Source organism: Heptranchias perlo, chromosome 7 (assembly GCF_035084215.1).
Source record: "Heptranchias perlo isolate sHepPer1 chromosome 7, sHepPer1.hap1, whole genome shotgun sequence".
In the NCBI taxonomy this organism is placed as follows: Eukaryota; Metazoa; Chordata; class Chondrichthyes; order Hexanchiformes; family Hexanchidae; genus Heptranchias; species Heptranchias perlo.
Genome location: NC_090331.1, coordinates 90,948,709 through 91,074,759, shown reverse-complemented (window position 1 = coordinate 91,074,759; position 126,051 = coordinate 90,948,709). Strand labels below are relative to the sequence as shown.

Genomic DNA, 126,051 nt, shown 5'->3' with positions numbered 1-126,051 from the left:
GATAAATATTAACCAGGACACCAGGGAGAGCCCCCCTGCTGTTCTTTGAAATAGTGCTTTGGGATCATTTACCTCTCGCAGGGCCTTGGTTTAATGTCTCATCTGAAAGACGGCACCTCCCACAGTGCAGTACTCCCTCGGTACTACAATGGAGTGTCAGCCTAGATTGTGTGCTCAAGTCTCTGGAGTGCGACTTGTACCCACACCTTCTAACTCAGAGGCGAGAGTGCTACCACCGACCCATAGCCAACACTTGGTTACCTACTAATTTCCATTGAGAAAGAGGGGTGGTCTATTATGGAGGTTCCAGTGTACTTCAGGAGTTGTCCCTCTGTCATTACGACTTATCTTTCCTGTGGAGAAAGTTCCAACAGCATTAAATACACAAGAAGTCCTGTCTTGTTCACCCCCCTTTAATGAAGTGGCCTGTATCCAGCTCTAGCATGGTAAATATTATAATGTGAAAGACTTGTACTTGTTTGTGATAATTGCTTCCAGCTTAATCTGTGGTTCTGTAGACATTTTGCAGGAACGTTCTACTTGAGAAAAGGCTTCCATCATTGGCTCAGGCTGCCAGCATGCGCTGATAACTGTTTCACAAAAAATGCAAACAAAGCACTGGGGTTGATTTCTGGAGGGATAGAATTGAAAAACAGAGAAGTTATGTTAAACTTGTATTAAACCTTGGTTAGACCACACTTAGAATATTGTGCACAGTTTTGCTCTCCATATTATAAAAAGGATATAGAGGCCATGGGGAAGGGCAAAAAAGATTCACAAGGATGATATGAGAACTGAGAGGTTATGACTATCAGGAAAGGCTGAACAGGCTGGGGCTGTTATCTCTAGAAAAGAGAAGGCTGAGGGGTGACCTGATAGAGGTCTTTAAGGTTATGAAATGGTTCAATAGGGTAGATATGGAGAAGATGTTTCCACTTCTGGATGAGTCCAAAACTTGGGGCCATAAATATAAGACAGTCACTAATAAATCCAATAAGGAATTCAGGAGAAACTTCTTTACCCAGAGAGTGATTAGAATGTGGAACTCGCTACCACAAGGAGTAGTTGAGGTGAATAGCATAGATGCATTTAAGGGGAAGCTAGATAAACACATGAGGGAGAAAGGAATAGAAGGATATGCTGATAGGGTGAGATGAAGTAAGGTAGGAGGAGGCTCGTGTGGAGCATAAACACCGGCATAGACTTGTTGGGCTGAATGGCCTGTTTCTGTGCTGTACATTCTGTGTAATTCTACGTCATACCCTAGATACACACTTCTATGTTGTGCCGACTTTTATTTGTCTTCAGAGGTGATTCTTTTCTTTGTGACTATCTCCTGCTTACACTTCTTAGTGTATTTGTTAAATTATTTCCATTGCAGTGTTAAAGGTGCTTTGTTTTTGCTGATAATTTCTGGACTTGTTATCTGTGCAATTATATGATCCAAACGTGAAGGAAGAGAGAGAGGTAGAGAGGCAGAGAGGTTTAGGGAAGGAATCCCAGAGCTTAGAGCCTAGGCAGCTGAAGGCACAGCCGCCAATGGCCATCAAGTCCTGTTCACCCGTCACCCCTGTGCTCGCTGACCTACATTGGCTCCCATTCCGGCAAAGCATCAAATTTAAAATTCTCATCTTTGTGTTCAAATCCCTTCATGGCCTCGCCCACCCTATCTCTGTAACCTCCTCCCTATCTCTGTAACCTCCTCCAGCCCTACAACCCTCCGAGATCTCTGCGCTCCTCCAATTCTGGCTTTTTATTCATGCTCCACTTCCTTTGCTCCACTATTGGCGGCCGTGCCTTCAGCTGCCTAGGCCCTAAGCTCTGGAATTCCCTCCCTAAACCTCTCCGCCTCTCTACCTCTCTCTCCTCTTTTGAGACACTCCTTAAAACCTATTTCTTTGACCAAGCTTTCGGTCACCTGTCCTAATATCCCCTTATGTGACTTGGTGTCAAATTTTGTTTGATAATCACTCCTGTGAAGCGCCTTGGGACATTTTAATACGTTAAAGGCGCTATATAAATGCAAGTTGTTGTTGTTTGTTGTAACACATCCAATGCTAACATTTTCATGCTTGTTGGTTTAAATAATGTTCTTATTTCGACCCAGTTTTGGGCTTCTTTGCAACTCATGATTGAAGTAAAAAGGAATAAGTTAATTAAAGTTTAAAACGACATGATATAGAGCAGCATTCAGCAGTTCAACCTCTTGCTCACAAACCTCATTTTCAGGGTTTTGTTGGAGCAATCTGGCTCAAACTGGCTGTTGCATTATCGTTCACTAATTGTTAAGGGAACAGCTCTAAACTGCAGACTCAAACTGATATGAAATAATGGCACTTACATGAAGGAAAATGTATAAATGCTCATGCTATATAGTTACACTGATAAGCTGACAAAAAGATACTAACCAGATTGCCTGTTTGTGCTGCAGTGTATATACAGCATCATCTGCATTGTGAGCTCCAGAGGGGGGTTTCCAGAGCAAGCTCTTCCCAGTATTCAACTTGCATTTATATAGCACCTTTAACGTAGGAAAATGTCCCAAGGCACTTCACAGGAGTGTTATCAGACAAAATTTGACACCGAGTCACATAAGGAGATATTAGGACAGGCTTGGTCAGGCTTGGTCAAAGAAGTAGGTTTTAAGGGCACCTTAAAGGAGAAGAGAGAGGTGGAGAGGTTTATGGAGGGAATTCCAGAGCTTACGTCTAGACGGCTGAAAGCACGGCTGCCAATGGTGAGGGCGAAGGAAATCGGGGATGCGCAAGAGGCCAGAATCGGAGGAGCGTAGAATTCCCCTCCCCCAAAACTCTTCCAAATCGTAGGAATGTCCCTTTAATATCAAAATATTTCTTCAAAACTTTATTCTAGAATGTTTACATTTAGAATTACAAACGTCTGTCCGCATTCCCCAAAACACATTTGCTGGATTCTTACTGTCACAGTTGTCAGTGCTGTAGCTGTCCTTGTGATTGTTGCTTTGGCTTTTGATCAGCCAGGTATTTATCATATGCAGAAACCCATCAATGTGCAACCAGGCTGCTGAGCAGTGTCTGTTTACCCAATATGGAGTGCATATTCTGTCTGAGTGTCAGCCTTGCTCAGTGGTAGCACTCTCACCTGTGAGTCAGAAGGTCATGGGTTCAAGCCATACTACAAAGACTTGAGCACATAATCTAGGCTGACGCTTCAGTGCTGCACCAGTGGGGGAAACAGTGTGTTGAAGTCCCTTCACGGCCTCGCCCCCTCCCCCCCCTCCATCTCTGTAACCTACTCCAGCCCTACAACTCTCCGAGAGCTCTGCGTTCCTCCAATTCTGCGCTCTTGCGCAGACCCCTCACTTCTAGAGTGGGAGTTGGTTCGGAAAGGGATAAGGGTTTGGCTGTAATGCCCTCTATGGAGGAATAGCCTCACCGTCCAGGTTCGTGTGAAAGATGAGCACCCGGGCGAGGTACAGGAGGGCTGTCGGTGGGGTAGCGGAATGGGATCGCAGCAAAAACCACTTCTTCGGGAGAGGAGGGGAGATGGACGGTTGGAAAAACAATGATTATACTCGTAGCAGAGACCTGAGTTCTTAACTATATCATATTTATGACCTCTCCAAAGAATGCAAATGCCAGAATTATAATCATAGAATCATACAGCATAGAAGGAGGCCATTCGGCCCATTGTGCCCATGCTGGCTCTTTGAAAGAGCTATCCAATCAGTCCCGCCCCCCCACCCTGCTCTTTCCCCATAGCCCTGCAAATTTTTAAGTAGAGATCCAATTTCCATTTTGAAAGTTACTATTGAATCTGCTTCACTGCCCTTTCAGTCCTTTCATTCCAGATCTTAACAACACACGTGTAAAAAAAAATTCTCCTCGTCTTCCCCCTGGCTTTTTTGCCAATTATCTTAAATTTATGTCCTCTGGTTACCGACCCTCCTGCCACTGGAAACAGTTTCTCTCTATCTACTCTATCAAAACCCCTCCTAATTTTGAACACCTCCATTAAATCTTCCCGCAACCTTCTCTGCACTAAGGAGAACAATCCCAGCTTCTCCAGTCTCTCCACATAACTGAAGTCCCTCATCCCTGGCACCATTCTAGTAAATCTCCTGTGCACCCTCTCTAAGGCCTTGATGTCCTTTCTAAAATGTATTTTTAGAATGTGTGCAAAATTACATGAAGACAGGAATGCCTATATTTAATATGTTGAGAGCCAAATAGAAGTTGTTTTCGTTGGCTCTTAAATTTGTAAAACACACATAATTGCTCAGTATCTGAACATTTATTTTTAATAAACCAAAACTAAACAGGAAAAGCAAAAGGTAGACAACTTTAAAAAAAATCGTAAATGAAGTCAGGTCATTGTGGGTCTTGTGGCTGGGCTTGGTCGTAACATGATCCTTGCAGCGACTCCTCTACGGCCTTCATGGGAGTTGGCAGAAGAAAGAGCCTGTAAGGAGAAAATGCACCTGGTTACTGCTCAGTAACCAGAGTTATACTTGCAGCTGGGATAGGGCATTGCATAGTGAGAAATGGAAGGCAGTCCTGATGCTTGGCGTCTCATTCTTGGAACCTCTGACTGGTTTCCTAAGGGATTTGTGTGAGAGTTTCCCCCTATGTATCACTCACAGATACTCCGATATATTAAGGAAGACCAACTGTGCATCTGATCTTGAAGGGTTTTGTCCGAATTTGGGAGCAGGCTTCGTTCAGCTGTCACCAGTTGGGCCTTCCACAGATGGCAATTAAAGGCTCTTTCTGGGGAAGGGGAAGGATAGCCTCTTGAAATAAGCGCGGGCAGTAGACGGACCTTACAGGAATCAACCAATTGGGCACAAAATGTCATTTTCATTGACAATGAAAAGCAACAATGCAGAAGGCACTGGAGAAATAAATAACTCAATCTGGGCAAGTGAGCAAAAGCCAGGTCTGATGAGTCAGGACAATTGATACTCACATTATCAAGCCATCATCCATTAGTTCCAAAAGAATAACTATTGTGGGAAGGATGAGAGAGAAGGGGGAGAAGGAGGATGGGGAAGGAGAGGAGGAAGGCAGTGAAGGAGGGAGAGGGAGAAGGAAAAGAGGGAGGGGAAGGAGGAGGTAGCCTTGGACATGGGTTGGTAATTGGTTGGGAGCTAGGAGACAGTGTAGGGATAAAGGGAATGTACCCTGATAGATGGGATGTGACGAGTGATGTTCCCCAGGGATCTATACTGGGGCCTCAGTGTTTCACCTTATATGCCAATGACTTGGATTGAGGAATAGAAACTTATATCTCCAAGTTTGCCGATGACACTAAGTTAGGAGGCACAGTAAGTTGTGCAGACGGGAGCAGGAAGTTACAAAGGGGCATAGATAAATTAAATGAGTGAGCAAAACTGTGGCATATGGAATTTAATGTGTTCAATTATATAGAATCTACAACATTTATGGCCCAACTGGTCTGGGCCGATGTTCATGCTCCACACGAGCCTCCTCCCTCCCTACTTCATCTCACCCTATCACCATATCCTTCTATTCCTTTCTCCCCCCTGTACTGAGCTTGCTTCCTCTTAAATACATCCATGCTGTTTGCCTCAACTACTCCATGTGGTAGCGAGTTCCACATTCTAACCACTCTCTGGGTAAAGAAGTTTCTCCTGAATTCCTTACAGGATTTATTAGTGACTATCTTATATTAATGGCCCCTAGTGTTGGACTCCCCCACAAGTGAAAATATCTTCTCTACATTTACCCTATCGAAACCCATCATGATTTTAAAGACCTCTATTAGGTCACACCTCAGCCCTCTCTTTCTCAGCCCCAACCTGTTCAATCTTTCCTGATAGTTATAACCTTCCAGTTCTGGTATCATCCTTGTAAATGTTATCATAGTCAGACAAAAATGGACACCGAGCAGGTTATGTGGTCATGATCTCATTGCTATTTGTGGGATCCTGCTGTGCGCAAATTGGCTGATGCATTTCCTATATTACAACAGTGACTACACTTCAAAAGTACTTCATTGGTTGTAAAGCACTTTGGGACATCCTGAGGTCGTGAAAGGCCCTATAGAAATGCAAGGTCTTCTTTCCCTAAACATTTGTTTCTTTAGGAGATCAGCACAGTGAAGCACACCATTTAAAGTACCATACTCGATTTGTGAGGAAAATTATACATGAATCTCAAATGGGGCATCAACAGCAAATGCAGCACAAAGCAATTTCTCTCACATATCATCCAACGTGAAGTTGCAAGATTCCCTCATACGATACTGTAAATTTCCATGATTGAAACCCCACCCACTTCTCCCCCCATCTCCATCTATTCAATTTGGAAACTGTTGCAGTGGTGCAAGGATTTACGTAGCTCTCGGAATGGGATTACATGTAAAAAACATTACTCTGGGTGTTTTGAAATTTGGCCTGAACAGCCTGTTTATTTGGTCAGCTGGAGCCATCAGACATGTCAGCTGTGGCTCAGTTGGTAGCGCTCTCACCCCTGAGTCAGAAGGTTGTGGGTTCAGGTCCCACTCTGGGGACTTAAGCACAAAATCTAGGCTAACACTCCCAGCGTAGTACTGAGGGAGTGCTGCACTGTCGGAGGTGCTGTCTTTCAGATCAGATGAGACGTTAAACCGAGGCCCCATCTGCTCTCTTCAAGTGGATGTAAAAGATCCCATGGCACTATTTCACAGAAGAGCAGGTGAGTTCTCCCTGGTGTCCTGGACAATATTTATCCCTCAATCAATATCATTAAAACCAATGATCTGGTCATTATCACATTGCTGTTTGTGGGATCTTGCTATGCACAAATTGGCTGCTCTGTTTCCAACAGTGACTGCACTTCAAAAAAATACTTAATTGGCTGTAAAGTGCTTTGGGATGTCCTGAGGTGGTGAAAGGTGTTACATCTAATGCAAGTCTCTCGTCCTTGTGTGCCAACAGCATCAGAATGTGCCCAATTGGCCTTTGAGTGGTGACAAGCTGGTTGACTGCTGTCTCAGGGTGCATGTAAATAATGAGTGGTGCTTGGTACCTGGGCAACATGTCCCTCATCAACAGGGCAAATATCTCCAGGGAAAAAGGGAAGCTCAAAGAGAGAATATTGCAGGAAAAAATGTTATTGGAAAGTATCAATAAATAGCACCATGTGACTATCTGGTTCTGCACAGTAGAAGACTGAATTCCTAGACTTATGTCTTCATTTGCAGTTACTGTTACTATAAGCTCGACTCTATTCGTTCGCCAACAGCATTTTGCTTTCGTAATATTGCTGCATCATTGTCCCCGCTGGAAGTAACTGGTCTCGTCTAGACGGAATGAATTGAAAGAGAGCTCGGAAGTGTGTCTGAGGTAGAGTCGGCCATGCAATGCATTCTATGGTTAAGTCAAGTCTTGCTTCAGCCAAGGTTTGGTTGCGATCATCGCATAGGGACCTAAATGCAGCCAAGTTAAACTTTTTCAAGTCACTGCAACCTTTTACGTCTCCACAAACCTCCACTCACCTAAACATTAGCATGACGGATTACAAAAATGAGACCAGTTCTTCCTCTGGTGCTCGAGCATGACTACAATCTGCACTTAGGACAAGTGTACAAAGCCTCAAACCTTTCCAACTTTGAGATCTTGTCCTTCCTTCTGGATGCAGGGATAGAGAATGATACTGACTCTCGCTGGGTTACGATTCCATGGATACAGCTTCCAGTGTCTCGGCCAAATGGCCATTTTTTTATGTGACATTCAGTGTTACTATAATAAGTAAAGTACTTGACTGTGGGGGCATCACAGCTGATCCCAGTCCCATCTTCATTCGATATCCACTGTCCCACATTTTCCAGTCTTCACCGGATGCCGATCAGGAGCGTGGCTGACATTTCCATCCCTAGCCAGGGTGCTGAGGCCAAATGTAACATCTCCCACGCCACCCTGACTGAGAGGAGTTAATTCGCACAGAGCAGGAATCGAAGGCGAGTCTGACTCACACGTTAAACTAAACTTCACAAGATACACCGACCAGCAGGAACCCACATGAATCCACTTACAGTGTCACTACGCATAGTAACCAGAGCAACTCTCTCCCCCCGCCCCCACCCCTTTAGAGAACTGCAGGCCCAGACCAGTGTCATCATCACTGTGTGGTGGGAATGAGTCAGAAGGTTGTGGGTTCAAATCCCCCTCCAGAGACTTGTGCACATAATCCAGGCTGACACTGCTGTGCTGTACTGAGGGAGTGCTGCACTGTCGGAGGTGCCGTCTTTCAGATGAGACGTTAAACCGAGGTCCAGTCTGCCCCCTCAAGTGGATGTAAAAGATCCCACGGCTCTATTTCGAACCAGGGGAGTTCTCCCCGGTGTCCTGGCCAATATTTATCCCTCAACCAACATCACTAAAACAGATTATCTGGTCATTTTCTCATTGCTGTTTGTGGGATCTTGCTGTGTGCCAATTGGCTGCCGCACTTCCTACATAACAACAGTGACTGCACTTCAAAAGTACTTCATTGGGTCGTCCTCAAGTCGTGAAAGGCGCTATATAAATGCAAGTCTTTCTTTCTTTTCCGTGAGAGACAATAACAGGGATTGTGGTCACGAACGGTTTCATGGGAATGAGGTGTTAGATTCCATTTCCTTTCATATATACGGTTTAAGACAAGATGATCTTAAGAAAGACAGAACTAATTCAGACAACCTTTGCACTTGTGGGTGTTTTCTCCTGACTATGTAAATAAAGGCCTCAGCGATTTAACAGACTGTGTCTCTGCCTTTGCCAATAGTTTCTGTGAGTGAAGTGCATTCCCTTGGAGCTCCAAGCCAGCAGACCATGGCCAGAATGTTAATGAGATGTTTCCTTTCAGACTCAAGAGTTGGAGCTTATTTTCCGTCAATCCCAGACTCCAGGGAGCGTGTTAAATGTCTGATGTTCAGTTTGCTGAGGCAGACAGTTCAAAGTTTAACTCCAACCGACTATGGACGTACAGCTCCCCCTTGTGGTGTGTCTATCTAAAGGACAAAGTAACTTATAGTCAGCACAGGTTTTGTAGAAGATAAGGGAGGATCAAATTTTGGGACGTCCTGAGGCCGTGAAAGGCGCTGTATTCCGGGGAAGTACTGGACGACGAAGGGTGCTCTGTTGGTTTTCTCTCTATCCACCCTATCAAATTTAAGATGATTAAAGTATTTGATAGGGTGGATAGAGAGAAACTATTTCCTCTGGTGGGGGAGTCCAGAACAAGGGGGCATAACCTTAAAATTAGAGCTATGCCGTTCAGGGGTGATGTCAGGAAGCACTTCTTCACACAAAGGGGAGTGGAAATCTGGAACTCTCTCCCCCAGAAAACTGTTGAGGCTGGGGGTCAATTGAAAATTTCAAAACTGAGATTGATAGATTTTTGTTGGGTAAGGGTATTAAGGGACATGGAACCAAGGCGGGTAAATGGAGTTAAGATAAAGATCAGCCATGATCTGATTGAATGGTGAAACAGGCTCGAGGGGCTGAATGGCCTCCTCCTGTTCCTATAAAGAAGACTTGTACTTATGTAGCGCCTTTCACAAACTCAGGAAGTCCCAAAATGCTTCAGTCACTGTTACTGTGTAGTGTAACCATGGCAATGACTACCCTTCGGAAGTAAATTATTGGCTGTGATGTGCTTTGGGAGGTTTTCACCCTATACATCGTCCGTTCCTTCGAGAGGAGTAGGACTCCCGGAAGCGAAGGCTTACCGGTTGAGTTGTACTCGGCTCTGTGGGACTGGATAGGCCCAGACCTGCTGGAAGTGTACAGGGGTATGCTTCTGGCAGGCAGCATGTCAGACTCCATGAGGAAAGGCATCATCACCCTCATCTACAAACGGAAGGGGGAGAGGGAAGAAATCAAAAATTGGCGACCCATCTCACTACTTAACGTGGACTACAAAATTCTGTCCAAGGTCATCGCCAATCGGGTCAAGTCAGCCCTGGAGGTGGTGATCCACCCCGATCAGACCTGCACCGTACCCGGCAGGAAGATCTCTGATAGCCTGGTGCTACTCAGGGATACGATCGCCTACGTACAGGACAGGGGGGGTGAATACCTGCCTGATCAGCCTGGACCAGGAGAAGGCCTTTGACAGAATATCCCACACGTACATGATGGACGTGCTCTCCAAAATGGGGTTTGGGGAGGGAATCCGCAATTTGATCCAACTGCTCTACACAGACATCAGTAGCGCAGTTTCAATCAACGGGTGGGAATCAGAAAGCTTTCCGATCAAATCTGGAGTCAGGCTGGGCTGTCCTCTCTCCTCCGTCTTGTTCGTGTGCTGCATCGAACCCTTTGCCGAGTCCATCAGGAGGGATGCGGGCATGAGAGGGGTGACGATCCCAGGCAGCGGAGGCACTCAGGTCAAGGCCTCCCTGTACATGGACGATGTCGCCGTCTTTTGCTCGGATCAGCTGTCGGTCCGCAGATTGATGAGCATCTGCGACCAGTTTGAACTGGCCTCGGGGGCCAGAGTAAATCGCAGCAAGAGCGAGGCCGTGTTCTTTGGGAACTGGACCGACCGATCCTTTGTCCCCTTCACCGTCAGGTCGGATTACCTGAAGGTGCTGGGGATCTGGTTCGGGGGGGCCGGGGCGTGCACCAAAAACTGGGAGGAGCGTATTTCCAAGGTGAAGCAGAAACTGGGACTGTGGGATCAACGATCCCTCTCGATCGTGGGCAAGAGCCTGGTCATCAGGTGCGAGGTGCTCTCGGTGTTGCTGTACGTGGCGCAGGTCTGGCCCATACCTCGCTCCTGCACCGCGACAGTCACCCGAGCCATCTTCCACTTTGTCTGGAGATCAAAAATGGACCGTGTCCGCAGGGTCACGATGTACAATTCTCTGGAGAAAGGGGGGAAAGGCGTGCCCAACGTGGCCCTCATCCTGATGGCCACTTTCGTATGTGGCTGCATCAAGCTTTGCATAGACCCTCGGTACACAAACACAAAGTGTCACTACGTGCTGAGGTTCTACCTGACCCTGGTGTTGAGAAGGATGGGCCTGGCCACGCTGCCACGGAACGCTCCGTCCAGTTGGACCGTTCCGCCCCACCTGTCCTGCGTGGAAAGGTTTGTGCAGATAAACACCTTTGACCACAAGGCGATCAGCAAGTGGTCCGCACGTAACGTCCTCGAGACCCTGCGGGAAAAGGAGATGGTGGATCCTGTCGGTTGGTTCCCCGAGCAGACTGTCAATGTCATTTGGCAGAACGCCTCATGGCCAGAGCTTTCAAACAAGCACCAAGACCTAGCTTGGCTGGTGGTGAGAAGGGCCCTTCCCGTCAGATCCTTCATGTACTCCCGGACTCTCAGCGCCACCGCGCGCTGTCCCAGAGGAGGCTGCACTGGAGACGAGACCGTCACCCATCTCCTTCTGGAATGTGCCTTTGCAAGGAAGGTCTGGAGAGAGATGCAGTGGTATCTGTCCAGGTTCGTCCCGAGCAGTTCCGTAACACAGGATTCTGTGCTCTACGGGCTGTTCCCGGGGACGCACACCGAGACGGACATCAACTGCTGCTGGAAGACCATCAACTCGGTGAAAGACGTCCTTTGGTCTGCCCGAAACTTGCTGGTCTTCCAGTGCAAGGAGCTGTCTTCGACCGAGTGTTGCAGACTGGCACATTCCAAGGTCCAGGACTACATGCTCAGGGATGCACTGAGGATGGGTGCGGCCGCCGCAAAGGCTCTGTTGGGAAAGGCAACCGTTTAAGCCTTCCCACCATTGTATACCGAGGGGCTGCAATCAGGGAAAAACCCCCTCAGACAGAATCTAAAATTCAAATTGCTGTAATGTACCTGTAATAAATCTGTAATCAATAATCTGTATTGAGTGTAATGCAATGAGGCACCCTAGAGTGTCATGAACTGTAATTATGTATGTGGAGACACCTCTCTGTCTGAACACGGTGATTGCCTTGGCAACGGGCAGTTGCAGGGGCAGTCTGTAAACACCATGTATTGTTCTATATGTATAAATGCGTAGGCTTCAAGGAGCTCCTGAACATTTACCTGAGGAAGGAGGAAGCCTCCGAAAGCTTGTAGATTTCAAATAAAAATTGTTGGACTATAACTTGGTGTTGTAAAATTGTTTACAGTTGTAATTATGTCCAATGTGTTCATTGAACTGCACTTGATGTAACCTGCAAATTGTATAATCTGTATTGTGTACGTCTGGAATGTGATATGACAACTGTATTGTATGTATTGCTGCAAATTTTATGAATAAAAAAAAATCTATCTAGATCCGCACACTCTACCTCTTCCCCACATCTTGACCGTGTTGGGGCTTTGACACACAGATTTTGAATGTAACTCATTTTTTCTCAAAAGCATGGTGGCCCTTCCCTCGCACAGTCTTCAAGCTTTTAAGATACAAGTTTGGAGCCACCTAATCACCAATTCCTGACTTTACTCACCTTCGCTCCTGGATTTTTCAAGCTTGGTGTTGTCCCACACTATGAGCCTTGACCCTTCACCTTGAATTGCTGGTCTAGAAATTCAATGGCACTGTGCCCGTTTTTCAGGCGTAAAATGGGCACCTAAGCGTCCAAGATGGCGAGTGGGGTGCATGCGCTCATCATGCGCCACCCACCGGACCTGATCTGTTCCTGTCCATCACCAGGGCTGGGAAGAGGTGAGGAAAATGTACCCTTTCACCTGTGAAAATTTCTTCCTTTCCCCCCCCCCGCGAGGGTGCTGACTCTTGCTGGGATACGGTTCCACAGCCATCCTCCAGTACCATGTTCAAGTAAACATTCTTCTGGTGAGCACGGACAGGCTATTTGACCCTTGAAGCTACCACAGCTGAGCTTCATTCACTCCTCACTCAATATTGCCCTGGGCACCGGGGAGAACTCCCCTGCTATTCCTCCATCGGTGCGACGGGATCGTTTACGTCCACCTCTGAGGGCAGACGGGGCCTCGGTTTAACATCTCATCCGAAAGACGGCACCTCCGACAGTGCGGCACTCCCTCAGTACTGCGTTGGGAGTGTCAGCCTAGATTTTGTGCTCAAGTCTCTGGAGTGGGACCATGAACCCACAACCGTCTGACTCAGAGGCGGGAGTGCTACCAACTGAGCCAAGTTATTCTGCGAGGATGGACGGGTCAGGCGACCAATGGCGAGAGCGTGGGGGCGGAGCGATTGGAAGTGAGAGGTCATGCGATGAAACCTCCAGGAATGTGACCAACCAGGGTTGGCAACCCGATGCACGACTGATCTGGGGCTGGTGCTCGAATCACAGCCAGCGTCACCCCATTTATGCCCTACCTTCCCGTGTGTAACCTCTGCGCATGCTCACACTGCAAGCCAGTGAACACTCCGAAGGGTTCGGGCAGAAGTTTTTAAAAGAAGCGCAAGGCCTCAGAGGTCTAACAATTATTCTGAGCATGGTTTAAACTCAGCTTCACACCACTCTGGAACGACATGACAGAAGTTGGTGCGAGTCGCAGACAGGGGTAGAGCCCGATTCTGTTACTGTCCGAATAAACACTCGAATCGGTGCGGCGATAACTAGCTGCTTTTATTTCCAGGCCCTCTAGACTATTCCGTCAATGAATAAGGAGGGGAGACAAGAGAGGCCTCGGAGTGCAATTGCTAAAATGTGCTTTCTCCTACCAGGCAGCCATCTAGTCTTCAGTTACACAATATGCAAGTACCATACATGCCAACCACACCCCCCACTCGTGGCAAGCAAGACACAAGCAGTGAAACCTCTAAAATTCTGCCCTTGCATTCCATGTAGCATCGCACCCGAGTTTGCATCAGGGACCACCCCTTAACGTGCTTCACTCCTGAAGTGGGTTGGGACACATCTCCGGAGTTATACTGCCACTTTTGTGTCACTGTGCACCTGAAGCTAGTTCGCAGTGTTCCAAAAGTGACAGTATAACTGCGCTTTAAATCTCTCAGTTTGATGTTTCACCAGAGATGTTGAAACAGTTAAGCGATTCCCTCGATGTAACTGGTCTGAACAATTCTGAGTGTGATAAATTGAGGTAATAACTGAAACTATTGTACAGCGTCATGCTTGAAATTATTGTTTAACCTCAAGAATTCATGAGGGAAAAAAAATGCATGAGATAACTTCAGCTGGGACCGCCAGACAGTGAAACACTTCACCCTGTTGGTAAAGACAACATGCAATTACTAACCCACGCAGACCAGAAGGTCCCAGGAATCGATCTCCAGTTGGTGCTGGATCTCAGCTGAGGCAACTGTAATAGAGGTGCTCAAAATTTTGATAGAGTAAATAAGGAGAAACTGTTTCCACTGGCAGGGGGGGGTCAGTAATCAGACGACATAGATTTAAGGTAACTGGCAAAAGAACCAGAGGGGAGGTGAGGAGATTTTTTTTACGTAGCGAGTTGTGATGATCTGGAATTCACTGCTTGAAAGGGGGGGTGGAAGCAGATTCAATAATAACTTTCAAAAGAGAATTGGACAAATCCTTGAAAAGGAAAAATTTGCAGGGCTACGGGGAAAGAGCAGGGGAGTGGGTCTGATTGGATAGCTCTTTCAAAGAGCCAGCACAGGCATGATGGGCTGAATGGCCTCCTTCTGTGCAGTATGATCCTATGATTGAATGAGCAGTTGTGTCCTACAACTGGCCTCAGTGCCGCAGGGGACAAATGAGCCAGATAGGGACTCCACTCTTGTGAGGATAGAGTAGGGCTTGGCTGTGAAGCCTTGTGTGGTGGAATAGCCAGCCAATGGCTAGTGTCTGGGCTCACATGTGAGGGATGGCCACTTGAGCGAGATATTTGAAAACCAGAGTCAGGAGCGGGGAGAAGAGGAAGTAGGGAAAATGAAAAAAAAAAACCACGGGGGAAAATATTTCACCAAAATTCAATAAATCCTCAGTCACAGCTCCGACAAAGGAACAGAATTTGTTGTGTCTCACTGGTGACCTAACTGTTGGGAGTTCTCTGATTGCCAGTACGCTCTCCTAACCGTGCTGACTGCTCAGTAACGAAACCTGTCAGCACCTAAACCCCAAAAGAAAATCCCACAATTTTCCTGAGGTAAGGAAGGACCAATTGTTGGAGACACCAAGTGTATGATGGGAAGGGGAACGACACAGGCAGTGGGGAGTTCCGGGAATGGGCTTTACTTGTGTGACAAACAACACTATCACTCCAATTCCTACCAGGCAACCTCCTCAAAACAGCTCAAAGTAATTTGATGCACCTTAAAGTTAAGCAATGTGATGAAATCAGAGATGGAGTGATGGTTGAATCAACTCTCAATCTGGCAGGTGCAGCCAACAGCAAGAGCATCTGTTCACACTGGGATGGCTGACTGTCTATCATAACTGGGCTGAACCATCTTGAAGCTGGCATGATCTGGATGCCAGGGAGGGTGAAATTCCTGACCACTGTCCAGTGACTCCTGCTGGAAGTGCACAGTGTGGCTATCAGGCAAGGACAGGGACTGGCTTAATGCTGATGCCGTTTCCCACCCAGGTCAAATAGCACCGCTGACCGGGCTCACACACGAAGGTCAAAGTTGAGCGGGATATTGGAGGGCCGTTGACACCCACAGAACATTTTGTTTTTCTTTATTCATTCTTAGGGCGTGGGCATCGCTGGCAAGGCCGGCATTTATTGGTTATCTCTAGTTGCCCTGTAAATGTGGTGATGGCCCTTCTCGAACCACCGGCAGCAGTTTGAGTGAGTTGCTTAAGAACCAACCACATTGGTGTGGGACTGGAGTCACATATAGGCCAGACCGGGTAAGGACGGCAGATTTCCTTCCCTAAAGGAAATTACAGAATCGGTTAGGGTTTTACAACAGCTTCACGGTCACTTTCACTGATACCAGCTTTTTATTTTCATATTTTATTGAATTCAAAGTCTCAAGCTGCCATGGTGGGATTTGAACTCACAATCTTTGATGATTTATTAGTTGAGGCCTCTGGGCCAGTAACACACTCACTACACTACCGTTAGGTGGGAAACAATGAGAAATAAAGCTGGCATAGCTGGTGACGGAATGACCATTGTCGATCATTGCCCACCACAGCCAATGGTTCAGGGCAATGTCACTGAGCCAGTAAAATGGTGGTCACCTTCCTGCTGAGGTTGTTGCAGGCGTGCTGACTGAACAGAGGGCGGTGTCCCGACAGACCTCAAGAACATCGATACGCCGAGATTCAGTGGGGCTGCTCAACCCTTTCCTGAAGAGTCAGCTCGGGCTGCTGCCTAATACGGCCACACATTCTGTCAGAGGTCAGCGCCACGACCTTAAGGGACCTCTGTGGTTTCCCGTCCAGTCAGTGAAGCCTGGGGAGCTGACAATCGCAGTTTATATCCGTCGCTCAGCTCACCTCGGAATTTGTTTGTTGGAAGGGATTTTTCGGGTTGAATGTGGGCGTGACAGTGGATCGGGCTACTCTGCCCTGCAAACTCAGCAGGAACTCTGTAAAATCAGCTTACGGGACGAGGTCCGAGCTACAGAATGGCATGGGTTGAGGAATTTGATCGCAGCTGGGGGGGATGAAAAGGGCAGCGCACCCGCCCCCCCGAGGGCTGCTCCTGATCCCCATTTGATGATTCCTGCTGGTAAGTGTGTGTATTTGCGGCCCATGGAGCCAGACCCCAGCAAGAAGTCAGTGGCTTCAGAATAGGGGAAAAGGGCAAAATTGGCAAGAAAGGAAAGAAAAACAACCCTTAAAAGTATGGTTTAATGGCGCTTTACGTTATTAGGGGGCAATTCCATGGTCCCTGCTCTCCCTGCTTGTACAGGGCGAAGGTTGGAGAGTCAGGCCTACCATGTTGTAGCCCTATCTCCAGCCTGTACTCCCTGTGAGCGAGGCTCTACTGAGAGGGAGCAGTTACCCCTATCAGGCCAGGTTTTCCTTTGGAGTCACACGGACACCCCGGGAAGCACTGCCTGATGAGGAGCCCCTGACTCAGGCTTCCCGCTAACCTCCAGCAATTCCTACCTGAAATAATATCAGGCACTCATTGCATCTACCCAAATATGGACGGGCACATTGAAATGACCTGTAAACGAGGGGAATATGCTATATGACATCGCTCCCCTTGTTTGCTGTCTGTTTGTCTGTCTGCTTTCCTGTCTGTCTACATACCTACAGCCTCCTCCCAGAAACAGCAACGAGATGAACGGCCAGTTACTCTGCTTTTGATGGTGTTGTTTGAGGGAGTGCTGCACTGTCTGAGGTTCCGTCTTTTTGATAAGATTAAACCGAGGCCCCGTCTGCCCTCTCAGGTGGACATAAAAGATCCCACTAATTGAAGAAGAGTGGGGGAGCTCTCCCCTGTGTCCTGGCCAATATTTACCCCTCAACTAACATCACTAAAAAACAGATTACCTGGTCATTACCTCATTACTGATTGTGGGACCTTGCTGTGCGTAAATTGGCTGCCACGTTTCCTACATTACAACAGTTGCTACACTTCAAAAGTACTTTGTTCGCTGTGAAGCGCTTTGGGATGTCCAGAAGTTATAAAAGGCGGGATATAAATGCAAGTCTTTCTTTAATTTAATTTGCAGTTGTCTGAAAATGTCATTCAACGTCTAGAAAACTGGATTTAGCTGTCTTGTAAAACAATGTGCAACCACAGCTCAGCCACCTCAAAGGTTGCTCACCAGGATGACTGCCTTGCAAATGTTGTGTCATAAAACGCTGTATGGTACCCTATTCACTTTACATCTGATTGAAAAACTGGTGTTGAAGGCAACTGTAAACGGCCGAGGTCCAATAGGAACATAGGAACAGGAGGAGGCCATTCTGCCCCTCGAGCCTGTTCCGCCATTCAATTAGATCATGGCTGATCTGTATCTTAACTCCATTTACCCGCCTTGGTTCCATATCTATTAATCCCTTACCCAACAAAAATCTACCAATCTCAGTTTTGAAATTTTCAATTGACCCCCAGCCTCAACAGCTTTTTGGGGGAGAGAGTTCCAGATTTCCACTCCCCTTTGTGTGAAGAAGTGCTTCCTGACATCAACCCTGAACGGCCTAGCTCTAATTTTGAGGTTATGTTTTCAGACAACTGCAAATTAAATTAAAGAAAGACTTGCATTTATATCCCGCCTTTTATAACTTCTGGACATCCCAAATTGCTTCACAGCGAACAAAGTACTTTTGAAGTGTAGCAACTGTTGTAATGTAGGAAACGTGGCAGCCAATTTACGCACAGCAAGGTCCCACAATCAGTAATGAGGTAATGACCAGGTAATCTGTTTTTTAGTGATGTTAGTTGAGGGGTAAATATTGGCCAGGACACAGGGGAGAGCTCCCCCACTCTTCTTCAATTAGTGGGATCTTTTATGTCCACCTGAGAGGGCAGACGGGGCCTCGGTTTAATCTTATCCAAAAGACGGAACCTCAGACAGTGCAGCACTCCCTCAAACAACACCATCAAAAGCAGAGTAACTGGCCGTTCATCTCGTTGCTGTTTTTGGGAGGAGGCTGTAGGTATGTAGACAGACAGGAAAGCAGACAGACAGGCAGACAAACAGACAGCAAACAAGGGGAGCGATGTCATATAGCATATTCCCCTCGTTTACAGGTCATTTCAATGTGCCCGTCCATATTTGGGTAGATGCAATGAGTGCCTGATATTATTTCAGGTAGGAATTGCTGGAGGTTAGCGGGAAGCCTGAGTCAGGGGCTCCTCATCAGGCAGTGCTTCCCGGGGAGTCCGTTCTGGACCCCCCCACCAGAGGAAATAGTTTCTCTCTATTTACCCTATCAAATCCTTTAATCATTTTAAACACCTCAATTAGATCACCCCTCAATCTTCTATACTCACGGGAATACAAGCCTAGTCTATACAACCTGTCCTTATCATTTAACCCTTTTAGTCCCGGTATTATTTCGGTGAATTGTCACTGGAGCGCACTGAAAGCTTTCTCAGGGTACCTCAGGCTGCTGGCTGCTCTAAGCCTGCCTATACAGGCCGCTGTAGTAGTTTCTCCCTGACGATCTGCTCCTGGCTGGATTGAACTGTGCACACGCAGTTGTTCAGCTGCTGGTGAATAGGACCCACCGTATAGAAAGGAGGATTTCGGCCGGAAAATATTACAGTACCACTTCCCTCGGGGAGTGGGACTACAAAATAAATGGAATATCAAACTGCTTTGCATTGCATCTCCAATCTCTCCACCATATTGGAATACAGTGTTCCAAGTGTTCCTAAGGCTGGAGATGACATATCTCGCCATTATACCCGGAGGGGGCTCAGAATATGGTGCAGATCTGAGCTCTGCTGGGATTCTTCCCAGTTTGGTCCGAGCCTTTAAATTACAGTCGGGTGTCCATCGGTGGATCTTCGCCCCCCCGTAAAGGGGGCATGCCAGACAGAGTTCCTGAGCTTCCCAGGCTTTAAAAGCCCTCAGCAGAACTCACACTGGTGCAAGTCCCCTTGAGGCCTTCTCTCGGCCCCAAATCTTCACTAGACTAAGGTAATCGATCCTGGAGAGAATTGATTTCCTCTGTGGTTGGAGTGGCTCCAGTGGGAGTCAGAGGGGCTTCCAAAAGGCCTCGGGAACACTCAACTCCACCTTGCAAGGGCCACACTTACGTCGGCGGAGAGGAACCTCGGAAATTTCCAGGCCGGTGTTGTGAACGTGATGGAGCAGGTCAGCAACTGGGGGAAACCCATTATACAGGAGTTGAAGTATCTAAAGATACAAAGGATCAGAACAGGTGTGCTGAAGAACCTTCAGAGAGGAATCTTCATGTAGCTGCTCTACCTGAATGGGATGTGAGAAATGTGGTAGAAAGGACACCTAGACAGGACAGGGATTGGAATATAGAAATAACTGTGGAAGACCCAGTGCCATGAGGAAGGAAGAAAATAAGAAAATAAGACTTAAACCAGGTGCCATCAAACTTTCCTTAAAGATGCCCAGTCTTCCCGAAGATATCCTGGGGCTAAAATGGTTAAACCATGAGGACAGGTTGCATAGACTAGGCTTGTGTTCCCTTGAGTTTAGAAGATTAAGGAGTGATCTAATTGAGGTGTTTAAGATGATTACAGGAGTTGATAGGGTAGATAGAGAGAAACTATTTCCTCTGGTGGGAGAGTCCTGAACAAGGGGACATAACCTTAAAATTAGAGCTGGGCCATTCAGGGGTGATGTCAGGAAGCACTTCTTCACACAAAGGGGAGTGGAAATCTGGAACTCCCTCCCTCAAAAAGCTGTTGAGGCTGGGGGTCAATTGAAAATTTCAAAACTGAGATTGATTGATTTTTGTTGGGTAAGGGTATTAAGGGATATGGAACCAAGGCGGGTAAATGGAGTTAAGATACAGATCAGCCGTGATCTAATTGAATGGTGGAACAGGCTCGAGGGGCTGAATGGACGACCCCTGTTCCTATGTTTCTATCCTGGCAGAACGTTCTAGTCAACTGAGATTCTACAACACACTCACCTTGGAGGATAAATACCGTTGGCCTTTTTCCGACTATCTCTCAAATGTGACCAAGGCTTCGCCTCACAGCAATGGTGAAGCCAACATTAAGAAGATGCTGCGTCCGACGATGGTGATGATGATGATGATGATGATAATGATATCCCGAGGTCCTTCACAGAGGTGTAAGGAAAACAGACGCTAAGTCAAGGAAGGAGAGATTGGGAGGGGGTCACCGAAAGCTTGGTCAAAGAGGTGCACTATAGGGAGGAGAAGGGGGTGGACAGGCCGGTTGATTTCATTGGCACCCGCCATTCTTTAAGATGCTTTAACCAACTTGAGGCAAATTTTGTGAAAGGTGGAGACTGAGCAGAGGGCTGAAGCTACAAGGTATGGCTGACTCATCTGGCAGGAGCAGTGGGCCTTGAGAAGCCCAGATGGCCTTTGACACGTTTGTCCTGTCAATCTTAGTGAAGTGCTGTCCTTGATTGGTTGGATGGCCAGTCACGGGGTGGGAAAGGTGGGCGGGGGAAATGGATTGTCCATATAGCTTACAATCAGGAGTCATAGGTCCCAATATTCCTGGGGCATCTGATCTACAAGCGCAAGTGTGGTGGAGTGGAATCCCCGTCCACCATTGTCCGAGGATGCAGAGCCCCATTCCCTAATTGTGGGTTGGGGTCATTTCCATGTCCACGGTGGATGTCTTGGGTCACTTCAGCAGCGCCCGCCCCGAATCTCCTGATTGCTCTCAGTGAGCCCTGTTGTAATGGCGGGTGGAGTGCCTCCAACAACACAGAGGAGGCCCGGCCAACGAGATCTTCATTTCTTCAATCTTCTTGGAGAAAGAGGGTCTTTGAGCGGGGAAGGCAATCGATCCACTCCAGGTTTGTGGTGTCCATAAGACTTAGGTCAGCTTTCTGCGCTCCACTGGCATGAATTCCTCAGAGGCCTTGTAAGGGAGGAATGAGCGGAGATGCTTGGGGCAACCCAGCACCTCCAGACATGCCACCTTAGTGTGGAGGATGGGTGGAAGATCTGTCAATGCCCACACACCTCCCACCTAACTGTATTTTAAAGTGACATTGTAAGTGGGACACAATCCCGGGGAACTGCCCCAAATCAATGCCCGCCCTTCTTCTTGGAATCTTCTATCTATTTTCCCCCAAACCAGGAATTCTGTGGCACTAAAGAAACAAAAATCTTTCACTTATTTAGAAAGAAGAAAGACCTGCATTTATATACCACATTTCATGACCCCAGGACATTCCAAAGTGCTTCACAGCCAATAGAAGTACTTTTGAAGTGTAGTCACTGTTGTAATGTAGGAAACACAGCAGCCAATTTGCGCACAGCAAGGTCCCACAAACAGCAATGTGATAATGACCAGGTTTAGTGATAAATACTGGTCAGGACACTGAGGCGAACTCCCCTGCTCTTCTTCACAATAGTACCATAGGATCTTTTACATCCGCCTGAGAGGGCAGATGGGGGCCTCTGTTTAATATCTCATCTGAAAGACGGCACCTCCGACAGTGCAGCACTCCCTCAGTACTGCACTGAGAGAGTCAGCCTCGATTTTGTGCTCAAGTTTCTGGAGTAGGACTATGAACCCATGACCTTCTGACCCAGAGCAATCTTGTTGTACCGGGGGGCTGTGAGTGGGTGGGCTTTTTCCTCTCGCTGTAATGAAGGTGTGGCCCTTGAAATGAGGCCTAGATGAAAGGTGTGTGTTGCTTGGGCCTTGAATCGTGAGCAGGATTTGTGGAGCTTTTTGAATGCACCAGACAAGTCCGCAGACTCCGTTACTGCCATCCTTGTAGTCAAGCTTTTCTCTCGATCCTTTCCATACCTCAAGATGGACAGCCAGTACCTGCTTGTTCAAAATCATGATACGGAGATGAGAAAAAAGCAGGCAGCCCAGTGTCTCACAGACAAAGACAAAATGCTGTAATAATGAAAGTATGATTCTGGCAGATTCAGCTTGGAAATAACATCACTCATTTTTTATCCCCTGTCTCTATAGCCAAAAGCAGTAACAGATGTTTCACATGGATCCCAATTTTGCATTAAGCCTGGTGCAATCGCATTTTTTGATATGAGAAATTATGGGAACTTTTGGTGGGACATTAAATAGGAAAATCCCGTCCAGTAAAATAATTGGTGAGTGAATAATTCTACTAAATCCATTCTCTCTTTCCATGTGTGGGGCTGAATTTGATTCTTTCCCACTCCCGCAATTATATTCTGCCCTCTCATGTTGGTTCTTTGGGCCCACGATACACTCACACAGTGAACGAAACTCAGAGATAGAAAGAAAGGCTTGCATTTATATAGCGCCTTTCACAACCTCAGGATATCTCGAAGCGCTTTACAACCAATAAAATACTTTTGAAGTGTAGTCACTGTTGTAATGGGGGAAAATGCAGCAGTCAATTTGCACACAGTAAGCTCCCACAAACAGCAATGTGATAAATGGCCAGATCATCTGTTTTATTGATGTTGGTCGGGGGATAAATATTGGCCAGGACACTGGGGAGAACTCTCCTGCTCTTCTTCGAAATAGTGCCATGGGAACTTTTACATCCACCTGAGAGGGCAGACGCAGCCTCGGTTTGATGTCTCGTCCGAAAGACGGCACTTCCGACAGTGCAGCACTCCCTCAGTACTGCACTGGAGTGTCAGCCTAGATTATGTGCTCAAGTCCCTGGAGTGTGTCTGTGAACCCATAACCTTCTGAGTCAGAGGCAAGAGAGCTATCACTTGGCCATGGATGACACCTAAATTACCTGATCTCAGCCAGTGAGGCTGTAGGGGGTCTTACAATGGGCCAAGACTAAGAGGAGGAAATCAGCTGGGGTTCCTGTTTTGGGTTGCTGTCCAGTGAGCCGTGTATGTGTATTAACGTTGAGTGAGCTCGCTTGTAATACTCTCCACTGATGCTCACTGTCTAGGCTCACATGCAAAGAAAGGCCACTTGGAAAAGGTGGTGGAGAGACCATAATAAGCAAATCAGCCCCATCGGGAGAGGAAGGGGAGAGAAGTGATGGAGGGGCGGTGAGAAAGTGAGTGTGTTGTTCAGTGAAGAGGAGCAGGTTTAGTTTCCTCAGTGTAACCTTACACAAGGCGGAGGATCAAACTCTGACACCTGTGCATCTGGCCCATTTCCTGATCCTCTGCGTTGCAAATATTTGTCCTTCTTATGTGGTGTCTCCTTGTGGGGGAGACCAGAACTAGGGGTCATAATAAAAGATAGTCACTAATAAGGAATTCAGGAGAAACTTCTTCACTCAGAGAGTGGTTAGAATGCGGAACTCGCTACCACATGGAGTAGTTGAGGCAAATAGCACAGATACATTTAAGGGGAAGCTAGATAAACACACGAGGGAGAAAGGAATAGAAGGGTATGTTGATAGGGTTGGATGAAGAGGGTTGGGAGGAGTCTCATGTGGAGCATAATCACCGGCATGGACCTGTTGGGCCGAATGGCCTGTTTCTGTGCTGTAAATTCTATGGAATTGTATTTGATGTCTCCTTTGTCCAGACCATGGGCTGACACTAGAAGCAGCACTGTTGCTTGCTTACATAGATGGTTAGCACAGCCACCGCTTGGTTGCCATCTACACACGTCTTACAGTTGGACCGCATGTACAAGTGACTCATGTTAGCCCTATGATTTAGTCATTTAATGGTCTAATAAATAATGCATTCACCACAGATGTTTGAGACAGGACATTATGTCATTACACTTGGTGCTAGGGTTACGCATCCGGACACAGATTGAACCAGTTAGCCAGCCAGCACATGGTACCAGGCGCTCTCTGAAAGGTTAGGCCATAGGGTAGGTGGCTGATCACGGTACTGTAGACATTCTGATCAATGCCATAGAATCAGAGAGCACAGAAGGAGGACATTTGGCCCATCATGCCTCTTTGAAAGAGTATCCAATTAGTCCCACTCCCCTGCTCTTCCCCACAGCCCTGCAAAATTTTCCTTTTCAAGTATTTATCCAGTTCCCTTTTGAAAGTTACTATTGAATCTGCTTCCACCACCCTTTCAGACAGTGCATTCCAGATCAGAACAACTCGCTGCGTAAAAAAAATTCTCTTCATCTCCCCTTGGTTCTTTTGCCAGTTATCTTAAATTTGTGTCCTCTGGTTACCGACCCTCCTGTCAGTGGAAACGGTTTCTCCTGATTAATTCTGTCAATACCCGTCATAATTTTGAACACCTCTATTAAATCTCCCCCTAACCACCTTTGCTCTAAGGAGAACGATCTCAGCTTCTCCAGTCTCTCCTGTAACGGAAGTCCCTCATCCCTGTGCTCCAAGAAAGTAACCCAGATTTGCTGGTAGAGATCTCTGAGCTAGTCATTGTCAAACCACACTGCATGTAGGACCAGGAACTAATGGACATGGTTCCTCGCTCTCGGACAAAGAAGACAATTCCCCAATGGTTAGTGAAAGGAACGGTCAGTAAAGAGCAAATGTCGACCATCAGTCCCTACAGAAGACCCTTTCAAACATTGATGAAAGTGCATTCGGCCCTTGTGAACTATTCAAACTGATGTCTTGCATTTATATATCAACTGCTCATATCCCAAAAAGTGCACCGCATCACAATGCATTACTTTGAAGTTCAGTGACTGTTGTTAGGTAGGCAAATGTGACAGCTATTTTATGCACAGCAAAGTCCCACAAACAACAATGTGATAATGATCAGATAATCTGTTTTAGTGATATTGTAAGGAATCTTACAACACCAGGTTATAGTCCAACAATTTTATTTTAAAATCACAAGCTTTCGGAGATTATCTCCTTCGTCAGGTGAGTAGTGAATGAGAGGTTCTCAAATCGCATATCTTATATTAGGCTGGGACACCATCACACCAATCAAAGGTGTCGTTGGTGTTCAGGCAGGTTAGCCACGGAAAACAGTAGGTCCCAGTGTGCTGAATATACATTGTGTCAAATTACACAGACAGAGAGAAAGAGACCCGAAAGGCAGAGAGAGAGAGAGAGAATATTTCCAGTTGTATTAAAAACAGATAACATTTTTTTCCCCTTGCTGGTGGGGTTACGTGTAGCGTGACATGAACCCAAGATCCCAGTTGAGGCCGACCTTCGTCGTCCAGTACTTCCCCGGAGCGGAGAAACTACACCATGTTCTCCGCAGCCTTCAACGTGTCATCGATGACGACGAACACCTCGCTAAGGCCATCCCCACGCCTCCACTACTCACCTTCAAACAGCCACCCAACCTCAAACAGACCATCGTTCGCAGCAAATTACCCAGCTCTCAGGAGAACAGCGTCCACGACACCACACAACCCTGCCACGGCAACCTCTGCAAGACATGCCAGATCATCGACACAGATACCACCATCACACGAGAGGACACCACCCATCAGGTACATGGTTCATACTCCTGTGACTCGGCCAACGTTGTCTACCTCATACGTTGCAGGAAAGGATGCCCCAGAGCATGGTACATTGGAGAGACCATGCAGACACTGCGACAACGGATGAACGGATACCGCGCAACAATCGCCAGACAGGAGGGTTCCCTTCCAGTCGGGGAACACTTCAGCAGTCAAGGACATTCAGCCACCGATCTTCGGGTAAGCGTACTCGAAGGCGGCCTTCGAAACACACGACAACGCAAAATCGTCGAGCAGTAATTGATAGCCAAGTTCCGCACCCATGAGGACGGCCTCAACCGGGATCTTGGGTTCATGTCACGCTACACGTAACCCCACCAGCAAGGGGAAAAAAAAGTTATCTGCTTTTAATACAACTGGAAATATTCTCTCTCTCTCTGCCTTTCGGGTCTCTTTCTCTCTGTCTGTGTAATTTGACACAATGTGTATTCAGCATACTGGGACCTACTGTTTTCCGTGGCTAACCTGTCTGAACACCAACGACACCTTTGATTGGTGTGATGGTGTCCCAGCCTAATATAAGATATGCGATTTGAGAACCTCTCATTCACTACTCACCTGACGAAGGAGATAATCTCCGAAAGCTTGTGATTTTTAAATAAAATTGTTGGACTATAACTGGTGTTGTAAGATTCCTTACATTTGTCCACCCCAGTCCATCACCACATCTTGATTGAGGGATAAGTATTGGCCAGGACACTGGGGAGGACTCCCTTGCTCTTCTTCAAATAGTGCCATGGGATCTTTTATATCCACCTAAGAGGGCAGACAGGGCCTCAGTTTAACATCTCATCCGAAAGACTGCACCTCCCTCACTACTGCACTGGAACATCAGCCTAGCTATGGTGCTTAAGTCTCTAGAGTGGGTGGTGAACCCACGACCTTCCGACTCAGTGAGGCTAGAGTGCTACCAACTGAGCCACAGCTGACAGTATCGTCAGAGTCCCTTCAAAACTCACTGCCTAGGATGATGCCTGAAAACCGCATGAAGTATTGAAGGACTGCTGCCATCGGAGACATTACCCCAGCAAGCAGAGGAGAAAGTTAGAAAAAGAAGAATGAAAAATCCTTAGCAAACTTTTTGTTTGGGTGGAAGCAGAGCTGAGCCCGGAGACATGAGTGTACATTCCTCAAAACTTTGCCCAACTAGTCAAAGCCAATGGAAACTTGTTTCCTTCCCAAGGTTTGTGCAATCCCTTCAATTATTATGATTAAGCTCCCTTGGAAAACTAATGTTACATACTGCCAGATTATTTTACGGCAGCTGTATATACTTAAAGGAATTGAATCACCAGAACAAGGCAGCCTGCTTGACCAGCAGCCCACCGATGACCCGAAACATTCACTCCCTTCACCACCGGCGCACCGTGGCTGCAGTGTGTACCATCCACAGGATGCACTGCAGCAACTCGCCAAGGATTCTTCGACAGCACCTCCCAAACCCGTGAACACCATCACCTCTAAGTTTCCCTCCAAGGTACACACCGTCCCAACTTGGATAAATATCGCTGTTCCTTCATGGCTGGGTTAAAATCCCTACAGATCAGCACTGTGGGAGAACCTTCACCACACGGACTGCAGCTGTTCAAGAAGGCGACTCACCACCACCTTCTCACAGGCAACTAGGGATGGGCAATAAATGCCGGCCTTGGGACCGACGTCCACATCCCGAAAAAAAATGGAAAAATCTCCTACTTTGAAAAACATAAGCTCACGTACCCCCTTCATTAACCTCACAAATGCTTCCTCCAGTGTAGCCAACTGGTCACACTTGTTGTACATAAACTCCTCGCCTTTCCAGATTCACCTTTACCTCCCAGGCCATCGGGCCAACTCTAAAATTATCAATGACAACAACGTACTTTTACACAGCATCTTCAACCATAGAGCATTCCAAGTTGTTTCAAACAGGAAAATAGGAATTGGGGGGCAAGACCACAGAACAAGAGCTTAAGAGAGTTGTCCAAAAGGCTTGGTGAGAAGCTCGGAACTGTGGAGAAGCAAAAGAGATTTAGGGATCCATGTACAGAAATCACTAAAAGCTAGTGGACAGGTACAAAAAATAATTTAAAAGGTTCATGGAATGATGGACTTTATCTCAAGGAGGCTGGAATACAAAGGGGTGGAAGTTATATTACAGTTGGGTAAAGCTCTGATTAGACCCCATTTAGCGTACTGTGTTGAGTTCTGGGCACCGCACCTCAGGAAGGATATACTGGCCTTGGAGGGGGTGCAACGCAGATTCACCAGAATGATACCGGGACTAAAAGGGTTAAATTATGAGGACAGGTTGCATAGACTAGGCTTGTATTCCCTTAAATATAGAAGATTAAGGGATAATCTAATCGAGGTGTTTAAGATGATTAAAGGATTTGGTAGGGTAGATAGAGAGATTTTCTCTGGTGGGGGAATCCAGGACAAGGGGGCATAACCTTAAAATTAGAGCCAGGCCGTTCAGAGGTAATGCAGGAAGCACTTCTTCACACAAAGGGGAGTGGAAATCTGGAACTCTCTCCCCCAAAAAGCTGTTGAGGATGGGGGTCAATTGAAAATTTCAAAACTGAGATTGATAGATTTTTGTTGGGTAAGGGTATTAAGGGATATGGAACCAAGACGGTTAAATGGAGTTGAGATACAGATCAGCCGAGGTCCAATTGAATGGCGGAACAGGCTCGAGGGGCTGAATGGCCTCCTGCTGTTCCTATGTTCCGATGGTCGAGGAGATGGGCTTTAAGGAGGTTTTTAAAGGCAGAGAGTAGAGAGGCAGAGATGGTTTAGGAAGGGAAGTCCACGAAATAGTGCCAAGATGGCTGATGTCTCTACTATCTGTGGTGGACTAGAGGGAGATACTCAAAGCCTGAGTCAGAGGACTGGAGGCCACAGGATGGGAGGCAAGCCCGGAGAAAGTTGCAGAGGAAGGGTTGCGGTGAGGCTGCGAGGGGTGTGTAGCTCAGGTTGAGAATTAAACATTTTGAAACATTGGATGATAAGAAGCCAGTGTAGATCAGCGAGGAATGGGGGGAGGGGTTGGGGGTGGAGGGTGATGGGCAAGCGGGACTTATTGTGGGTTAGGATGTTAAATGGCTACGTTCTGGACAAGTTGATGGAGGCTGGAGCATGGGAGCCCAGCGAGGAGGGCAGCGGAGAAATCGAGTGTAAAGTTGACAATGGCAATGGGTAAGGGTTTCAGAGGCAGTGGAAGTGAGGCAGGGGCAGTGGTGGGTGATTCCTTTTTGCGCTGGTGAGGTTAGCGGTCTTGGCAAAGGAACAGGATACAAGGTTTGAAGCCAACTCTGGCGATCCATCAGGACACTGAGGTTTCGTGCAGTCTGGTTCAGCCTAGAGTGAGCAGTCAGGATAGGGGGGATGGAGTTGTGCCAAGGTGGTGGATTTTCTAGCCGGAGTGGGGGGCGGGGGGAGGTGCAGTCGGTAGTTTCTTTGTCCAGTTGGTGGCATTCTGACTTCTTAAAAACTACTTACTTCCCTCAGTCTTCCTCCTTCAATCTTCAGGTTTCAGTCGAGATGGTGTCCTGCATGATCGGTCTTGGCCCTTCAACTCACTTTCTCAGTCAAAAAAAAAATCTAATCAGATGAGGAACCTTACTGTACTTATTATTATGACAGGACTATTCATTAACTTCAAAGAGCAGAAATGTAGCAAAGACAGACTGTTGCAGTCAAAAATTTACTGCTCCCGAGAGGCCATTTTATAAAAACCAAACAGAATTGCCTTGGCAACGCTACCTTGGCAACGCTATCAACTTGGTTGTGAATCAGGCTGGAAAATAATTGATTGGTTGGGGCTTGCCTGATCACCTGTGAAGAAATTCCGAGGGAGGTAGGGTCATAGGTCAGTGTTGTTTGTGGATCTCTGTGTTATTTTTGTCTCTCTCTCTCTCTCTCTCGGGGGGTTATGGGAGGGCTGGTACATGGAGATACAATCAGCTGAGGGGTGGGGGGAGGGGGGTGAGCTCGCATGGCCTGGACACAGAAACATAACCAGTTTAGTGGTTGATAAATTCTAGACTGTCTGGGACGGTGAGCAGGACGTAGAATTTGTTGGTGCGGCAATTAATCGAGCGTTGAATAGTTATCCAAAGAGTGGAGCAAGGGCCCAGATTGGGAGGTTACCGTTAGTTGTAAAATAGAGAGCAGTTAAACAAGTTAAACTAAAAAACAAATAATTCCCCCACCCCATTGTTTTCTACCTTAGAAATGTGCCTCAATTTTTTTTGTTTTTCTCCCCTCGTCTCCCGGAGACACTGATTCCTCCTGGGGTACAGTTCCACGGATGCTGGGAGCCCTTTGGTACCTTGCCCAAGTGACCGAACGTGGGCAGGATATTCGACCGTGGGTAGCGTCACAGCTGAGCCCGATCCTTTCCTCGCTCGGATGCCCACCCTTCCCAGCAAGGGTTACTGGAAAGCAGTCAGGCAGTGAAGGAACAGTGCCCGGAAGGGACAATCTCCTCATCCCAGGCTGACACACCAGTCAGAGAGTACTGCACTGTCGGAGGTGCTGTCTTTCGGATGAGACGTTAAACTGAGGCCCCGTCTGCCCTCTCGGCTGGACATGAAAGATCCCATGGCACTATTTCGAAGAAGACCAGGGGAGTTCTCCCTGGTGCCTTGGCCAATATTTATCCCTCAACAAAAAAATTATCTAGTCATTATCACGTTGCTATTTGTGGGATCTTGCTGTGCACAAATTGGCTGCTCCGTTTCCTACAATACAACAGTGGCTACACTTCAAAAGTACTTCAATGGCCATATAGCGCTTTGGGAGACGTCCTGAGGTTGTGAAAGGCGCTATATAAATTCAAGTTCTTTCTTTTATATTCACGGTTAATTTCAAGGCCCCAAAGTTATTTGGATAAAGTCTACTTTGTGAATTTTGTGATATGTTACATTTTAATGAGTTGATATGTTATAAAGTTCATTGTGCCTTGGATGAAGAACACTTTGAATGTAGTGCCAAAAAACATACATGGTGATGAAATAAGCAGCCATGAATCATTAGGGTGAACTGCGGGGAGTTTGGAGGGCCCTGCACTAATGGGAAAGTGATCTGTTCTGTTATTTTAAGCAACTGTTCAGTTTCAACATTCAGGGACATAAAATGCTAGACAACAGCTGGCATTTATATAGTGCCTTTAACAGGATAAACAGATCCAAAGGAGCTTTACAGAGGAGGGAATGGGACTAAACAGTATGGTCAGGTCAGGAGAGATGACCCAAAGGTTTCTGAGGCAGCTTTTAAAGGCAGGAAGAGAACAGCAAGATATGGAGGAAGTTGGGGAGTGGGAGAGGCAGAGTCACTCTACAGATACGCCAGGGGTTTGGAGAAGAGAGCAGTCTTAGTTGCTTATCGGTCACACCAATGATATTTTGTCCATTTATAAATGTAGTTCCTGTAGATATAGATAAACCAGCAAGTTACAACTTTAACTGGTGTCTTTTTCTCAATTTTGCGGCATTTCAACATGTTCTTTTTGGCTTTTGTAGTGAGTCTGAATTGGAGAAAAAGGGTAAGGCTTTGAATAATAAGGCTTTGAGTAACAAAGTTTTGGGTAACAAGGCTTTGAGTAACAAGACTTGGGTAACAAGGATTTGAGTAACAAGGCTTTGGGTAACAAGGCTTTGGGTAACAAGACTGAGTAACAAGACTTTGGGTAACAAGGCTTTGAGTAACAAGGCATTGAGTAACAAGACATTGAGTAACAAGGCTTTGAGTAACGAGACTTTGGGTGACAAAACTTTGGGTAACAAAACTTTGGGTAACAAGGCTTTGGGGAACAAGACTTTGAGTAACAAGGCTTTGGGTAACAAGGCTTTGGGTAACAAGGCTTTGGGTAACAAGGCTTTGGGTAACAGGATTTTGGGTAACAGGATTTTGGGTAACAAGACTTTGAGTAACAAGATTTTGAGTAACAAAGCTTTGGGTAACAAGACTTTGAGTAACAAGACTTTGGGTAACAAGACTTTGGGTAACAAGACTTTGAGTAACAAGGCATTGAGTAACAAGACATTGAGTAACAAGGCTTTGAGTAACGAGACTTTGGGTGACAAAACTTTGGGTAACAAAACTTTGGGGAACAAGGCTTTGGGGAACAAGGCTTTGAGTAACAAGGCTTTGGGTAACAAGGCTTTGGGTAACAGGATTTTGGGTCACAGGATTTTGGGTAACAAGACTTTGAGTAACAAGATTTTGAGTAACAAAGCTTTGGGTAACAAGACTTTGAGTAACAAGACTTTGGGTAACAAGACTTTGAGTAACAAAGCTTTGGGTAACAAGACTTTGGGTAACAAGACTTTGGGTAACAAGACTTTGAGTAACAAGACTTTGAGTAATGTGCCAGATTTCAGACCATAAAGATGAGTGAAAAGGAGCTTCCAGGCATCGATCAATCCTTTAGCCATTATCCATCAAGCGGAAAGCTGGAATCTGGGTGGGGGCTTAGAAATGGGGGACGCAAAGATGAGCACTTTAGTGTCAAAGTATCTCTTATCTTCAACCTGGTCATTTCTCTGATATCATCAGCCCTTTCTCATTCCTTGAGGGACGTTGTTCATTGTTAACATCATTACTGCCTCTGCCACTGTGTAACAAGCTATGAAGGAATGAAGGACCTTTTTTATTTACCACATAGTCAGTACCGAGGTGTCCTAAACATAAATATTCCTTTTTCAAAGATAAGCACGCTGGCTGTTCACATCAGGCATTTTCAAAGTTCACAAAGGAACTGTTTTAAACCATTCGGATATCTTTCTCTTCTTAGCTACCATTGCACCACTGTCTCCACCCCTGCCTCAGCTCATCTGCTGCTGAAACCCTCATCCATGCCTTTGTTACCTCCAGACTTGACTATTCCAATGCTCTCCTGGTCGGCCTCCCACCTTCCACCCTCCGTAAACTTGAGCTCATCCAAAGCTCTGCTGCCCATATCCTAACTCACACCAAGTCCCGTTCACCCATCACCCCTGTGCTCGCTGACCTACATTGGCTCCCAATCCACAAACGCCTCGATTTTAGGATTCTCAATGTTGTTTCCAATTCCCTCCATGGCCCCGCCCCTCCCTCTCTCTGCAACCTCCTCCAGCCCTACAACCCTCCATGATCTCTGCGCTCCTCCAATTCTTGCACATCCTCGATTTTCATCACTCCACCATTGGCGGCCCCGCCTTCAGCTGCCTAGGCCCTAAGCTGTGGAATTCCCTCCCTAAACCTCCCTGCCTCTCCACGTCTCTCTTTTCCTTTAAGAAGCTTCTTAAAACCTACCTCTTTGACTAAGTCTTTGGTCACCTCTCCTAATATCTCCTTATATGGCTCGGTGTCAAAATGTGTTTGATAACGCTCCTGTGAAGCACTTGGGCTGTTTTTACTATATTAAAGGCGCTGTATAAATGGAAGTTGTTGTTGCAGTTGGCCCTTGGAGCCCCAAGTGCTCTTTTGTCTCACTCCATTCTTCCCCTTATCTCTGTAGTAGAGTTGGTTATAGGTTTGATAGTATTGTCCAAATCGATCAGATGTTTCGTGTTACTGAATGACTAATTCCTATCAGGGTGAGATTTTCAAGCTATCAATGTAAGATTAGACATTTGCATCTAACTGTGTCCTCCAACATTGCTGACTGTTCAGGAATGTCACCAACACCAGCATTCTGTAAATGGTAAACCTGACTTCTGCTTCTCTTAAATATATTTCAAGGCCCTTGTGAGACTCTTCTGCCTTTTTAAAGCACCATGGGTTAGGGACGTAATTCCATTACAATTACTCTTTCTATAATTATGGTGTCGGCTGTGGCTCAGTTGGCCGCACTCTTGCCTCTGAGTTAAAGTCAATGGGTTCAAGTCCCACTCCAAAACTCAAGCACAAAATCTAGGCTGATGCTCTAGTGCAGTACTGAGGGAGTTGGAACTGTTGACTTTTAGATGAGATGTTAAACCGAGGTCCTGTCTGCTCTCTCAGGTGGACGTAAAAGATCTGATGGTACTATACCTCCACCAACATCACTAAAACAGATTATCTGGTCATTATCACATTGCTGTTTGTGGGATCTTGCTGTGCTCAAATTGGCTGCCATGTTTCCTATATTACATCAGTGTCTACACTTCAAAATTACTTCATTGGCTGTAAAGTGCTTTGGGACTTCCTGGGGTGGTGAAGGGCTCTATATAAATGCAAGTTCTTCCTTTACTTTGTCCCATTTTGTTAAAGCTGGGTTTTGCTAACTGTCACTCATTGAAATACAGATTGCTCTTTCTCATCATTCATCTTACAGTGTTTCCCAATCTCAGCACATTTCTGCTTTATCAGTCCGGCCTGGCAGACTCCTCTCACGTCACTGCCTACATTGGATGCTATGTTCTGTCTACTTATATCTGCATTCCTTGACCATGAGCTGCTCGTATAGAAGATTAAGGGGTGATCTAATTGAGTTGTTTAAGAGGATTAAAGGATTTGATAGGGTAGATAGAGAGAAACTATTTCCTCTGGTGGGAGAGCCCAGAACAAGGGGGCATAACCTTAAAATTAGAGCTCGGCCGTTCAGGGGTGATGTCAGGAAGCACTTCTTCACACAAAGGGGAGTGGAAATCTGGAACTCTCTCCCACCAAAAAACTGTTGAGGCTGGGGGTCAATTGAAAATTTCAAAACTGAGATTGATGGATTTTTGTTAGGTAAGGGTATTAAGAGACATGGAACCAAGGTGTGCAAATCAGGCAGAGACGAGGCTTTACGTTTTGGGGAGATCGCTGGGCAGCGTTTCAATATTGACCTTTATGTTGCACCGTCCAATGGGGGGGTAGGAACATTTTACAGGGGTCTTGTTCATGTAACCCCTCTGTAACCCCTGGGTCAGCGACTTGCTGCAGGTGTACTAGCCCTGATTCTATCTACTCCATGGCAGTTGACATCAGTTCTGATCATCTGTCTGGTCTATGTGTGCCTGGTACAAAAGTGCCATTTTTGCCCTGATGGTACACTGCCACCCAAAACAAACCTCACAAGGCCCCCTTTAGTCCACTTTCTTTGGCAGGCTTATCCCCACCAATACGCCCATGTTTGGACATTGCATTTGCAGACTGCATCAAGTCCACCGAGGAGATGAATCTTTGCATTAGGACTTCTATGGCCGCTCAGAGTCTCCTCCTCCTCTGTGAAGTGCTGGGGCCGTTTACTAAGTTAAAGGTTCTACACCAACGCACGTTCTTTTGGAACTCTTCCTCGAAATTAGAACTAATTTGCACTGACCTTTCAATTTTCCTACATTTCCTTTCAATAAGGGTTGAGGCCTTAATCTGGATCTATTAAGAGGGAAAGTGATTTTCCAGCCTTCCAATTGTCCACCCTCCTCTCCTGACTCTCTGCACAGATATGGCCCCCTGGGTGACAGAGCCCTCTGGCTCTTCTTGGAATCTTACAGCACAGAAGGAAGCCATTCGGCCCATCGTGCCTGTGCCGGCTCTTTGGAAGAGATATCCAATTAGTCCCACTCCCCTGCTCTTTCCCCATAGCACTGCAAAAGTTTCTCTTTTTAAGTATTTATCCAGATCCCTTTTGAAAGTTACTATTGAACCTGCTTCCACCAGCCTTTCAGGCAGTGCATTCCAGATCGTAACAACGCATCGTGTAAGAAAATTTCTCCTCATTTCCCCTCTGGTTCTTTTGCCAATTATCTTTAAGTTCTTCACCCGCTTTTCTTGTGTGAGCCTATATGTTGAGTGTTGACGGGATATCCAACCACAGAGGGCATCGTAACTGAGTGTGATCCAGTCTTTCCCTGATGTCTAAGATGCCACTGCAACACTCACTCTCTCTCTCTCTCTCTCTCCATGAAGACCATCACACATCTGAACTTTAGCGGGTGCTACACATGGGAGAATTCCGCTGTAGGTACAGCTACATTTTTACCGATTGCTGCTAACGTAATTTCCCATTGCTGCAAGCAACATCGAGACCACTCAGCTTGGCTCAGTCAGTAAGCAAAGCCTCAGATCCTCTGCCTATTGTCATACATCGATAGTTAAGAGGAACATGTCTTTGATAGCCCAGTGTGTAACGGCATGAAGCAGCATGGTAGAAGGTCAATGGTTCTGGTCCTAGTCTGTGCTGAATTGGCCAATCTCAGTTGGGGAAGCTGCCGGGACATAACAACTGCCTCAACGTTTGGGGTAGAGAGAGGGAAATCAGCCAGTCACGTCTGCCTGTCACTCTCAGCAGCTCTTGCATGGTTCATAATAGTCAGCTCTGGAATAGCAATGTTAGAAGCCTGTGAGTAGATAGGAAGTAGTAGCAGGACATTTGGAGATTCATAATACAATCAGGGAGAGTTAACATGATTTTATGAAGGGGAAATCATGTCTGACAAATTTATTAGAGTTCTTTGAGGAAGTAACGGGCAGGGTGGATGAAGGGGAACCAATGGATGCAGTATATTTGGATTTCCAAAAGGCATTCGATAAGGTGCCACATAAAAGATTACTGCACAAGATAAGAGCTCATGGTGTTGGGGGTAATATACTGGCATGGATAGAGGATTGGCTAACTAACAGAAAACAAAGAGTCAGGATAAAAGGGTCATTTTCAAAATGGCAATCTGTAACTAGTGGGGTGCTGCAGGGATCAGTGCTGGGGTCTCAACTATTTACAATATATATCAATGACTTGGATGAAGGAACAGAGTGTCTTGCGGCCAAATTTGTTGATGATACAAAGATAGGTGGAAAAGCAAGTTGCGATGAGGACACAAAGTGTCTGCAAAGGGATATTGACAGGTTAAGCGAATGGGCAACAATTTGGCAGATGGAATATAATGTGGGAAAATGTGAAAGTCATCCAGTTTGGGTGTCCTCGTACATGAAACACAAAAAGTCAACATACAGGTGCAGCAGGTAATCCGGAAGGCAAACGGAATATTGGCCTTTATTTCTAGGGGGATGGAGTATAAAAGCAGGGAAGTCAACTGTAGAGGGTGCTGGTGAGACCACACCTGGAGTACTGCGTACAGTTCTGGTGCCCTTATTTAAGGAAGGACATACTTGCATTGGAGGCAGTTCAGAGAAGGTTCACTAGGTTGATTCCGGGTATGGAAGGGTTGTCTTATGAGGAAAGATTGAACAGGTTGGGTCTATACTCACTGGAATTTAAAAGAATGAGAGGAGATCTTATTGAAACATACAAGATTCTGAGGGGACTCGATAGGGTAGATGCTGAGAGGATGTTACCCCTCATGGGGGAATCTAAAACTAGGGGGCATAGTCTCAGAATAAGGGGTCACCCATTTAAGATAGAAATGAGGAGGAATTTCTTCTCCCAGAGGGTCGTGAATCTTTGGAATTCTTTACCCCAAAAAGCTGTGGAGGCTGAGTCATTGAATACATTCAAGGCTGAGTTAGACAAATTTTTGATCAGCAAGGGAGTCAAAGGATATGGGGAAAAGGCGGGAAAGTGGAGTTGAGGTAAGAATCAGATCAGCCATGATCTCATTAAATAGCGGAGCAGACTCGAGGGGCCGAATGGCCTACTCCTGCTCCTATCTCTTATGGTCTTATAGACAGCAAGGCTAATGGGCTGGTGCATACTTCTGGGCACCTAAACAGGGGAGGGCAGATGTATCTTTATATCGGGTAGAAAGTGTGTGTGTGTGTGGGTGTGTATGTTTGTGTGTGGGTGTGTATGTTTGTGTGTGGGTGTGTATGTTTGTGCGCATATGTATCTGTGTGTGCTTGTATATGAATGCGCATGCGTACATGTATATATGTCTAAGTGTGTATGTCTGTGTGTATGCATCTGTGTGTATATGTGAATGCATGTAAGTGTGTGTGTGTGTAAGTATATGTGCGTGTGTGTAAGTGCGTGCATGCATGTGTGTGGACACTAGGTGAGAACAGGATCGCTCTCAGCTCTGATACACTGCACAATGAATAGCTCACCAACACTCAACTGTCCCAGCTCACACGTGAAGAATGGCCTCTCGGGTGAGGGATTGAATGGTGGTCGGCACAACTGAACCGAATCACAGCAAGAGTCGGTAGATTAAAGGCCCCAAACTACAATGTGCTTTAATTGAATGAAACTCAGCCAAGTGTTCTGAGCAATGTGCTGCTGTGATTACCTCTACATGGGGTGTAGATACTCAGTTTGCTGCCTTCAGGTCTCATTAGCTCACTTGGGCCAAGTTTCCCAGTGGGAAGGGTCCCAGGTGGAATGTACTATTGTGCCCACAATCACATAATGAGGCTGAGAGGTAGAAAGGAATTCATGTTCTTTCACAACAGAACTTAGAAGAGTTGGCAGAAGGATTTAGGAGCAAATGAAAGATTAGAACTGGTCTCATTTCAAAATAAGATCGAGATCCCCTTAACCATTTCCATGTTTCTGCTACTGAGTCCAGGCTCACGTTTGGGTCTTGCCTTATTAGTCATTCCCATAAGCGGTCTGATGGTTGTACGTTCAGGAGTGTACTGCCCAATATCTAATCTTCATATAGCTTAACCTGAGTGTGTAACTGTAGGAGCCCCCTTGTGATCTGAACTTAGTATCTTTGCCTGTCTGAGAAAGGACTAAGGAACACTTTAGCAGGATGAGGCTGGATATGAATTGTTAAGCTGCTTTATTTTATAGACAGGAAGTGTACAAACCTGGAATTTCCCTCGCAGAGGGACAGGTAATCGGGACGCAAACCAATTCAATGGCTTAAAAGACCGCAGCAGTTACTTGCATCACTATAATATGCCCAAGTCTCCTCCATCTTTTATGTCTGTCCATCAAACCCTTCATCCCAACAAATTTCTGCCCACACAACTGGCCACGTCCCCTGATTCTCAAATGTGAACATGGTCCTGCAGATCCATGTTCCACATTCAGGTAAGTATTTTTTTAAATTGTGGGGAATTCTGGCTTCTTGCGCATCCCCGATTTGAATCGCTCCACCATTGGTGGCCGTGCCTTCAGCTGTCTAGACCCTAAGCTCTGGAATTCCCTCCCTAAATCTCTCCACCTCTCTATCTCTCTCTCCTCCTTTAAGATGCTCCTTAAAACCTAACTCTTTGACCAAGCTTTTGGTCACCTGTCCTAATATCTCCTTATGTGGCTCGGGGTCAATTTTTATCTGATTACGCTCCTGTGAAGCGCCTTGGGATGTTTTATTACGTTAAAGGCGCTGTATAAATGCTTCTTCTTGATGTTGGTATATGGGGTGAGCCCTTAAAGCAGCACCTCTATGTGGTAGACAACCCCACCCAGATGGGTGGTTTTACTAGCAGTTGGTCCTGATGACTCACCAAGCTCTCACTTGTAAATCCACGTGCCAAACCATGACTCGGTTGGCATGCTCAACCCAGTGAGAGTAGCCAAGGAGCAATGGGCGGAAACTTGCCGAGTTCCAGATCTCTGGATGCCACATGAACAATGGAAGAAAAGACGACTGCGATGGTTTCGGGCAAGTTTCAAGAATGGAAACAGCTAGAATATCTTTCTTGGCCCTGCGTACAGATGTACGTGGAGCAAGGAGCTAAGGAAAAGCTGGATAGACAATGTTAAGTGTGACTTGTCACAGAAAGGGATACAGATGGCCGCAGCAACCAGGCTGGTTCAGACTGATAACAGCGGAGGGAATTCATTCGACCCCATCATGGCCGCGGAGCTGACGGACTGGAATTTGCTACGACAACTACATGGACTTCCAAAAGGCCTTCAATGAGGTACCGCATTGTAGACTCGTGACTAAGGTCAAAGCATGTGAAGTCAGGCTACAGAACAGAAAACAAAGAGTATGGGTTAAGGGTTGTTACTCAGACTGGCAAAAGGTGGGAAGTGGCGTTCCACTGTGCTGGGACCACTGTTGTTCACCATTTACCTAAATGATTTGGACTCGGGAATCGGAAGTACAATATCAAAAATTGCGGACACCACCAAATTGGAGGGGTACAGTTAATACTGAGGAGGACTGAGACAACATACAGGAAGACATTAATAAACTTGCAGAATGGGCATGTAATTGGCCAATGAATAGTTGGCCATGTCACTCAGCTTTTCAAGAAAGGAGAGGGAAACCGGGGAATTATAGACCAGTTAGCCTAACATCTGTTGTGGGGAAAATGCTGGAGTCTATAATTAAGGATAGGGTGACTGAACACCTCGAGAATTTTCAGTTAATCAGAGAGAGCCAGCATGGATTTGTGAAAGGTAGGTCGTGCCTGACAAACCTGATTGAATTTTTTGAAGAGGTGACTAAAGTAGTGGTCAGGGGAATGTCAATGGATGTTGTTTATATGGACTTCCAGAAGGCACTTGATAAGGTCTCACATAAGAGACTGTTAGCTAAGATAGAAGCCCATGGAATCGAGGGAAAAGTACGGACTTGGTTAGGAAGTTGGCTGAGCGAAAGGCGACAGAGAGTAGGGATAATGGGTAAGTATTCACATTGGCAGGATGTGACTAGTGGAGTCCCGCAGGGATCTGTCTTGGGGCCTCAATTATTCACAATATTTATTAACGACTTAGACGAAGGCATAGAAAGTCTCATATCTAAGTTTGCCGACGACACAAAGATTGGTGGCATTGTAAGCAGTGAAGATGAAAACATAAAATTACAAAGAGGTATTGATAGATTAGGTGAATGGGCAAAACTGTGGCAAATGGAATTCAATGTAGACAAATGTGAGGTCATCCACTTTGGATCAAAAAAGGATAGAACAGGGTACTTTCTAAATGGTAAAAAGTTAAAAACAGTGGATGTCTAAAGGGACTTAGGGGTTCAGGTACAGAGATCATTGAAGTGTCATGAACAGGTGCAGAAAATAATCAATAAGGCTAATGGAATGCTGGCCTTTATATCTAGAGGACTAGAGTATAAGGGGGCAGAAGTTATGCTGCAGCTATACAAAACACTGGTTAGACTGCACCTGGAGTACTGTGAGCAGTTCTGGGCACCGCACCTTCGGAAGGACATATTGGCCTTGGAGGGAGTGCAGCGTAGGTTTACTAGAATGATACCCAGACTTCAAGGGTTAAGTTACGAGGAGAGATTACACAAATTGTGGTTGTATTCTCTAGAGTTTCGAAGGTTAAGGGGTGATCTGATCGAAGTTTATAAGATATTAAGGGGAATGGATAGGGTGGATAGAGAGAAACTATTTCCTCTGGTTGGGGATTCTAGGAGTAGGGGGCACAGTCTAAAAATTAGAGCCAGAACTTTCAGAAGTGAGATTAGAAAACATTTCTACACACAAAGGGTGGTAGAAGTTTGGAACTCTCTTCCGCAAACGGCAATTGATACTAGCTCAATTGCTAAATTTAAATCTGAGATAGATAGCTTTTTGGCAACCAAAGGTATTAAGGGATATGGGCCAAAGGCAGGTATATGGAGCTAGATCACAGATCAGCCATGATCTTATCAAATGGCGGAGCAGGCATGAGGGGCTGAATGGCCTACTCCTGTTCCTATGTTCCTAATATAGATAAGTGTGAGGTGGTGCATTCTCGTGGGAAGAATAAGGAGGCCACATACTCCTTGGATAATAAGAGTCTAAATGGGATAGAGGAGCAAAGGGATCTAAAGGTACAGATACACAAATCACTAAATTTAGCAATGCAGGTTAATAAAGCCTTAAAAATGTTCATTTCTAGAGGGATAGAATTGAAAAGCAGAGAAGTTATGTTAAACTTGTATCGAACCTTGATTAGACCACACTTAGAGTAATGTGAACAGTTCAGGTCGCCATATTATAGAAAGGATATAGAAGCACTGGAGAAAGTGCAAAAAAGATTTTCAGGACGACACCAGAACTGAGAGGTTATAAATATCAGTAAAGATTAAATTAGCTGGGACTCTTTTCTCTAGAAAAGAGAAGGCTGAGGGGTGACCTGATAGAGGTCTTTAAGATTATGAAAGGTTTCAATAGGGTAGATATGGAGAAGATGTTTCCACTTGTGGGGGAGACCAGAACTAGGGGACATAAATATAAGATATTCACTAATAAATCCAATCGGGAATTCAGGAGAAACTTCTTTACCCAAAGAATGGTAAAAATGTGGAACTTGTTACCACGTGGAGTAGTTGAGGTAAATAACATAGATGCATTTAAGGGGAAGCGAGATAAGTACATGAGGGGACCTAACGCCTGTTTGAGGCCCTCTGAGCAAAATTGGGTTGCCCTGAATGCAGTTGGCGTCTGGTTTATATGTGGCCTGACCAGCGGTCCTTAAAGGGACTGTTGCAGACCACCACCAAAAAGTTTGTTCAAAATACCTACCTGAAGGTCGAGCCGGGATGTGCAGGAATGCTCCACCTGGCTCCACATTCAAACCACGAGCAGCTGCCGGTCGACACTCGCCCCCACCCCATGTCCACCCCACCCCCACCCGACCAACCCCTGTCCCAATGTCCCAATGGATCCTGCTTGAACAGCAGTGAGATGAACATCCAGCTAATCTGTTTTTTTTTGGTGGTTTTAACATTAGTTACTTACACCAGGGATGTGGTCAATTGTTCTTTCGTACAGTGGTATACTGGGCGTGAACACTCTCGCTACAGTTGCAGCCCTATCTCCGACCTGCCCTTCCTTGCACTGCCCACCACTTCCCCCCCCCCGCCATATTGGCAGCTCGCTCGGGATCGGTAAATTTAGTCTACAATAGAAAGAATTCGGGAAACACATCCGCTGATGTCATCAAGCGCGCACCACCTGATGCGGCGACCTCAAGAGGTCACTCGATTTATTGCACGAGAGGGTTTACGTGTCACGCCGGCATGACTCAATCACGTTGCGCGTGCGCGGCGGCAGACTTGCCACGCCCAGTCTGGTCATGGGCAACGCATGTTGCCATCGGGTCAGGGGGAGACCAGTGGTGTGAACGCAGTGTAGGTTTGCTCTTCGGCTCAGTGGGCAGCACCTCTCGCCTCAGAGTCAAAAGGTTGTGGGTCCAAGCCCCACTCCATAGACTCTGAGCAAAAAGTCTCGGCTGAAACTCCCAGTACAGCACTGAGGGAGTGCTGTACTGTCAGAGGTGCCGTCTTTTGGATGAAACATTAAACCAAGGCCATGTCTGCCCTCTCAGGTGGATGTAAAAGATCCCATGACACTATTTTGAAGAGCAGGGGAGTTCTCCCCGGTGTGCTGGCCAATATTTATCCCCCAGCCAATATTTAAAAAACAGATGATCTGGTCATTATCACATTGCTGTTTGTGGGAGCTTGCTGTGTGCAAATTGGGTGCTGCATTTCCAGAGAACAGTGAGTTCATTGTCTGTAAATCACTTTGGGATGTCTTGAGGCTGTGAACGGTGTGATATCAATGCAAGTTCTTTCTTTGAATTCCATTTTTGCCTCTTTGGTTACATAGAATCATAGAAAGGTTACAGCATGGAAGGAGGCCATTCGGCCCATTGAGTCCGTGCTGCTCTATGCAAGAGCAATCCAGCTAGTCCCACTCCCCTGCCCTATCCCCATATTGACCTGTGTTACATTCATTACATAGGAGGCTAATTGTGAATAGTTTCCTCTTGCACTATCTACCTCCCTTTCAAATTAGGCATCATCACCCCCCACTCAAAAACCCATCCTCAATCCCTCCGACCTCACTAACTACCGTCCCATCATCACCCCCTACTCAAAAACCCCCCCTCGATCCCTCCGACCTCACTAACTACCGTCCAATCATCATCCCCCACTCAAAAACCCATCCTCGATCCCTCCGACCTCACTAACTACCGTCCCATCATCACCCCCCACTCAAAAACCCACCCTCGATCCCTCCGACCTCACTAACTACCGTCCCATCATCACCCCCTACTCAAAAACCCCCCCTCGATCCCTCCGACCTCACTAACTACCGTCCAATCATCACCCCCCACTCAAAAACCCACCCTCGATCCCTCCGACCTCACTAACTACCGTCCCATCATCACCCCCTACTCAAAAACCCCCCCTCGATCCCTCCGACCTCACTAACTACCGTCCAATCATCACCCCCCACTCAAAAACCCCCCCTCGATCCCTCCGACCTCACTAACTACCGTCCCATCATCACCCCCTACTCAAAAACCCACCCTCGATCCCTCCGACCTCACTAACTACCGTCCCATCATCACCCCCTACTCAAAAACCCCCCCTCGATCCCTCCGACCTCACTAACCACCAACCCATCATCACCCCCTACTCAAAAACCCACCCTCAATCCCTCCGACCTCACTAACTACCATCCCATCATCAACCCCCACTCAAAAACCCACCCTCGATCCCTCCGACCTCACTAACTACCATCCTATCTCCAACCTCCCTCCCCTTCTTCTCCAAAGTTCTTGAATGCTTCAATCTCTTGTGACTCCATATTTCAATCTCTCCAATCAGGTTTCTGTTCACCCATCACCCCTGAGCTCGCTGACCTACATTGGCTCCCGGTCTGGCAACACCTCGATTTTAAAATTCTCATCCTTGTTTTCAAATCCCTCCATGGCCTCGCCCCTCCCTATCTCTGTAACCTCCTCCAGCTCTATAAAACGCCACGATCTCTGCGCTCCTCTATTCCTTCCTCTTGCGCATCCCCGATTTTCATCGCCCCACCATTGGCGGCCGTGCCTTCAGCTGCCTCGGCCCTAAGCTCTGGAATTCCCTCCCTCAACCTCTCCGTCTCTCTACCTCTCTCTCTCCTCCTTTGAGACACTCCTTAAAACCTACCTCTTTGACCAAGCTTTTGGTCACCTGTCCTGATGTCTCTTTCTTTGCCTCTGTGTCAATTTTTGTCTGATTAGGCCCCTGTGAAGCGCCCAAATGGCCTCCTTCTGTGCCGTGACCATTCTATGATTCTAGAAACACAACGCATGTTGTTGTTGTAGTGCTGTGCTGCAATAATCAGTGGAACAGTCATCTACAGCCACCCTGTGGCCACGTTCAGTTATTGCACGTTGAAATAAAATACTTCTCCAATGCATCTTGTGAAGTTTACGTGTAAAATGTGAAGAAGACAGACTCGCATTTATATAGCGCCTTTCACAACCTCAGGACATCTCAAAGCCCTTTACAGCCAATGAAGTGCAGTCATTGTTGCAATGTAGAAAACACAGCAGCCAATTTGTGCACAGCAAGGTCCCACAGCAATGAAATAATGACCAGATAATCTGTTCCAGTGATATTGGTTGAGGGATAAATATTGGCCAGGACACCGGGGAGAACTCCCCTGCTCTTCTTCAAATAGTATCATGGGATCTTTTATATCCACTTGAGAGGGCAGACAGGGCCTCTGTTTAACGCCTCTTCCGAAAGACGGCACCTCTGACACTCCCTCAATACTACACTGGAGTGTCGGCCTAGATTTTGTGCTTAAGTCTCTGGAGTGGGACTTGAACCGACAACGTTCTGACTCAGAGGCCGGAGCGCTACCCACTGAGCCACAGACTGACACCTAAGGCCCAGTACAGGAAGGGAGCTCTTAGTTGGCATAGGTCCCACTGCTCCTATTGGTGCCAGACTGGGTGGAATCCCCAGGATATCCTGGAAACCCCTCGAAATCCCCCCCAACCAAACCCCCCCCTCTCCATCCTCCAAATCAGTGCCTTGACATAAGTGGGAGAGGGGGAGGGGTGGGCGAGATCAGCAGAAGACTCACTCCCGGCCTGCGGAATGTGGGCGGGTTCGAGCCCAAGGGCAGGGGCAAGTCCGCCCAACATCTGCCCTCACCTCCCACCAGAATCTCCAGGCCTGCGATTCGGCGAGAAGGGAGGTGGCAGCATCGGGAACCAGATTGAGAGTGACCCTGAAGGAGAGAGAGAGAGACAAGCGCTCAAAGATTGAGGCAAAAGCCTTGAGCAGGGCCAGTGCCCAGATCCTTTAATGTGGGAACGGTTCACCAGTTCAAAAGCAACCTTTGAGCAGCAGACGTTTTTTGAAGCCAACGTTGAGTTCTTGGCCCTGTGGGATCACGGTGGGCTGCGTTACGAGACGGAGACTCTGCGTCCCTCGGTCACACTTTCAGAAAGTTGGACAGTTGCGCAGTGCTTCATGTACGAGCTTCCGGCATTCCTGCAGGGGAGTCTATTCATCGTCCTTGGGATACCTCTGGCTAGCCTTCACAAAGAAATCCTCGGCAGCATCGAGAGTGATAAGCAGGTCCTGTGAATAGCAACGCACTTGTTTTTAAGTTGCAATTGTCATTGGGTTACAACAAGTTGACATACATCGTATTCGCAGTACAACAGTACACCTGGACATGGTGTCAGCCTTGCCGAGTGGCTGGGCTTGAGGCCTAACCGAAGAAAGAAAGAACCAGCATTTATAAAAATATCATAATTCCTAAATGCAAACGCTACATACATCAATAAAGAAAGAAAGACGTGCCTTTATATAGCGCCTTTCATAGCCTCAGGACTTCCCAAAGCATTTTACAGCCAATGAAGTACTTTTGAACTGTAGTCACCGTTGTAATGTAGGAAATGTGGCAGCCTATTTGCACACAGGAAGATCCCACAAACAACAATGAGATGATGATATATGAAATATATCGAAGTCCCCTGTTTTTCTTCAAAATAGTGCCATGGGATCTTTTACATCCACCTGTGGGGGCAGACCGAGCCTCGTTTTAGCGTCTCATCTGAAAGACGGCACCTCCGACAGTGCAGTGCTCCCCCAGCACTGCACTGAAGTGCCAGCCTAGATTTTGTGTTTAGGTCTCTGGAGTGGGACTTAAACCCACGACCTTCTGACTCAGAGGCGAGGGTGCTACCCTCTGAGCCGTGGCTAACACCATAGTCAAAATTGTTTGTGCTTCAAAATTGCCATCGGGGTCCTAAAACTGGCATAGTTGGCATATCTAATCAGCCTCCCGCCCGAAACAGGTGGGCGGCTGTTTGCCTGTTTATAGGTTCGTCTCGGAAATGGCATCTAGCGGGCACGATGGGCGTTCAGAGGGCTATCGGGGTTCATCTCCCCGATTTTCTTCTGGAGGCCACAAGATTAATGTTAATCTCAGCACGCTGTGTTACCATTTACTATAAGCTCCAATTCAGAGACTCAACAACCTATAAAATCTTTAAGAACGTAAGAAATAGGAGCAGGAGTAGGCCATGGCTGATCTTCAACCTCAACACTTTCCCGCCCGATCCCCATATCCCTTGATTCCCTTAGTGTCCAAAAATCTATCGATCTCAGCCTTGAATATACTCAACGAATGAACACCCACAGCCCTCTGGGGTAGAGAATTCCAAAGATTCACAACCTTCTGAGTGAAGAAATTCCTCCTCATCTCAGTCCTAAATGGCCGACCCCTTATCCTGAGATTATGACCCCGAGTTCTAGACTCTCCAGCCAGGGGAAACAGTACTCTATGCCTCTGTTTATAAAGCCCAGGATCCCGTATGCTTTTTTAAACTGTTACAAGGCCCAACGATTACTGGGATATGCACTTAAAGTGCCATAACCCACAAGGCTACGGACCAAGTGCTGGAAGGTGGGATTAGGCTGCGAGCTCTTTTCCGACCGGCACAGACACGATGGGCTGAATGGCCTCCTTCTGTGCCATAAATTTTTCTATGTTTCTAACCGCTTTCTCAACCTGTCCTGCCACCTTCAAAGATTTGTGCACATAAACCCCCAGGTCTCTCTGTTCCTGCACCCCCTTTAGAATTGTACCATTTAGTTTATATTGCTTCTCCTCATTCTTCCTGCCAAAATGTATCACTTCACACTTCTCTGCGTTAAATTTCATCTGCCATGTGTCCGTCCATTCCACCAGCCTGTCTAAATCCTCTTGAAGTCTATCACTATCATCCTCACTGTTCACTACACTTCCAAGTTTTGTGTCACCTGCAAATTTTGAAATTGTGCTCTGTACACTCAAATCCAAGTCATTAAAAGATATCAAAAAAGCAGTGGTCCCAGCACTGACCCCTTGGGAACACCTCCCTCCAGTCGGAAAAACAACCGTTCACCACTACGCTCTGTTTCCTGTCACTTAGCCAATTTTGTATCCATGCTACCACTGCCCCCTTTATTCCATGGGCTTCAAGCGTAGAGCAGCGGAAAGAAAGTGGACTTTAGGCACGACGGATAAAATAAAAACTAGAAGGCGTAAGGCGATTAACCCAGCATCAAAGCTGTGGCAGGGGGTTGGGAACCTGAGCAGGGAGACAGAGGAAAGCGTGTCAGGAAGGGACAGAAGGTATGGAGTAAAAGGTAAAGTGTTAAAAAAGGAAAAAGCAGGAACTAAGTGTCACAAAACATATTTGAAAGTTCTTTATCTGAATGCACGTAGCATTCGTAACAAAATGGACAAGTTAACGGCACAAATAACTACGTATGGGTATGATCTTGTGGCCATTACAGAAACATGGCTGCAGGGTGACAACGACTGGGAATTAAATATGCCAGGGTATTTAACAATCAGGAAGGACAGGCAGGAAGGAAGGGGAGGTGGGGTGGCTATGTTAATAAAGGAAGGAATCACTGTAATACAGAGAAATGATATTGGGACAAAGGATCAGGATAATGAAACAGTTTGGATAGAGATAAGGAATAATAAGGGGTAAAAAACACTAGTGGGCGTAGTATATAGGCCTCCTAATAGTTGCAACTCTGCTGGAAGAAGTATTAATCAGGAAATAGTCGGGGCATGTAATAAGGGAACAGCTATAATCATGGGGGATTTTAACTATCATATTAACTGGACAAATCAAATTGGGCAGGGCAGCCTTGAGGAAGAGTTTATTGAGTGTATTAGGGATGGATTTCTTGAGCAGTATGTAACTGATCCTACAAGGGGGCAAGCAACCTTGGACCTGGTCCTGTGTAATGAGCCAGGATTAATTAATAATGTCCTAGTTAAGGATCCCCTTGGAATGAGTGACCATAACATGGTTACATTCCATATCCAATTAGAGGGCGAGAAGGTTGGTTTTCAAACAAGCGTACTGAGCTTGAATAAAGGAGACTATGATGGTATGAGAGCGGAATTGATTAAAGTGGACTGGGAAAATAGATTAAAGGGTAAGACGGTACATGAACAGTGGTGTTCATTTAAGGAGTTATTTTACAACATTCAAAAAATATATATTCCACTGAGGAAAAAAGGGTGTAAAAGAAATGACAGCCATCCGTGGCTAAGTAAAGAAATTAAGGATAGTATCCGACTAAAAACAAGGACATATAAGGTAGCCAAACTTAGTGGGAGGATAGAAGATTGGGAAATCTTCAAAAGACAGCAAAAAGTAACTAAAGGATTGATTAAGAAAGGGAAGATAGATTATGAAAATAAATTAGCAAAAAATATAAAAACAGATAGCAAGAGTTTCTACAGTTATATAAAAAGAAAAAGGGTGGCTAAGGCAAATGTAGGTGCCTTAGAGGATGAGACCGGGAAATTAATGGTGGGAAACATGGAGATGGCAAAAATGCTGAACAAATATTTTGTTTCAGTCTTTACGGTAGAGGACACTAAGAATATCCCAACACTGGACAAACGGGGGGCTCTAGGGGGGGAGGAGCTAAATACAATTAAAATCACTAAGGAATTGGTACTCAGTAAATTAATGGGACTCAAGGCGGATAAATCCCCTGGACCTGATGGCTTATATCCTAGGGTCTTGAGGGAAGTGGCAGTTGGGATTGTGGATGCTTTGGTAATAATTTTCCAAAATTCTCTGGACTCAGCAAAGGTCCCGGCAGATTGGAAAACTGCTAATGTAACACCCTTATTTAAAAAGGGTAGTAGGCAGAAAGCTGGAAATTATAGACCAGTTAGCCTAATATCTGTGGTGGGTAAAATTTTGGAGTCTATTATTAAGGAGACAGTAGCGGAACATTTGGAGAAACATAATTTAATAGGACAAAGTCAGCATGGCTTTACGAAGGGGAAGTCATGTCTGACAAATTTGCTTGAGTTCTTTGAGGACATAACGTACAGGGTGGATAAAGGGGAACCAGTGGACGTAGTGTATTTAGACTTCCAGAAGGCATTCGACAAGGTGCCACATAAAAGATTATTGCTCAAGATAAAGAATCACTGGATTGGGGGTAATATTCTGGCATGGGTGGAGGATTGGTTATCTAACAGGAAGCAGAGAGTTGGGATAAATGGTTCATTCTCGGACTGGCAACCAGTAGCCAGTGGTGTTCCGCAGGGGTCGGTGCTGGGTCCCCAACTCTTTACAATCTATATTAACGATTTGGAGGAGGGGACCGAGTGTAACATATCAAAGTTTGCAGATGATACAAAGATGGGAGGGAAAGTAGAGAGTGAGGAGGACATAAAAAACCTACAAGGGGATATAGACAGGCTGGGTGAGTGGGCGGAGATTTGGCAGATGCAATACAATATTGGAAAATGTGAGGTTATGCACTTTGGCAGGGAAAATCAGAGAGCAAGTTATTATCTTGATGGCAAGAGACTGGAAAGTACTGCAGTACAAAGGGATCTGGGGGTCCTAGTGCAAGAAGATCAAAAAGTTAGTATGCAGGTGCAGCAGGTGATCAAGAAGGCCAACGGAATGTTGGCTTTTATTGCTAGGGGGATAGAATATAAAAACAGGGAGGTATTGCTGCAGTTATATAAGGTATTGGTGAGACTGCACCTGGAATACTGCATACAGTTTTGGTGTCCATACTTAAGAAAAGACATACTTGCTCTCGAGGCAGTACAAAGAAGGTTCACTCGGTTAATTCCGGGGATGAGGGGGCGGACATATGAGGAGAGGTTGAGTAGATTGGGACTCTAATCATTGGAGTTCAGAAGAATGAGAGGCGATCTTATTGAAACATATAAGATTGTGAAGGGGCTTGATCGGGTGGATGCGGTAAGGATGTTCCCAAGGATGGGTGAAACTAGAACGAGGGGGCATAATCTTAGAATAAGGGGCTGCTCTTTCAAAACTGAGATGAGGAGAAACTTCTTCACTCAGAGGGTGGTAGGTCTGTGGAATTTGCTGCCCCAGGAAGCTGTGGAAGCTACATCATTGAATAAATTTAAAACAGAAATAGACAGTTTCCTCGAAGTAAAGGGAATTAGGGGTTACGGGGAGCGGGCAGGAAATTGGACATGAATTTAGATTTGAGGTTAGGATCAGATCAGCCGTGATCTTATTAAATGGCGGAGCAGGCTCGAGGGGCCGATTGGCCTACTGCTGCTCCTATTTCTTTTGTTCTTATGTTCTTATGTTCAATTTTGCTGACAAGCCTATTATGTGATACTTTATCAAACGCCTTTTGAAAGTCCATATACACAACATCAACTGCATTGCTCTCATCAACCATCTGTTACCTCATCAAAAAACTCAATTAAGTTAAACACGATTTGCCTTTAACAGATCCGGGCTGGCTTTCCTTAATTAACATTCATTCACTCACCTGACGAAGGGGATAATCTCCGAAAGCTTGTGATTTTAAAATAAAATTGTTGGACTATAACCTGGTGTTGTAAGATTTGTCCACCCCAGTCCATCACTGGCATCTCCACATCTTTCCTTAATTAATCCTTATTATTCCCTGCCAGACTGGAGATGATTGGGTAATTCCCCTGTCAATCACACCAGGAGTCCGCAATGCTGTAAGTGACTGGGATTGATTTTATGCACATAATTTATATTATTTAACTATCCTCCACTCACTGCATTTTGCTGGAGAAATAATCCTACTTTTATCGGGAGTCTTTGCTGTAGTTTCAGTCAGGAGTTCTGTTTGCTGCAGTTTGTAGAGACTCAGTTTGTTGAGTAAATAGATTGTTGTAAAATAGTCTCTGTTTGCTGTAAAATAGACTTTGTTTGCTGTAAGTCCCGTCGTAAGTCCTGCCCCGCCTCCAACTCATTGGCTGACACAGTGGTATCAATACTCACTTTATTCTTGGGATTTGGGCATTGGTGGCATTTATTGCCCATCCCTAATTGCCCTTGAGAAGGTGGTGGTGAGCCACCTTCTTGAACCGCTGCAGTCCGTGTGGTGAAGGTTCTCCCACAGTGCTGTTAGGAAGGGAGTTCCAGGATTTAGACCCAGCGACGATGAAGGAACGGCGATATATTTCCAAGTCGGGATGTGGTGTGACCTGGAGGGGAACGTGCAGGTGGTGTTGTTCCCATGTGCCTGCTGCCCTTGTCCTTCTAGGTGGTAGAGGTCACGGGTTTGGGAGGTGCTGCCGAAGAAGCCTTGGCGAGTTGCTGCAGTGCATCCTGTAGATAGTTAACTCTTAACCGGTCAACTCTTTTCCAGCAAGAAACATTACTCATGATCCTCTGTGTCTGAATCATCGTCAGGAATGCTCAATGCAATGATCTCCAAATCAATCATTCATTTCCCCTTCAGCAAATGCCGTTTCCAAATATAGATCAGTCACAGCGGCTCAACACTTCCCTTTTTCTAACAAGTTTCTTTTTAAAAGGACACTTACCAACACAAAGAGATATCTCTCTGGTGCTTGACTTTCATTCAGGAAGATGCTGGTCTCTTTTGTTAGTCTCTGTAACATCTCTTGGGCTGCGTATAGGTTCTGAGAGTGGATTGTACTCGATTTGGTTACAGACAGCAAAGTACTGGCTTCATTCTGAAAACCTGAAAAAACAATTGACTCAAACATAGGAAATTTAGGAGGCCATTCAGCCCCTCGAGCCTGTTCCATCATTCAATGAGATCATGGCTGATCTGTATCTTAACCCCATTTACCTGCCTTGGTTCCATATCCCTTAATACCCTTACCTAACAAATATCTATCAATCTCAGTTTTGAAATTTTCAATTGACCCCCAGCCTCAACAACTTTTTTGGGGAGAGTGTTCCAGATTTCCACTCCCCTTTGTGTGAAGAAATGCTTTCTGACATCACCCCTGAACGGCCTAGCTCTAATTTTAAGGTTATGCCCCCTTGTTCTGGACTCCCCCACCAGAGGAAATAGTTTCTCTCTATCTACCCTTTCAAAATCCTTTAATTGCCTTAAACACTTCAATTAGATCACCGCTTAATCTTCTATATTCAAGGGAATACAAGCCTAGTCGATGCAACCTGTCCTCATAATTTAACCCTTTTAGCCCCGGTATCATTCTGGTGAATCTGCGCCTCACGCCCTCCAAGGCTAATATATCCTTCCTGAGGTGCGGTGCCCAGAACTCAACGCAGTACTCCAGATGGGGTCTAACCAGAGCTTTATACATCTGTAACACAACTTCCTGTCCTTTCTATTCCTGCCTACTTGAGATAAAGACCCACGTTCCATCAGCATGGAATTCCAAAACACGGCTAACCAATGTAAGACCACCACAATTTCCTATTTAAGAATATTTTGGGGATAGCGAATGAATGAGCTCGGCATCACCCAATGGCAATATGAGGCTAGAACAGAGGTCGACAGGAGATGTGACACAAATGTTCAAAATTATGAGGGGTTTGGTGAGGTAAATGGGGAAAGCCTATGTCCACGGGTGTGTGAGTCGGTAACCACAGTGCATCCATTTAAGGTCATCACCCAAAGAATGAAGGGAGAGATTAGAGGGAATTTCCTTCTTTTTACTCAGAGGGTTGTTTGGACTTGGAATTCCCCACCAGAAACAAGGTTGGGGGGAGGGGATTCCGTAATAGCATTTAGAAGGGACGTGGAGAGATATTTTTGTAAAGAAAACTTTTAAAGGTTGACGGGGAGAGTGCAGGGGAATGGGAATATGTGGATAGCTGTTTCAGAGAGGGGGCACAGGGGAAATGGGCCGAATGGCCACCTTCTGCGCTGACAAATTCTCTGAGGTAGTACTGATCCTTGTTTTTATTGGCAGCAGCCAGGACCATCTGAAGACGATCCTTGTGACAGTGAGGTTCGAGCTGCTCACACCGGCTGCAACCTCCTGCTCCCCTCAGCCCCCCACCACTTATGTGACAATCGTGCATCTCCAAAGGATACCAGGAATGGAACCCAAGACTGCTGGTACCACCAGGGCTCACTGCTCTCTGTATCACTCCTAAATTAAGTTGTGGTTTAACGCCAAAGATTCTGCTGTTAGCACACGGACCAGTTTTGTAGCTTAATTGCGTTCACCGCGCTACCTCTGGGGACAGGCCTGAATACAGAAGGCAGTGCTGCAATACCGATGAGGGGCTGTACAGGAACGGGGTACTCCACTCCATTGGGTGCTTTTGTTTCCCACCCCCGGGGTCGCCAAAGGTAAAGTAAAATGGCGGCTGGCGACCTTACTCGCCTCCAGAATGGCCATTTTGTTCTGGATACCATGTGCAGTGATATGAATGTAGCTGACCAGCAGAGGCCTCAGCAGTCCCCTCCTCTCTTCTCACCCTCCCCCTCGTCTCACCCTCCCCCTCTTCTCACCCTCCCCCTCTTCTCACCCTCCCCCTCTTCTCACCCTCCCCCTCCTCTCACCCTCCCCCTCCTCTCACCCTCCCCCTCCTCTCACCCTCCCCCTCCTCTCACCCTCCCCCTCCTCTCACCCTCCCCCTCCTCTCACCCTCCCCCTCCTCTCACCCTCCCCCTCCTCTCACCCTCGCATTAGTCTGAATGACCACCCTACATTTTGGAGCCTCGATGGTGAGTGTTGATGGGCCGCTGATTGATGGGGCGGGGGGGGGGGGGGGCGGGGGGGACATCACAGCAGGCCCCAATCCAGATGCTGAACATCAGACTTGCTCGCTCTAACCTCGTACGCCAACCGGATGTAATTTTGGATGAAGTGCCGTACAGGCCGGGAGGCCCCAGCTTCGATTTTCCATCTGTTCTGAAGTATCAGTGCTACTACTGACTTTATTTGCCCCTCTAGGCTCATGCTCTGGATAGTTATCCAGTGACACCTCCCCCCCCCACACATGAAGATGATAATAAGATTTGGGTGGGCTGTGATGGCCCCCCATGGTTGATTAGCCCACCAACACTCACTGTCCAGGCTCCCACACGATGGGTAGCCACTCGGACTCAGGCGAGGTCCAGGGGGATGGTTTGTGGCGGCTGCGGAACAGAACTCTAGCAAGAATCAGGAGAGGAGGAGAGGGGAGGGACGGAAGGCAAAGTGCAAACTGCAGAGAAGAGGCAAGAAGAACCATCTTAACAGAGGAAGGGCCGAGAGGCAGCCCTGGGGTGGGCCGTGTTCACTTCAATGGGACCACAGCGGGAGTGAGGCACGGTACGAGGTTAACGTAGCTCCAGCAACGGCTCGTAGAATAACCTGACTACAAGAGACTTACACTCAGAGGGGGCCACAGGCCTTACCTAATTCTTCTAAGATCCGTTTCCAGCGGTTTCTCAGTTGCCTTCGAGTCTGCCGTAAAGTGTGTATGTCGTAGTTAAGCTTCTGCCATTCCTATATGAAAGACAGAGGGAATTGTTACCACTGACTTGGTCGTAAGTCCAATGGTCCAGTGAGAGAACTGGCCTCCAATTAGACAGTATGGAGAGATGGCCTGTCGACTCCTCGTCCTTGTTAAAGATGGAAGGCTGGTTTTGGTATTGAAATTCTTACTTGAAGTTTTCTCCCTTCCTTTCCTTAAGATACTGACTCTTGGTAGGACCATTGGTTGACCTTGGTTACCTCACCCAATGGTCCATCTTAATAGTGAGCCTAGACAGTAACAGGTAAATTTGATGAACATGCACTCCAGGAGCAGGGCCACACCCACCGGGAAATCACGTCAGAGCAGCACGTTTAACCATGCAGGCCAGCACAGTCCCATCTTATCCCCACTCAACGCCCAGGCCTGCTCCTTTCCTCCTCCAATTTTCACGTCTACCTTCACCTATTCTGACCTGCCACCTCCTGTACCTCATCTAAGTCCAAGTGACCAAGTATCCATGTGCGAGCCTAGATTATGAGTACTGGTAGGATGGGATTGAATGGTGGAACAGGCTCGAGGGGCTGAATGGCCTCCTCCTGTTCCTATATGAAATGTAACCAGCAAATACAGTGGAAAGAGATGAGATAGGAGCACACAAGGAGAAAGGGAACAAGATAGGGGGGGGGGGGGAAATCTGGATATCACTTCTAGTCTAACAGCCTGTTACCATAGATGGGAGGAAGTGATCAACTGATTAGGGATAAAAGCATAGACTTACTGTCAGGGATATTTGCAAGTGAATGTTTAACGGCCGGCATTATAAGCGCACACTCCCGGGGTGCAGCCTCCCTATCGGAAGCACATTATCGGAAAAATCACAGGCCGTTTGCTCGGGCAGAATTTGGGGCCTTAGAAAATTGTGGGAAACGTGTCTCCCAGTGTCCTGATTAACACTCCTGATGGGGAAGGCTCCACCCCAAGAGATCAACTTAATTCATAAAAACTGTCCCTTTAATGCTCTTGGATGACCCCCCCCCGCCCCCCAATGCTATTTTAATGCGGGCGTTAACTTGTTTATTTGAAATACGATAGCACCATCATTAAAGTGGTGAGCCGCGGAATGCCACTGTAAGTGTTCATACAGATACAGATCAGCCATCATCCAATTGAATGGTGGGAACAAGCTCGAGGGGCTGAATGGCCTCCCCCTGTTCCTATCCACTACCATCTCCAGCAGTGATATCTGGATTAATATACATCATGGAATAACACACTCTGCTCTGAAGTCTGAGACAGTAACACATCAAGGTGTTGAGATAGCACTGATAAACAGCATGAGATGACCTCTTTTATGGCCCCATCTCAATACTTTACAGCTTTGGGACATACTCCAACCTGTGTGTTACCTTATATAAAACAGAACAGTGACTGTATGGACCCCCACCCCAGTACGAGCTGGTGTTTTTAGGAGGGGAGGGGGGAGAAAGGGAGAGGAGGGTAGGGAGGAAGCTGGAGAGAGAGAAAAAAGAACGAGATGGGTGCCTGATGTAAAGTTATTAAATGGCTGATGTTATCCTTTGCTGGCTGAGAGCCAGCCATTGTTTTTTTCAGTGTTGTGCCCGAGTTACTGTTGATAAGCACAAAGGGTTACTGCAGCACACGTACCTCTGAGTCTTTGTCTGCTTGCTTTCTTTTCGTAAGCAGATCAAACAGTTCCCGATCGTCGTCTGCTTGAGTGTGAGATGAGTCACATGGTGAGCTCCATAAATTCCTTTCATAGTCCCTGGGACTTTCCAACGTGCTGTACACTGACTTCTTTCTGCAATCACTGTGTGTAAAAAGAAACATGTACCTTGTGAGGACTCAATGTCGACAGGTCTGGTCGTATTCCATTGCACCTCCTGGTCCAGTAAAGCCTCGCATTTAAAATTCTCATCCTTGTGTTCAAATCCCTCCATGTCCTCGCCTCTCCCTATTTCACCTCCTCCAGCCCTACAACCCTCCGAGATCTCTGCGCTCCTCCAATTCTGGTCTCTTGTGCATCCCTGATTTCCATCGCCCTGCCATTGGCGGCCGTGCCTTCAACTGTCTAGGCCCTAACCTCTGGAATTCCCTCCCTAAACCTCTCCGCCTTTAAGACGCTCCTTAAAATCTACCTCAACCTCACTGCACACCAAGGCACTCACAATGGGGAGAGGCCGTTCACCTGCTTTGTGTGTGGGAAGGGATTAACTCAGTTATCCAACCTGCTGAAACACCAACTTGTTCACTCTGATAACAGACCTTTTAAAAGTTCTTGTAAGGATAGGTACATATAAATTACTAATTGGAATATGCTAGTTGACATTATACAGATATTAAGCTAGAATAACTTGGGTTAAGTTAAGTTAAAACATGCTTCAGACAGACACACAGCTGCAGCCAAGCAGGGGAGGGAGTGAAGATGGAATTTAATTACACCAAGGTGTCTGGAGGACTGCTGGGGAGCGTGGCTGGAAAATCAGTTCCTTTTGTAAAGGACATTGGACGAGGTAAGGGTTTGAAGGTTACAGAAGTGAGTAATGAACACCCTTGCGTGGGGTGTAATAAACAAACTAAGACATCGGGTCTCCATATTATAAAAAAGGATATAGAGGCATTGGAGAGGGTGCAAAAAAAGATTCACAGGGATGATACCAGAACTGAGGGGATAGATTTGTCAGGAAAGGCTGAACAGGCTGGGACTCTTTTCTTCAGAAAAGAGAAGACTGAGGGGTGACCTGATAGAGGTTTCTAAGATAATGAAAGCGTTTGATAGGGCAGACGTAGAGAAGATAAGCCAGAAATCGTTCAGAGCGGTGAGGCGATGGTCAATACTGCCCCTGCGAATTAAATTAACTAATTTACTTAGTGCGGGCTCTGTGCCATCGAATTGCTTGAATTTGAACTTTAAACAAAATGTGCGCTATCAACCCAGCCTCTGAGCAGCGTGAGTTGCTGCACGGCTGGAAAAGTCAGTGAGGGGAAGACACACCCACAAAATCTGTCAGGAAGAGAAGTCCCGCCCACTGATTCAGGCTGCATTGCTCAGGCAGGAGGGCAGACTTCATTCATTTAAAGTTGTATTCTGAATGTCATTGTAAATCAAAATTTTACATTTTTGTCTAAAAAGCCAAAGAAATAATTGAATTAAATAAAGGAGACAGAAGGGAAAAGTAAAATTAAAATTTTAATTTTTTTTTAAATTAAATTTTTTTTTAATAACCAAAAATTATTAAAATAAGGAATAATATGAGATTCCACATTTTTAAAAGTTAATCTTTAGTTGTTTGGCAGTCATTAAGACTTATGACGCTGTTAAAACTTAGTTTAAACCTGATATCTTTAAGCGTGATGTAATTAGTTACTTTCCAGCTGGGCAGATAAGCAAGTTGGTGCTTTTTCAATGATTTCTCTGATTGCAGCATATGATGTCCCTTTAATTCGAAGCTCTCATATCGCCAGCAAACCACTAGGAGCAAGTTCCGGATTTCCACGTTTCACTGCACATGTGCAAACACGGGAACTTGCTCCTTCAATTCACCACTAAAAACGGAGAGCGCTGTTGAGCTCCTCTGTTATTCCGGGAGCGATTTCTGGCCCATTGTTTCCACGTGTGGGGGAATCCAAAACTAGAGGTCATAATTATAAGGTAGTCACTAACAAATCCAATAGGGAATTCAGGAGAAAACTCTTTACCCAGAGAGTGGTGAGAATGTGGAACTCGCTACCACATGGAGTGGTTGAGGCGAATAGCATAGATGCATTTAAAGGGGAAGCTAGATAAACACATGAGGGAGAAAGGAATAGAAGGTTATGCTGATATTGGTAAATAATGTAGGGAGGGAGAAGGCTCGTGTGGAGCATAAATGCCGCCATTGACCAGTTGGGCCGAATGGCCTGTTTCTGTGCTGTAACTATATGTATCTATGTACCTCTTTGACCAAGCTTTTGGTCACCTGTCCTAATATCTCCTTATGTGGCTTGGTGTCAAATTTTGTCTGATAATCGCTCCTGTGAAGCGCCTTGGGATGTTTTACCATGTTAAAGGCGCTATATAAATGCAAGTTGTTGCTGTGGGTGCAAACATACGAATGGAGTATTGTAACATTCTCCAAGTCAGATAATAAGGATAAATAATCCGAGTCCTTCTCCTGTGGGCAGGTACCTCGTATCAGGAAATTGTGGGATCGCTGCCCGTGATTTTCCAACCCTATAAATCATGCTCTGCTTCTTCTTTCGTGTCTGGCCCTCATTCTCTCTTATCATGCCCCAACGAGCAGGCCTCAAATGATCACAAGATAGGTTTGGATGAAGAATGTCCCCTTGGCCCACTTAATCTCATTCTTACAAAATACCAACCCTGCCATCTTATCATTAGGGCATCTATTTGTTTCTTAAATGAGACCAGTGTCATTGCCTCAACCACTCTTCCTGGCACCAACTGACCACCTTAAGTGTAAAGAAATGCATTGTAACATCTATCCTAGATTAGGCCATCGCAATCCCAAACCTGTGCCCTCTTGTCCTTCTGCTCTGAGATATCTGAAAGTATTGTTTACTCTCTCTATCCTGTTACGTATCTTATCGAAGATCCACTCTGAGATGCCTCTTTTCGAGCTTATCAACTCACTTCTCATAGCTCTTCCCTCTGATACTGGAGTTGAGCATCGTTGCTCTCCTACGCATTGCCTCTGGCCTGGATGGCCTCTGAAGTCACTGCAACCAGAACTGCAGCTACAGTGCTCACCACTAATAGCAGGCGCATTTGTGCGAACGTGATTTGCTTGTTATTCGCGATGGCTGGTGTAACACTTGACAGATGTTCAGACAGGTGGGCTCCCAAGATAATGCCAGATCCACCACTTTTAATAAGACGTTATTGCAAGTGTAAGGAATATCGCCAAACTCTTTGAATCATAGAATCATACAACACAGGAGGCCATTCAGCCCATAGTGCCTGTGCTGGCTATTTGAAAGAGCTATCTGATCAGTCCCACTCCCCTGCTCTTTCTCCGCAGCCCTGCAAATTTCTCCTTTTCAAGGATTTATCCAATTCCCTTTTGAAAGTTACTATTGAATCTGCTTCCACCGCCCTTTCAGACAGTGCATTCCAGATCATTACAATTCACTGCCTAAAAAAAAAATTCTCATCTCCCCCCCCCTTGATCTTTTCCCAATTATCTTAAATCTGTGACCTCTGGTTACCGACCCTTCTGCCAGTAGAAACAGTTTCTCCCTATCTGCTCTACCAAAACCCCTCATAATTTTGAACACCTCTATTAAATCTCCCCTTAACCTTCTCTGCTCTGAGGAGAACAATCCCAGCTTCTCCAGTCTCGCCACATAACTGAAGTCCCTCATCCCTGGTACCATTCTGGTAAATCTCCTCTGCACCCTCTCCAAGGCCTTGACATCCTTCCTAAAGTGTGGTGCCCAGAATTGAACACAATACTCCAGCTGAGGTCTAACCAGTGTTTTATAAAGGTTTACTATAACTTCCTTGCTTTTATAAAGCCTAGGATCCCATATGCCTTTTTAACAGCCTTTGGGCCAGCAGAGAGTATTGTGACAAGTGCAGGCAACTTCGACACAAAAGCCACGGTTAATTCCAGTCCGATTCACCATTGTGCTGATCTTAATTGGTGAAAGAGTTGCCTTTTGCTTTTCTTGGAGGGTATCAGATTCAATAAAAAATACATTTAGACCAGCAAAAAAAAAATCCCCCAGCTTCTCTAATAGTTACAGTTCTGCCTATTTCCTGAACCATTGCTGCCACGTTTGTGAATGTCTTACAAAAATTAACGTTTAATAAGGGGGTGATTCAAAGAAGGAAATATATTTGCTGAGTGCAGTTGGTCTGAAAGTCTCGAGTTCTCTAATGAAGATACTCAGCCAGATTCCCCTTTTTTAATCAATGTACTTTGAAACGGTGCTGCAGGATGAAGGGCAGTGGGCAGAAGCTGCTTGAACTGCCCGCAATAGTCGGCCCACTTAATACGGTTACGCCTTTGTAATTGACGTCTATGGTAATGGCAGATGATCAGCGGAATTTGCCCGATGTGGTGGCTGTGGGTGATAAGCGGGGATGGTGTAAGTGGTGGGACTGTGTTGAATTTGTACATATTAAACTTTGTTTGCCACTGGTCAGCCCAGTTACAAACTCTGTTGATCTCTCTTTGTAAGACCTTGGCCATCGTTTCTCAGATCACGGTTCTTCCCAGCTTGGTGCAGCTACAAATTTATCTACAGTATAAACATTTGGGGCGCCACACCTAATTGCAACCAAGCTCCTCTTATGATATAGCCCTTACATAAGAACATAAGAAATAGGAGCAGGAGTAGGCCATAGGGCCCCTCGAGCCTGCTCCGCCATTCAATCAGATCATGGCTGATCTTCGACCTCAACTCCACTTTCCCGCCCAATCCCCATATCCCTTCATTCCCTTACAGTCCAAAAATCTATCGATCTCAGCCTTGAATTACTCAATAACTGAGCATTGACGGCCCTCTGGGGTAGAGAATTCCAAATATTCACAACCCTCTGAGTGAAGAAATTTCTCCTCATCTCAGTCCTAAATGGCCGACCCCTTGTCCTAAGACTATGCCCCCTAGTTCTAGACTCTCCAGCCAGGGGAAACAACCTCTCAGCATCTACCCTGTCAAGCCTTCTCAGAATCTTATCTATTTCAACGAAATCACCTCTCATCCTTCTAAACTCCAGGCCCAATCTCTCCTCATAGGACAACCCTCTCAACCCTTCTTTTCAGCAATGTGACATAGTTCCTGCGACACGCAGCTCCTGTTCGTCACGTTGCCGGGCGGCCGGGAGTCCTTGCAGGAGCTGCCTGTCTTTTACCAGGATCTGATCAGGGTCTGGAACATGGCTGCCTCCAGCCGGAGATCTCCCCCATCGGGGCGGTGGCCATCCTAGGGGAGCCGCTGCTCAGGAACCCTCATCTCTGCGTGGTCAGCTTCGGCCACACGTGGCTGGCAGAGCGGCGAGCCCGGGCCGTCAAGATAACCAGAGTCCGGGACGCGCTGGATGGCGCAGGAGCAGGCTGGATGTCGGCAGAGACATTGGCACACAGGGTGTCCTGGCGCCACGTTCGGTCTGCGGCCAAAGCCATCCAGGCGTTACAAGTCGCACTCAGCCCGGACTTCACTCGGTGTATCGAGGAGGCTCGAGTATGTGGGGCGATCCCATCTGCTCAGATGGAATTTCTCATCGCAGGAGGCCCTGAAACCTCTCTCGGGAACCGATGCCTTACAACTTGAGCCGTCTCTTGGAAATCCCCTCCGTGCCATTCCACTCTGCGCAGAGGGGGTTTCCTGTACGGGCTGCTCCTACACACTCTCCACTTCCTCACCCTCGTCTTCCACCTGGACACGCCTCCCATCTTGCGGAGGAGGCAGGGGACCCCAATGGAGGGCTCTCTATGCAGAAGTCCTCCCCTGCACCATTGGAGATCTGGGGTGGAGAGTGTTGCAGGGAGCAGTGGAGACCAACCTTTTCCTAAGCCACTTCACAGACTCCCAGGCCGCCTGAAACTTCTGCGGCCTCGATGAGTCGGTGTTTCATGTGTACTTGGAGTGTGAGAGGTTCCAGCCCCGTTCCATTATTTGAAAGGGCTGCTCCGCAATTTCTAGCTGCACTTCATTCCCAAGCTCCTGATCTTTGGCCGAGCGGTGCAGAGGGGGGGTGGAGAAGTCGGAGAAGCTCCTGGTTGGTCTGCTCCTGGGCCGCGCCAAGGAAGCCACCTGCAGATCCAGGCTGGATGCAGCCGGTGGGTGGGTTCGCTCCGACTGTCTCTCTCTCTCTCTCTCTCTTCCGCGGCATTCTCCGCGTCCGGGAGCACACAAAGTCCACCAAGATGCTTGCGGCTTTTCGCGATCGGTGGGCACTGTAATGTGCAGTCGATAGTGACAATAATATTATGATTTAATTTGATAAGTTTACTTTCTTTGGTATGATTTGGGTGATTATTGCTTTTGCCTCCTAAAAAAAGGAGCCACCTTTGTTAGATATATTTTATTTGGGTTGATGACACTGAAGACAATGTCTCTTAAAGGGTGATTTAAAGAATAGACCAACTTCCTCAAAACCCACAAAGTGACCCAGTTACTCTTTCCCCCGTTGGTGACCCAGTTACTCTTTCCCCCGTTGGTGACCCAGTTACTCTTTCCCCCCATTGTGACCCAGTTACTCTTTCCCCCCGTTGTGACCCAGTTACTCTTTCCCCCCGTTGTGACCCAGTTACTCTTTCCCCCATTGTGACCCAGTTACTCTTTCCCCCGTTGGTGACCCAGTTACTCTTTCCCCCCGTTGTGACCCAGTTACTCTTTCCCCCCGTTGTGACCCAGTTACTCTTTCCCCCCGTTGTGACCCAGTTACTCTTTACCCCATTGTGACCCAGTTACTCTTTCCCCCCGTTGTGACCCAGTTACTCTTTCCACCTTTGTGACCCAGTTACTCTTTCCCCCGTTGGTGACCCAGTTACTCTTTCCCCCGTTGTGACCCAGTTACTCTTTCCCCCGTTGGTGACCCAGTTACTCTTTCCACCATTGTGACCCAGTTACTCTTTCCACCGTTGTGACCCAGTTACTCTTTCCCCCATTGTGACCCAGTTACTCTTTCCCCCATTGTGACCCAGTTACTCTTTCCACCTTTGTGACCCAGTTACTCTTTCCCCCGTTGTGACCCAGTTACTCTTTCCACCTTTGTGACCCAGTTACTCTTTCCCCCGTTGTGACCCAGTTACTCTTTCCCCCATTGTGACCCAGTTACTCTTTCCACCTTTGTGACCCAGTTACTCTTTCCACCTTTGTGACCCAGTTACTCTTTCCCCCCATTGTGACCCAGTTACTCTTTCCCCCATTGTGACCCAGTTACTCTTTCCACCTTTGTGACCCAGTTACTCTTTCCCCCGTTGTGACCCAGTTACTCTTTCCCCCCATTGTGACCCAGTTACTCTTTCCCCCCATTGTGACCCAGTTACTCTTTCCCCCCATTGTGACCCAGTTACTCTTTCCCCCCATTGTGACCCAGTTACTCTTTCCCCCCGTTGTGACCCAGTTACTCTTTTCCCCCGTTGTGACCCAGTTACTCTTTCCCCCCATTGTGACCCAGTTACTCTTTCCCCCCATTGTGATCCAGTTACTCTTTTCCCCCGTTGTGACCCAGTTACTCTTTCCCCCCGTTGTGACCCAGTTACTCTTTCCCCCCGTTGTGACCCAGTTACTCTTTCCCCCCATTGTGACCCAGTTACTCTTTCCCCCATTGTGACCCAGTTACTCTTTCCCCCCATTGTGACCCAGTTACTCTTTCCACCTTTGTGACCCAGTTACTCTTTCCACCATTGTGACCCAGTTACTCTTTCCACCGTTGTGACCCAGTTACTCTTTCCACCGTTGTGACCCAGTTACTCTTTCCACCTTTGTGACCCAGTTACTCTTTCCACCGTTGTGACCCAGTTACTCTTTCCACCGTTGTGACCCAGTTACTCTTTTCCCCCATTGTGACCCAGTTACTCTTTCCACCGTTGTGACCCAGTTACTCTTTCCACCGTTGTGACCCAGTTACTCTTTTCCCCCATTGTGACCCAGTTACTCTTTTCCCCCATTGTGACCCAGTTACTCTTTCCACCGTTGTGACCCAGTTACTCTTTCCACCGTTGTGACCCAGTTACTCTTTCCACCGTTGTGACCCAGTTACTCTTTCCACCGTTGTGACCCAGTTACTCTTTCCCCCCATTGTGACCCAGTTACTCTTTCCACCGCTGTGACCCAGTTACTCTTTCCACCGTTGTGACCCAGTTACTCTTTCCACCGTTGTGACCCAGTTACTCTTTCCCCCCGTTGTGACCCAGTTACTCTTTCCACCGTTGTGACCCAGTTACTCTTTCCACCTTTGTGACCCAGTTACTCTTTCCCCCGTTGGTGACCCAGTTACTCTTTCCACCTTTGTGACCCAGTTACTCTTTCCACCATTGTGACCCAGTTACTCTTTCCCCCGTTGTGACCCAGTTACTCTTTCCCCCCGTTGTGACCCAGTTACTCTTTCCCCCGTTGGTGACCCAGTTACTCTTTCCACCATTGTGACCCAGTTACTCTTTCCCCCATTGTGACCCAGTTACTCTTTCCACCTTTGTGACCCAGTTACTCTTTCCACCTTTGTGACCCAGTTACTCTTTCCCCCATTGTGACCCAGTTACTCTTTCCCCCATTGATGACCCAATTACTCTTTCCCCCGTTGGTGACTCAGTTACTCTCTCCCCCATTGTGACCCAGTTACTCTCTCCCCCATTGTGAACTAGTTACTCTTTCCCCCATTGTGACCCAGTTACTCTTTCCCCCATTGTGAACTAGTTACTCTTTCCCCCATTGTGACCCAGTTACTCTTTCCCCCGTTGGTGACCCTGTTACTCTTTCCCCCGTTGGTGACCCAGTTACTCTTTCCCCCGTTGGTGACCCAGTTACTCTCTCCCCCATTGTGAACTAGTTACTCTTTCCCCCATTGTGACCCAGTTACTCTCTCCCCCATTGTGAACTAGTTACTCTTTCCCCCATTGTGACCCAGTTACTCCTTCCCCCATTGTGACTCAGTTATTCTTTCCCCCATTGTGACCCAGTTACACTTTCCCCCATTGTGAACTAGTTCCTCTTTCCCCCATTGTGACCCAGTTACTCTCTCCCCCATTGTGAACTAGTTACTCTTTCCCCCATTGTGACCCAGTTACTCCTTCCCCCATTGTGACCCAGTTATTCTTTCCCCCATTGTGACCCAGTTACACTTTCCCCCATTGTGAACTGGTTACTCTTTCCCCATTGTGACCAAGTTAATCTTTCCCCCATTATGACCAAGTTACTCTTTCCCTCATGATGAGTTACCTTTCCTCCCATTGTGATCATGCTCCTCTTTCCCTCATTTTACTGCACTGGGCTTCCTTATCTTTAGCCAGTCCTCACCTCAGTGTGTAAATCGTCCCAGAACTCGATCCTTCAGTGGTCTCACCCGCCTGCCTCGAAGTTGTTCCAGATTCCAATTCCCACAATTGTTCTCATATGACATCTTGCACTCCATTCTTGCCAAATCCATTCGCTAACTGTTCCCAAATCTTCCGCCCCATTGACACACATTCTCCTGAGGTACCCTGATATTGATCACATGCCCTAGAGTCCTTTGACTAGAAATCTGATCTCATTGGCCTGGACCTTTACCCCTCACCACCCACACAACCAGTTAGGGGGGGGGAAAAAGCTTTGTGAACATCGTGGATCTTTGGTGTTATCTTATTGGCAGAACAATGCAATCCATGATATGGAAAGCCAAAACCATATAATGAGGAGGGTCACGCCCTAAATCTATTCTTAATGGATAGCAATAGGAATGAATCATTTACAAAAAAATAATCGGGCCAACATTATGGCTCCATGAAATTACGAGGCTAAATGAATGCCAAATGCTAATTGCAAACAGCAGGCAGCCAATATAAAGCAGGGCTGCTTGCATTACACACAACTGATTATTATTTTTGGACAATTGATCCTTGCTTTACCCTCACACATTTTCTCTGCCCGTTTTCTCTCCCCTCTCCCCCTCCCAGCCTCTATTCTCACTCCACTCCTCTCCACTGCCCTTCCTCCTCTCCCCTCTGAAGGTGTTGACTCATTGCTGGGTTACGGTTCCACGGGTGACGGCTGCATTCTGGTATCTCAGTCAAGTGGCTATTATTGAGTGATGCGTGAGCCTTGACGGAATCCGCAGGCTATTCAACCAGTGGGTCATCACACTGATCTGATCCTACCAATCAGGACCAGGAAACTTGGGCCCGAGCTGAATTTCCCCTTCTCTAACTCGACAGCGATGAGACCAGTTGCAACTGCTGCTCTAGCTGAGGTTAGCTAACTCAGCACCAAGCAGGGATTGAACCTGGGGCTGTCTGGTCTGTTTGGTTCAGCTACTCAAGGGAGACATTGCTACTGTACTGCATACGTAATGAAGGAGAGCGAACATGTCCATGGCAGCAGAACAGATGATTGCACGGTTGTTGTGAGCTGGATTAATCCACATCCACAAGCTACATTGAGGCCACTTGTTTCAGAATGTGGAATGAAGTATACGTGAAATGTTAATGTAAAAAACAAGCAATACTGAGGACTGAGTAAAATCACCAGTCCTTCTGGTACCTGGGGTATCGAAGATCTGCCTGACTGTCACACCTATATAAAGCCTTAATAAGACCTCAGTTAGAGTACTGTGTGCAGTATTGGGCTCCACACTGTAGGAAGGATATTGAGGCTTTAGAGAGGGTGCAGCACAGATTCCTCGCTGGGATGGTGCCTGGTGCAGTCCCCACTGCTTATACTGGGCACGCTTGTGCAAGCAAGCAATGCTTGTTATACGCGACGGCCAGTATAACGGGATAGCGCTGTAATATGGGTAACACCGCACACTGAAACAACTCAAACTCTCTCGCACTCTCTCTCTCGCACTCTCTCTCTCGCACTCTCTCTCTCGCACTCTCTCTCTCGCAAGGAGTAGATTGTCTGCGACCAGCTGTAAATATGGAATGGTCGGTGACTAGGTCCACAGGCACAATCCTATCACAGATTTTCAGAACCATTTGTTGCTCAGTGACACCGCCTCCTTTTCACCTCACTGTGCCTTTCATCATTCACAGCCTGACCTGGGTCACATCTCACTAACCACAAATGGGCTATTGTAACGTCCCTCAGTTAAAGGAATACTCTCCAGTTGCTTCAAAATTGCCCTAAAATTTAATTGGAACAAGACTAATTAAGAAATTATACCGCCCATGGGTTAGCGTTGAGTGATGGAGATTCCTCAATAAAGAAACTATTGAATGAACTGGTTAAATTTCAATCCTGCAATTCGCAGAATCCACCTAATTTAATTCGATATAATCTTGAGTTTCATTGTAATAAAGTTCCACAATGATTGGTGTGAAGAAGAAAGATAACAATGTGTTAAATTGTCAGAGACCCTTAATGCAGCTGTTTCGGCCTGAAATGAACAGAGTACTTAAGACACGATGGGTACGGTAGCGTAGTGGTTATGTTACTGGGCTAGTAATCCAGAGGCCTGGACTAAAATCCAGAGTCATGAGTTCAAATCCCGCCACGGCGGCTGGCGAATTTAAAATTCAATTAATTAAATAAATAAAAAAATCTGGAATTAAAATACTAGTATCAGTAATGATGGCCATGAAACTACCAGATTGTCGTAAAAACCCATCTGGTTCACTAATGTCCTTTAGGGAAGGAAACCTGCCGTCCTTACCCGGTCTGGCCTATATGTGACTCCAGACCCACAGCAATGTGGTTGATTCTTAATTGCCCTCTGAAATGGCCTAGCAAGCCACTCAGTTGTAAAATCTCGCTAGGGATGGGCAATAAATGCCGGCCTTGCCAGCGACGCCCACATCCCGTGAACGAATAAAAAAAAAACACTATAACCGGCAACTTCAAAATTGATGTTAATGCAAATGGATATTGGTTATTGCCTTTTGGCTGATATAAGCAACTTCCTGTTTTAAATATGGATGTTTTAAGCGGTGGGGAGTGTATGAGGAAATACAAATATAAAGAAAGACTTGGAAAAGTGGGGCTATTTTGTTAGAACAACGCAGATTAAGGAGAGGTATGATAGAAGTGTTTAAAATTATGAAAGGGTGGGACAGAGTAGGTCAGAGCAGACTGTTTCCAGTAATGGAGGGGCCTAGATCGAGGGGCTTTAAATACCAGATTAAATGGAAAAGATTTAGAACAGAGGGCAGGAGAAACTTCTTTATAGAGAGTTGTGAGGCTGTGAAATTCACTTCCAGGGTTACTGGTTGAGGCAGGAACTATGTCAATATTCAAGATTAGATTGGTGAGGTGGATGAAGGAAAAGGGGGTTGAAGGGATATGGGGACAGGAAGGGAAATGGGATTAGGACTATTTGCCTGTGTGGAGAGTAAATACCAACACAGACTGGTTGGGCCGAATGGCCTGTTTCCGTGTTGTAACATACGGCACATACATATTAAGTACTGATCTCCAACTATGCTCATTTGTCATGAATTGGCAGCCCAATACGACTGAAAAAACCTTGTCTGCAGTCAGAATATGCCTTCCACGCTCTGATCTTGGGGCAGACTTGAAATGATCAGGGACTTAACCCAGGCATTCCTTAGACTCCATACTCCATATTTTAGCTGATACCCTCTTCTGGCTCATCTGCTGTTTTATATTATTTATAACTAATGTGGCAGCAGGAGTATATATCAATAATAATATATCAACCTGTGAATGACATGAAGCAATGTGATCAGGTCACTAGGGTTGAGATATAAGAAGTTATTTCACCTACTCCTTCAATAGACTTGTTTAAAACTTTCTTTGATCCCTCTTGTTGCATCAGCATTTCTATTGGCCTTTCCCCCTCTCCTCCCCCCTCACAATCCTCCTTGATGGCCTCGAAGTACTAATGTAGTTCCCCTTTAATATTTAAAATTAGATTAGATCATGGGACGGGGGCTGTTCTCCGTATTGCGGAGAAGGTTAAGGGGAGATTTAATTGAGGCGTTCAAAATCATAAAGGGTTTTGATAGAGTAAATAAGGAGAAACTGTTTCCAGTGGCAGAAGGGTCGGTAACCAGAGGACACAGATTTAAGGTGATTGGCAAAAGAACCAGAGGCGACATGAGGAAACATTTTTTTGTGCAGAAAGTTGTTATGATCTGGAATGCACTGCCTAAAAGGGCGGTGGAAGCAGATTCATTAATAACTTTCAAAAGGGAATTGGATAAATACTTGAAGGGGAAAAATTTACAGGACTATGGGGAAAAAGCAGGGTAGCTCTTTCGTTCAAAGAGCTGGTACAGGCACAATGGGCCGAATGGCCTCCTTCTGTGCAGTATCATTCCATGATTCTATAAATCTCCTCTGCACCCTCTCCAAAGCCTTGACATCCTAACTAAAGTGCGGTGCCCAGAATTGGACACAATACTCTAGCTGAGGCCAAACCAGCGATTTATAAAGGTGTAGCATAACTTCCTTGTATCAAGCTATATCAAGGCTCACGTTAACCGAGAATTCACGGGTCAGTCAAGATGGATGGAAAAGTCCTGTACATTCCTAATGATGAATGTTATGAAGCAACACTGGACATCGGTACAGAGCTCCCTAGAAAGGTCCAGTCAGATGACCTACTGCCTAGCTGAGCGTTTTCGGCTGTGAAAGTACCAGGTTACAACCCCAGTCTGTGTTGCTTGGCTGACTTTGGGCCAGTGATAGGACCATTATCATTGGTCTGACTGCTCCTCAGATGGGGAAGGGTAAAATCACTAAGGTTCGCTATTCTGCGACCTCTGCTGGAAGTGTAGGCACGGATATAGGGTGAGGATGGGACTGGGCCCGGGTGTATTAAACAGCATGGTGAATAGCTCGCCAATGTTCAGTGTCCATACTCCCTTGAGTGAGGGACTGGAGAATAACCAGTGCTGGTGGGATCACAGCCCAGGGGTCAGCGCCTTGGAGAGAATGTGAAGAGGAAATGTGCGCAGAACCAAAGAGTTCATAATAATCCGGAAATTGAAATAACATTGCAGGCTGGAAATTCCATTTCAAGATAGTGGGACTTATCAGATAGGTTCATCCCTCTGGGAATTTCCCTGCTGATTTTTGTCTCCTCACTGTTGAATTACTTAGCGATGCACATTACATACGAACATACAAAATTGACGGGCAGGAAAAGGCCATTTGGTTCATCAAGCCAGCCCCACATCATGATGGCCAGAGCATCATGACTGAACACTTCCTCCCTTCCCCACCCTACCCTGCGATCATGTGATCTTCTGGAGAGGCAAAAAATGGGAAAAACCACAGGGCCAATAAGGGAAATAAATACTTTGTAAAATTCCAGGAGATCACATGGACCTAGTGTTATCTAGAAAGGCTCTTACTTTCTATATGATGCAATCTCTGCCCCATTCAGGAACTGGTCCAGTTCCCCCTGAAAGGCAGAGAGTCGTGACCCACCACACCAGCGGCTCACTACTCTCTGGGAAAAGAAGAAACACCCAATATCCTACACTTCCATAGTTTAAACTCGTGTCCCCTGGTCCATGCCAACCTGTTCAACTGGAAAAATGGATCATTAGGGACTCAATCCAGTCCTTTAATTATTTTATAGATCACTATCAGGTCACCTCGAAGTCTACGGTGCTCAAATGGGGGCTCATCTTCTCGTATGGACCCATCCTTTTAGCAGCCGCATCCAAGATATCAACTTCAAGGTGCCCATGTGGGACACAGTGACTTACCAGTGTTGCTGTGCCTCAGTGGACAACCCTCCCTTCCTGATGTTAGTGAATTCAGCTCACGATAAGCAATATCATCAAAACCCCTTTCTCTCACTCCACTATAAACAATATCAATACCCCGCTCTCTCACTCCACTATAAACAATATCAATACCCCGCTCTCTCACTCCACTATAAACAATATCAATACCCCGCTCTCTCACTCCACTATAAACAATATCAATACCTCGCTCTCTCACTCCACTATAAACAATATCAATACCCCGCTCTCTCACTCCACTATGAACAATATCAATACCCCACTCTCTCACTCCACTATAAACAATATCAATACCCCGCTCTCTCACTCCACTATAAACAATATCAATACCCCGCTCTCTCACTCCACTCTAAACAATATCAATACCCCGCTCTCTCACTCCACTTTAAACAATATCAATACCTCGCTCTCTCACTCCACTCTAAACAATATCAATACCCCGCTCTCTCACTCCACTATAAACAATATCAATACCTCGCTCTCTCACTCCACTCTAAACAATATCAATACCCCGCTCTCTCACTCCACTCTAAACAATATCAATACCCCGCTCTCTCACTCCACTATAAACAATATCAATACCCCGCTCTCTCACTCCACTCTAAACAATATCAATACCCCGCTCTCTCACTCCACTATAAACAATATCAATACCTCGCTCTCTCACTCCACTCTAAACAATATCAATACCCCGCTCTCTCACTCCACTATAAACAATATCAATACCCCGCTCTCTCACTCCACTATAAACAATATCAATACCCCGCTCTCTCACTCCACTATAAACAATATCAATACCCCGCTCTCTCACTCCACTATAAACAATATCAATACCTCGCTCTCTCACTCCACTATAAACAATATCAATACCCCGCTCTCTCACTCCACTACAAACAATATCAATACCCCGCTCTCTCACTCCACTATAAACAATATCAATACCTCGCTCTCTCACTCCACTATAAACAATATCAATACCCCGCTCTCTCACTCCACTATAAACAATATCAATACCCCGCTCTCTCACTCCACTATAAACAATATCAATACCCCGCTCTCTCACTCCACTATAAACAATATCAATACCCCGCTCTCTCACTCCACTCTAAACAATATCAATACCCCGCTCTCTCACTCCACTATAAACAATATCAATACCCCGCTCTCTCACTCCACTCTAAACAATATCAATACCCCGCTCTCTCACTCCACTCTAAACAATATCAATACCCCGCTCTCTCACTCCACTATAAACAATATCAATACCTCGCTCTCTCACTCCACTATAAACAATATCAATACCCCGCTCTCTCACTCCACTATAAACAATATCAATACCTCGCTCTCTCACTCCACTATAAACAATATCAATACCCCGCTCTCTCACTCCACTATAAACAATATCAATGTCCCGCTCTCTCACTCCACTATAAACAATATCAATACCCCGCTCTCTCACTCCACTATAAACAATATCAATACCCCGCTCTCTCACTCCACTATAAACAATATCAATACCCCGCTCTCTCACTCCACTATAAACAATATCAATACCCTGCTCTCTCACTCCACTATAAACAATATCAATACCTCGCTCTCTCACTCCACAATAAACAATATCAATACCTCGCTCTCTCACTCCACAATAAACAATATCAATACCTCGCTCTCTCACTCCACTATAAACAATATCAATACCTCGCTCTCTCACTCCACTATAAACAATATCAATACCCCGCTCTCTCACTCCACTATAAACAATATCAATACCCCGCTCTCTCACTCCACTATAAACAATATCAATACCCCGCTCTCTCACTCCACTATAAACAATATCAATACCTCGCTCTCTCACTCCACTATAAACAATATCAATACCCCGCTCTCTCACTCCACTATAAACAATATCAATACCTCGCTCTCTCACTCCACTATAAACAATATCAATACCCTGCTCTCTCACTCCACTATAAACAATATCAATACCTCGCTCACTCACTCCACTATAAACAATATCAATACCTCGCTCACTCACTCCACTATAAACAATATCAATACCCCGCTCTCTCATTCCACTCTAAACAATATCAATACCCCGCTCTCTCACTCCACTACAAACAATATCAATACCTCGCTCTCTCACTCCACTATAAACAATATCAATACCTCGCTCTCTCACTCCACTATAAACAATATCAATACCTCGCTCTCTCACTCCACTATAAACAATATCAATACCTCGCTCTCTCACTCCACTATAAACAATATCAATACCCCGCTCTCTCACTCCACTATAAACAATATCAATACCCCGCTCTCTCACTCCACTATAAACAATATCAATACCCCGCTCTCTCACTCCACTATAAACAATATCAATACCTCGCTCTCTCACTCCACTCTAAACAATATCAATACCTCGCTCTCTCACTCCACTATAAACAATATCAATACCCCGCTCTCTCACTCCACTATAAACAATATCAATACCTCGCTCTCTCACTCCACTCTAAACAATATCAATACCCCGCTCTCTCACTCCACTATAAACAATATCAATACCTCGCTCTCTCACTCCACGATAAACAATATCAATACCCCGCTCTCTCATTCCACTCTAAACAATATCAATACCCCGCTCTCTCACTCCACTATAAACAATATCAATACCCCGCTCTCTCACTCCACTATAAACAATATCAATACCTCGCTCTCTCACTCCACTATAAAGAATATCAATACCCCGCTCTCTCACTCCACTACAAACAATATCAATACCCCGCTCTCTCACTCCACTATAAACAATATCAATACCCCGCTCTCTCACTCCACTATAAACAATATCAATACCTCGCTCTCTCACTCCACTATAAACAATATCAATACCCCGCTCTCTCACTCCACTATAAACAATATCAATACCCCGCTCTCTCACTCCACTATAAACAATATCAATACCCCGCTCTCTCACTCCACTATAAACAATATCAATACCCCGCTCTCTCACTCCACTATAAACAATATCAATACCCCGCTCTCTCACTCCACTATAAACAATATCAATACCCCGCTCTCTCATTCCACTCTAAACAATATCAATACCTCGCTCTCTCACTCCACTATAAACAATATCAATACCTCGCTCTCTCACTCCACTCTAAACAATATCAATACCCCGCTCTCTCACTCCACTATAAACAATATCAATACCCTGCTCTCTCACTCCACTATAAACAATATCAATACCCCGCTCTCTCACTCCACTATAAACAATATCAATACCCCGCTCTCTCACTCCACTATAAACAATATCAATACCCCGCTCTCTCACTCCACTATAAACAATATCAATACCCCGCTCTCTCACTCCACTATAAACAATATCAATACCCCACTCTCTCACTCCACTATAAACAATATCAATACCTCGCTCTCTCACTCCACTATAAACAATATCAATACCTCGCTCTCTCACTCCACTATAAACAATATCAATACCCCGCTCTCTCACTCCACTATAAACAATATCAATACCCCGCTCTCTCACTCCACTCTAAACAATATCAATACCTCGCTCTCTCACTCCACTATAAACAATATCAATACCCCGCTCTCTCACTCCACTATAAACAATATCAATACCCCGCTCTCTCACTCCACTATAAACAATATCAATACCCCGCTCTCTCACTCCACTATAAACAATATCAATACCTCGCTCTCTCAATCCACTATAAACAATATCAATACCCCGCTCTCTCACTCCACTATAAACAATATCAATACCTCGCTCTCTCACTCCACTATAAACAATATCAATACCCCGCTCTCTCACTCCACTATCAACAATATCAATACCCCGCTCTCTCACTCCACTCTAAACAATATCAATACCTCGCTCTCTCACTCCACTATAAACAATATCAATACCTCGCTCTCTCACTCCACTATAAACAATATCAATACCTCGCTCTCTCACTCCACTATAAACAATATCAATACCTCGCTCTCTCACTCCACTATAAACAATATCAATACCCCGCTCTCTCACTCCACTATAAACAATATCAATACCTCGCTCTCTCACTCCACTCTAAACAATATCAATACCCCGCTCTCTCACTCCACTATAAACAATATCAATACCCCGCTCTCTCACTCCACTATAAACAATATCAATACCTCGCTCTCTCACTCCACTATAAACAATATCAATACCCCGCTCTCTCACTCCACTATCAACAATATCAATACCCCGCTCTCTCACTCCACTCTAAACAATATCAATACCTCGCTCTCTCACTCCACAAAAACAATATCAATACCTCGCTCTCTCACTCCACTATAAACAATATCAATACCCCGCTCTCTCACTCCACTATAAACAATATCAATACCCCGCTCTCTCACTCCACTATAAACAATATCAATACCCCGCTCTCTCACTCCACTATAAACAATATCAATACCCCGCTCTCTCACTCCATTCTAAACAATATCAATACCCCGCTCTCTCACTCCACTATAAACAATATCAATACCCCGCTCTCTCACTCCACTCGAAACAATATCAATACCTCGCTCTCTCACTCCACTATAAACAATATCAATACCTCGCTCTCTCACTCCACTATAAACAATATCAATACCCCGCTCTCTCACTCCACTATAAACAATATCAATACCTCGCTCTCTCACTCCACTATAAACAATATCAATACCTCGCTCTCTCACTCCACTATAAACAATATTAATACCCCGCTCTCTCACTCCACTCGAAACAATATCAATACCTCGCTCTCTCACTCCACTATAAACAATATCAATACCCCGCTCTCTCACTCCACTCGAAACAATATCAATACCTCGCTCTCTCACTCCACTATAAACAATATCAATACCTCGCTCTCTCACTCCACTATAAACAATATCAATACCCCGCTCTCTCACTCCACTATAAACAATATCAATACCTCGCTCTCTCACTCCACTATAAACAATATCAATACCCCGCTCTCTCACTCCACTATAAACAATATCAATACCCCGCTCTCTCACTCCACTCTAAACAATATCAATACCTCGCTCTCTCACTCCACTCTAAACAATATCAATACCCCGCTCACTCACTCCACTATAAACAATATCAATACCTCGCTCTCTCACTCCACTCTAAACAATATCAATACCCCGCTCTCTCATTCCACTCTAAACAATATCAATATCCCGCTCTCTCACTCCACTATAAATAATATCAATACCCCGCTCTCTCACTCCACTATAAACAATATCAATACCCCGCTCTCTCACTCCACTCTAAACAATATCAATATCCCGCTCTCTCACTCCACTATAAACAATATCAATACCCTGCTCTCTCACTCCACTATAAACAATATCAATACCCCGCTCTCTCACTCCACTATAAACAATATCAATACCCCGCTCTCTCACTCCACTATAAACAATATCAATACCCCGCTCTCTCACTCCACTATAAACAATATCAATACCCCGCTCTCTCACTCCACTCTAAACAATATCAATACCCCGCTCTCTCACTCCACTATAAACAATATCAATACCTCGCTCTCTCACTCCACTATAAACAATATCAATACCCCGCTCTCTCACTCCACTATAAACAATATCAATACCTCGCTCTCTCACTCCACTATAAACAATATCAATACCTCGCTCTCTCACTCCACTATAAACAATATCAATACCCCGCTCTCTCACTCCACTATAAACAATATCAATACCCCGCTCTCTCACTCCACTATAAACAATATCAATACCCCGCTCTCTCACTCCACTCTAAACAATATCAATACCCCGCTCTCTCACTCCACTATAAACAATATCAATACCCCGCTCTCTCACTCCACTATAAACAATATCAATACCCCGCTCTCTCACTCCACTATAAACAATATCAATACCCCGCTCTCTCACTCCACTCTAAACAATATCAATACCCCGCTCTCTCACTCCACTATAAACAATATCAATACCCCGCTCTCTCACTCCACTATAAACAATATCAATACCTCGCTCTCTCACTCCACTATAAACAATATCAATACCCCGCTCTCTCACTCCACTATAAACAATATCAATACCCCGCTCTCTCACTCCACTATAAACAATATCAATACCTCGCTCTCTCACTCCACTATAAACAATATCAATACCCCGCTCTCTCACTCCATTCTAAACAATATCAATACCCCGCTCTCTCACTCCACTATAAACAATATCAATACCCCGCTCTCTCACTCCACTCGAAACAATATCAATACCTCGCTCTCTCACTCCACTATAAACAATATCAATACCTCGCTCTCTCACTCCACTATAAACAATATCAATACCCCGCTCTCTCACTCCACTATAAACAATATCAATACCTCGCTCTCTCACTCCACTATAAACAATATCAATACCTCGCTCTCTCACTCCACTATAAACAATATTAATACCCCGCTCTCTCACTCCACTCGAAACAATATCAATACCTCGCTCTCTCACTCCACTATAAACAATATCAATACCCCGCTCTCTCACTCCACTCGAAACAATATCAATACCTCGCTCTCTCACTCCACTATAAACAATATCAATACCTCGCTCTCTCACTCCACTATAAACAATATCAATACCCCGCTCTCTCACTCCACTATAAACAATATCAATACCTCGCTCTCTCACTCCACTATAAACAATATCAATACCCCGCTCTCTCACTCCACTATAAACAATATCAATACCCCGCTCTCTCACTCCACTCTAAACAATATCAATACCTCGCTCTCTCACTCCACTCTAAACAATATCAATACCCCGCTCACTCACTCCACTATAAACAATATCAATACCTCGCTCTCTCACTCCACTCTAAACAATATCAATACCCCGCTCTCTCATTCCACTCTAAACAATATCAATATCCCGCTCTCTCACTCCACTATAAATAATATCAATACCCCGCTCTCTCACTCCACTATAAACAATATCAATACCCCGCTCTCTCACTCCACTCTAAACAATATCAATATCCCGCTCTCTCACTCCACTATAAACAATATCAATACCCTGCTCTCTCACTCCACTATAAACAATATCAATACCCCGCTCTCTCACTCCACTATAAACAATATCAATACCCCGCTCTCTCACTCCACTATAAACAATATCAATACCCCGCTCTCTCACTCCACTATAAACAATATCAATACCCCGCTCTCTCACTCCACTCTAAACAATATCAATACCCCGCTCTCTCACTCCACTATAAACAATATCAATACCTCGCTCTCTCACTCCACTATAAACAATATCAATACCCCGCTCTCTCACTCCACTATAAACAATATCAATACCTCGCTCTCTCACTCCACTATAAACAATATCAATACCTCGCTCTCTCACTCCACTATAAACAATATCAATACCCCGCTCTCTCACTCCACTATAAACAATATCAATACCCCGCTCTCTCACTCCACTATAAACAATATCAATACCCCGCTCTCTCACTCCACTCTAAACAATATCAATACCCCGCTCTCTCACTCCACTATAAACAATATCAATACCCCGCTCTCTCACTCCACTATAAACAATATCAATACCTCGCTCTCTCACTCCACTATAAACAATATCAATACCCCGCTCTCTCACTCCACTATAAACAATATCAATACCCCGCTCTCTCACTCCACTATAAACAATATCAATACCTCGCTCTCTCACTCCACTATAAACAATATCAATACCTCGCTCTCTCACTCCACTATAAACAATATCAATACCTCGCTCTCTCACTCCACTATAAACAATATCAATACCTCGCTCTCACTCCACTATAAACAATATCAATACCCCGCTCTCTCACTCCACTATAAACAATATCAATACCCCGCTCTCTCACTCCACTATAAACAATATCAATACCCCGCTCTCTCACTCCACTATAAACAATATCAATACCTCGCTCTCTCACTCCACTATAAACAATATCAATACCCCGCTCTCTCACTCCACTATAAACAATATCAATACCCCGCTCTCTCACTCCACTATAAACAATATCAATACCTCGCTCTCTCACTCCACTATAAACAATATCAATACCCCGCTCTCTCACTCCACTATAAACAATATCAATACCTCGCTCTCTCACTCCACTATAAACAATATCAATACCTCGCTCTCTCACTCCACTATAAACAATATCAATACCCCGCTCTCTCACTCCACTATAAACAATATCAATACCTCGCTCTCTCACTCCACTATAAACAATATCAATACGTCGCTCTCTCACTCCACTATAAACAATATCAATACCCCGCTCTCTCACTCCACTATAAACAATATCAATACCCCGCTCTCTCACTCCACTATAAACAATATCAATACCCCGCTCTCTCACTCCACTATAAACAATATCAATACCTCGCTCTCTCACTCCACTATAAACAATATCAATACCTCGCTCTCTCACTCCACTATAAACAATATCAATACCCCGCTCTCTCACTCCACTATAAACAATATCAATACCCCGCTCTCTCACTCCACTATAAACAATATCAATACCCCGCTCTCTCACTCCACTATAAACAATATCAATACCTCGCTCTCTCACTCCACTATAAACAATATCAATACCCCGCTCTCTCACTCCACTATAAACAATATCAATACCTCGCTCTCTCACTCCACTATAAACAATATCAATACCCCGCTCTCTCACTCCACTATAAACAATATCAATACCCCGCTCTCTCACTCCACTATAAACAATATCAATACCCCGCTCTCTCACTCCACTATAAACAATATCAATACCCCGCTCTCTCACTCCACTATAAACAATATCAATACCCCGCTCTCTCACTCCACTATAAACAATATCAATACCCCGCTCTCTCACTCCACTATAAACAATATCAATACCCCGCTCTCTCACTCCACTATAAACAATATCAATACCTCGCTCTCTCACTCCACTATAAACAATATCAATACCCCGCTCTCTCACTCCACTATAAACAATATCAATACCCCGCTCTCTCACTCCACTATAAACAATATCAATACCTCGCTCTCTCACTCCACTATAAACAATATCAATACCCCGCTCTCTCACTCCACTATAAACAATATCAATACCCCGCTCTCTCACTCCACTATAAACAATATCAATACCCCGCTCTCTCACTCCACTCTAAACAATATCAATACCTCGCTCTCTCACTCCACTATAAACAATATCAATACCTCGCTCTCTCACTCCACTATAAACAATATCAATACCTCGCTCTCTCACTCCACTATAAACAATATCAATACCTCGCTCTCTCACTCCACTATAAACAATATCAATACCCCGCTCTCTCACTCCACTATAAACAATATCAATACCCCGCTCTCTCACTCCACTATAAACAATATCAATACCTCGCTCTCTCACTCCACTATAAACAATATCAATACCTCGCTCTCTCACTCCACTATAAACAATATCAATACCCCGCTCTCTCACTCCACTATAAACAATATCAATACCTCGCTCTCTCACTCCAATATAAACAATATCAATACCCCGCTCTCTCACTCCACTATAAACAATATCAATACCCCGCTCTCTCACTCCACTCTAAACAATATCAATACCTCGCTCTCTCACTCCACTATAAACAATATCAATACCCCACTCTCTCACTCCACTATAAACAATATCAATACCCCGCTCTCTCACTCCACTATAAACAATATCAATACCCCGCTCTCTCACTCCACGATAAACAATATCAATACCCCGCTCTCTCACTCCACTATAAACAATATCAATACCTCGCTCTCTCACTCCACTATAAACAATATCAATACCCCGCTCTCTCACTCCACTATAAACAATATCAATACCTCGCTCTCTCACTCCACTATAAACAATATCAATACCCCGCTCTCTCACTCCACGATAAACAATATCAATACCCCGCTCTCTCACTCCACTATAAACAATATCAATACCTCGCTCTCTCACTCCACTATAAACAATATCAATACCCCGCTCTCTCACTCCACTATAAACAATATCAATACCTCGCTCTCTCACTCCACTATAAACAATATCAATACCCTGCTCTCTCACTCCACTCTAAACAATATCAATACCCCGCTCTCTCACTCCACTCTAAACAATATCAATACCCTGCTCTCTCATTCCACTCTAAACAATATCAATACCCCGCTCTCTCACTCCACTCTAAACAATATCAATACCCCGCTCTCTCACTCCACTATAAACAATATCAATACCTCGCTCTCTCACTCCACTATAAACAATATCAATACCCCGCTCTCTCACTCCACTATAAACAATATCAATACCCCGCTCTCTCACTCCACTATAAACAATATCAATACCTCGCTCTCTCACTCCACTATAAACAATATCAATACCCCGCTCTCTCACTCCACTATAAACAATATCAATACCTCGCTCTCTCACTCCACTATAAACAATATCAATACCTCGCTCTCTCACTCCACTATAAACAATATCAATACCCCGCTCTCTCACTCCACTATAAACAATATCAATACCTCGCTCTCTCACTCCACTATAAACAATATCAATACGTCGCTCTCTCACTCCACTATAAACAATATCAATACCCCGCTCTCTCACTCCACTATAAACAATATCAATACCCCGCTCTCTCACTCCACTATAAACAATATCAATACCCCGCTCTCTCACTCCACTATAAACAATATCAATACCTCGCTCTCTCACTCCACTATAAACAATATCAATACCTCGCTCTCTCACTCCACTATAAACAATATCAATACCCCGCTCTCTCACTCCACTATAAACAATATCAATACCCCGCTCTCTCACTCCACTATAAACAATATCAATACCCCGCTCTCTCACTCCACTATAAACAATATCAATACCTCGCTCTCTCACTCCACTATAAACAATATCAATACCCCGCTCTCTCACTCCACTATAAACAATATCAATACCTCGCTCTCTCACTCCACTATAAACAATATCAATACCCCGCTCTCTCACTCCACTATAAACAATATCAATACCCCGCTCTCTCACTCCACTATAAACAATATCAATACCCCGCTCTCTCACTCCACTATAAACAATATCAATACCCCGCTCTCTCACTCCACTATAAACAATATCAATACCCCGCTCTCTCACTCCACTATAAACAATATCAATACCCCGCTCTCTCACTCCACTATAAACAATATCAATACCCCGCTCTCTCACTCCACTATAAACAATATCAATACCTCGCTCTCTCACTCCACTATAAACAATATCAATACCCCGCTCTCTCACTCCACTATAAACAATATCAATACCCCGCTCTCTCACTCCACTATAAACAATATCAATACCTCGCTCTCTCACTCCACTATAAACAATATCAATACCCCGCTCTCTCACTCCACTATAAACAATATCAATACCCCGCTCTCTCACTCCACTATAAACAATATCAATACCCCGCTCTCTCACTCCACTCTAAACAATATCAATACCTCGCTCTCTCACTCCACAATAAACAATATCAATACCTCGCTCTCTCACTCCACTATAAACAATATCAATACCTCGCTCTCACACTCCACTATAAACAATATCAATACCTCGCTCTCTCACTCCACTATAAACAATATCAATACCCCGCTCTCTCACTCCACTATAAACAATATCAATACCCCGCTCTCTCACTCCACTATAAACAATATCAATACCTCGCTCTCTCACTCCACTATAAACAATATCAATACCTCGCTCTCTCACTCCACTATAAACAATATCAATACCCCGCTCTCTCACTCCACTATAAACAATATCAATACCTCGCTCTCTCACTCCAATATAAACAATATCAATACCCCGCTCTCTCACTCCACTATAAACAATATCAATACCCCGCTCTCTCACTCCACTCTAAACAATATCAATACCTCGCTCTCTCACTCCACTATAAACAATATCAATACCCCACTCTCTCACTCCACTATAAACAATATCAATACCCCGCTCTCTCACTCCACTATAAACAATATCAATACCCCGCTCTCTCACTCCACGATAAACAATATCAATACCCCGCTCTCTCACTCCACTATAAACAATATCAATACCTCGCTCTCTCACTCCACTATAAACAATATCAATACCCCGCTCTCTCACTCCACTATAAACAATATCAATACCTCGCTCTCTCACTCCACTATAAACAATATCAATACCCTGCTCTCTCACTCCACTCTAAACAATATCAATACCCCGCTCTCTCACTCCACTCTAAACAATATCAATACCCTGCTCTCTCATTCCACTCTAAACAATATCAATACCCCGCTCTCTCACTCCACTCTAAACAATATCAATACCCCACTCTCTCACTCCACTATAAACAATATCAATACCTCGCTCTCTCATTCCACTATAAACAATATCAATACCTCGCTCTCTCACTCCACTATAAAGAATATCAATACCCCGCTCTCTCACTCCACTATAAACAATATCAATACCCCGCTCTCTCACTCCACTATAAACAATATCAATACCCCGCTCTCTCACTCCACTATAAACAATATCAATACTCCGCTCTCTCACTCCACTATAAACAATATCAATACTCCGCTCTCTCACTCCACGATAAACAATATCAATACCCCGCTCTCTCACTCCACTATAAACAATATCAATACCTCGCTCTCTCACTCCACTATAAACAATATCAATACCCCGCTCTCTCACTCCACTATAAACAATATCAATACCCCGCTCTCTCACTCCACTATAAACAATATCAATACCCCGCTCTCTCACTCCACTCTAAACAATATCAATACCTCGCTCTCTCACTCCACTATAAACAATATCAATACCCCGCTCTCTCACTCCACTCTAAACAATATCAATACCTCGCTCTCTCACTCCACTCGAAACAATATCAATACCCCGCTCTCTCACTCCACTATAAACAATATCAATACCTCGCTCTCTCACTCCACTATAAACAATATCAATACCCCGCTCTCTCACTCCACTATAAACAATATCAATACCTCGCTCTCTCACTCCACTATAAACAATATCAATACCCCGCTCTCTCACTCCACTCTAAACAATATCAATACCCCGCTCTCTCACTCCACTATAAACAATATCAATACCTCGCTCTCTCACTCCACTATAAACAATATCAATACCCCGCTCTCTCACTCCACTCTAAACAATATCAATACCCCGCTCTCTCACTCCACTATAAACAATATCAATACCTCGCTCTCTCACTCCACTATAAACAATATCAATACCCCGCTCTCTCACTCCACTATAAACAATATCAATACCCCGCTCTCTCACTCCACTCTAAACAATATCAATATCCCGCTCTCTCACTCCACTATAAACAATATCAATACCTCGCTCTCTCACTCCACTATAAACAATATCAATACCCCGCTCTCTCACTCCACTATAAACAATATCAATACCCCGCTCTCTCACTCCACTCTAAACAATATCAATATCCCGCTCTCTCACTCCACTATAAACAATATCAATACCTCGCTCTCTCACTCCACTATAAACAATATCAATACCCCGCTCTCTCACTCCACTATAAACAATATCAATACCCCGCTCTCTCACTCCACTCTAAACAATATCAATACCCCGCTCTCTCACTCCACTATAAACAATATCAATACCCCGCTCTCTCACTCCACTATAAACAATATCAATACCTCGCTCTCTCACTCCACTATAAACAATATCAATACCTCGCTCTCTCACTCCACTATAAACAATATCAATACCTCGCTCTCTCACTCCACTATAAACAATATCAATACCCCGCTCTCTCACTCCACTATAAACAATATCAATACCTCGCTCTCTCACTCCACTATAAACAATATCAATACCTCGCTCTCTCACTCCACTATAAACAATATCAATACCCCGCTCTCTCACTCCACTCTAAACAATATCAATACCCCGCTCTCTCACTCCACTATAAACAATATCAATACCCCGCTCTCTCACTCCACTATAAACAATATCAATACCCCGCTCTCTCACTCCACGATAAACAATATCAATATCCCGCTCTCTCACTCCACTATAAACAATATCAATACCTCGCTCTCTCACTCCACTATAAACAATATCAATACCTCGCTCACTCATTCCACGATAAACAATATCAATACCCCGCTCTCTCACTCCACTATGAACAATATCAATACCCCGCTCTCTCACTCCACTATAAACAATATCAATACCTCGCTCTCTCACTCCACTATAAACAATATCAATACCTCGCTCTCTCACTCCACTATAAACAATATCAATACCCCGCTCTCTCACTCCACTATAAACAATATCAATACCCCGCTCTCTCACTCCACTATAAACAATATCAATACCCCGCTCTCTCACTCCACTATAAACAATATCAATACCTCGCTCTCTCACTCCACTATAAACAATATCAATACCCCGCTCTCTCACTCCACTATAAACAATATCAATACCTCGCTCACTCACTCCACTATAAACAATATCAATACCCTGCTCTCTCACTCCACTCGAAACAATATCAATACCCCGCTCTCGCACTCCACTCTAAACAATATCAATACCCCGCTCTCTCACTCCACTATAAACAATATCAATACCCCGCTCTCTCACTCCACTATAAACAATATCAATACCCCGCTCTCTCACTCCACTATAAACAATATCAATACCCCGCTCTCTCACTCCACTCTAAACAATATCAATACCCCGCTCTCTCACTCCACTCTAAACAATATCAATACCCCGCTCTCTCACTCCACTCTGAACAATATCAATACCTCGCTCTCTCACTCCACTATAAACAATATCAATACCCCGCTCTCTCACTCCACTATAAACAATATCAATACCCCGCTCTCTCACTCCACTCTAAACAATATCAATACCCCGCTCTCTCACTCCACTATAAACAATATCAATACCTCGCTCTCTCATTCCACGATAAACAATATCAATACCCTGCTCTCTCACTCCACTATAAACAATATCAATACCTCGCTCTCTCACTCCACGATAAACAATATCAATACCCCGCTCTCTCACTCCACTATAAACAATATCAATACCCCGCTCTCTCACTCCACTATAAACAATATCAATACCCCGCTCTCTCACTCCACTATAAACAATATCAATACCTCGCTCTCTCACTCCACTATAAACAATATCAATACCCCGCTCTCTCACTCCACTATAAACAATATCAATACCTCGCTCTCTCACTCCACTATAAACAATATCAATACCCCGCTCTCTCACTCCACTATAAACAATATCAATACCCCGCTCTCTCACTCCACTATAAACAATATCAATACCCCGCTCTCTCACTCCACTATAAACAATATCAATACCCCGCTCTCTCACTCCACTATAAACAATATCAATACCCCGCTCTCTCACTCCACTATAAACAATATCAATACCCCGCTCTCTCACTCCACTATAAACAATATCAATACCCCGCTCTCTCACTCCACTATAAACAATATCAATACCTCGCTCTCTCACTCCACTATAAACAATATCAATACCCCGCTCTCTCACTCCACTATAAACAATATCAATACCCCGCTCTCTCACTCCACTATAAACAATATCAATACCTCGCTCTCTCACTCCACTATAAACAATATCAATACCTCGCTCTCTCACTCCACTATAAACAATATCAATACCCCGCTCTCTCACTCCACTATAAACAATATCAATACCCCGCTCTCTCACTCCACTCTAAACAATATCAATACCTCGCTCTCTCACTCCAATATAAACAATATCAATACCTCGCTCTCTCACTCCACTATAAACAATATCAATACCTCGCTCTCTCACTCCACTATAAACAATATCAATACCTCGCTCTCTCACTCCACTATAAACAATATCAATACCCCGCTCTCTCACTCCACTATAAACAATATCAATACCCCGCTCTCTCACTCCACTATAAACAATATCAATACCTCGCTCTCTCACTCCACTATAAACAATATCAATACCTCGCTCTCTCACTCCACTATAAACAATATCAATACCCCGCTCTCTCACTCCACTATAAACAATATCAATACCTCGCTCTCTCACTCCAATATAAACAATATCAATACCCCGCTCTCTCACTCCACTATAAACAATATCAATACCCCGCTCTCTCACTCCACTCTAAACAATATCAATACCTCGCTCTCTCACTCCACTATAAACAATATCAATACCCCGCTCTCTCACTCCACGATAAACAATATCAATACCCCGCTCTCTCACTCCACTATAAACAATATCAATACCTCGCTCTCTCACTCCACTATAAACAATATCAATACCCCGCTCTCTCACTCCACTATAAACAATATCAATACCTCGCTCTCTCACTCCACTATAAACAATATCAATACCCCGCTCTCTCACTCCACTATAAACAATATCAATACCCCGCTCTCTCACTCCACTATAAACAATATCAATACCTCGCTCTCTCACTCCACTATAAACAATATCAATACCCTGCTCTCTCACTCCACTCCAAACAATATCAATACCCCGCTCTCTCACTCCACTCTAAACAATATCAATACCCTGCTCTCTCATTCCACTCTAAACAATATCAATACCCCGCTCTCTCACTCCACTCTAAACAATATCAATACCCCACTCTCTCACTCCACTATAAACAATATCAATACCTCGCTCTCTCATTCCACTATAAACAATATCAATACCTCGCTCTCTCACTCCACTATAAAGAATATCAATACCCCGCTCTCTCACTCCACTATAAACAATATCAATACCCCGCTCTCTCACTCCACTCTAAACAATATCAATACCTCGCTCTCTCACTCCACTATAAACAATATCAATACCCCGCTCTCTCACTCCACTCTAAACAATATCAATACCTCGCTCTCTCACTCCACTCTAAACAATATCAATACCCCGCTCTCTCACTCCACTATAAACAATATCAATACCTCGCTCTCTCACTCCACTATAAACAATATCAATACCCCGCTCTCTCACTCCACTATAAACAATATCAATACCTCGCTCTCTCACTCCACTATAAACAATATCAATACCCCGCTCTCTCACTCCACTCTAAACAATATCAATACCCCGCTCTCTCACTCCACTATAAACAATATCAATACCTCGCTCTCTCACTCCACTATAAACAATATCAATACCCCGCTCTCTCACTCCACTCTAAACAATATCAATACCCCGCTCTCTCACTCCACTATAAACAATATCAATACCTCGCTCTCTCACTCCACTATAAACAATATCAATACCCCGCTCTCTCACTCCACTATAAACAATATCAATACCCCGCTCTCTCACTCCACTCGAAACAATATCAATATCCCGCTCTCTCACTCCACTATAAACAATATCAATACCTCGCTCTCTCACTCCACTATAAACAATATCAATACCCCGCTCTCTCACTCCACTATAAACAATTTCAATACCCCGCTCTCTCACTCCACTCTAAACAATATCAATATCCCGCTCTCTCACTCCACTATAAACAATATCAATACCTCGCTCTCTCACTCCACTATAAACAATATCAATACCCCGCTCTCTCACTCCACTATAAACAATATCAATACCCCGCTCTCTCACTCCACTCTAAACAATATCAATACCCCGCTCTCTCACTCCACTATAAACAATATCAATACCCCGCTCTCTCACTCCACTATAAACAATATCAATACCTCGCTCTCTCACTCCACTATAAACAATATCAATACCTCGCTCTCTCACTCCACTATAAACAATATCAATACCTCGCTCTCTCACTCCACTATAAACAATATCAATACCCCGCTCTCTCACTCCACTATAAACAATATCAATACCTCGCTCTCTCACTCCACTATAAACAATATCAATACCTCGCTCTCTCATTCCACGATAAACAATATCAATACCCTGCTCTCTCACTCCACTATAAACAATATCAATACCCCGCTCTCTCACTCCACTATAAACAATATCAATACCCCGCTCTCTCACTCCACGATAAACAATATCAATATCCCGCTCTCTCACTCCACTATAAACAATATCAATACCTCGCTCTCTCACTCCACTATAAACAATATCAATACCTCGCTCACTCATTCCACGATAAACAATATCAATACCCCGCTCTCTCACTCCACTATGAACAATATCAATACCCCGCTCTCTCACTCCACTATAAACAATATCAATACCTCGCTCTCTCACTCCATTATAAACAATATCAATACCTCGCTCTCTCACTCCACTATAAACAATATCAATACCCCGCTCTCTCACTCCACTATAAACAATATCAATACCCCGCTCTCTCACTCCACTATAAACAATATCAATACCCCGCTCTCTCACTCCACTATAAACAATATCAATACCTCGCTCTCTCACTCCACTATAAACAATATCAATACCCCGCTCTCTCACTCCACTATAAACAATATCAATACCTCGCTCACTCACTCCACTATAAACAATATCAATACCCTGCTCTCTCACTCCACTCGAAACAATATCAATACCCCGCTCTCTCACTCCACTCTAAACAATATCAATACCCCGCTCTCTCACTCCACTATAAACAATATCAATACCCCGCTCTCTCACTCCACTATAAACAATATCAATACCCCGCTCTCTCACTCCACTATAAACAATATCAATACCCCGCTCTCTCACTCCACTCTAAACAATATCAATACCCCGCTCTCTCACTCCACTCTAAACAATATCAATACCCCGCTCTCTCACTCCACTCTAAACAATATCAATACCTCGCTCTCTCACTCCACTATAAACAATATCAATACCCCGCTCTCTCACTCCACTATAAACAATATCAATACCCCGCTCTCTCACTCCACTCTAAACAATATCAATACCCCGCTCTCTCACTCCACTATAAACAATATCAATACCTCGCTCTCTCATTCCACGATAAACAATATCAATACCCTGCTCTCTCACTCCACTATAAACAATATCAATACCTCGCTCTCTCACTCCACTATAAACAATATCAATACCTCGCTCTCTCACTCCACTATAAACAATATCAATACCTCGCTCTCTCATTCCACGATAAACAATATCAATACACTGCTCTCTCACTCCACTATAAACAATATCAATACCTCGCTCTCTCACTCCACTATAAACAATATCAATACCCCGCTCTCTCACTCCACTATAAACAATATCAATACCCTGCTCTCTCACTCCACTATAAACAATATCAATACCCCGCTCTCTCACTCCACTATAAACAATATCAATACCCCGCTCTCTCACTCCACGATAAACAATATCAATATCCCGCTCTCTCACTCCACTATAAACAATATCAATACCTCGCTCTCTCACTCCACTCTAAACAATATCAATACCTCGCTCTCTCACTCCACTATAAACAATATCAATACCCCGCTCTCTCACTCCACTCTAAACAATATCAATACCTCGCTCTCTCACTCCACTATAAACAATATCAATACCCCGCTCTCTCACTCCACTATAAACAATATCAATACCCCGCTCTCTCACTCCACTATAAACAATATCAATACCCCGCTCTCTCACTCCACTCTAAACAATATCAATACCCCGCTCTCTCACTCCACTATAAACAATATCAATACCTCGCTCTCTCACTCCACTATAAACAATATCAATACCCCGCTCTCTCACTCCACTATAAACAATATCAATACCTCGCTCTCTCACTCCACTATCAACAATATCAATACCCCGCTCTCTCACTCCACTATAAACAATATCAATACCTCGCTCACTCACTCCACTATAAACAATATCAATACCCCGCTCTCTCACTCCACTCTAAACAATATCAATACCCCGCTCTCTCACTCCACTATAAACAATATCAATACCCCGCTCTCTCACTCCACTATAAACAATATCAATACCCCGCTCTCTCACTCCACTCTAAACAATATCAATACCTCGCTCTCTCACTCCACGATAAACAATATCAATACCTCGCTCTCTCACTCCACTATAAACAATATCAATACCTCGCTCTCTCACTCCACTATAAACAATATCAATACCCCGCTCTCTCACTCCACTATAAACAATATCAATACCCCGCTCTCTCACTCCACTATAAACAATATCAATACCCCGCTCTCTCACTCCACTATAAACAATATCAATACCCCGCTCTCTCACTCCACTATAAACAATATCAATACCCCGCTCTCTCACTCCACTCTAAACAATATCAATACCCCGCTCTCTCACTCCACTCTAAACAATATCAATACCCCGCTCTCTCACTCCACTCTAAACAATATCAATACCTCGCTCTCTCACTCCACTATAAACAATATCAATACCCCGCTCTCTCACTCCACTATAAACAATATCAATACCTCGCTCTCTCACTCCACTATAAACAATATCAATACCCCGCTCTCTCACTCCACTATTAACAATATCAATACCTCGCTCTCTCACTCCACTATAAACAATATCAATACCTCGCTCTCTCACTCCACTATAAACAATATCAATACCCCGCTCTCTCACTCCACTATAAACAATATCAATACCTCGCTCTCTCACTCCACTATAAACAATATCAATACCCCGCTCTCTCACTCCACTATAAACAATATCAATACCTCGCTCTCTCACTCCACTCTAAACAATATCAATACCCCGCTCTCTCACTCCACAATAAACAATATCAATACCTCGCTCTCTCACTCCACTATAAACAATATCAATACCTCGCTCTCTCACTCCACTATAAACAATATCAATACCCCGCTCTCTCACTCCACTATAAACAATATCAATACCCCGCTCTCTCACTCCACTCTAAACAACATCAATACCCCGCTCTCTCACTCCACTATAAACAATATCAATACCCCGCTCTCTCACTCCACTCTAAACAATATCAATACCCCGCTCTCTCACTCCACTCTAAACAATATCAATACCTCGCTCTCTCACTCCACTCTAAACAATATCAATACCCCGCTCTCTCACTCCACTCTAAACAATATCAATACCTCGCTCTCTCACTCCACAATAAACAATATCAATACCTCGCTCTCTCACTCCACTATAAACAATATCAATGTCCCGCTCTCTCACTCCACTATAAACAATATCAATACCCCGCTCTCTCACTCCACTATAAACAATATCAATACCTCGCTCTCTCACTCCACTCTAAACAATATCAATACCTCGCTCCCTCACTCCACTATAAACAATATCAATACCCCGCTCTCTCACTCCACTATAAACAATATCAATACCTCGCTCTCTCACTCCACTCTAAACAATATCAATACCCCGCTCACTCACTCCACTATAAACAATATCAATACCTCGCTCTCTCACTCCACTATAAACAATATCAATACCCCGCTCTCTCACTCCACTATAAACAATATCAATACCTCGCTCTCTCACTCCACTATAAACAATATCAATACCTCGCTCACTCACTCCACTATAAACAATATCAATACCCCGCTCTCTCACTCCACTATAAACAATATCAATACCCCGCTCTCTCACTCCACTATAAACAATATCAATACCCCGCTCTCTCACTCCACTATAAACAATATCAATACCCCGCTCTCTCACTCCACTATAAACAATATCAATACCCCGCTCTCTCACTCCACTATAAACAATATCAATACCCCGCTCTCTCACTCCACTATAAACAATATCAATACCCCGCTCTCTCACTCCACTCTAAACAATATCAATACCTCGCTCTCTCACTCCACTATAAACAATATCAATACCTCGCTCTCTCACTCCACTATAAACAATATCAATACCCCGCTCTCTCACTCCACTATAAACAATATCAATACCTCGCTCTCTCACTCCACTATAAACAATATCAATACCCCGCTCTCTCACTCCACTATAAACAATATCAATACCCCGCTCTCTCACTCCACTATAAACAATATCAAAACCTCGCTCTCTCACTCCACTATAAACAATATCAATACCCCGCTCTCTCACTCCACTCTAAACAATATCAATACCCCGCTCTCTCACTCCACTCTAAACAATATCAATACCCCGCTCTCTCACTCCACTCGAAACAATATCAATACCCCGCTCTCTCACTCCACTATAAACAATATCAATACCCTGCTCTCTCACTCCACTATAAACAATATCAATACCTCGCTCTCTCACTCCACTATAAACAATATCAATACCTCGCTCTGTCACTCCACTATAAACAATATCAATACCTCGCTCTCTCACTCCACGATAAACAATATCAATACCCCGCTCTCTCACTCCACTATAAACAATATCAATACCCCGCTCTCTCATTCCACTCTAAACAATATCAATACCTCGCTCTCTCACTCCACTATAAACAATATCAATACCCTGCTCTCTCACTCCACTCTAAACAATATCAATACCCCGCTCTCTCACTCCACTATAAACAATATCAATACCCCGCTCTCTCACTCCACTCTAAACAATATCAATACCCCGCTCTCTCACTCCACTATAAACAATATCAATACCCCGCTCCCTCACTCCACTATAAACAATATCAATACCCCGCTCTCTCACTCCACTATAAACGATATCAATACCCCGCTCCCTCACTCCACTATAAACAATATCAATACCTCGCTCTCTCACTCCACTATAAACAATATCAATACCTCGCTCTCTCACTCCACTATAAACAATATCAATACCTCGCTCTCTCACTCCACTATAAACAATATCAATACCTCGCTCTCTCACTCCACTATAAACAATATCAATACCCCGCTCTCTCATTCCACTCTAAACAATATCAATACCTCGCTCTCTCACTCCACTCTAAACAATATCAATACCTCGCTCTCTCACTCCACTATAAACAATATCAATACCTCGCTCTCTCACTCCACTATAAACAATATCAATACCCCGCTCTCTCACTCCACTATAAACAATATCAAAACCCCGCTCTCTCACTCCACTCTAAACAACATCAATACCCCGCTCTCTCACTCCACTATAAACAATATCAATACCCCGCTCTCTCACTCCACTCTAAACAATATCAATACCCCGCTCTCTCACTCCACTCTAAACAATATCAATACCTCGCTCTCTCACTCCACTCTAAACAATATCAATACCCCGCTCTCTCATTCCACTCTAAACAATATCAATACCCCGCTCTCTCACTCCACTCTAAACAATATCAATACCTCGCTCTCTCACTCCACAATAAACAATATCAATACCTCGCTCTCTCACTCCACTATAAACAATATCAATGTCCCGCTCTCTCACTCCACTATAAACAATATCAATACCCCGCTCTCTCACTCCACTATAAACAATATCAATACCTCGCTCTCTCACTCCACTCTAAACAATATCAATACCTCGCTCCCTCACTCCACTATAAACAATATCAATACCCCGCTCTCTCACTCCACTATAAACAATATCAATACCTCGCTCTCTCACTCCACTCTAAACAATATCAATACCCCGCTCACTCACTCCACTATAAACAATATCAATACCTCGCTCTCTCACTCCACTATAAACAATATCAATACCCCGCTCTCTCACTCCACTATAAACAATATCAATACCTCGCTCTCTCACTCCACTATAAACAATATCAATACCTCGCTCACTCACTCCACTATAAACAATATCAATACCCCGCTCTCTCACTCCACTATAAACAATATCAATACCTCGCTCTCTCACTCCACTATAAACAATATCAATACCCCGCTCTCTCACTCCACTATAAACAATATCAATACCTCGCTCTCTCACTCCACTATAAACAATATCAATACCCCGCTCTCTCACTCCACTATAAACAATATCAATACCCCGCTCTCTCACTCCACTATAAACAATATCAATACCTCGCTCTCTCACTCCACTATAAACAATATCAATACCCCGCTCTCTCACTCCACTCTAAACAATATCAATACCCCGCTCTCTCACTCCACTCTAAACAATATCAATACCCCGCTCTCTCACTCCACTCGAAACAATATCAATACCCCGCTCTCTCACTCCACTATAAACAATATCAATACCCTGCTCTCTCACTCCACTATAAACAATATCAATACCTCGCTCTCTCACTCCACTATAAACAATATCAATACCTCGCTCTCTCACTCCACTATAAACAATATCAATACCTCGCTCTCTCACTCCACGATAAACAATATCAATACCCCGCTCTCTCACTCCACTATAAACAATATCAATACCCCGCTCTCTCATTCCACTCTAAACAATATCAATACCTCGCTCTCTCACTCCACTATAAACAATATCAATACCCTGCTCTCTCACTCCACTCTAAACAATATCAATACCCCGCTCTCTCACTCCACTATAACCAATATCAATACCCCGCTCTCTCACTCCACTCTAAACAATATCAATACCCCGCTCTCTCACTCCACTATAAACAATATCAATACCCCGCTCCCTCACTCCACTATAAACAATATCAATACCCCGCTCTCTCACTCCACTATAAACAATATCAATACCCCGCTCCCTCACTCCACTATAAACAATATCAATACCTCGCTCTCTCACTCCACTATAAACAATATCAATACCTCGCTCTCTCACTCCACTATAAACAATATCAATACCTCGCTCTCTCACTCCACTATAAACAATATCAATACCTCGCTCTCTCACTCCACTATAAACAATATCAATACCCCGCTCTCTCATTCCACTCTAAACAATATCAATACCTCGCTCTCTCACTCCACTCTAAACAATATCAATACCTCGCTCTCTCACTCCACAATAAACAATATCAATACTCCGCTCTCTCACTCCACTATAAACAATATCAATACCCCGCTCTCTCACTCCACTATAAACAATATCAATACCCCGCTCTCTCACTCCACTCTAAACAATATCAATACCCCGCTCTCTCACTCCACTATAAACAATATCAATACCCCGCTCTCTCACTCCACTATAAACAATATCAATACCCCGCTCTCTCACTCCACTATAAACAATATCAATACCCCGCTCTCTCACTCCACTCTAAACAATATCAATACCCCGCTCTCTCACTCCACTATAAACAATATCAATACCTCGCTCTCTCACTCCACTCTAAACAATATCAATACCCCGCTCTCTCACTCCACTATAAACAATATCAATACCCCGCTCTCTCACTCCACTATAAACAATATCAATACCCCGCTCTCTCACTCCACTCTAAACAATATCAATACCCCGCTCTCTCACTCCACTATAAACAATATCAATACCCCGCTCTCTCACTCCACTATAAACAATATCAATACCCCGCTCACTCACTCCACTATAAACAATATCAATACCTCGCTCTCTCACTCCACTATAAACAATATCAATACCCCGCTTTCTCACTCCACTATAAACAATATCAATACCCCGCTCACTCACTCCACTATAAACAATATCAATACCCCGCTCTCTCACTCCACTATAAACAATATCAATACCCCGCTCTCTCACTCCACTATAAACAATATCAATACCTCGCTCTCTCACTCCACTATAAACAATATCAATACCCCGCTCTCTCACTCCACTATAAACAATATCAATACCCCGCTCTCTCACTCCACTATAAACAATATCAATACCCCGCTCTCTCACTCCACTCTAAACAATATCAATACCCCGCTCTCTCACTCCACTCTAAACAATATCAATACCCCGCTCTCTCACTCCACTCTAAACAATATCTATACCTCGCTCACTCACTCCACTCTAAACAATATCAATACCCCGCTCTCTCACTCCACTCTAAACAATATCAATACCCCGCTCTCTCACTCCACTATAAACAATATCAATACCTCGCTCTCTCACTCCACTATAAACAATATCAATACCCCGCTCTCTCACTCCACTATAAACAATATCAATACCTCGCTCTCTCACTCCACTATAAACAATATCAATACCCCGCTCTCTCACTCCACTATAAACAATATCAATACCCCGCTCTCTCACTCCACTATAAACAATATCAATACCCCGCTCTCTCACTCCACTATAAACAATATCAATACCTCGCTCTCTCACTCCACTATAAACAATATCAATACCTCGCTCTCTCACTCCACTATAAACAATATCAATACCCCGCTCTCTCACTCCACTATAAACAATATCAATACCCCGCTCTCTCACTCCACTATAAACAATATCAATACCCCGCTCTCTCACTCCACTATAAACAATATCAATACCTCGCTCTCTCACTCCACTATAAACAATATCAATACCCCGCTCTCTCACTCCACTATAAACAATATCAATACCCCGCTCTCTCACTCCACTATAAACAATATCAATACCTCGCTCTCTCACTCCACTCTAAACAATATCAATACCTCGCTCTCTCACTCCACTATAAACAATATCAATACCTCGCTCTCTCACTCCACTATAAACAATATCAATACCTCGCTCTCTCACTCCACTCTAAACAATATCAATACCCCGCTCTCTCACTCCACTCTGAACAATATCAATACCTCGCTCTCTCACTCCACTATAAACAATATCAATACCTCGCTCTCTCACTCCACTATAAACAATATCAATACCCCGCTCTCTCACTCCACTATAAACAATATCAATACCCCGCTCTCTCACTCCACTCTAAACAACATCAATACCTCGCTCTCTCATTCCACTATAAACAATATCAATACCCCGCTCTCTCACTCCACTATAAACAATATCAATACCTCGCTCTCTCACTCCACTATAAACAATATCAATACCCCGCTCTCTCACTCCACTATAAACAATATCAATACCCCGCTCTCTCACTCCACTATAAACAATATCAATACCCCGCTCTCTCACTCCACTATAAACAATATCAATACCCCGCTCTCTCACTCCACTATAAACAATATCAATACCCCGCTCTCTCACTCCACTATAAACAATATCAATACCCCGCTCTCTCACTCCACTCTAAACAATATCAATACCCCGCTCTCTCACTCCACTCTAAACAATATCAATACCCCGCTCTCTCACTCCACTATAAACAATATCAATACCCCGCTCTCTCACTCCACTCTAAACAATATCAATACCTCGCTCTCTCACTCCACTATAAACAATATCAATACCCCGCTCTCTCACTCCACTCTAAACAATATCAATACCTCGCTCTCTCACTCCACTATAAACAATATCAATACCCCGCTCTCTCACTCCACTCGAAACAATATCAATACCCCGCTCTCTCACTCCACTATAAACAATATCAATACCCCGCTCTCTCACTCCACTATAAACAATATCAATACCCCGCTCTCTCACTCCACTATAAACAATATCAATACCCCGCTCTCTCACTCCACTGTAAACAATATCAATACCCCGCTCTCTCACTCCACTCTAAACAATATCAATACCTCGCTCTCTCACTCCACTCTAAACAATATCAATACCCCGCTCTCTCACTCCACTCTAAACAATATCAATACCTCGCTCTCTCACTCCACAATAAACAATATCAATACCCCGCTCTCTCACTCCACTATAAACAATATCAATACCCCGCTCTCTCACTCCACTCTAAACAATATCAATACCTCGCTCTCTCACTCCACTCTAAACAATATCAATACCCCGCTCTCTCACTCCACTATAAACAATATCAATACCCCGCTCTCTCACTCCACTATAAACAATATCAATACCCCGCTCTCTCACTCCACTATAAACAATATCAATACCCCGCTCTCTCACTCCACTATAAACAATATCAATACCCCGCTCTCTCACTCCACTATAAACAATATCAATACCCCGCTCTCTCACTCCACTATAAACAATATCAATACCTCGCTCTCTCACTCCACTATAAACAATATCAATACCCCGCTCTCTCACTCCACTATAAACAATATCAATACCTCGCTCTCTCACTCCACTATAAACAATATCAATACCCCGCTCTCTCACTCCACTCGAAACAATATCAATACCCCGCTCTCTCACTACACTATAAACAATATCAATACCCCGCTCTCTCACTCCACTATAAACAATATCAATACCCCGCTCTCTCACTCCACTATAAACAATATCAATACCCCGCTCTCTCACTCCACTATAAACAATATCAATACCCCGCTCTCTCACTCCACTATAAACAATATCAATACCCCGCTCTCTCACTCCACTCTAAACAATATCAATACCCCGCTCTCTCACTCCACTATAAACAATATCAATACCCCGCTCTCTCACTCCACTCTAAACAATATCAATACCTCGCTCACTCACTCCACTCTAAACAATATCAATACCCCGCTCTCTCACTCCACTCTAAACAATATCAATACCCCGCTCTCTCACTCCACTATAAACAATATCAATACCCCGCTCTCTCACTCCACTATAAACAATATCAATACCCCGCTCTCTCACTCCACTATAAACAATATCAATACCCCGCTCTCTCACTCCACTATAAACAATATCAATACCTCGCTCTCTCACTCCACTATAAACAATATCAATACCCCGCTCTCTCACTCCACTATAAACAATATCAATACCTCGCTCTCTCACTCCACTATAAACAATATCAATACCCCGCTCTCTCACTCCACTATAAACAATATCAATACCTCGCTCTCTCACTCCACTCTAAACAATATCAATACCTCGCTCTCTCACTCCACTATAAACAATATCAATACCTCGCTCTCTCACTCCACTATAAACAATATCAATACCCCGCTCTCTCACTCCACTATAAACAATATCAATACCTCGCTCTCTCACTCCACTATAAACAATATCAATACCCCGCTCTCTCACTCCACTATAAACAATATCAATACCTCTCTCTCTCACTCCACTTTAAACAATATCAATACCCCGCTCTCTCACTCCACTATAAACAATATCAATACCCCGCTCTCTCACTCCACTATAAACAATATCAATACCTCGCTCTCTCACTCCACTATAAACAATATCAATACCTCGCTCTCTCACTCCACGATAAACAATATCAATACCCCGCTCTCTCACTCCACTATAAACAATATCAATACCCCGCTCTCTCACTCCACTATTAACAATATCAATACCTCGCTCTCTCACTCCACTATAAACAATATCAATACCTCGCTCTCTCACTCCACGATAAACAATATCAATACCCCGCTCTCTCACTCCACTCTAAACAATATCAATACCCCGCTCTCTCACTCCACTATTAACAATATCAATACCTCGCTCTCTCACTCCACTATTAACAATATCAATACCTCGCTCTCTCACTCCACTATAAACAATATCAATACCTCGCTCTCTCACTCCACTATAAACAATATCAACACCCCGCTCTCTCACTCCACTATAAACAATATCAATACCTCGCTCTCTCACTCCACTATAAACAATATCAATACCCCGCTCTCTCACTCCACTCTAAACAATATCAATACCCCGCTCTCTCACTCCACTATTAACAATGTCAATACCTCGCTCTCTCACTCCACTATAAACAATATCAATACCTCGCTCTCTCACTCCACAATAAACAATATCAATACCTCGCTCTCTCACTCCACTATAAACAATATCAATGTCCCGCTCTCTCACTCCACTATAAACAATATCAATACCCCGCTCTCTCACTCCACTATAAACAATATCAATACCTCGCTCTCTCACTCCACTCTAAACAATATCAATACCCCGCTCTCTCACTCCACTCTAAACAATATCAATACCTCGCTCCCTCACTCCACTATAAACAATATCAATACCCCGCTCTCTCACTCCACTATAAACAATATCAATACCCCGCTCTCTCACTCCACTATAAACAATATCAATACCTCGCTCTCTCACTCCACTCTAAACAATATCAATACCTCGCTCTCTCACTCCACTATAAACAATATCAATACCCCGCTCTCTCACTCCACTATAAACAATATCAATACCCCGCTCTCTCACTCCACTATAAACAATATCAATACCTCGCTCTCTCACTCCACTCTAAACAATATCAATACCTCGCTCTCTCACTCCACTATAAACAATATCAATACCTCGCTCTCTCACTCCACTATAAACAATATCAATACCCTGCTCTCTCACTCCACTATAAACAATATCAATATCCCGCTCTCTCACTCCACTATAAACAATATCAATACCTCGCTCTCTCACTCCACTATAAACAATATCAATACCTCGCTCTCTCACTCCACTATAAACAATATCAATACCCCGCTCTCTCATTCCACTCTAAACAATATCAATACCCCGTTCTCTCACTCCACTATAAACAAAATCAATACCCCGCTCTCTCACTCCACTCTAAACAATATCAATACCCCGCTCTCTCACTCCACTATAAACAATATCAATACCCCGCTCTCTCACTCCACTCTAAACAATATCAATACCTCGCTCTCTCACTCCACTCTGAACAATATCAATACCCCGCTCTCTCACTCCACTATAAACAATATCAACACCCCGCTCTCTCACTCCACTCTAAACAATATCAATACCCCGCTCTCTCACTCCACTCTAAACAATATCAATACCTCGCTCTCTCACTCCACTATAAACAATATCAATACCCCGCTCTCTCACTCCACTATAAACAATATCAATACCCCGCTCTCTCACTCCACTATAAACAATATCAATACCCCGCTCTCTCACTCCACTATAAACAATATCAATACCTCGCTCTCTCACTCCACTATAAACAATATCAATACCCCGCTCTCTCACTCCACTATAAACAATATCAATACCTCGCTCTCTCACTCCACTATAAACAATATCAATACCCCGCTCTCTCACTCCACTCTAAACAATATCAATACCCCGCTCTCTCACTCCACTATAAACAATATCAATACCCCGCTCTCTCACTCCACTCTAAACAATATCAATACCCCGCTCTCTCACTCCACTCTAAACAATATCAATACCTCGCTCACTCACTCCACTATAAACAATATCAATACCCCGCTCTCTCACTCCACTATAAACAATATCAATACCTCGCTCTCTCACTCCACTATAAACAATATCAATACCCCGCTCTCTCACTCCACTATAAACAATATCAATACCCCGCTCTCTCACTCCACTCTGAACAATATCAATACCCCGCTCTCACTCCACTATAAACAATATCAATACCCCGCTCTCTCACTCCACTCGAAACAATATCAATACCCCGCTCTCACTCCACTATAAACAATATCAATACCTCGCTCTCTCACTCCACTATAAACAATATCAATACCCCGCTCTCTCACTCCACTCTAAACAATATCAATACCTCGCTCACTCACTCCACTATAAACAATATCAATACCCCGCTCTCTCACTCCACTATAAACAATATCAATACCTCGCTCTCTCACTCCAATATAAACAATATCAATACCCCGCTCTCTCATTCCACTCTAAACAATATCAATACCTCGCTCTCTCACTCCACTCTAAACAATATCAATACCCCGCTCTCTCACTCCACTATAAACAATATCAATACCCCGCTCTCTCACTCCACTCTAAACAATATCAATACCCCGCTCTCTCACTCCACTATAAACAATATCAATACCCCGCTCTCTCACTCCACTCTAAACAATATCAAAACCTCGCTCACTCACTCCACTCTAAACAATATCAATACCCCGCTCTCTCACTCCACTCTGAACAATATCAATACCTCGCTCACTCACTCCACTCTAAACAATATCAATACCCCGCTCTCTCACTCCACTACAAACAATATCAATACCCCGCTCTCTCACTCCACTATAAACAATATCAATACCCCGCTCTCTCACTCCACTATAAACAATATCAATACCTCGCTCACTCACTCCACTCTAAACAATATCAATACCTCGCTCTCTCACTCCACTATAAACAATATCAATACCCCGCTCTCTCACTCCACTATAAACAATATCAATACCTCGCTCTCTCACTCCACTGTAAACAATATCAATACCTCGCTCTCTCACTCCACTATAAACAATATCAATACCCCGCTCTCTCACTCCACTATAAACAATATCAATACCTCGCTCTCTCACTCCACTATAAACAATATCAATACCCCGCTCTCTCAATCCACTCTAAACAATATCAATACCCCGCTCTCTCACTCCACTCTAAACAATATCAATACCTCGCTCTCTCACTCCACTATAAACAATATCAATACCTCGCTCTCTCACTCCACTATAAACAATATCAATACCTCGCTCACTCACTCCACTATAAACAATATCAATACCCCGCTCTCTCACTCCACTATAAACAATATCAATACCCCGCTCTCTCACTCCACTATAAACAATATCAATACCCCGCTCTCTCACTCCACTATAAACAATATCAATACCTCGCTCTCTCACTCCACTATAAACAATATCAATACCCCGCTCTCTCACTCCACTATAAACAATATCAATACCCCGCTCTCTCACTCCACTATAAACAATATCAATACCCCGCTCTCTCACTCCACTCTAAACAATATCAATACCCCGCTCTCTCACTCCACTATAAACAATCTCAATACCACGCTCTCTCACTCCACTATAAACAATATCAAGACCCCGCTCTCTCACTCCACTATAAACAATATCAATACCCCGCTCTCTCACTCCACTAGAAACAATATCAATACCCCGCTCTCTCACTCCACTATAAACAATATCAATACCCCGCTCTCTCACTCCACTATAAACAATATCAATACCCCGCTCTCTCACTCCACTCTAAACAATATCAATACCCCGCTCTCTCACTCCACTATAAACAATATCAATACCCCGCTCTCTCACTCCACTCGAAACAATATCAATACCCCGCTCTCTCACTCCACTATAAACAATATCAATACCCCGCTCTCTCACTCCACTATAAACAATATCAATACCTCGCTCTCTCACTCCACTATAAACAATATCAATACCTCGCTCTCTCACTCCACTATAAACAATATCAATACCTCGCTCTCTCACTCCACTATAAACAATATCAATACCTCGCTCTCTCACTCCACTCTAAACAATATCAATACCTCGCTCTCTCACTCCACAATAAACAATATCAATACTCCGCTCTCTCACTCCACTATAAACAATATCAATACCTCGCTCTCTCACTCCACTCTAAACAATATCAATACCTCGCTCTCTCACTCCACTATAAACAATATCAATACCCCGCTCTCTCACTCCACTATAAACAATATCAATACCCCGCTCTCTCACTCCACTATAAACAATATCAATACCCCGCTCTCTCACTCCACTATAAACAATATCAATACCTCGCTCTCTCACTCCACTGTAAACAATATCAATACCTCGCTCTCTCACTCCACTATAAACAATATCAATACCCCGCTCTCTCACTCCACTCTAAACAATATCAATACCTCGCTCTCTCACTCCACTCTAAACAATATCAATACCCCGCTCTCTCACTCCACTATAAACAATATCAATACCCCGCTCTCTCACTCCACTATAAACAATATCAATACCCCGCTCTCTCACTCCACTATAAACAATATCAATACCCCGCTCTCTCACTCCACTATAAACAATATCAATACCTCGCTCTCTCACTCCACTGTAAACAATATCAATACCTCGCTCTCTCACTCCACTATAAACAATATCAATACCCCGCTCTCTCACTCCACTCTAAACAATATCAATACCTCGCTCACTCACTCCACTCTAAACAATATCAATACCCCGCTCACTCACTCCACTATAAACAATATCAATACCCCGCTCTCTCACTCCACTCTAAACAATATCAATACCCCGCTCTCTCACTCCACTATAAACAATATCAATACCCCGCTCTCTCACTCCACTCTAAACAATATCAATACCTCGCTCACTCACTCCACTATAAACAATATCAATACCCCGCTCTCTCACTCCACTATGAACAATATCAATACCTCGCTCTCTCACTCCACTATAAACAATATCAATACCCCGCTCTCTCACTCCACTATAAACAATATCAATACCCCGCTCTCTCACTCCACTCTAAACAATATCAATACCCCGCTCTCACTCCACTATAAACAATATCAATACCCCGCTCTCTCACTCCACTATAAACAATATCAATACCTCGCTCTCTCACTCCACTATAAACAATATCAATACCCCGCTCTCTCACTCCACTCTAAACAATATCAATACCCCGCTCTCTCACTCCACTCTAAACAATATCAATACCCCACTCTCTCACTCCACTATAAACAATATCAATACCCCGCTCTCTCACTCCACTATAAACAATATCAATACCCCGCTCTCTCACTCCACTATAAACAATATCAATACCTCGCTCTCTCACTCCACTATAAACAATATCAATACCCCGCTCTCTCACTCCACTCTAAACAATATCAATACCTCGCTCTCTCACTCCACTCTAAACAATATCAATACCCCGCTCTCTCACTCCACTATAAACAATATCAATACCCCGCTCTCTCACTCCACTCTAAACAATATCAATACCCCGCTCTCTCACTCCACTATAAACAATATCAATACCCCGCTCTCTCACTCCACTCTAAACAATATCAATACCTCGCTCACTCACTCCACTCTAAACAATATCAATACCCCGCTCTCTCACTCCACTCTAAACAATATCAATACCTCGCTCACTCACTCCACTCTAAACAATATCAATACCCCGCTCTCTCACTCCACTACAAACAATATCAATACCTCGCTCACTCACTCCACTCTAAACAATATCAATACCCCGCTCTCTCACTCCACTCTAAACAATATCAATACCTCGCTCTCTCACTCCACTATAAACAATATCAATACCTCGCTCTCTCACTCCACTATAAACAATATCAATACCCCGCTCTCTCACTCCACTATAAACAATATCAATACCTCGCTCTCTCACTCCACTATAAACAATATCAATACCTCGCTCTCTCACTCCACTATAAACAATATCAATACCCCGCTCTCTCACTCCACTATAAACAATATCAATACCTCGCTCTCTCACTCCACTATAAACAATATCAATACCCCGCTCTCTCACTCCACTATAAACAATATCAATACCCCGCTCTCTCACTCCAATATAAACAATATCAATACCCCGCTCTCTCACTCCACTATAAACAATATCAATACCTCGCTCTCTCACTCCACTATAAACAATATCAATACCCCGCTCTCTCACTCCACTCTAAACAATATCAATACCTCGCTCTCTCACTCCACTATAAACAATATCAATACCTCGCTCTCTCACTCCACTCTAAACAATATCAATACCTCGCTCACTCACTCCACTATAAACAATATCAATACCCCGCTCTCTCACTCCACTATAAACAATATCAATACCTCGCTCTCTCACTCCACTATAAACAATATCAATACGCCGCTCTCTCACTCCACTATAAACAATATCAATACCCCGCTCTCTCACTCCACTATAAACAATATCAATACCCCGCTCTCTCACTCCACTATAAACAATATCAATACCCCGCTCTCTCACTCCACTATAAACAATATCAATACCCCGCTCTCTCACTCCACTCTAAACAATATCAATACCCCGCTCTCTCACTCCACTATAAACAATATCAATACCCCGCTCTCTCACTCCACTCGAAACAATATCAATACCCCGCTCTCTCACTCCACTATAAACAATATCAATACCCCGCTCTCTCACTCCACTATAAACAATATCAATACCTCGCTCTCTCACTCCACTATAAACAATATCAATACCTCGCTCTCTCACTCCACTATAAACAATATCAATACCTCGCTCTCTCACTCCACTATAAACAATATCAATACCTCGCTCTCTCACTCCACTCTAAACAATATCAATACCTCGCTCTCTCACTCCACAATAAACAATATCAATACTCCGCTCTCTCACTCCACTATAAACAATATCAATACCTCGCTCTCTCACTCCACTCTAAACAATATCAATACCTCGCTCTCTCACTCCACTATAAACAATATCAATACCCCGCTCTCTCACTCCACTATAAACAATATCAATACCCCGCTCTCTCACTCCACTATAAACAATATCAATACCCCGCTCTCTCACTCCACTATAAACAATATCAATACCTCGCTCTCTCACTCCACTGTAAACAATATCAATACCTCGCTCTCTCACTCCACTATAAACAATATCAATACCCCGCTCTTTCACTCCACTCTAAACAATATCAATACCTCGCTCACTCACTCCACTCTAAACAATATCAATACTCCGCTCTCTCACTCCACTATAAACAATATCAATACCTCGCTCTCTCACTCCACTCTAAACAATATCAATACCTCGCTCTCTCACTCCACTATAAACAATATCAATACCTCGCTCTCTCACTCCACTATAAACAATATCAATACCTCGCTCTCTCACTCCACTATAAACAATATCAATACCCCGCTCTCTCACTCCACTATAAACAATATCAATACCTCGCTCTCTCACTCCACTATAAACAATATCAATACCCCGCTCTCTCACTCCACTATAAACAATATCAATACCCCGCTCTCTCACTCCACTATAAACAATATCAATACCTCGCTCTCTCACTCCACTATAAACAATATCAATACCTCGCTCTCTCACTCCACTATAAACAATATCAATACCTCGCTCTCTCACTCCACGATAAACAATATCAATACCCCGCTCTCTCACTCCACTATAAACAATATCAATACCTCGCTCTCTCACTCCACGATAAACAATATCAATACCCCGCTCTCTCACTCCACTATAAACAATATCAATACCCCGCTCTCTCACTCCACTCTAAACAATATCAATACCCCGCTCTCTCACTCCACTATAAACAATATCAATACCCCGCTCTCTCACTCCACTATAAACAATATCAATACCCCGCTCTCTCACTCCACGATAAACAATATCAATACCCCGCTCTCTCACTCCACTATAAACAATATCAATACCTCGCTCTCTCACTCCACTATAAACAATATCAATACCCCGCTCTCTCACTCCACTATAAACAATATCAATACCCCGCTCTCTCACTCCACTATAAACAATATCAATACCCCGCTCTCTCACTCCACTATAAACAATATCAATACCTCGCTCTCTCACTCCACTATAAACAATATCAATACCTCGCTCTCTCACTCCACTATAAACAATATCAATACCCCGCTCTCTCACTCCACTATAAACAATATCAATACCCCGCTCTCTCACTCCACTATAAACAATATCAATACCCCGCTCTCTCACTCCACTATAAACAATATCAATACCCCGCTCTCTCACTCCACAATAAACAATATCAATACCCCGCTCTCTCACTCCACTATAAACAATATCAATACCTCGCTCTCTCACTCCACTATAAACAATATCAATACCCCGCTCTCTCACTCCACTATAAACAATATCAATACCTCGCTCTCTCACTCCACTCTAAACAATATCAATACCCCGCTCTCTCATTCCACTATAAACAATATCAATACCCTGCTCTCTCACTCCACTCTAAACAATATCAATACCCTGCTCTCTCACTCCACTATAAACAATATCAATACCTCGCTCTCTCACTCCACTATAAACAATATCAATACCCCGCTCTCTCACTCCACTATGAACAATATCAATACCCCGCTCTCTCACTCCACTATAAACAATATCAATACCCCGCTCTCTCACTCCACTCTAAACAATATCAATACCCCGCTCTCTCACTCCACTATAAACAATATCAATACCCCGCTCTCTCACTCCACTATAAACAATATCAATACCCCGCTCTCTCACTCCACTATAAACAAGATCAATACCTCGCTCTCTCACTCCACTATAAACAATATCAATACCCCGCTCTCTCACTCCACTATAAACAATATCAATACCTCGCTCACTCACTCCACTCTAAACAATATCAATACCCCGCTCTCTCACTCCACTATAAACAATATCAATACCCCGCTCTCTCACTCCACTCTAAACAATATCAATACCCCGCTCTCTCACTCCACTATAAACAATATCAATACCCCGCTCTCTCACTCCACTATAAACAATATCAATACACCGCTCACTCACTCCACTATAAACAATATCAATACCCCGCTCTCTCACTCCACTATAAACAATATCAATACCCCGCTCTCTCACTCCACTATAAACAATATCAATACCCCGCTCTCTCACTCCACTATAAACAATATCAATACCCCGCTCTCTCACTCCACTATAAACAATATCAATACCCCGCTCTCTCACTCCACTATAAACAATATCAATATCCCGCTCTCTCACTCCACTATAAACAATATCAATACCTCGCTCTCTCACTCCACTATAAACAATATCAATACCCCGCTCTCTCACTCCACTATTAACAATATCAATACCCCGCTCTCTCACTCCACTATAAACAATATCAATACCCCGCTCTCTCACTCCACTATGAACAATATCAATACCCCGCTCTCTCACTCCACTATAAACAATATCAATACCCCGCTCTCTCACTCCACTCTAAACAATATCAATACCCCGCTCTCTCACTCCACTATAAACAATATCAATACCCCGCTCTCTCACTCCACTATAAACAATATCAATACCCCGCTCTCTCACTCCACTATAAACAATATCAATACCCCGCTCACTCACTCCACTATAAACAATATCAATACCCCGCTCTCTCACTCCACTCTAAACAATATCAATACCCCGCTCTCTCACTCCACTATAAACAATATCAATACCTCGCTCTCTCACTCCACTCTAAACAATATCAATACCCCGCTCTCTCACTCCACTATAAACAATATCAATACCCCGCTCTCTCACTCCACTATAAACAATATCAATACCCCGCTCTCTCACTCCACTATAAACAATATCAATACCCCGCTCTCTCACTCCAGTATAAACAATATCAATACCCCGCTCTCTCACTCCACTATAAACAATATCAATACCTCGCTCTCTCACTCCACTATAAACAATATCAATACCTCGCTCTCTCACTCCACTATAAACAATATCAATACCCCGCTCTCTCACTCCACTCTAAACAATATCAATACCTCGCTCTCTCACTCCACTATAAACAATATCAATACCCCGCTCTCTCACTCCACTATAAACAATATCAATACCTCGCTCTCTCACTCCACTATAAACAATATCAATACCTCGCTCTCTCACTCCACTATAAACAATATCAATACCCCGCTCTCTCACTCCACTATAAACAATATCAATACCCAGCTCTCTCACTCCACTATAAACAATATCAATACCTCGCTCTCTCACTCCACTATAAACAATATCAATACCCGGCTCTCTCACTCCACTATAAACAATATCAATACCCCTCTCTCTCACTCCACTATAAACAATATCAATACCTCGCTCTCTCACTCCACTATAAACAATATCAATACCTCGCTCTCTCACTCCACTATAAACAATATCAATACCCCGCTCTCTCACTCCACTCTAAACAATGTCAATACCTCGCTCTCTCACTCCACTATAAACAATATCAATACCCCGCTCTCTCACTCCACTATAAACAATATCAATACCCCGCTCTCTCACTCCACTCTAAACAATATCAATACCCCGCTCTCTCACTCCACTATAAACAATATCAATACCCCGCTCTCTCACTCCACTACAAACAATATCAATACCCCGCTCTCTCACTCCACTCTAAACAATATCAATACCTCGCTCTCTCACTCCACTATAAACAATATCAATACCCCGCTCTCTCACTCCACTATAAACAATATCAATACCCCGCTCTCTCACTCCACTATAAACAATATCAATACCTCGCTCTCTCACTCCACTATAAACAATATCAATACCCCGCTCTCTCACTCCACTATAAACAATATCAATACCCCGCTCTCTCACTCCACTATAAACAATATCAATACCTCGCTCTCTCACTCCACTCTAAACAATATCAATACCCCGCTCTCTCACTCCACTATAAACAATATCAATACCCCGCTCTCTCACTCCACTATAAACAATATCAATACCCCGCTCTCTCACTCCACTATAAACAATATCAATACCCCGCTCTCTCACTCCACTATAAACAATATCAATACCCCGCTCTCTCACTCCACTATAAACAATATCAATACCCCGCTCTCTCACTCCACTATAAACAATATCAATACCCCGCTCTCTCACTCCACTATAAACAATATCAATACCTCGCTCTCTCACTCCACTCTAAACAATATCAATACCCCGCTCTCTCACTCCACTATAAACAATATCAATACCTCGCTCTCTCACTCCACTATAAACAATATCAATACCTCGCTCTCTCACTCCACTATAAACAATATCAATACCCCGCTCTCTCACTCCACTATAAACAATATCAATACCCCGCTCTCTCACTCCACTATAAACAATATCAATACCTCGCTCTCTCACTCCACTCTAAACAATATCAATACCCCGCTCTCTCACTCCACTATAAACAATATCAATACCCCGCTCTCTCACTCCACTATAAACAATATCAATACCTCGCTCTCTCACTCCACTATAAACAATATCAATACCTCGCTCTCTCACTCCACTATAAACAATATCAATACCCCGCTCTCTCACTCCACTATAAACAATATCAATACCTCGCTCTCTCACTCCACTCTAAACAATATCAATACCTCGCTCTCTCACTCCACTCTAAACAATATCAATACCTCGCTCTCTCACTCCACTATAAACAATATCAATACCCCGCTCTCTCACTCCACTATAAACAATATCAATACCCCGCTCTCTCACTCCACTATCAACAATATCAATACCCCGCTCTCTCACTCCACTATAAACAATATCAATACCCCGCTCTCTCACTCCACTATAAACAATATCAATACCCCGCTCTCTCACTCCACTATAAACAATATCAATACCCCGCTCTCTCACTCCACTATAAACAATATCAATTCCCCGCTCTCTCACTCCACTATAAACAATATCAATACCCCGCTCTCTCACTCCACTATAAACAATATCAATACATCGCTCTCTCACTCCACTCGAAACAATATCAATACCCCGCTCTCTCACTCCACTATAAACAATATCAATACCTCGCTCTCTCACTCCACTATAAACAATATCAATACCCCGCTCTCTCACTCCACTATAAACAATATCAATACCTCGCTCTCTCACTCCACTCTAAACAATATCAATACCCCGCTCTCTCACTCCACTATAAACAATATCAATACCTCGCTCTCTCACTCCACTATAAACAATATCAATACCCCGCTCTCTCACTCCACTATAAACAATATCAATACCCCGCTCTCTCACTCCACTATAAACAATATCAATACCCCGCTCTCTCACTCCACTATAAACAATATCAATACCCCGCTCTCTCACTCCACTATAAACAATATCAATACCTCGCTCTCTCACTCCACTATAAACAATATCAATACCTCGCTCACTCACTCCACTATAAACAATATCAATACCTCGCTCTCTCACTCCACTCTAAACAATATCAATACCCCGCTCTCTCACTCCACTCTAAACAATATCAATACCCCGCTCTCTCACTCCACTCTAAACAATATCAATACCTCGCTCTCTCACTCCACTATAAACAATATCAATACCCCGCTCTCTCACTCCACTATAAACAATATCAATACCCCGCTCTCTCACTCCACTCTAAACAATATCAATACCCCGCTCTCTCACTCCACTATAAACAATATCAATACCCCGCTCTCTCACTCCACTCTAAACAATATCAATACCTCGCTCTCTCACTCCACTATAAACAATATCAATACCCCGCTCTCTCACTCCACTATAAACAATATCAATACCCCGCTCTCTCACTCCACTATAAACAATATCAATACCTCGCTCTCTCACTCCACTATAAACAATATCAATACCCCGCTCTCTCACTCCACTCGAAACAATATCAATACCCCGCTCTCTCACTCCACTCTAAACAATATCAATACCCCGCTCTCTCACTCCACTATAAACAATATCAATACCCCGCGCTCTCACTCCACTATAAACAATATCAATACCTCGCTCTCTCACTCCACTATAAACAATATCAATACCCCGCTCTCTCACTCCACTATAAACAATATCAATACCCCGCTCTCTCACTCCACTATAAACAATATCAATACCCCGCTCTCTCACTCCACTATAAACAATATCAATACCCCGCTCTCTCACTCCACTATAAACAATATCAATACCCCGCTCTCTCACTCCACTATAAACAATATCAATACCCCGCTCTCTCACTCCACTATAAACAATATCAATACCTCGCTCTCTCACTCCACTATAAACAATATCAATACCCCGCTCTCTCACTCCACTATAAACAATATCAATACCCCGCTCTCTCACTCCACTATAAACAATATCAATACCCCGCTCTCTCACTCCACTATAAACAATATCAATACCTCGCTCTCTCACTCCACTATAAACAATATCAATACCCCGCTCTCTCACTCCACTATAAACAATATCAATACCCCGCTCTCTCACTCCACTATAAACAATATCAATACCCCGCTCTCTCACTCCACTATAAACAATATCAATACCCCGCTCTCTCACTCCACTCTAAACAATATCAATACCCCGCTCTCTCACTCCACTATAAACAATATCAATACCCCGCTCTCTCACTCCACTCTAAACAATATCAATACCTCGCTCTCTCACTCCACTATAAACAATATCAATACCCCGCTCTCTCACTCCACTATAAACAATATCAATACCCCGCTCTCTCACTCCACTATAAACAATATCAATACCCCGCTCTCTCACTCCACTATAAACAATATCAATACCCCGCTCTCTCACTCCACTATAAACAATATCAATACCCCGCTCTCTCACTCCACTATAAACAATATCAATACCCCGCTCTCTCACTCCACTATAAACAATATCAATACCCCGCTCTCTCACTCCACTATAAACAATATCAATACCCCGCTCTCTCACTCCACTATAAACAATATCAATACCTCGCTCTCTCACTCCACTCTAAACAATATCAATACCCCGCTCTCTCACTCCACTATAAACAATATCAATACCCCGCTCTCTCACTCCACTATAAACAATATCAATACCCCGCTCTCTCACTCCACTATAAACAATATCAATACCCCGCTCTCTCACTCCACTATAAACAATATCAATACCCCGCTCTCTCACTCCACTATAAACAATATCAATACCCCGCTCTCTCACTCCACTATAAACAATATCAATACCCCGCTCTCTCACTCCACTATAAACAATATCAATACCTCGCTCTCTCACTCCACTCTAAACAATATCAATACCCCGCTCTCTCACTCCACTATAAACAATATCAATACCTCGCTCTCTCACTCCACTATAAACAATATCAATACCTCGCTCTCTCACTCCACTATAAACAATATCAATACCCCGCTCTCTCACTCCACTATAAACAATATCAATACCCCGCTCTCTCACTCCACTATAAACAATATCAATACCTCGCTCTCTCACTCCACTCTAAACAATATCAATACCCCGCTCTCTCACTCCACTATAAACAATATCAATACCCCGCTCTCTCACTCCACTATAAACAATATCAATACCTCGCTCTCTCACTCCACTATAAACAATATCAATACCTCGCTCTCTCACTCCACTATAAACAATATCAATACCCCGCTCTCTCACTCCACTATAAACAATATCAATACCTCGCTCTCTCACTCCACTCTAAACAATATCAATACCTCGCTCTCTCACTCCACTTTTAACAATATCAATACCCCGCTCTCTCACTCCACTATAAACAATATCAATACCCCGCTCTCTCACTCCACTATAAACAATATCAATTCCCCGCTCTCTCACTCCACTATAAACAATATCAATACCCCGCTCTCTCACTCCACTATAAACAATATCAATACATCGCTCTCTCACTCCACTCGAAACAATATCAATACCCCGCTCTCTCACTCCACTATAAACAATATCAATACCTCGCTCTCTCACTCCACTATAAACAATATCAATACCCCGCTCTCTCACTCCACTATAAACAATATCAATACCTCGCTCTCTCACTCCACTCTAAACAATATCAATACCCCGCTCTCTCACTCCACTATAAACAATATCAATACCTCGCTCTCTCACTCCACTATAAACAATATCAATACCCCGCTCTCTCACTCCACTATAAACAATATCAATACCCCGCTCTCTCACTCCACTATAAACAATATCAATACCCCGCTCTCTCACTCCACTATAAACAATATCAATACCCCGCTCTCTCACTCCACTATAAACAATATCAATACCTCGCTCTCTCACTCCACTCTAAACAATATCAATACCTCGCTCTCTCACTCCACTATAAACAATATCAATACCTCGCTCACTCACTCCACTATAAACAATATCAATACCTCGCTCTCTCACTCCACTCTAAACAATATCAATACCCCGCTCTCTCACTCCACTCTAAACAATATCAATACCCCGCTCTCTCACTCCACTCTAAACAATATCAATACCTCGCTCTCTCACTCCACTATAAACAATATCAATACCCCGCTCTCTCACTCCACTATAAACAATATCAATACCCCGCTCTCTCACTCCACTCTAAACAATATCAATACCCCGCTCTCTCACTCCACTATAAACAATATCAATACCCCGCTCTCTCACTCCACTCTAAACAATATCAATACCTCGCTCTCTCACTCCACTATAAACAATATCAATACCCCGCTCTCTCACTCCACTATAAACAATATCAATACCCCGCTCTCTCACTCCACTATAAACAATATCAATACCTCGCTCTCTCACTCCACTATAAACAATATCAATACCCCGCTCTCTCACTCCACTCGAAACAATATCAATACCCCGCTCTCTCACTCCACTCTAAACAATATCAATACCCCGCTCTCTCACTCCACTATAAACAATATCAATACCCCGCGCTCTCACTCCACTATAAACAATATCAATACCTCGCTCTCTCACTCCACTATAAACAATATCAATACCCCGCTCTCTCACTCCACTATAAACAATATCAATACCCCGCTCTCTCACTCCACTATAAACAATATCAATACCCCGCTCTCTCACTCCACTATAAACAATATCAATACCCCGCTCTCTCACTCCACTATAAACAATATCAATACCCCGCTCTCTCACTCCACTATAAACAATATCAATACCCCGCTCTCTCACTCCACTATAAACAATATCAATACCTCGCTCTCTCACTCCACTATAAACAATATCAATACCCCGCTCTCTCACTCCACTATAAACAATATCAATACCCCGCTCTCTCACTCCACTATAAACAATATCAATACCCCGCTCTCTCACTCCACTATAAACAATATCAATACCTCGCTCTCTCACTCCACTATAAACAATATCAATACCCCGCTCTCTCACTCCACTATAAACAATATCAATACCCCGCTCTCTCACTCCACTATAAACAATATCAATACCCCGCTCTCTCACTCCACTATAAACAATATCAATACCCCGCTCTCTCACTCCACTCTAAACAATATCAATACCCCGCTCTCTCACTCCACTATAAACAATATCAATACCCCGCTCTCTCACTCCACTCTAAACAATATCAATACCTCGCTCTCTCACTCCACTATAAACAATATCAATACCCCGCTCTCTCACTCCACTATAAACAATATCAATACCCCGCTCTCTCACTCCACTATAAACAATATCAATACCCCGCTCTCTCACTCCACTATAAACAATATCAATACCCCGCTCTCTCACTCCACTATAAACAATATCAATACCCCGCTCTCTCACTCCACTCTAAACAATATCAATACCTCGCTCTCTCACTCCACTATAAACAATATCAATACCTCGCTCTCTCACTCCACTATAAACAATATCAATACCTCGCTCTCTCACTCCACTATAAACAATATCAATCCCCCGCTCTCTCACTCCACTATAAACAATATCAATACCCCGCTCTCTCACTCCACTATAAACAATATCAATACCCCGCTCTCTCACTCCACTATAAACAATATCAATACCTCGCTCTCTCACTCCACTATAAACAATATCAATACCTCGCTCTCTCACTCCACTCTAAACAATATCAATGTCCCGCTCTCTCACTCCACTATAAACAATATCAATACCTCGCTCTCTCACTCCACTATAAACAATATCAATACCCTGCTCTCTAACTTTTCCGACATTACAACAGTGTCTACACTTCAAATCGTAATTCTTTGGCTGTAAAGCTCTTTGGGACGTCCTAATGTCATGAAAGGCGCTATATAAATGCAAGTCCTTCTTTTTTTTTTGCTATAAATGCCTTGTTCTGTCACTCAACTTTAAAAAATGCCATTGATGTCCTTCTCTCTCAGTCCACTATAAGTTTGAGATGGCGTATGGGATACGGTTTGGGGCAGGGTTTGGGACAGGACATGGGACATGACATGGAATAGGACATTGCATGCAGTGTGGGATTGTGTTTGGGAATTAGGGGTTACGGGGAGCAGGCAGGAAATTGGACATGAATTTAGATTTGAGGTTAGGATCAGATCAGCCATCATCTTATTGAATGGCAGAGCAGGCTCGAGGGGCCGATTGGCCTACTCCTGCTCCTATTTCTTATGTTCTTATGTTCTTATAATAGGGTATCAAATAAGGAGTGGGATAGGGCGTGGGAAATGGATAAGATCAGGTATGTGGCATCAAATAGGGTATGCAATAGGGCAGGACATGGGACAGGATCTGAAATATGGAGTGGCAGAGAGCATGGCATAGGACAGGGTATGGAATAGGAATTGGAATAGGTTGCGGGATTGGGAGTGGGGTCAGATATAATATGGGTTAGACCATGGAATAGGACATATAATAGGACATGGAATAGGGCCTGGGATAAGGAATAGGGTTATATATGAAATAGCATGTGGAATACGGGATAGGATATGAATAGGGTATAGAAGAGCACATAGGATAGTGCAAGCAAGAGGGTATAGGAGAGGTATGCATTAGTGCATGGGATAAAGCATGTGATAGATATGGAATAAGATGTGGGAAAAGGTATGGGATAGACGATGAAAAAGGGCAAAAAATAGAATTATGTAGGATATGGGATAAGGCATGGAAAATGCTAAGGATAGAGGATGAAATAGAATATGATAGAATCGGTTATGAGATAGGTTATGGAAAAGAATATGGACTATCACAACAACAACAACAACAACAACAACAACAACAAGCATTTATATAGCATCTTTAACCTAGTAAAATGTCCCAAGGTGTTTCACAGGAGCGATAATCAAACAAAATTTGACACTGAGCCACATAAGGAGATATTAGGACAGGTGACCAAAAGCTTGGTCAAAGAGGTAGGTTTTCAGGTCCGTTTTAAAGAATGAGAGAGAGGTGGAGAGGTTTAGGGAGGGAATTCCAGATTTTAAGGCCTAGACAGCTGAAGGCACGGCCGCCAGTGGTGAAGCGATTAAAATCGGGGATCCGCAAGAGGCCAGAATTGGAGGAGTGGAGAGATCTTGGAGGGTTGTAGGGGGTCACAGAAAAAGGGAGGGGCGAGGCCGAGGAAGGATTTGAAAACAAAGATGAGAATTTTAAAATCGAGGCGTTCCCAGACCAGGAGCCAATGTAGATCAGCGAGCACAGGGGTGATGGGTGAACGGGACTTGGTATGTGTTAAGATACGGGCAGCAGAGTTTTGGATGGGATGGGTTATGGACTAGTGCATGGGATAAAGCATGGGATAGATACGGGATGAGATATGGGATACAGCATGGAAAAGGGGATAGGATAGGCTATGGGAACAGGATATGGAAAAGGGTATAAGTTTGGGTATGGTATGGGATAGGTGAGGGTACGGAATAATGCAGAGGACAAAATGAGATAGATATGGGATACAATAGGATAGGGTATTGGATAACTATGGGATAGGGTATGAGATAATCTGTGGGGCACAGGGTAAGTTTTCACCTCCAAACTTGATATCCCATAGAGTGGAGTGTGCCTCGTTTTCTGGCTGCTGGCAGACCCGAGTACCTCAGCTTACAGGCCATGAAGCAATTCAGTGCTGCTCTGTCACTTGGTGTCCTCTCTCAGCCACGGGGGGAGGTAGAGCGGCTGGATAGCTCGACATGAACCAGGACTAAAGATAAACAGTGCATGCCCAAGCTCGCACAAGCACAGTTGTTTTGATATTGTTCCAGCTGCTGCGCAGTTCAGTGCACAGTGTAAGGAAGGCAGTTTTCTACAGCATTAAGGATTTGAGTTGGTATGTAGAATCATAGAATGGTTACAGCACGGAAGGAGGCCATTTGGCCTATTGAGTCCGTGCTGGCTCTCTGCAAGAGCAATCCAGCTAGTCCCACTCCCTAGCCCTGCAAATTTTTTCCATTCAAGTACTTATCCAGTTCCCTTTTGAAAACCACAATTGAATCTGCCTCCACCACCCCCTCGGGCAGTGCATTCCAGATCATAACCACTCGCTGTGTAAAAAGTTTTTCCTCATGTCACCTTTGGTTCTTTTGCCAATCACCTTAATTCTATGTCCTCTGATTCTTGACCCTTCCACCAATGGGAACAGTTTCTCTCTATCTACTCTGTCCAGACCCTTCATGATTTTGAACACCTCTATCAAATCTCCTCTCAACCTTCTTTGCTATAAGGAGAACAACCCCAGCTTCTCCAGTCTATCCATGTAACTGAAGTCCCTCATCCCTGGAATCATTCTAGTAAATCTCTTCTGCACCCTCTCTAAGGCCTTCACATCTTTCCTAAAGTGCGGTGCCCAGAACTGGACACAATACTCCAGTTATGGCCGAACCAGTGTTTTATAAAGATTCATCATAACTTTCATACTTTTGTACTCTATGCCTCTATTTATAAAGCCCAGGATCCTGTACGCTTTTTTAACCACTTTTTCAACCTGCCCTGCAACCTTCAACAATTTGTGCACATTTACTCCCAGATCTCTCTGTTCCGGAACCCCTTTTAGAATTGTGTCCTCTGGTTTATGTTGCCTCTCCTCGTTCTTCCTACCAAAATGTATCATTTCACACTTCTCTGCGTTAAATTTCATCTGCCATGTGTCCGCCCATTCCACCAGCCTGTCTATGTCCTCTTGAAGTCTATTACTATCCTCCTCACTGTTCACTACACTTCCAAGTTTTGTGTCATCTGCAAATTTTGAAATTGTGCCCTGTACACCCCTCTCCTAAGGCAAATCTGCAATTGAAACCTGCCATTAGAGGCTACTGTTCAAAATAACAAAAAGAAAATAAAGACTTGCATTTATATAGCACCTTTCATGACCTCAGGACATCCCTTTACAGCCAATGAAGTACTTTGCTGAATGTAGCAGCCAAGCTCCCACAAACAACAATGTGATAATGACCAGATAATCTGTTTTTTAGTGATGTTGGTTGTGGGATGAATATTGGCCAGGACACCGGGGAGAACTTCCCTGCTCTTCTTCAAAATATTGCCATGGGATCTTTTACGTCCACCTGAGAGGGCAGACAGGGCCTCGGTTTAACATCTCATCCAAAACATAGAAAATAGAAGCAGGAGTAGGCCATTCAGCCCTTCGAGCCTGCTCCACCATTCAATATGATCATGGCTGATCCTCTATCTCAATACCATATTCCCGCTCTCTCCCCATACCCTTTTGTGTCTAGAAATCTATCCAGCTCCTTCTTAAATATATTCAGTGACTTGGCCTCCACAGCCTCCTGTGGTGGAGAATTCCACAGGTTCACCACCCTCTGAGTGAAGAAATCTCTCCTCATTTCAGTCCTAAATGACCTAACCCATATCCTGAGACTGTGACCCCTCGTTCTGGATGTCCCAGCCCAAAGAAACATCCTCCCTGCATTCAGTCTGTCTAGCCCTGACAGTGCAACACTCCCTCAGTACGGCACTGGGAGTGTCAGCCAGGATTTTGTGCTCAAGTTCCTGAAGTGGGACTTGAACCCACAACCTTCTGACTCAGAGGCGAGTATGCTGCCCACTGAGAACAGCTGACACCAATGTGACATGGCTATATATGAAATAGTTGGGGAGGGAGTGATTACAATGAAAGTGATCTGGGCTTGTGGTTTATCCAAGGATTATGATGTTGGTAAAATTGAAGCCCATGGGTTTAAAGGAGCAGTGGCTGTGTGGATACAAAATTGGCTAAGGGACAGAAAGCAGAGAGTAGAGGTGAGCGGTTGTTTTTCAGACTGGAGGGAAGTGTACAGTGGTGTCCCTCAGGGGTTGGTGTTGGGACCACTGCTCTTTTTGTTACAAATTAATGACCTGGACTTGGGTATACAGAGCATAGTTTTTAAAAAATTTGTTCATGGGATGTGAGCGTCGCTGGCAAGGCCAGCATTTATTGCCCATCCCTAATTGCCCTTGAGAAGGTGGTGGTGAGCCGCCTTCTTGAACCGTTGCAGTCCGTGTGGTGAAGGTTCTCCCACAGTGCTGTTAGGAAGGGAGTTCCAGGATTTTGACCCACCGATGATGAAGGAACGGCGATATATTTCCAAGTCGGGATCGTGTGTGACTTGGAGGGGAACGTGCAGGTGGTGTTGTTCCCATTTACCTGCTGCCCTTGTCCTTCTAGGTGGTAGAGGTCGCGGGTTTGGGAAGTGCTGTCAAAGAAGCCTTGGTGAGTTTACAAAATTCTGAAATGTAGTAAACAAAGAGGAGGATAGTAACAGACTTCAGGAGGACATAGACAGACTGGTGAAATGGGCAGACAGATGGCAGATAGTATTTAACGCTGAAAAGTGTGAAGGGATTCATTTTGGTAGGAAGAATGAGAAGAGGCAATATAAACTAAATGGTACAATTTTAAAGGGAGTGCAGGAACAGAGAGACCTGGGGGTGTACGTACACAAATCTTTGAAGGTGGCAGGACAAGTTGAGGAGGCTGTTTAAAAAGTGTACAGGATCCTTGGCGTTATAAACAGAGGCATAGAGTACAAGAGCAAGGAAGTTATGCTAAACCTTTATAAATCACTGATTAGGCCTCAGCTGGAGTATTGTGTCCAATTCTGGGCACCACACTTTAGGAAGGATGTGAAGGCCTTAGAACGGGTGTAGAAGAGATTTACCAGAATGGTACCAGGGATGAGGGACTTCAGTTATGTGGAGAGACTGGAGAAGCTGGGGTTGTTCTCCTTAGAACAGAGAGGGTTAAGAGGAGAATTGATAGAGGTGTTCAAAATCAGGGTTTTGATAGAGTAAATAAGGAGAAACTATTTCCAGTGGCAGAAGGGTCGGTGACCAGAGGACACAAATTTAAGGAGAATCAGCAAGAGAACCAGAGGGGAGATGAGGAGTTTTTTTTACACAGCGAGTTGTTCTGATCTGGAACGCACTGCCTGAAAGGGCGGTGGAAGCAGATTCAATAGTAACTTTCAAAAGGGAATTGGATAAATACTTGAAGTTGAAAAATTTACAGGGTTATGGGTCTAATTGGATAGCTCTTTCAAAGAGCAAGTATGGGCACAATGGGCCGAATGGCCCCCTTCTGTATTGTATCATATGATATCCATGAGAGAAATTTTTGTTGTCCATTGTCAAGATCCCTCTTTTATGAGAAGCAGAATACTCATTTAGAACTAAAAATAACACTCGGCAAATACACAATGCAATTTAATTTAAACTCGATTTAAAATCAGTTTTGCAATCCAATAGCACAGCTGACACTCGGAGTTTCCAATCAAATACAACTAGGCAAATCAAAATTAAGATTTAAATCGATTTGTCAGGACGCTAAGAGTCAATTTTAATGATAAAATATTGGCCCTCAGACTCACAGCGACGTGATACTGGACTCAAGGCGAGAAAGATGCGGTGATTTAATTAATATTACAGGATGCTTCCGGCTGCAGACATTCGCTGTCACATTACCGTACCTGAGCAGCGGCTGCTTTGCTTGAGTTTTCTTGGCACCCAGACACTGACAGCAACAGATGGAGCACAAAAACTCCTTCGGCCCCATCGACTTTCGGTTGAACCGGAAAATAAAATGAAACTCTCTCTTATCGCTCTGGACTCGTTCAAGGAGCGGCAGCAAAGTTTGAGCCTCCCAGTAACTTGCCTGTACGTGTCATCCAGCTCAGGCACTCGAGGATAGCGCACGCCTGCCAAAAAAAAAAAGCCGAGCTGTTTGTAAAGTGACTTTAACAGTGTAAAAACCCGGCTTTCCCAGTTGTGCTCCCTGCTCTGGCTACTTTGTACTTTCCAATCTGCAATGTGACAAGGGGCGCAGACTGGTGCTGCCAGACTGAAACTGACCAGAAATGACAAAGGGGCAATCACACTGAAAAGTCTACGTTCTGAAAGTAATTTCCCCATTGCAGTTTAATGAGTCCGACCCAATTTGATTGGAGTGGAGGTCTGTTTACAGGACCATTTGGAATAACCCCAACCTTTATAAACCACCTCTGCTCCTTTTTGAACTGGCCTTATCTTGATCTGTTGCCTGTATCCTAACTGTAAACAGCAATGGGGAAATTACTTAACACATGGACATAATTACAGTAGAACACATTGGACATAATTACAGTTCATGACACTCTAGGGTGTCTCATTGCATCATATGCAATGAGACACCCTACCTGTAAACAGCAATGGGGAAATTACTTATGTCCTACCTGTAAACAGCAATGGGGAAATTACTTATGTCCTACCTGTAAACAGCAATGGGGAAATTACTTATGTCCTACCTGTAAACAGCAATGGGGAAATTACTTATGTCCTACCTGTAAACAGCAATGGGGAAATTACTTTTCACATCGTTCACCTGACGAAGGAGGTAGCCTCCGAAAGCTTGTGAATTTAAAATAAAATTGCTGGACTATAACTTGGTGTTGTAAAATTGTTTACAATTGTCAACCCCAGTCCATCACCGGCATCTCCACATCATGTATCCTAACTCACACCAAGTCCCGTTCACCCATCACCCCTGTGCTCGCTGACCTACATTGGCTCCTGGTCCAGTAGTGCTTCGATTTTAAAATTCTCATCCTTGTTTTCAAATCCCTCCATGGCCTCGTCCCTCCCTATCTCTGTGACCTCCTCCAACCCTACAACCCTCGGAGATCTCTGCCCCCCCTCCAATTCTGACCTCTTGCGCATCCCCGATTTCCATCGCCCCACCATTGGCGGCCGTGCCTTCAGCTGCCTGGGCCCTAAGCTCTGTATTCCCTCCCTAAACCTCTCCTCCTCTAAGGCGCTCCTTAGAACTTATCTGTTTAGCCAAGCTTTTGGTCACCTGTCCTAATATCTCCTGATGTGGCTCGGTGTCAAATTCTGTCTGATAACGCTCCTGTGAAGTGCCTTGGGATGTTTTGCTATGTTAAAGATGCTGTATAAATGCCAGTTGTTGTTACTGGTCTGTGCTACTTGTGATGGCTACCAGTAATGGCGATAACTCGGGGAGCTCCAACCCTCAAAGGCATGCCCAAAGGTTAGTTGGCGCCTTTTGCGATGGGAACCCACAGAGGAATGATGTAATTTACATTGAAAAGTATCTAATATATCATCGTGTCACTCCCGCGCTATGTCCTCGCGCTCCATGTCTGCTACAGCTACTGTGTGCACCATCTCTCCATCGAAAGGCATGATTGGAGCAGCCTTGCTAATATGGTGATCCTACTGCTGACAGTCTGCTAATTACTGCTTCCAACAAAGACAACAAAACATTTGGAGGCCCCCCCCGGAGAAATGTACAGGATTCACTAAAAGTTAGTGGACAGGTACAAAACATCATTAAAAAGGCGAATGGAATGTTGGCTTTTATCTCAAGAGGGCTGGAATACAAAGGGGTAGATGTTATGTTACAGTTGTATAGAGCTCAGGTTAGTCCCAGAGTACTGTGTTCAGCTCTGGGCACCGCACCTCAGGAAGGATATATTGGCCTTGGAGGGGGTGCCGCGCAGATTCACCAGAATGATACCGGGGCTAAAAGGGTTAAATTATGAGGACAGGTTGCATAGAGTAGGCTTGTATTCCCTTGAGTATAGAAGATTAAGGAGTGATCTAATTGAGGTGTTTAAGGATTTGCTAGCGTAGAGAGAGAGAGAGAAACTATTTCCTCTG

The 126,051-nt window shown here is 44.4% G+C and overlaps 1 protein-coding gene across 1 annotated transcript; it reads right to left on the bottom strand.

Annotated features, from left to right (window-relative positions):
* Positions 1 to 45,627: 45,627 nt before the first annotated feature.
* LOC137323405 (melanoregulin-like) lies at positions 45,628 to 124,109 on the bottom strand. The gene is made up of 5 exons (XM_067986884.1): positions 123,864 to 124,109; positions 56,722 to 56,884; positions 54,995 to 55,085; positions 52,188 to 52,348; positions 45,628 to 45,931 (listed from the first exon to the last, which is right to left on the bottom strand). The coding sequence occupies exons 1-5, from the start codon at positions 123,947 to 123,949 to the stop codon at positions 45,854 to 45,856; spliced, it is 579 nt and encodes a 192-aa protein (XP_067842985.1). The 5' UTR covers positions 123,950 to 124,109; the 3' UTR covers positions 45,628 to 45,853.
* Between the last annotated feature and the right edge of the window lie 1,942 nt (positions 124,110 to 126,051).

Coding starts and splice junctions, on each gene's coding strand:
- LOC137323405 (XM_067986884.1), bottom strand. CDS start 123,949: ATGGGGCCGAAGGAGTTTTTGTGCTCCATCTGTTGCTGTCAGTGTCTG. Junction 55,086..56,721: donor AAGCAGACAAAGACTCAGAG/GTACGTGTGCTG, acceptor TCTTTCATATAG/GAATGGCAGAAGCTTAACTA. Junction 52,349..54,994: donor ACGGATCTTAGAAGAATTAG/GTAAGGCCTGTG, acceptor TTGTTTTTTCAG/GTTTTCAGAATGAAGCCAGT.